The sequence below is a fragment of the Budorcas taxicolor genome, chromosome 5, assembly GCF_023091745.1.
Source record: "Budorcas taxicolor isolate Tak-1 chromosome 5, Takin1.1, whole genome shotgun sequence".
Classification (NCBI taxonomy): domain Eukaryota; kingdom Metazoa; phylum Chordata; class Mammalia; order Artiodactyla; family Bovidae; genus Budorcas; species Budorcas taxicolor.
In genome coordinates this window covers 10,528,501-10,668,232 of record NC_068914.1, presented here as the reverse complement: position 1 = coordinate 10,668,232, position 139,732 = coordinate 10,528,501, and the positions used below count along the sequence as shown (strand labels likewise).

The following is a 139,732-nucleotide window of genomic DNA, read 5'->3' as shown; positions in this document are numbered from 1 at the left end:
ACTGCAGATGGTGACTGCAGCCATGAAATTAAAAGAAGCTTGCTCCTTGGAAGAAAAGTTATGACCAATCTAGAGAGCATATTAAAAAACAGAGACATTTCTTTGCCAACAAAGATCCATCTAGTCAAAGCTTTGGTTTTTCCAGTAGTCATGTATGGATGTGAGAGTTGGATTATAAAGAAAGCTGAGCACCAAAGAATTGATGCTTTTGAACTGTGGTGTTGGAGAAGACTCTTGAGAGTCCCTTGGACTGCAAGGAAATCCAACCAGTCCATCCTAAAGGAAATCAGTCCTGAATGTTCATTGGAAAGACATGCTAAAGCTGAAGCTCCAATACTTTGGCCACCTGATGTGAAGAATTGACTCATTTGAAAAGACCCTGATGCTGGGAATGATTGAAGGTGGGAGGAGAAGGGGACGACAGAGGACGAGATGGTTGGATGGCATCAACGACTCAATGGACATGAGTTTGAGTAAGCTCTAGGAGTTGGTGATGGACAGGGAGGCCTGGTGTACCACAGTCAATGGTGTCGCAAAGAGTCGGACACGACTGAGTGACTGAACTGAACGGAACGGAACAAGCAGCAGTGCTCTGTGCATTGCAGTTTTATCCATGCTGTTCCCTCTCAGAACTGTCCTTGTACCAGTGTCTATTTTTGGCCATGTGGACTAAAATGTCCATCTATAGAGCTCTTAATTATCGTTCGGATATCAACTGATATGGGGTCTCTGGGAAGCGTTCCTGACACCCCTCCCTTACCATTGTGGTCCTGCACAGTGAGGTAACACAGCCTCAGCATCCTCTGGACTCTGACTACCGTACTCATTACATGGTATCCTCAGTGTAACCGCTTTTCCATCCTTGAATATCTATACAGTGGACAGTCTCAACACCAAATACAGGCCTTGTGTAATATACCGAGCAGCATGAAATAGGACTATCACCTCCCTTGTCCTTGGTTTTATGTCCTTGTAGCTAAAGATGGCAAAGAGGTTTTGCTTTATTTTAGTTTTGGAGCCAACCCAAATCCCTATACTTTACCCCAAGGATTCATCCTGAATCAGATCTTCCCTAATCCTGAATTTGTGAAATTAGTTTTTTGAGTCCAAGGAGAGAATGTTAACAAGGAGAGAATTTCTCCTTATTAATTTTGGATTTTTCATCCATCTTTACAAGATCTCTATGGATCCTGAATGTGTACATAGCACAGATCCCCGGGTTTGGTGTCCATGAAATGTTAGTCGGTCAGTCGTGTCCGACTCTTTGTGACCCCATGGACTGTAGCCCACCAGGTTCCTCTGTCCATGAGACTTCCCAGGCAAGAATACTGGAGTAGGTTGCCACTCCCTTCTCCAGGGGATCTTCCCGACCCAGGGATGGAACCCGGGTCTCCCTCACTGCTTGCAGATTCTTTACTGTCTGAGCTGCCAGAGAAGCCCCTGATGCAAACTATGGGCTTTAGTAAATCAAGCCTGTTAGTATCAGTGTCACAGCTGGTGTTCATGGAGCCCCACTGTATATTGTGACGGCTGTACCTTCCCCCATGACCCCTAGCTGCAGCCTGAGCTGTGTGTGTGTTTAGTTTCTCAGTCATGTCTGAGTCTTTGTGACCCCATAGGGTGTAACCTGCCAGGGTCCCCTCTCCATAGAATTCTCTAGGCAGGAATACTGGAATGGGTTGCCATGCCTTCCTCCAGGGGATCTTCCTGACCCAGGGATCAAACCCAGGTCTCCTTCATTCCAGGCAGATTCTTTACCACCTAGCCACCAGGGAAGCCCAGCTGGAGCCTACAACCAGCAAAACACAGCAGCTTCCTCTCCTTTGAAGGCCAGCTCTGGACAGTTCTGTTAGCTGTCTTTATTCTCAAAGTCAACCAAATTCTAAGATACTCTCCCATAACCTTGGACACACAGTAGGTGCTTAAGAAATGTTAGTTCCCTTTTACCCCATATGATGGTCTCAATACCTTCTTGTTACACATTAATTCAATGAAGAAATTATGGCCTACAAGATACAAAGATTTTAAAAGTACATTGACTTCATCAAAAGGAAAACATTAAAAAAGACATGCTTTCTTCCCAGAAGGAGCTTAAATCAAGATATAAAGAAATAAGTAATCAATGATAAGATGCTGTAAACAAGTGTTACATAGTCCCTCCTTCCAAATTTTTGAAAATTCTTTATGTAATTAGTTTCCTGTGATATTTTAGAAAGTAGTGGTATCTGAATCCTCCTGGGGATAACCATAAACAGAACAAGCATTTGTCCCAAAGTAACCAGCAATAACAAATCAGGAGACACGGATTCGATCCCTGAATCAGGAAGATACTCTGGAGAAGTAAATGGCAACCCACTCCAGTATTCATGCCTGGGAAATCGCACAGAGAAGCGTGGCAGGCTGCGGTCCCGGGGGCTGCAAAGAGTCAGACGTGGGTGAGTGATGAAGCACAACAACACAACTGCTGCTGCTGCTAAGTCGCAACTACCCTACAGTGAAACCCACCAGGTGACAGGCGCTACTCACGCACAAAGGCCCACCAATGGATGTCTGCTGCTGCTAGGTCACAACTACCCTACAGTGAAACCCACCAGGTGACAGGCGCTACTCACGCACAAAGGCCCGCCAACGGATGTCTGCTGCTGCTAGGTCACAACTACCCTACAGTGAAACCCACCGGGTGACAGGCGCTACTCACGCACAACGCCCGCCAATGGATGTCTGCTGCTGCTAAGTCGCAACTACCCTACAGTGAAACCCACCAGGTGACAGGCGCTACTCACGCACAAAGGCCCGCCAGTAGATGCCTAGTATCTCATTAAAGTATTTCCAGAAATCATCACAGAGTTTTTACGTAAAAGATGGAGGCCAAACAAAAACAAGACACCTACAAAACAACTTAGAAAACACAAAAACCATTCAGGTAGAAAAAACTAAAACTATGCCAGTTCCATACTCAGAAACAAGAGTAGGTAGTTAAAAGAAAAAAAAAGGAATGGTCACAGGACAAAAATATCCCATGAATTTTATTTAAGAAAAACCAGAGATGATGATTCCATAGAAAAGAATATAAAAGGAATTCTCCAAAACCTAGTATGAGAAGAAAAAGAAATAGAAAATGGGAGAAAAAAAAAAAGTGAGAAAATTTACCCAGAGAGGCAGCATTTGATAAGTAGAACTTGCAGAAAGAAATAAGGTAAAAACAGATTAGGGAAAGACTTTTTAGGTAAATTAAAAAAAAAAACTTTCCGGAATAGACAGGCATGAGTTTTCAGATTGAAAGGACACCCAAAGCACCCTGTGAAATGAATGAATTCATACATTCACCACCAGGATATTACAGAACCCCAGGAATTAAAAGCAAGTTCCAAGAAAAAAATTTGAATAAAAAATACAAAAATATCAAGACTTAGACATTAGACTTCTTAATAAAATCATACCCCCATTGGCAAAGCAGGTATGCCTTCAAAACTCATAGCAGAAATGTTTTCCAACATGGAACTAGATATCAAGACAAAATATCACTCACGTTTGTAGGTAGAGATATTTACACACATGCAAGACTTCCAAAAACTTACCTTCTGAGAATTCTTTCTCAGGAAACTAGGAGAGGATGTACTGAAAAAAATAAGAGAGTAAATCAGAAAGGGCGAAGATGATAAGGGATCCAGGAAAACAGAAGAAAATGGCAACGAGAATGCCCAGGATGACTGTTCAAATAAAAAAAAATTCAGTCTAGCAACCGTGCAGCGATCCTGCAGAACTAACACAGGAGAGGGCAGGCCAGAGAGCTCCAGGCCGGGAAAAAGATCTCCAAGGCCCTGCTATTTACAGAATACTTCACATGTGATGTAAGAGTTGGGAATGAAACATTCTGAGTACATAAACATATGGTAAATTCCTGAAGAAAAAATTATTTACTCCAAGAAAATTTCTAAATGCACAAATTAGGAAAAGTAATTATGGTATACCTCAAGATGACTAACAATGACAGAGTCACCTTTGGATGGAAATTGAAATTACATCATCTCACCCCATGAAATTAGCAAAAAAATCTGACAATATCAAGTGCTTGCAGTGAATTTGGTGTAACAGGAATACCCTCCCTCCTACACACACACACACACACACACACACACATGAACACGCGCACTTTTAACATGAGTTTTGACTGGTGGAACCTCTTGGGATAATAGTAATTATCTATAAAGTTGAAAATGCACGTGGTCTGCCACCCAACAATTCCACTCCCTGATTATATACTTGACAGAAATGTATGCGTACGAATGTCCAAGGCAGCAAAAAACTGGAAACAATGGGAAACAATTCAAATGTCCATATGCTGTAGAATATGTAAATAAATGGCAATATTTTCATAGAATAGGATACTTCAAAGACAATGATATGGCTCCTATTTCTTCAAGTTGGTGGAGTCTACACAGGTGTTTGTTTCATTCTTCCTTGAAGAAATCTTTCCAATTCCTCTGTCCCTGCCCCTGACCAGACGTCAGGAGGTGAGACACCTAAGAGATCTGGAGCATAACTGGCTTCATAAACAAGGGGACAAGAAGAGGACACGTGTCGGGCGTTCCATGCGTGTCTTCTGAAACCCTCATCTTGGTTTGCCTAGGATGCCCTCCTTTCCTTCTCAGTACCCACCTGTAACAGCCTCTTTAGTCTTTTAAGGCCGTCCTTCCAAATTCTTTGTTCATCCACCTCACGATAAAACTGAAGTTGAGAGCAGCTGGAGCGTGTGTTTGGGGAACACAGCCATTGAGAAGCAGCCCCGGCTCCCTGGAGCCCGTGCCCTCTTTACGGCAGTCTCTCCAGTCATGTCTGACTCTTTGCGACTCTGTAGACTGTAACTCGCCAGCTCCTCTGTCCATGGAATTTTCCTGGCAAGAATACTGAAGAGGGTTGCCATGCCTTCCTCCAGAGGATCTTTCCGAGCCATGGACTGAACTCACGTCTCCTGCACCGCAGGCAGGTTCTTTACCACTGGGCCACCAGGGAAGCCTTTACAGGCAAAGTCCAAGGATAACTTACATCTGCATTCAGACCACCCTTAAAGAGGGTGGGTCCCTTGTAAACGGTGCGTGCTTGCGTGCTCAGCTCCGTCTGATTCTGTGAACCCATGGGCTATAGCCCACCAGGCTCCTCTGTTCATGGAATTTTCCAAGCAAGAATACTGGAGTGGGTTGCCATTTCCTTCTCCAGGGGATCTTCCCTACCCAGGGATCATACCCAGGTCTCCTGGAAGTCTCCTGCATTCACAGGAGGATTCTTTACCACTGCGCCACCTGGAAAGCCGCCTGTAAACAGTAGGTGCTCAGTAAATGCCACTTCCTCTCTCCGATCCTTGGTAAGTCACTTCAGTCGTGTCCGACTCTGTGCGACCCCATAGACGGCAGCCCACCAGGCTCCCCCGTCCCTGGGATTTTCCAGGCAAGAACACTGGGGTGGGTTGCCATTGCCTTCTCCAATGCGTAAGAGTGAAAAGTGAAAGTGAAGTTGCTCAGTCGTGCCCGACTCTTTGCGACCCCCTGGACTGCAGCTCGCCAGGCTTCCCTGTCCTTCACCATCTCCCCGCGCCTGCTCAAACTCAGGTCCATTGAGTCGGCGATGCCATCCAAGCTTCTTGCCCTCTAGCTCCAGCACTATCAGTTCAGTTCAGTCGCTCAGTCGTGTCCGACTCTTTGCGACCCCATGAATCAGAAGCACGCCAGGCCTCCCTGTCCATCACCAACTCCAAAACTGAATATTTTGATGCTGCTATACAAAAGGTGACCAGCAGATGGCAGAATTGAGCTTTCCCGGCTCCTAACGTCCCTATCTCAAGGATAAGGGGAGAGAAGTCGGTTGTCCTTTTGCAATCTCCAAACTCCCGAATGCCTCCGAAATGTCCATTGCTCCCATTTGAAGCACCGTCCTCCTACTCCTTTGGTGAAACGATGCGGTGAGCATCTGCAGAAGCTGCAGTTTGGGACACGCTGGTGGAAGGGTACAGGGAAATGCAACAAGGACTTTAATCCTTTTACTCTGCGTGTGCTCAGTCGTGCCCAACTCTTCGCGACCGGATGGGCGGCAGCCCGCCAGGCTCCTTTGTTCATGGGATTTTCCAGGCAAGAATACTGGAGTGCGTTGCCATTTCCTTCTCCAGGGTATCTTCCCGACTCGGGGGTCGGAACCCTCGTTGGAGGCTTAAAATGCAGGGAAAGTGGCTGACTCAAGGTTCCAGTTTTCGCCTGGGGAAACCGAGGCTCAGAGAGACAAGGTGATGTGCTCCGGAACACACAGCCAGGTCAGATTTTCTGGCTTCTAATTCAGGGCACCAGGTTAGTTTCTCAAAGGCAAAATCTACTCTGAAGGCACTTTCAGTTCACATACACAGACAGGAAATCTACAAGTTAAAAAATAATTCAGAATGCCCCACCTCCCCGCAAAAGTTCAATGCTTTGTGAAGGCTTTCCTGTAGTTGCCCTGGAACCATAGAGGAGCCTGCATTTGGATAACTTCCCCTCCAAGTGCTCTTCACCTGAGGTCTGTGAACACCCTAGGAGTAGTATCCCCTCCCAACCCCAACAAGCAAAGGAAAGTATATATATACGAGCACATGCTTGAGCATATGGATCCACACTAATTATGTTCCCAGCTTTCTTCAAATGCCCCAAGGTGTCTGTGCTGTGTATTATTCCTCAGCTCCAAGTTCACTCACCAATACCTACTCTGTGATAATGGGCAGAATTCCCATAGGCGACTCTCCTCTACAGTGAGCATAATGTTGTAATGTAAGCTTTCTTAGGAGAGGGTGCTGGGAGAACACTGCAGGAGGAAGAGGCAGTTCTTGCTGGTTTGGGCAGGCGTAGGACACCCTGTGGTGCTCTGCCCCAGCCACGTGCCCAGAAGGGCCTCCAGTGACCTTTGCAGTCCTGCCTGGCCTAGTGATCACTTTCCCACGACCCTCCCAACACAGACACTGTACATTCTGTGCCACCTACCTACAACGCCGCTCAACTCCCTCCACCTGCCCACATACCCACCTACCAGGTAATTGCTTCCTGCTTGTCCAGCAGATGCCAACTAGCTTTGGCCCAGGCACCAGCTAATCTCTCTGCCTCCAGTGGGGCCATGACACCTCCTCCAACAAGGTTTGATCCCCAGCCTGGGGAAGGGACCTCCTTCATGGGTCCTCTTTCTCAGCTGAAGGAAGAGTAGCCTTATAGGGGTCCACTTACGTTTTAAGCAATGCAGGAGACCTGGGTTCGATCCCTGGATCAGGAAGATCCCCTGGAGAAGGAAATGGCAACCCTCTCCATTACTCTTGCCTGGAAAATCCCATGGACAGAGAAGCCTGGTAGACTACAGTCCATGGGATCGCAAGAGTTGGACACGACTGAGCAACCTCACTTTCACTTTACATTTTATATATATATGATGTATGTGCTCAGTATTGTCTCTTTGTGACCCGTGGATTGTAGCCCACTAGGCTCCTCTGTCCATGGGATTTTCCAGCAAGAATACTGGAGTGGGCTACCATTTCCTCCTCCAGGGGATCTTCCTGACCCAGGGATTGAACGCTGCATTGACAGGTGGATTCTTTACCGCTAGCACCACCGGGAAGCCTTTACATCCTATAGTTACTCTTTTATCATAGTGTATGTAATACTCCTCATATCAAACTTCCATTTCTTAAACCCTACGTGGTTTCTGCCTCCTGATTGGACCCGGACTAATACTTGTGTACTGTGGCCCTTAAAGTACTAAGATCCATCTGACCTAGTCCCAGATATAACAAAAATAAAAAACTCACAGCTCCCTGCTCAGCACACAGAGAACAATGTGTTACTACCGTATGTTGGGGATGGAGATCAGTTTCCCTGTTGCCACAGAGGGTTGGCAGCTCTGGACAATCTCCCTTAAGTGGTCTCTCTGGCCTGCTTAGCTTAGCTGCATGCTCTCTGGTGGAGCAGTAAAATAACAAGCAATTAAGAGCATCATTTACAGAGCACACACTTCAAATGGCATGCAAGGGTTTATGTGTACTAGCAGCAGCAGCAGCAGCTCCATTTTACAGATGAAAAAAAAAAAGCAAAGATTTAAAGAAGTTGGAAACTTGCCCAAAGTTTCACAGTTGGCCCAGGGAGTGCTAGAATTTGAACCCCCAGTATATCCAATTCCAAAGCCCCAAACTCTTAGCGACCATGATGTATTTCTGCATAGCAACTGTCTACTGCAATGTCGAGCTCTGGGCTAGATGATTCACAGTGGTTATATAATGTATTTCCTGTAGTAACTGTGTTTGGTAAGCAGTTCTATACATTTAGAGATGAAGAGAGCTTCTTATCCAAGGTCACTTAGCTAGTGAGTGTGGAGGTAGGGTTTGATGTTAGCTCTCTGACTCCAGAGCCTTTTTTTTTTTTTTCATAATGTTGGAATTAGTAAGGACTGTCTTTATTAAACAAACAAGAGCACAGGTATAAAGAAAATTGTTAAAAGACTTGATTACACACATAGGCTGAATTTCATACCCATATATATAAGTTGTTGTTCAGCTGCTAAAGTGTGTCCGACTGTCACCCCACGGATGCAGTATGCCCGGGTCCTCTGTCCTCCAGGATCTCCTGGAGTTTGCTCAAATTCATGTCCATTGAGTCAGTGATGTCATCCAACCATCTCATCCTCTGCCACTCCCACAGAAGACTGTATCCTAAACAGATAACATAATAATAATCTCTAATGGCAAAAGACAGCAAAAATTAAATTTAAAAACCAACAATGGCTTGGAAAAAATTTTTTTAAATACGTGCAGTGTGAAATTCAGAGCCCACATTTTTAACTTCTACAGTGTACTATTTCCCAGCTCATATACTAGACGTGAACTTGGGGTAAGAATGCACCTTGACCCGGGGACCACGACGGCTGAAACAAACAGAAAGCACACGGTGCTTGACTTCATAGTCAGTGCCCATCGGGTTCCAATCATGTCCTGTGCGTCACATGATAGAAACCTGATGAGGGAGAGGGATATAGGACCAGCTAAGTCTTTCTCCCCCGCCATTGCCCTACCATACCTGACCCTAAACCTCACTCTGAGGAAGAGGGATGATCTGAAGGCACCTCTATAGGACTGGTTTGGAGGAAACTATTTTTGTCTCCAACTCTCCTCCAGGGGATTCTTGGACACTTAAACACGGCAGGTACGGTCCCCTAGAGCATCTTGCCAGTCCTGTATGCTCTGATTCCATGCTCTTCAGTGGTGTCCACCTGAGTGATGAGTCTCCTTTGTATGATCTCATAGTTATTCACTGGGCTTCCCAGGGGGTGCTAGTGGTAAAGAACCCGCCTGCCAATGCAGGAGATGTAAGAGAACTGGGTTCAATCCCTGGGTTGGGAAGATCCCCTGGGGGAGGGCGTGACAACCTGCTCCAGTATTCTTGCCTGGAGAATCCCATGGACAGAGGAGCCTGGCAGGCTATGGTCCATAGGGTCATAAAGAGTTGGACACGACTGAAGCGACTTAGCACACATGTACACATGGTTGTTCACTAATTTAGTGACCTAGCAGCTGATAGAGGGAAGGATGACACATTATGAGATTCAGAGTATTTGCAGGTTGCTAAGAAAAAGTGACTGTTCCAGATAGTAAGACCAAAGAGCAGATTCACTTCTATGAGGGGTCCACATGGCGTGGCCACTGTGAATGATTACACTAAGCGATGCCCTCAACAACATCGCAACAACAGATAGGGGATGGATGTTCAAAACTGTATTTTGTATAATGTTTCTGAGTGTAGGTCAAAGGCCTCCAGCCAAAGCAGAAAGCATGGAAGGACTTCTCCAAGAAGCCATGAGTTCTAGTCAAAGACCAGAACTCTACTGCTGTGGCTGAATCGGTGATATGTTTAAGAACACGTATCTAGAGATTGAACAGAATACATACTTTATAGGCATTTGTCCACAAACAGCATTTCACCTAGTCAAGCTTTTGAAAAGTCCTTTGTGGCTGCGGGTTTTAGATTCTACTTGGAATGGTGATGCTTTCCATTGCCAGTTAAGAAATGAGCCGCTTGCTTTAATAATAAACTGGGCTGGGACTTTGAGTCAGTCCTCTTATGAAAACTCAGGCGCCGACAAGTACATGTTCCTAAAAGAAGGCCAACCCACATCCCCTCCAAAGTGCGTCAAGGGAGTCCTTGCCGGCAGAGCCAAGATTTGCTTTGGGAGGAATTTTGAGAGTTCTCTAGCCGTGCAACAAGTAATGGAGGTAATTGAAGCCCCACAATTCAACATCCTAAAGTGAGACCGCAATAAAAATTAGCTTGGAAAAATGGTAAAGCGGGTTGCTAACCATCTACTCTGTTTGGCAACATGTGCAAAAATCTGCAGCACATTTCATTTTGAGCAACAGATCCTGCTAGTTAAATTGGTTGTGGAATGTCCTCCCAAAGTAACTAAATAAACCTACTATTTATAATTATTTTCCATCAGTTCAGTTCAGTTCAGTTGCTCAGTTGTGTCCGGCTCTTTGCGACCCCATGAATCGCAGCACGCCAGGCCTCCCTGTCCATCACCAACTCTGGGAGTTCACTCAGACTCACGTCCATCGAGTCAGTGATGCCATCCAGCCATCTCATCCTCTGTTGTCCCCTTCTCCTCCTGCCCCCAATCCCTCCCAGCATCAGAGTCTTTTCCAATGAGTCAACTCTTTGCATGAGGTGGCCAAAGTGCTGGAGTTTCAGCTTTAGCATCATTCCCTCCAAAGAAATCCCAGGGTTGATCTCCTTCAGAATGGATTGGTTGGATCTCCTTGCAGTCCAAGGGACTCTCAGGAGTCTTCTCCAAAACCACAGTTCAAATGCATCAATTCTTTGGCACTCAGCCTTCTTCACAGTCCAACTTTCACATCCATACATGACCACAGGAAAAACCATAGCCTTGACTAGACGGACCTTAGTCGGCAAAGTAATGTCTCTGCTTTTGAATATGCTATCTAGGTTGGTCATAACTTTTCTTCCAAGGAGTAAGCGTCTTTTAATTTCATGGCTGCAATCACTATCTGCAGTGATTTTGGAGCCCAAGAAAAAAAGTCTGACACTGTTTCCACTGTTTCCCCATCTATTTCCCATGAAGTGATGGGACCGGATGCCATGATCTTCGTTTTCTGAATGTTGAGCTTTAGGTCAACTTTTTCACTCTCCACTTTCACTTTCATCAAGAGGCTTTTTAGTTCCTCTTCACTTTCTGCCATAAGGGTGGTGTCATCTGCATATCTGAGATTATTTTCCATAAATTTCCCTAAAGTTGGAGGCTATCTATTAATATGATAATTATTATTTCAGATCCAGAAGTGGTAGCCCTTGTTTCCAGAGATAATTAGATAGTAGTATCAATTGTCTATTAAGACCATTCCTGGTCCATGACATGAAAATCAGGTAATTTACATCCCAGAGACTGCTTGGCTTTCTGTTTTCCAGAGCAGGGCAGGATGGCATGGAAAGACCACATTTAACTGCCTGCCTGACACAGACCACTGACCCTGCAGAACTGACACTGGCTGGTGGGCTGCAACTGAGTCCAGCAGGAAGCAAACATCCCAAAGTGGTTTCAGTTGATTAAAGACCGAGTTAAGTATGATCTAGTCAATTTACTAGACTATTTACTGCCCAATCATAATTGCTGAATAAAGCTAATTGTGATTGTGTGCCCAGTCGCTTAGTTGTGTCCATCTCTTTGTGACCCCATGGACTGTAGGCCACCAGGCTCCTCTTTTCATGGGATTTTCCAGGCAAGAACACTGGAGTGGGTTTCCATTCCCTTATCCAGGGGATCTTCCGGATCCAGGGACCAAATCTGCCTCTCCTGCATTGGCAGGCGGATTCTTTACCACTGAGACACCTGGGAAGCGCTAAAGCTACTTAGATCTTTAAAACAGAAGAAAAAGAAGAAGAAGATCAAGTCAATAATAAAAGAAGCCAGGACACATCTTTAGTTGACTGGGCTGGAAATTACAAATAATGTAGACCATATTTTTCGCTACATATGGTGTCAGAGGCTGGGAAAGGATCAGCAAAAGTCATAAACCATTTAATCCAATTTTTGGCAGACTTTGCCTCAAGACCCTATAAATTATAGCAGATGACTATGCATGGCTTGCAAGCTGTGCATGGAGAAAGTCAGGCTTGCAAATGATTAAACCAAAGCCAAACTGATAGATGTTGCTCATACTTGTTGGAGCAACTCACCCTAGTTTGCCAGAGACTTTTCCAGTCTGACTGTGAATGTCCAGTGTCCTGAAAAACCCTCAGTCCCTGGCAAACCAGGACGGTGGGTCACCCTCTCTGGAGGCCTTCCTCACAAGCTGGTGATCCTAGGCTGGACATCTACATTTGGGGACGAAGCACTAAACACTGCCTTAATCTCTGTCTGGGAGTGGGCTTTGTCAACTGATGGAGTTCGCCACAAGGTGTTTGACCATCCATCAGTGCTGGCACTGAGGAAAATAGTAAACACCAGTTACTGAAGGACGTTTGTCTGAGATGCTCATTTTCTGCACAAATGAATCCTCCAGTTCCCTGCTTGTGGATGGTAAATCAGATTGCTGACTTCCCAGGGTCTGAGGTCCCATTATTCCACATGCAAAGTTTTGTTTATTCCTTGCTTAGCCCAGTATCTTAACCTGCTTCTTTCAAATTCATTGCTTTACATTTCTCCAAAGAAGACATACAGATGGCTAACAAACACATGAAAAGATGCTCAACAGCACTCATTATCAGAGAAATGCAAATCAAAACCACAATGAAGTACCATCTCCGCCGGTCAGAATGGCTGCTATCAAAGTCTACAAACAATAAATGCTGGAGAGGGTGAGGAGAAAAAGGAACCCTCTTACACTGTTGGTGGGAATGCAAACTAGTACAGCCCCTATGGAGAACAGTGTGGAGATTCCTTAAAAAACTGGAAATAGGACTGCCATATGACCCAGCAATCTCACTGCTGGGCATACACACCAAGGAAACCAGAATTGAAAGAGACACGTGTACCCCAATGTTCATCGCAGCACTGTTTACAATAGCCAGGACATGGAAGCACCCTAGATGTCCATCAGCAGATGAATGGATAAGAAAGCGGTGGTACATATACACAATGGAGTATTACTCAGCCATTAAAAAGAATACATTTGAATCAGTTCTAATGAGGTGGATGAAAGTGTAGCCTATTATACAAAGTGAAGTAAGCCAGAAAGAAAAACACCAATACAGTATACTAAGGCATATATATGGAATTTAGAAAGATGGTAATGATAACCCTGTATGCGAGACAGCAAAAGAGACACAGATGTACAGAACAGTCTTTGGACTCTGTGGGAGAAGGCGAGGGTGGGATGATTTGAGAAAATAGCATTGAAACATGTATATTATCATATGTGAAAAGAATCACCAGTCCAGGTTCAATGCATGAGACAGGGTGCTCAGAGCTGGTGCACTGGAAGGACCCTGAGGGATGGGATGGAGAGGGAGGTGGGAGGGAGGTTCAGGATGGGGAACATCCATGGCTGATTCATGTGAATGTATGACAAAAACCACCACAATATTGTAAAGTAATTAGCCTCCAATTAAAGAACAAAAACAAACTCATTGCCTTACATGTACCATTCTGCAGTTCCCATAGTTCAACATATGTGACAAATAAGTCTCTGTTTTCGCATATCTCCCTGAAGGAAACAGAGAAAGTGACCTAGGGTTTCCACCCATGCCTTGCAGCCCTGTGCGGAGTCTTACATGTACCTTACATCTTCAAGGGCTGAGTCTTTCTGAGACTCTAGGGGTGGGGTGGAGAGAAACAACTGGTTTCTCCTGGTTTTCTCCCCCTGGGGGCAATTGACATTTTGAGAGAGATTACAGAGTCGGACATAAGCTGCTGCAAAGTGAGAGGCAGAGCCTGTCGTCTGAACTGTTTGTTCCTACAATAGCTCGCTTACTTCTGCAAATCCTACAGGAACAGATAACTAAGTAAAACACTACGAAGCAAAAACCTGTGAAGCCTCTCTCATGAGGAATCCACGGAAACCAGGGGCTTGCAACTTCATGGTGGTGATTCTGGCAGAGGGAAAGCAAATAGCTACCAGAGCTCTAGGCTGGTTGCCTTGACAGAAGGTAGCATCTCACTGGAGATATAGAACCCAGAGGGAAAGCAGGTTGAGAGGGAAAGATGGTTAGTTCATTTTTTGACATTATAAGTGTTAGTTTTTGGAGGAATATTTTGGTAAAGTTATACAGCAGTTATTGATTCATACATTCGTAATTCACTAGTATCACTGTGAATCACCCCCCTATTTAAATGAAAAAATTCAAACAACCCAAAGGAAGGTAGAAAAAGAAAAAAAGAAACAAAGAGAAAGTATATACTATGTGATATTCAACATATCATGTGCCACCTGTATGGCTTAATGCCTCTTTTTTTTTTTTAATGCCTCTTTTGTTGCTGGATCCAGAGGAAGGTCAAGGGTGGGGTACTGTAAGGGCTCAGGCAACAACTATTTTACTGATCAGGATGGAAATTTTTCAATTTGTTATATCAGTCCTGAGGGCATACACACACACACACACAAATATAACAACATAAAAGGGGTGGATATAAATTGCAATATTTCTGTAGTCATTATCCATACAAGCTGGTTAAACTCACCAGTTAAAAGCAGATACTCAGATCTATTTCTTAAATCTTGTAAAAAATAATTGTATGGCATTTCCAAGAGAAAACAACAACAAAAGATTCTAAAAATAAATAACTCTAACATTCAACTCTAGAAACCAGATAAAGAACACTAGAGCAAGCACAAAGAAAGTAGAAGAACAAAAGTACAAAGATAAAAGCGGAAATAAAAGGAATAGATCCTTAAAAAAAAAGGAGGATTAACATGATTTTAAAAATTAGGACATTCCCTAATTGGTAAAGAATCCACCTGCAGTGTGGCAGACCTGGGTTCGATCCCTGGGTTGGGAAGATTCCCTGGAGAAAGGAAAGGCTACTCACTCCAGTATTCTGGCCTGGAGAATTCCATGGACTGTATAATCCATGGGGTTGCAGAGTCTGGCACCTACTAAGTGACTTTCATTTTCACTTTGCAAACTCTGGCAAGACTGATAGCAGACTTTCTGGACCCCAGCCTCTCACCTGCCTCTCATTTACCCCCGGGTCCTTTTTGCAAGTCTCTCTTGTGTGGGGGTATTTACAACTTAGTATTTTTTTCCCATTAAAGAAGAACTGTATTTAGAGTAATGGGATTTTCTTTTGTGCCTCTTCCTGAGGCACCTAGTACTGGGCTGGTCATGTTGGCTGGGTCACCTTGGCTGTATTCAACCATAGTCAGTTGAGTGAATCAATGTAAAAAAGATTCAATAGGGTACTACTCAGAGGTCTACAGCACCTCACATTTTTACAAGGCACTTACTTTCCCTCCCTTCGTTTGATGTTTGCATCAGCCCTGAGCAACAATGAAGTAGAGGTTAGTTTACAGACTTTTATAGATTAATTTGAAATTTTTACAGGTGAGAAAACCAATGAGTGGAGAACGCATCCCTTCCAAGCGTCAGAATGGGAACTAGAACCCAGGTATTTGAACACCAAAGCTAGTCTTTTTCCCCACATGGTGATCCTATCAAGTCACAAAACCCAGCGGTAACTATTCTGGCTTCGAGGGGCTCAGTTCTAAGGCAGAAAAGTTTGTGCTACACAAAGAAAGAATTCCAGGGTAAAGGACTTACTTATCTATCAACGTCGTATTTAAAAGCATTCGCTCAGTCAGGAGAAAAATGAGTCAATCAAAAAAACTCGCTTTTGCAACTACCTAGGAACTGGGACGCACAGAGTCGGATATGACTGAAGCGACTTAGCAACAGCAGCAGCAGCAGCAGCAGGAGCTGGGAACACCGCGGGGCGGGGGTGCCGGGTGTTCGGGCTTTTGGGCTGGGCGGGTGCCACGAATTTACCAGACAAAACCCCCAGCCCAGAGAGAGAGCCATATAACAGATAAGCCCTCCCCGCCCCGGCCCCCGGAAAGCTGCGGGTTCAGCTGGGCGCTTCAAGCGGGCGCTCGCACTAACAACGCCGCAGGCGCCCCCATCAGAGTAATAACAACCCTGCCGGAGTTGCCTAGTGCCTCTGACCCTTCCTGCTCTTTTCTGCCCCAGGGCGCGTTTCCTTCGAGCAGCTCGCGAGCCATTGGCCTGCATTTCACCCTCACCCGCCCAACCATCTCCAAAAAATGCAGTACGGTCCCAAAAAAGAGCCGCGCCTTGGGGCAAGTGGGGGCGTTGGAGAGGCTGCGGAAGATGACTGGATACCCAGGGTTCTTAGCGGGGCTCCTGCGGCCAAGCCTGCACCAGGGACCGTGAGCGCAGCACACGGACCTGGCATCCTCCTCGGCCTGTCCAGCTCCTTCGCTATTAAAATGCAAATCGAACCAGCAGCTTTGTTTTTAACGGCCCCAAATGGGCAACAATCTAAAAGTCCTTTGTAAGGAGCTAAGTAACAAAGAATGATGACGCGCAAAACCACTCCTATTGTGCAGTGGTTGGGAAGAACCAAGTTGATCCCGGTACACTTGCTAGCTAAGACCCTCCAATATATAGTGACTAAAAAACCACGTTGCAGAAAAACACAGCAGCACAGTTTTGTAAACAGTACATCTACCAGCTGCACGAAAGATACACCTAAAAGTGGGCTGAGAGAATGAAGAGTGAATTTGTTTTTTAAAACTATATTATGGATGCTTAGTTGCTTCAGTCCTGTCCGACTCTTAGCGACCCCCGGGTCTGTAGCCCGCCAGGCTCCTCTGTCCAAGAGATTTCCCAGGCAAGAATACTGGAGTGGGTTGCCATTTGAATAATATTTAATATATATTATATTTTAAAATAAGTACAATAAACATACTAATATATTATATAGAAGACCTTTTTTTTTCAACAAATAAACTTTATTTTCTAGAAGTGCTAAGTCGCTTCAGTCGTGTCTGACTAACTCTGTGCGACCCCATAGATGGCAGCCCACCAGGCTCCCCTGTCCCTGGGATTCTCCAGACAAGAACACTGGAGTGGGTTGCCATTTCCTAGTCACTGAGTCGTGTCCAACTCTCAGCGACCCCATGGACTGCAGCCTATCAGGCTCCTCTGTCCATGGGATTTTCCAGGCAAGAGTACTGGAGTGGGGTGCCAGTTTGTTACAAAAAATTTCAGAGTTGTCATAAACTCCAGTTTCTTCTATTAACATCTTTTATTAGCATGGTGTTTTGCCACAATGAATGAGCCAGTATTGATGCATTATTATCAATTAACCTCCATACTTTACTCAGGTGTCCTTAGTCTTTATCTAATGTCCTTTTTCCAGGATCCTATCCAGGATAACACATTACACTTAGTTTTCACATTCTCTCAGGCTTCTCTTGGCTGTACCAATGTGTTTCAGACTTTCCTTGGTTTTGATGACCTTGACAATATTGAGGAATACTGGTCAAGTGTTTTGTAAAATATTCCTGAACCAGGATTAATCGTGTTTTCTCACTAGATTAGGATTATGCATTTTTGAAAAGAAGACCACAATCGATACATAGTATCACTGTTGATCTATCATTCTTGACGTTGACCTTGATCAGCCGGCTGAGATATTAATAGCTGACTGCAGTTTCTGCACCGTAAAGCTACTCTCCCCCACCTCCACGTCCATCCTGTTGTGTCACTTTTTAATGTACAGAGTCAATCAGGAAGGTACACTGAGCTGGAGGGGGCTTGGGGAAATCCCCTCCCCCGGAGTGCGACGCAGGGCAGGACAGATCAAGGAAGGCGGTGCGGCGAACCGGTTCTTCGCCGACCTCCTGGCGCCTGCTGTAACCTCTCGCGGTGGAAGGCGTGTGGCTTCCTTCCCAGACTGGCCCAGACGACTCTCACCTGGGGGCGGGGCCGCGTGCATACCACGCCCGGCCCCGCCCACCCTCGGCCCCGCCCCTCCGCGGCGCACGCGGCCCCGCCCCGGGGCACGTTGGGCCTCGGGCCCGGGGTTTTCCGCCCAGTGGGCTCCTCCTCCGGCCCCGCCCTGACGGCCGAGGAGCCTGCGGGTCGCGGGTTCCCCGAGTGCTCCGAGTGTCGAAGTGGGACAAAACTCGAGGCCGGTCGGAGGTGCTGCCCCTAGGACGCCCGGAGAGAGAGCTGCTGCTGCCCGCGTCCCGCTGCTCCCCTCGCGACTCCCCACTGCCCCCTGGCCAGGTGAGTGAGGGTTCTCCGGCTTGAGGGGGGCACGGGACGGGCGGAGGCAGGGCGCCGCGGCCCCCGCCGGGAGGCCCCGGACTGCCCCGCGCCACCTTCAGCCCGGCCCTGCGGCTTCCTGGTTACACAGCGTGGGGGTGAAGGCGCGGGTGTCGGGCTGGTCCCGGGCGGGCTTCGTCGGCCTTCCTGCCCAGCTCTGTCAGCGGCCGGGGGCCCTCCTGGGGTGGGCGGTGCACAGGCGGGGCCCCCAGTGGCCAGGGCCGCCTGATTGTGCTGCTCCGCTGGGGTCCGGGGCTCAGGGCCTGGGAGCCCGTTAACCTGCGACAAGAAGGCGGCTGGCTGGTGTGGGGATGGCGGTGGCCACGACCTCTCTGACCCCGCTGATTTCTGGAGAGTGTGTGTACCCTTCCGGAAAAGGCTTCTGTTGCGGAGACCTAGGAGGGGTGGCTGCCTTCAGGAACTTTCCTCCGGAACTGGAAAGACGGAAATTCCTGGGAGCTGCTGCTGTTGGAGTTGATTTATAAGGCACTTTATTTGAGAGAACGCGGGATCCACCCCAGGTGCTGCGTTCCCCTGTGTGTTCACCTGCTCTGCCTGTTCCTTCATCTCAGCCTTGAGCTGCAGTTTTAGGGAGGGATTCTTGACTTCTCTTCTCCCTGAAAAAGTTTTAAGAAATGAGTGTGTTGATTTAACGGAGAGTTGTGCAGTTCATCAGTTTGAGACTTTGGGGAGCAGAAGCTTAGCTAGACAGTTCCAGCCCAAGCTGGGAGCAGTTTGCCTGGCGCATTTCTGTCCCTTCCCCTCTAAATCGCGACCTTTCTTTGGCGATTGGGTATTTTAGGACAGACCCAGGGTATCTTTGGTAGCCAACCACTCTGCCTTCCCTCCCTGCCTTCACTTTGCTCCCCTGCTGCTTTGACCTGGACTTGGAGTGACCCTTCAAGGGATGAGCCTCTACTCAACCCCCACAGCAGGAACAAAAGCGTAGAGGGCAGTGCCAGGCTGAGTCCAGGCAGGGCGTGTTATCTTGCTCATCCCCCAACTGGCTCTCCTTATGTTCCTTCCTTGTTTCAGTCAGTTGTTGGGGATGCCAGGAGAGTTAGCAGGGCCCCTTCGCACAAGGCACTCTCCTTGCCACAAGGCTCTCCCTGACAGGAGAGACCAGGTGAGGTTGCAGGGCCGTTTGTTGGCCCGGCATGGGAGGCACACTACCTTGGGCCTCCCTTCCAAATCTCGCCTCTTACCAGTCTCTCTGCCTTTGTTTCCTTGTCTTTACCATGGGGGTAATAATAATACCTGGAGCTTCCCTGGTGGCTCAGCTGTAAAGAATCTGCCTGCCAGTATAGGAGACGCAGGTTCTATCCCTGGGTTGGGAAAATCCCCTGGAAAAGGAAATGGCTACCTACTCCAGTATTCTTGCCTTGGAAATCCCATGGACGGAGGTGCCTGGTGGGCTACAGTCCATGAGGTCAAAAAGAGCCAAACATGACTTAGCGACTAAATGACAACGGCAGCAATAATAATACCTACCTCCCAGAGTTATTGTGAGGATTAAATTAATTAATATACTTAACAACCGTACAGCTCAGTCACTGATCTGAATAGGTGGTGACCGTACTCCTGTGACCCGGCTAGACGTAAAGCTTACAGCAGGGCCTGACACATTAGTATTCATCTGTAAAAGTCAGTAATAATAATATTTATTACTCCCTTCATGCAGCTGAAGGTCAGCCTAGTTGAATTGCTCTCCTGACCTGTCCCTCTGTCTTCGATCATGCTCTTCTGCCCTCCTTACCCAGTTCTGCCTGTCATTCATCGCCCTTCTAGGAGCCATCCAGGTACCTGGAGCAGGAAGGGGCAAGGCTTGCGGTCAGCCCACTCAGCCCTCCTCCACTCCTTTAACATCGCTTCTCAGTATTCGCCCTGCAGTAGTAATTGTACAGCCCACATCTCTCTGCCCCGTCCTCTGTGTCTGGAGGGTGGGTGGCGTTTCTCACTCATCTCTTGGTCTCACAGCATCCAGAAAGGACTTTGCCTGATGTTGGTACTCAGCAGGTGTTAGCTAAGTGAAGAGGCAGGCCAGGGATATTTGACCTTGGAAGCTGAATTTGGATAGGCAAAAAAAAAGAAAAAGTGGGGAGAGTGAGATGGAAGTGAGTTCAGACTGAGAGGTGGGCACAGGAACTAGCAGCGAGGTCAAGAGGAAGTCCCCTTGGACTCCTTTATGTTACCAGGTCAAGGATTGTTGTCAGGGCTTGTCCTGGATTGTGACACGTAGAAGGCCAAGATGGATTAGTGATGCCTTGGCCTTGTGATTTGGGGAGGATGGGTAGCTTGGGATGGTAGGAATGAGAATTGAGCCAGAATAGGTGAGTGTGGGATTTTCCTGGGTATTCACTGCAAAAAAAAAAAAAAAAAAAAAGCTGGTGTGGGCAGGAGGTGAATGTAGAAACCAAATCTGTGCTGAGTGCTGGATCTTCAGAGAACTGAGGGCCTTTCTGGATCTCACTCTCTTTCCTGCTGTTTCCTCCCTCTTTCAGCTGCTGTCTTTTCCCCCTTAAGCAGTAACTAGCGCTTGCCCCATGGTGGGTACTGGAGGAAGATTCTGTGTGTAGGTGTATTTCACAGTCGGAGCAAAGTGAACGGATTCAGGTTTCTCTGGATTTTTCTCAGCAGCACCTTGTGCGCCAATGGCCTGTAGAACATGAGGAATCTGAGGGATACCTAGATAGGAAAGGTCTTAGGAGAAATGGAGAAACTGAAATATCTCTGTTGGGAATTTGCATTTTTAAAAGCAGTTGTTGAAATTCAGTGGAGCTTTCTAATAATGCTGAAACCATACCACAGGAGGCTACTGACCCTGACCCCGGGACCCCGTGAAATAAAGGTCTGATGTCATGTGGTGGTTTGGAAGGATCCTGACAGTGTGGTGTGAATAGTGACTCAAACCACAGCTGACTTTGCTCCTGATGTGAGAAAGTAACAGGGGGGCAATGGAGGGGTGAGGAGGCAGAGTTCCCATATGTGCTGGGTATCCTGGGACAAGCCACATAGCCACACGGGCTTTACTACCTGGTGTTCTGGGTAGTAAAATGGTTGTTTGCAGAATCTGGTGGAAGATGTTTGCAAAGGGGGCTTGAGATCAGTTAGCGGGTGGCGATGGCAGTGTTGATATCTTGGGTTGCTGCGAGGAATCTTAAAGCTGGGGTTGGAGTGTGTGGGTGGTGGGTAGCTGACTCCTGGTTCTGTGATCTCTGAGTTCTAGTCTTCCAGGGGCTTATGGTCCTGAAGGTGCCACTGCCTTAGCAGGAAAAAGGGGGAGGAATGACTCCTGAAATTGAGAAGGGAAGTCAGGTGCCTGGAGCCTCTTACACCTGTAGAATGGGCAGAGACTGGCTTGGAGGACAGTGAGTGAGGGACGAAGAGAAACTCAGAGCTGATGACAGGGAGGTGGAAGTTAAGCCTGGGGATGGCATCCTTGGGGAAAAGGGTGTGTCTGTGAGGGGGCTGGTGACAGCCGACTGAGCTTGCTGTGTTCACCTAAAAGGTCATGGCTATTTTAGGAAGCTAGTGACAAGGATGTTGCTGTTGAACTCATAGTTAGTGAGGAGCCACTGTTTGCCAGCCCTGTACTGTGAGCACAAAAGCAGAGGCCACCCCCACCTACCCTGGGTTGTCCCTGGCTGTTTTGTAGTACAGATGTAAAGTAATTTTTTCAGCCTTTCCCTTATTGCTGGGTATGCAGGCTATGGACTATTTTTATAGTTTGAAACAGTGTTGGAGTAAATGTCTGTGCATCCTCAGTTGCTTCGGTTGTGTCCCACTCTTTGCCACCCTATGGACTGTAGCCCGCTAGGCTTCTCTGTGGAATTCTTCAGACGAGAATACTGGAGTGGGTTGCCATGCCCTCCTCCAAGGGATCTTCCTGACCCAGAGATCAAACCTGGGTCTCCTGCATTGCAGGCAAATTCTTTACGACTGAACCACCGGTAGGAATCTTTATAAGGAAGAGTTAACACTTTCTAATATTAAGTCTTCCAAATCAAGGACAGATTACAGGCCTTGTGATACAGAATGTCTTCATTAGATACTAAGAATAGGGTTCTAATTGGATATGCTGGAGGTATATATCTCATAAAATATGTTATATAATTTGGAAATTATTTCTAAATATTTTTTAAAAAATTCTTTCTACTTTTTTGGTCATTAATTTTTGGTCATTAACCTTTATTGTTACTCATTTCTTACTTTTTGCTTATTTCATTGCTCTAGTTTTCACGTCTAAATTGGTTCATTTATTTTTAGTTTTTTAATTTAAAAATTACGTACAGCTCAGCATTTTCTTCTGAGTGCCAGTCTAGCCAGTGGGCTTTTATATGAAATGCTCATCTTTCCATTGCTTCCTAGTACTCTGTAGATCAGTTCTGATCCAAGGACTTCAGAAGGCAGCGTCTTTAATTTCTGAGGAAGTTTTGGGGCAGTCTGATCCTATTTGAATGTGGGCTGCTAGTTCTCTCGGCTTCCTCGGTGGCTCAGCTGCCAGTGCAGGAGATGCGAGAGATGCATGTTTAATCCCTGGATCGGGAAGATTCCCTGTATGAAATGGCAACCTGCTCTAGTATTCTTCCCTGGAAAATTCCATGGTCAGAGTAGCCTGGCGGGCCGCAGTCCATGGGTCGCAGAGTTGACGCAACTGAGCATACAGACACAGTTCTATTGAGTGAAGGTGCTTGGCAGAATCTCTTGTGGGGCTGTATTAAGATTTTCTTTGTGGCCAGCTACATGATCAACCTGAAAAGCTTTCATGACACGTATTCTCTGTGGCACACAGATGTCAGATATTTTTGTGATCTTGAGGGTGCCGTCTGCATCCTTGCTTATTGAATCTTTTTTTTTTTTGAGTCAAACTCGACTTATATTTGCTCTGGATTTGTGAATTTGGCGTGCATGTCTGGTGTATACAGCTTTATCAAGCTTATCTTTGTGGATTGTTGCTGCTGCTAAGTCACGTCAGTCGTATCCGACTTTGTGCGACCCCATAGACGGCAGCCCGCCAGGCTCCTCCGTCCCTGGGATTCTCCAGGCAAGAACACTGGAGTGGGTTGCCATTTCCTTCTCCATTGCATGACAGTGAAAAGTGAAAAGGAAGTCGCTCAGTCGTATCTGACTCTTAGCGACCCCAGTGGACTGCAGCCCACCAGGCTCCTCCGTCCATGGGATTGTACCTTGTCATTTGTTACTTATTCTGTACCTTCGACCTTAAATTCCATATTATCTATTTTAGGAGCATATATTGTCCATAATGTGGGAGAATTCCTTCTTTGTAGTCCTGAAGTTAGTAATTAAATGCATTTTATAGGACAGTAAGTAAAAGGCTCAGAAATTTGGAAGCAAGCATCAGTCAGGCAGGGGGTAAGCCACATCCTTTAGTTTCCACTCAGGTTTATGCAGAGTAGGTAGTAATCAGGCTGGCTCTGCCTGCTTCTTAGACTCATGGTGACTGTGAGCTCCCCCTTCTTGTCTGTGTCAGTGGCCCCCCATGATAGCCAGGTTTTAGGAGGGATGGAAAAAAGGAGGTCAGTTCGCAAAACCCAGGGATGGACCTCTGACTTTGTGGTTGGTTCCTCCCCCATCTCATAGGCCCAAATAGATGGCTCACAGATATATTTCCTTCCTCATCTACAGCAGCAAAACAGACTCTCTGTTCCCCAAGGGATATGACAAAATAGTACAGAAGAATGTCCCAAGACCAAATGTCAGCTGTAAAGGCTTCGGCCCCAAGTTTTACAGCCTTTCTGTGCTTGTGTTTTAGGTCATGTAAACTATTTCTTGGAACTAGAATGGCCTAAGCCTTGTTGCACCATGAAATCCTAGTGAGTAGTTTTCCAAGTCCTTCGTTTCCAGATAAAGGCAAATGGCTGAGAAGTGGCTGGAAAAAGCCCTCAGTCTGCAGAGGCAGGGTTATCGGAAAGTTCTCAACATGGTTTTAATGTTAATATTTTCACTTCTGGTTTTTCTCCGTGCTGACCTAATATGTGTTTGCCTTAATTTTCAACTTTTCTTTTTTTTTTTTTTTTTTAAAGTGTTTCTCTTGTAATCAGTACGTGACTGGGGTTGAGGGGAGATGGCAGGAGGCAGTGATAATCACCGCAAACCGCATTTGGTCGTTTCTGTCTTTGTAGAGAATGCAGACTGCTCGCATGCCAGATAGTCTCGATTGGATTTCTTGCGTCTTGTTGTCTGTTTAGTATTTATTACACTTGGATGTTGTTTCTTTCCTACTTTCTGCAGTCTTGGTTGAGTTTCTCGCCGTTCCTCTTCCTCACCCACCTGCATCAGGTTCAGGTTTGGCCATGATTTAAGAGGAGGTTCTCTCTCCCTCTATCTCCAGAAGTTGGAGTCCAGAGTTAGTAAGTGCCTGTTCCATGAGGTTGTCCAGGCACCAGACTCCTTAGGCACAGTTGCTCCTGGTGTTCTTCAGGGCTTTGGTTCTCAGACTTGAGCACATTTGTGAATAATCTGGAAGGTTTATTAAAACTCAGATTCCTGGGCCTCATCCCTAAAGGCTCTGATTTAGGGGGTCTATGGTGAGGCCCGAGAAGTTTCCTTCCTAACGGCATTCAGGTTGTGCTGATGCGGCCAGTCTGGGGACCGTAGTGCTGCTCTGGCTTCCCTTACCTGCGTGGCCCAGGACAGCTGACTTCCCGACAGAGTCCTGCCTTGCTGCCAGGGAAGCTCGGAAGCATAGTCCTAATTTGGGGCTGCCATGTGCCAGGCTGCTGGTAGTGTTCTGTTGTGGGAGTGAGATGGGCAGATGGTTGAGGGGGGAACCACCAGAAGTTTCTGGAACACCACCCACTGCTGTCCTGTCTGAAACTACTACTGTGCTTGCCAGTTTTGCCATTTTCTAAGCCAGCCTTCCTCAGGTTGGGAAATAAGAATGGGATCTCATGACAGTGGCAGGCCAGCAGGCAGTGCAGAGGAGGCAGCGGCTGAGCCAGTGGGCTGCTGACTAAGCAGGCAGGTTGCTGCTGCTGCTTTGCTGAGGCTCTGAGGGTCATCACTGCTTCCAGGCCATTCCCAGTGGTCGGGTTTGGCAGCCATGCTTTCTGCATGTGGATCCACCTTAGAGGCCCTAGGGATGTGGGGGCCGGTGTCCCTCCAAGACCAGCTTTAGGATAGAGAGTATCTTAACTGTGCTTTCTTCTCCTGACTGACCTGCCTCAACTCCAGGTGTAACACATCAGTAACTTATTTCTGGGAAAGTGTGGGGACAGAGGCCATTTGAACCCTGAGCTGAGTTGGGCTGATGGTCAGTGCAGCTCCTGATACCCCAGAGAGATCAAAACAAGTGGCTGCCAATCCCTGCTCTCTGCTCTTGTTAACTCATAGGCAAGAACCTGGGGAGAAGCCGCGTCATAGAGGCTTCCCTGGGCAGAGGACACTTTCTCTGTGACTTGATGGCATGGGGCTTTATTTATAGGCAGCAGGGTCACCTTCTCATTCTGTCTTTCCCAGGACAGGCTTCACATTGCCAAGTCCATTCTCCAGCCCAGGAAGGTGGAGTAGAACCCAGCAGTGTGAGTGGAGGGGAGCCAGCCTGGGCCTGGGTGCATTGGCCTGGAGGTCAAGAAACATGAGTTGAGTCTTTGCCCCGCCCCAGCCAATGGTGAGAGCCTAGGCAGGCTTTGCTCTCCAGGCCTTGAGTCCCACCTAAGTAAAATAAGACAGTGGAGTCAAAGGGTCTCCTGAAGGCCCCTTCCAGCTCTGATGTAGGATTCCCGTGTAATCCCAAAGCTAGCGTGCTGGGAACTGACTTTATTCCCCAGCGATGTCTTTCTGAGCCTGCTTGCTCACGTTCAGCCCCTTGGTCAGGCCTGGACACTGGCCTGTGGCTACTCTCCTAGCTTGCTGTACCTGGAGCTCCTCCAGGTAGGGCCACCCCAGGTGCCAGCCTTTGGCGGGGAGGCAGAGTCGGAGGCACTGCTTGCCTAATGATTGATGTGTGCTCCAGCTATCTTGATTCATGGGTGTGTGTGGGGGAGTTGAATGTCTAAGAGCACCTTCTGTGGGCTTTCCATTCAGTGGTTGGGAAAGGATGGTCTAGGTTGGTGGGGTGCTCCCCTGGGGTCCCTTGATCGCATCTGGGGCTTGATGAGCTCATGACCCACACCTCGCAGGTGAGGCAGTGCCCTGGCAGAGTCAGCAATGTTCGGACGCCTCTTACGTCACTTAAGGTCCGGCCTTGTCGTAGGAGGGAGAGAAAGAATGTTTTAGATGAGTTCTCTCTGCCCCCAGGATTCCTGGAGCCTCCATACCAAAGATGTCATTGGGACAGGTGCCACCAGGATGTGGAAGAGATACAGTCAGGATCCACTGATGTCCTGTCAGGAACCTTGCAGTGCCCTGCCTGTGCTGACTGGTGAAGGAGGAGAGAAGAGGCCTGTCCTACAGCTGCGGACTGACTCTCTCTCTGGGAGCCCTAAAAAAAATAATTCTGGCCCTGGCACACATCAGGTGTGTGATCCTTGCTTGTCAAGAACCATCTCTGAGCCGTAGTCCCCTTGAGGTGATAATACCTATCTTGTAGGATTGTTGTGAAGGTTAATGAGGTGATACATGATATAGTAATATGTGTTCCTCGAGTAGGAAATGGCACCCCACTCCAGTATTCTTGCCTGGAGAATCCCATGGACAGAGGAGCCTGGTGGGCTACAATCCATAGGGTCGCAGAGAATCAGTTATGACTGAAGCGACTTAGGTACTGGAAAGAGGGGAGTATTATTAAAACACTAGAGGACGTAGAAAACATTTTAGGCCAAGTGCTGGTAAGTTCCAGAAAGAGAGGTAATCGTGGGTAGAGAGATCAGGGTGGGTTTCCTGAAAGAAGCGGGCCTCCATCTGGCTTAAAGGAAAAGGCAGAATTGACTTCGGTTTAAGGAGGGCAGACAGGAGCAAAGGAGGCAGGAGGACGGACTAGGTAGAGAGAAGACTGAGCAGAAGTTCTGAAGATGGAAAATGCTGAGGTCCTGGCTTGACTGAGCTGTGGACATGCGTTTCCTGCTTTCTTGCCATCCCATGGAGACCTCCAGGGACCTTCCATTTTCTTGCCATGGCAGAGCCCAGGGCTGCTTGGCAGGTCTTAGGGTTCCGCCTGCACATCAGTCAGGCCCAGCTGAGATCTAAAAGAGCATCTCCTCCTCCAGTGTGATCTGTAGGCTCTGGTGGGGATTTCTTTCCATTTTCCAGCTGAACAAGGCTGGCTGGGGACTCGGTCACCGTTAGAAGAGCCGCCCTTGAGAAGTGCTATTTGAAGGAGAGGTTTCTGGGGCTTCTAGGCAGGGCGGGGTGCTCCGCTATTTGGAGCTGAAATAGATACTCTCTCTGGTCTTCGAAGGTTGAAGGGACCAGGCCTTTCCAAAGGCATTTGAACAGGCCCCAGGTCTGTAGAAGCCCCGGGGACTCCCTGCTGCCTTTTGATGTTTCGTCTTCTCCTCCACCCTCTCCCCCAGTTTGTTGTGACCGAATCTGTGACTGACTTGCATATGAGGGTGAGGTGGTTGATCGCATCTTACCTAGCAGGGCCCTGGGTGAACATCTGTGCCTTGCATTACGAATACAGGCGCCTGCGGGGACAGCCCTGGCGGGGACAGTGGGCAACCGAGGCAGGCATTCCTGGATGAAGGGGCAGCTGCCACAGCCCTAGCTGTATGCCGCCACGTGGCTCCTGGTGTCCAGGTCTCCTCTTTTTCTATTTAAAACAAAATTTAAGTTGGAGAGACTCTGTTGCAGCCCCGCCCCTCTCCTCCGCACAGCAAAATTACAGAACCTCCAAAGAGCCCCAGGTCTTGGCAGCACAAGTTGACAACCATGGATCCCTTGCAGGCTCACTCGTTTCACAGATGAAGGAGAGATGCCCAGGGGAGCCGTGGGTTCGCCAGGGCCCATCAGAGAGAAGTGGGTTTCCTAAACACGTATCCTCTCTGCTTCCAAAGAGCCCTTTCCTGATTCTCAACCTTAATCTCCATTCTGCCTGGGAGTGGCTCTTACACACTTGGTGAGTGTTTCTGTGACTACTCTCTTGTGTTTATCTCTCCAGCTAAAGGAGAAGGCAATGGCACCCGACTCCAGTACTCTTGCCTGGAAAATCCCATGGACGGAGGAGCCTGGTAGGCTGCAGTCCGTGGGGTCGCTAGGAGTCAGACATGACTGAGCAACTTCACTTTCACTTTGATGCATTGGAGAAGGAAATAGCAACCCACTCCAGTATCTTGCCTGGAGAATTCCAGGGACGGAGGAGCCTGGTGGGCTGCCATTTATGGGGTCGCACTGAGTCGGACATGACTGAAGCAACTTAGCAGCAGCAGCAGCTCCAGCTAGAGGGAAAGCCAAGTGCAGGCCAGAACTCTGTTTTTTAACTCCTGTTCTCAGGGGAGTCTAGCCCCGGCATTGGGTGCCTCTTTGAGCCCAGAGGTAAAATCAGTGTGAAACTAATGAAACTTAGGGCTTCCCTGGTGGCTCAGACGGTAAAGAATCTGCCTGCAGTGCAGGAGACCTGGATTCCGTTCCTGGGTAGGGAAGATCCCCTGGAGAAGGGGATGGCTACCCACTCCAGTATCCTTGCCTGGAGAATTCCATGGACAGAGGAGCCTGGTGGGCATACAGTCCTTAGTTGAAGCCTCCCAACCCCCACACCCTAGTCATTTGCGTGTGGTCTCTCCAGGGCTGTGGGAGAGGCCCTGGCAGTGAATTTACTAAGTCATATGGTTTTGTAGAATTTGCAAAAAAAAAAAAAGCGTTCTGTTTCTGGCATCTTAAAAAGGGCCCCTAAAATTATATAGGCTTCAGGCTCCATTAAACCTGAGCCTCCCCAGCTAGAGATGCTGTGAAAAATCAGTGACTGGTTGCGGTCCTGCCTTTGCACGGTGGGCCCCTGGCTTGGAGGCCGCAGTGGAAGGGTCCTGAACCAGCCCTGGGAGGGTCTTGCCGTGTCACCTTGCCCTGCCACTTCCCCTCTCTGGCTGCCAGTTTCTCCATTTGTGAAATAGGAGCCAGGGTTGGGTGGGCAGGAATGAACTGAGTCATCTCTAGGCTAAATGACCTCTGGTATTCCAGTTGCTTGGTCCTGGCTGGTTGGGTGTGTTCACCTACCCCACCCACCCAAGCATCACACTGCCCACATTTTCCCTCCCAGGAGCATTTGCATGGCTGGCTGGGTGTGTCTGGCTGGCCATACAGAACCTACTCACAAGCCCCAGGTCTCACCATGGTGACTCTGTTGACTGATAATACAAGCAAGCAAAGCTTTATTAAGTGAGCTCTTATTCCCAGACGTGTAGGAGACGCACGCACCTGGGCCTTCCCTTCTTGGTGGAATGGTTTTTCCTGTGGTCTTGGGGGTTTATTGCTGCTTCTGCTGAGTGAGTTCAAACTGTGCACTGATCTCTTATACAAAGGGAGGCTTTTCAAAGAGCACACCATGGAAGGATCTGGAGGGAAGGAGAGAAGCAGTGGTCTCTGTAGAACCTGCTTTCTATTGCTGCTGTAGCAAAATGTCCATATTTAGAGGCCTAATACCACACTGCCCTTTTTTTTTAAATAAGCATTTTTAGGTGTCTGTCTGGTGGTATTAAGTTGTTGTTTTTGTTCAGTCACTAAGTCATGTCTGACTCTCTGTGACTCCTTCATAGACCCCATAGACTGCAGCACACCAGGCTTCTCTGTCCTCCACTATTTCCCAGAGTTTGCTCAAATTCATGTCCACTGAGTTGGTGATGCCATCCAACTATCTCATCCTCTGTCATGACCTTTTCCTTCTGCCTTCAGTCTTTCTCAGCATCAGAGTCTTTTCCAGTGAGTTGGCTCTTTGCATCAGGTGGCTGAAGTATTGGAGCTTCAGCCACAGTCCTTCAAATGAATATTCAGGGTTGATTTCCTTTAGGGTTGGTTGGTTTAATTTCCTTGCAGTGCAATGGACTCTCAAGAGTCTTCTCCAGCATCACAATTGGAAAGCATTATTGTACAAGCGTCACCACCATCTGTCTCCAAAACTTTTCATCTTCCCAAACAAACTCTCTCCCCATTAAACATTAACCCCTAATCCCCTCTCCCCTCAGCCCCTGGCATCACTGTCTCACTTTGTCTCTGAATCAGACGGCTCTGCTTACCTCGCTTAAGTGGCGAATCAGTCAGTCCCTTCAGCGTGTCCAGCTCTGTGACCCGGTGGACTGTAGCCCGCCAGGCTCCTCTGCCCGTGGGATTTCCCAGGCAAGGTCCTGGAGTGGTTGCCATTTCTTTCTCTGGGGGTCTTCCCAACCCGGGGATTGAACCTGTGTCTCTTGCGTCTCCTGCATCGGCAGGTCGAGTCTTTACCGCTGGTGCCCCCTGGGAGGCCCCCTCACATAAGCAGAGTCATAGACTATCTTTTGTGACTGGTTTATTTCATTCAGGTAATTATCTCAAGATTCGCCCATATCCTAGCATGTGTGTTGTGTATATGCCACGTTTAGTCTATCCTTTCATCTGTTGATGGACGCTTGGGTTATTTCCACGTTTTGACTGTTGTGAATAACAACTGCTGTGAACATGGGAACACTGGTGGACAATGCTTTCAGTTCTTTTGGGTACATTCACAGAAATGGAATTGCTAGGTCATATGTTTAATTTCTTGAGGAGCTGCCCTACTGTTTGCCGCTGCGACTGCACCATTTTAGCACACGACCTCTGTTGTAGTTTTGTCTCATGGGTCTCCTGGCGTCTGTTGGCAGGATCACATCTTTTCTGGAAGCTCTGGAGGAGCATCTGCTTCTTGTCTTTTCCAGCTTCTCGAGCCCATCTGCATCCTTTGACGTCTGGCACCCTTCTTGTGAGGATGGAATCCCTCTTAAGCTTCTCAGCTCTCTTCATCGTTGTTTCTCCTTACCCTTTTTCTCATCCTTGCCATAGCTGGGGAAGGACTCACAGGCCCGCCTGGATAATCTAGGGCATGTTCCCCGTCTCAAGGTTTGTAGCCTATCTGCAAACCCCTTTCTCGTTTAGGGCAACATAGTCACAGATTTTGGGGGGTCAGGATGCTGACTCTCTGTTGGGGATGTTTTTGACAGACCTAATCCAGAAACTTCATGGTGCCTTGATCATAGGCTTTGAAAAGCCCTCCTTTCTTTCCCTTCCAGACTTGTCTTGAACCATCTGTGACCATAACGATTGCTTAGGAACCCCCCTCGCTGTGTGGGCTGGACACCTAGTAGACACTACGTAAGTTGGGATGTCTGTTCAGGACCTTTGATGACCCTTTCCCCCCTCTCCAAACTTCAGAGCCTGTCCCCTTTGGCCACTTGGAAGGGTACAACCCAGGTTGAATTGGTGACAGAGCACAGAAAACGGTCCCTGCTTTACAAAACTCTTCCCTGTTCTTACTTCATTCAGTCCTCACAGTAACACCAAAGTAGGTCAGCAGGTCATATTTCTGCAGATAGCGTAGAAGTTCAGAGAAGTTGTTCTGAAAATGTCATACAGCGTGTGGTGAAGTTAGGACCTAGACCCTAGCTACCAAGCTAATGCTTCTTAGGGAGTAAGCTAAGATTAACTGAGCACCCACTGTATGCTAATAAGCTACATGCATAAGCTTTAAATGCATGTATCAGTGCACCAGACCCTCACGGCCACATAGTAAGATGAATGTGCCTTCCCCGGTTTTAAGGAGAAAGGCTCAGAAAGGTCAAGCCACATGGCCAAGCTCACACAGTCAGCAAGTGTTAGAACTAATGTCATTGGACCGTGTTTTCACCCCGGTTGCCCAGCAGCCGTGTTAGAAGATGATATCAGGGCTGTGTGGGCCATGGGTAAAGTCCGTGTGACAAAGCCAAGGAGTCTCTTACGACTGTCCTGTGATGTTGGTGGCTCGACAGGAGAGTGTGGGTTGTGCACAGATGGAAGAGAGAGTAATTGGAGGTGGTAGAAGAATCTGCGGAGGACCTGGGGTTGAATGTTACGAGACCCAGTGTTGGTGATGCTTAGGCTGCGTGACCTGCACGAGCTGCCCAGCCTCCCTTTCCCCGAACCAAGGAGGGATTCGGAGAAGGAACTCCCCAAGTTCCCTTCCAGCTGAGCTGCTGATGGTTTTGTTGTGCAGACAGTACCCTCCACAGAGCTTGGAGGGTGCCCCCTGTGGGCTCAGGTGGTCTAGAGGAACAACTCTTGGGTTGGACTTTGCAGGAAATGAAGGGGCTTGAGAGCTAAGTTGGGGACAGCAAGGAGGCTTTCTTTACTCCCGGAGTTGTGCTTGATTTAATCGGCTGATCCTGAGGAGCCCATTCTGATCAGGTGGTGTAATTGCAAGCAGCTTCCGCATGCGGAAGTGGTGAAATTGACAGATAGAGGCCTGCCTCCCCAGCCCCACAGGCACTGAGAAACAAACCTCCGTTTCCCTTTGGGGGAGGGGTATTTCCTGATAAGTTCCTGGCCACACCTTGGGCTTACGTTGGTGGGGGTGGGGGGATTTTCTGTCACTGCCTTTGTGACAGGAACTTGTGTCCATCAGAAGAACCTTGGTGACTCCAGGGACCTCAGCCTGATCTCCCGTCACAGCCTGGTTGTCTGCCAGATATTGACACCATATCGGGGTTCACCTGCTTCCTCTGTGGCCACTTTTCACTCCTCAGAAATCCTGAATCAGGGTTGGCATTTGACTAAGTGTTAGCGCTTCCAGAAGCTGTTTAGTGCAGGCATCTTTCAAAGGGGGCCCTTCCCATGAATTGAAGGAACCCAAGTTGGCCAGGGCTGTGCTGTGCAGGGGGTGGCAGAGAGGCCGCCTGCGAATCTGTGTCCGCCTGCAGGAGCCTTTCCGAGGAGGCGTCCGCTCCTGCCTCGCTCCCTCGTTCTCAGTTCCCAGGACACGGTCTGGATAGGTCTTCTCAGCCAAGAGCAGAAAAGATGGTTTCTGTCAGGGCCGAGCCCAGAGTGGGCATACAGGCAGCAGGCTCCTAGGTACTGGTAGGGCTGAAGCTTTGTGCAGACTGAGGCTCTGCTTCTGCCAGTCACTCTTCCTGGGGCAGGTTTCTTCTTAAGGTCTTTTCAGAGGTTCTTCCTCCTCCATCACCCGCACCCCGGCCCCTGCCTGCGAGTGTGCTCAGGCGGCTCAGTCGTGTCCGACTCTTTGCAGCCCTTGGACTGTAGCCCGCCAGGTTCCTTTGTCCATGGATTCTCCTGGCAGGAATACTGGAGTGTGTTGCCATGCCCTCCTCCAGGGGATCTTGCTGACCCAGGGATCGAACCTGCCTCTTTTATGTCTCCTGCATTGGCAGATGGGTTCTTTACCACTAGCATCACGAGGGAAACTCCACGCCCCTCACCCCCAGCTTTTTTCATGGAGTTTGGACCAAGCCCTGGGCACCCCAGCCTACAGTGGGGATAGAAAGAAAACATTGCCAGTTTCCTGTTGGTGGTTTCTTAGGGAGACTGGAAAATCCAATACAGCCATCCCCACCCAGGGTCTGCTGCTAGGGGCTGGGTTTGGCGTGGAGAAGGAACCAGCCGACTTTACTCTCTGCCCTGCTCCCCCACCCTCTGCCCTGCTCCCCCACCCTCTGCCCTTCACACTGTCCTGACTCTCCAAGCTCTTGTGTTCCACCGCATGCCCGCCCTGCCCCCACATCTCTCATCCTGAGTGTTGTCAAGTGGTCTAGGGTCCTCTGGGACCCTCTAATCTAACCTGCTATTTTAGGGAAACTGATATAGTGAGAGGTTAGAGGACATATAGGGCTTTCCTGGTAACTCAGCTGGTAAGGAATCCGCCTTCCATGCAGGAGACCTGGGTTAGATCCCTGGGTTGGAAAGATCTGGAGAAGGGAACGGCTACCCACACCAGTATTCTGGCCTGGAGAATTCCATAGACTATAGGGGGTCGCAAAGAGTCGGACATGACTGAGTGACTAGAACTTTTGGGGGGCTTCCCTGGTAGCTCAGCTGGTAAAGAATCTGCCTGCAATGCAGGAAACCCTGTTTGATTCCTGGGTCAGGAAGATCCACTGGAGAAGGGATAGACTACCCACTCCAGTATTCTTGGGCTTCCGTGGTGGCTCAGCTGGTAAAGAATCCACCTGCAATGCGGGAGACCTGGGTTCAATCCCTGGTTTGGGAAGACCCCCTGGAGAACGGCTACACACTCCAGTATTCTGGCCTGAAGAATTCCATGGGGTCTGTATAGTCCATGGGGTCGCAAGGAGTCAGACACGACTGAGCAACTTTCACCTTCACGAGGATATAATGAGAACATATTTGATATTAAACTGTTATTATCTGCATTTTACAGATGTGGGAAAGTGAGGCCCAGAGTATTAGATAACCTGCCCAAGACCACACATCCCAGTGCAGCAGAGCTGGGATCTGAACTTGGACATCAGAGTTCATGTTCCTCCCGCCACCCTAGACTGCCTTCAGTGAAATACCTGCGATCACAGGAAAACCTAGTGTCCTGCTGCCTAATTCTATTCTGTTTCATCAACCAGTGTTTTTAAAGTTTCAGTCTTTGCAATAGTAGTTTCTGGGGCGGGTGGGCCCTGGAGGAAGTGCACTGTCGGGATGAAATCCTGAACTTTGGGGCTCGGCTTCCTGGGTTTGAATCCTGGCTCTTCATTTACTAGCCGTGACCTTGGGCAAGCTGTGTATCTCTCCACACCTCAGTTTCCTTATCTCTGATACAGAGGTCATGATCTTAGTCTTATATGTCTTAGGGAGTTGCTGCAAAGTTCAGTTTCATGTATAGCACTTAACAGAGGGCCTAGTACATAATGAGTATTTGATAAATGTTAACTATTATCGTTGTCTAGTAAGTTTGGGAAATTGAGGGGTAAAGTTAACCAGGCACCTGTTAGAGGACTTCTCAGAGTCTTTAATCTATCAAAAATTAGCACTTTCCTGGAAGAGGATGTAGTAGGCAGCAGTTTTCAAAGTTTTTGGACAACTAGCCTCTTTTTTAAAGTGGGTACTTGGTAAATTCCCACTCATGAGACGAAAGTTGGTGTCAGGGGACGCAGTTGAGGGAGCACTGAGCTCTGTATCATGCTGCCTGTTTGGAGATGGACCAGGCTAGATCTGAGTGAAACTTGGAGGACCTGTGTGGCAGAGCTTGGCTGTACCAGGCATTGCTCTCCTCCTCCCTCTAGGTGTGGGTAGAGGCCTGTGGTGTGAGCTGAGGCACCTGAGGGTTTCTGGAACCTCCTGGCCATGAGGACTGACCTTGGCTGACCCCAGTTCAAAGCAGTTACTGCACTGTCTTCCTTTTGCCCTTGGAGGAGAGAGAGGTCTTAAAGTAGGTGATCAATGGCAAGACCGATTGGGACCACCAAACAAACCAGCCCAGCCCAGGTTGCAGTGGTCACAGGTTTTGTAACACAGCCCTGTTTCAGGAAGGCAGGGAGGCTCTGCTCTCTCTCAGGAAGGTGGGGTTCCACCTTGGACCCTCTCCCCAAGTGTTGGTGACTTGAGTAAGCTGGGTCCCTGGCATATTTTAGCTACAAAACCAAGGTGGTTGGAAACTGCAAGCTCCTTTCCAGTATAGCTATTTTGGGAGCCCCTAAGTCTAGGATTCGGAGGAGGCAATGGCACCCCACTCCAGTACTCTTGCCTGAAAATCCCATGGACAGAGGAGCCTGGTGGGCTGCAGTCCATGGGGTTGCTGAGCGTCGGACACGACTGAGCAACTTCACTTTCACTTTTCATTTTCATGCATTGGAGAAGGCAATGGCACCCCACTCCAGTACTCTTGCTTGAAAATCCCATGGACAGAGGAGCCTGGTCGGCTGCAGTCCATGGGGTCGCTGAGCATCAGACACGACTGAGTGACTTCACTTTCACTTAAGTCTAGGATTGGGGTGAAAACCTGAAGAGGTGTCACCTTCAGAAGCTGTGAAGTCCAACTAGGAAGAGCCCTGAGAGGTGAAGCCACCTGTCACAGCCAAGGTCTGTGGAGGTGAGGGCCTAGCTCCAGCTCACTGGTTGGGGCCCTTTTCCATATGAGATTCTTTGAACTGAACTACCTTAAATAGCCTTGCTTTGGGCCCCTTTTGCACCCTGCTCTGGGTCATTGCCTCCCAGCTGTGTGTGGTGGTCAGGAGCTGCTCAGACCAGCTCAGGGCTGGCTAACTGTTCATCTTCCCAACAGCCAGATACAGGAAGTGGGCCAGGGAGGCATGTGGTTGACTAATTACACCAGAGCCTGCCCAAACCTCGCTTTGAACTGGAGCGAGAGTCTGTTGATAGATAAATTTCTTTCTTGTTTTTTTAAAATTCTCTCTCTATATATGAACATATAAAAACTATATATACACATATATGTATTTGCATTTTGTGTGTGTGTGTGTGTGTGAAAGTGTGTTTTGTCTTGAATTTTACTTTGGAGACTGCTCAGTGGTCACCTTTGGTTAGGGGATTAGAGGGGAGGGTGAATTTTGCTTTTCCTTTTGTGCCTTTCTGTTCTGTTTGAATTTCCATACAGTGTGTTTATATTCGTTTTATTGCTTTTTAATAATCATTTGCTTATTTGTGGCCGTGCCGGGTCTTTGCTGCTGCACGGACACTTCTCACTTCGGCAGATGGAGGCTGCTCTCTGGTTGCGGTGTGTGGGCGTCTCATTGCGGCGGTTTCTTGTGCTTGAGGAGCGTGGGCTCCAGAGCGTGCAGGCTTCAGTAGTTGTGGCATATGGGCTCCGTGGCTGCAGTTTCCGGGCTCAATAGCCATAGCACTCAGGCCTCGTTGTTCCACGGCATGTGGGATCTTCCCGGATCAGGGACCCAACCCATGTCTTCTGCATCGGCAGGCGGAACAACAGGATTCTTTACCACTGAGCCACAAGGGAAGCCCCACTTTTTATTTTTAAATTAATTTATAGAGCAGCTTTAGGCTCACAGCATCACCTCGCCCACTATCAGTGTCTCATATCAGAGTTAGAGTTGATGACCCTGTATTGACACACCATTATCGCCCAAAGTCCATGGTTTATTGGTAGCATTCGCTCTTAGTGTTGTACATTCTGTGGGTTTTGACTAATATATCCACTGTTTTAGTATCATAAAGAAGAGCTTCACTATCTTAAAAATCTTTGGTGCTCTGCCTGTTCATGCCTTCCTTTCACTAACTCCTGGTAATCACTGATTTTTTAACTTTTCCATAGTTTTACCTCTTTGAGAATAACGTATGGTTGGAATTGTGCAGGACAGAACTATTTCAGGCTGGCTTTTTGTCTCTTAGTAATATGCATTTAAGGTTCCTGCTTGTCTCTTCATGGCTTGCAGCTCATTTCTTTTACTGCTGAATAATATTCCATGGTCTGGATGTACGACAGTTTACCCATTCACCTTCTGAAGGCATTTTGGTTGCTTCCAAGTTTCGGCCACTATGAAGAGGGCAGCTGTAAATACCCATGCACAGGGCTTTGTGTGCACATATGTTTCCAGCCTCTTTGGGTAAATGCCGTGGAGTGCTATTGCTAGATCATGTTTAGGGTGTAAGAAACTGCCCTGCTGCTTTCCAAAGTGGCTGCACCGTCTTGCATTTCCAGCAGCAGTGAATGAGTTTCTGTGCTTCACACCCTCATCAGCATTTGGCGTCATCGGTGTTTGCATCTAGGCCATTCTAATAGGTGTGTGGTAGTATTTCATTGTTATTTTAATTTGCAGTTCCCTAAGGCTGTATGATGTTGAGCATCTTTTCGTATGTTTTTTTTGCCATGTGTATGTATTTTTGGGGACAGTATCTGTTTAGATCTTTCGCACATTTTTAAATTGAGTTCTTTTTTTAAAAAAATTGAAGTATAGTTGATTTACAATGTTGTGATGGTTTCAGATATACACACTGTTGAGTTTTTAAGAATTGTTTTTATATTCTGGATAACAGTCCTTTATCACATGTGTCTTTTTAAATGTTTCCTCCCATTCTGTAGTTTGTCTTCTCTTCCTTTGATTTTTAAAAAGAAACCAGCAGGGATCATATGAACTGTATGGTGTAAGCTCTACATTTAAATGTTTGCATAAAAACAGATTGAAGATTTAATATTAATTAACTAACACACAAATAAATACTGTAGTGCCCAGACTGGGAAGGGGCCATCCCAGCAAAGCATGCACTCTAGTCCAGGCCCTCTTGGTTCGCTGCTGGGCATTGGGCGGGAGGTCTCACAGCATGTGACTTCTGGTCCAGGAAGAGCTCCAGGTTTCTGCCTCCTCTGAGTGTTAGCCTGCTGCAGCCCTGGCTCTCTGGGGAGGACACTGCATGATCCTTGTGACAGGTGTGCATGGCCCTGCCACCTTCCTTTTTCCTCCACATTACTGGAAGTCAGGCAGGACACTAGAATATGTGCAGAGAGCACAGCCAGCCTACCATATATCTCCATCTCCCACTCTTGAGGTGGGGGAGCGACAAGACTCTCCATCGTGGGGGCGGTGACTAGGTCAGGGTAGTGAGGTACTGCTTGTGCTGGGTAATTTTGCCTCTTCTAATACAGTGTTTCTAGGTTGCTGTGTTTGAGGACTCTGGGTGTCTACTCTTGTGGAATCCTTGAAATGTAGTGGTATTCTTGTGTACATGTACACAGTTTTAGGGAACAAGCCACTTTATAGGCCCCGAGAAGCCCCCTATATACCTGCTGTCTGCTTTCAACATTCACCAAGTAAGCTGAGGCTTGGTCTCAAGGGACCCTGGGATGCTCAGATCTTGGTGTTTATCCTCAGAGTTTACTTACTGCTGGGAATAAAGACTAGATAGAATAAGCTAGAAAGTGTCCAAGTACCTTAAAGGAAAAAGTGTTTCCTAGATTGTGGAGTGCAGAATCAATTACATCAGAATCCCTGGAGATGGGGATAGGGTGCTTGTTTATATTTCACATTCCCTGGACCGTCCCAGACTGAAGTGCCCAGAATGATTGGGGCCAAGGCCTGGGCATTTTTATTTTTAGCAAGCTGTCCAGGTGATTCTCATGCATGAGGAAGCAAGCAGTACTACAGAAACTGGTCCAGAGTCAAGCAGCATCAGCATTTTGGGGCCAGTTCCCAAACCCACCCTGCAGAGACTGTGGGGCCAGGACCCGACAATCTGGGTTAAAACAAGTCCAGCAGGTGATTGTTTTGCAGCCTGAAGCATGAGAAGCCCTAGTTTAGCCAGAGAGGGCCACGGCTAGATGAAATTGGGTGCACAGCTGCAGGTAGATGGTCCCAGTGAGGAAGGAAGGGAAGGGTGGTATTTGTGCTGCATCTTGAGAGGCAGTACTTGCGGCTGAAAGCTCCCCAGAGGCTGGTGTCTAGGAGCTGGATTAGTCCCGGAAGAGGCCAGCTGCCTGCGGCACCTGGAGGCCCTCTCCAGTGAGTCCCAAGACAGAGTGCCCTGATGAGAGCTGGCACAGAACAAGGATGTGCCTGGCCTGTTAGAATCCTGGCCTGTCCACTCTGTGAAGCATCCCACTCAGGCACCTTTCTTCTTTGTTGAAGGGCAGAAGTAGGAGGAAGGCACTGGTCAGCATGGAAGGTGTGATGTTTGTAGTTCTCAAGAGAAAGCAGATCTGCAGGACTGTAATCACTGTGTTACCTTCTGTGTGCAGAGTGAGGGCTGGACAGAGTGGAGGGGAAGGTGAGGGTCCTCCCCGCCACTGTGCCCTGCCCAAACTCCCCTCTGAGCCGTATATGGTACCCCAGGTGCTAGACTAACTTTGCCAAGGGCAGTGGACCCTGCTGGTGGCCTCTTGAGAAAAAGTGGAGGCCAGAGTATGTAAAGACTGGGCCATAAGCAAATTTCCTAATTTTCACAAAAAGAAGGGGGCTTCCCTGGTGGCTCAGTAGTAAAAATCCACCTGCCAGTCAAGAGACATGGGTTGAATCCCTAATCCGGGAGGATCCCACATGCCCTGGAGCAACAGAGCCCTTGCGCCACAGCTATTGAGCCTGTGCTCTAGAGCCTGGAAGCTGCTGACTGCCTAGCCCACGTGCGCAGCTGTTGAAGCCCGTGCGCCCTGGAGCCCGTGCTGCAGTGCAACAAGAAGTCCACACACTGCAGTGGAGAGTAGCTTCCGCTTGCCACGACTGGAGAAGAGCCTGCGCAGCAACAAAGGCCCAACACGACCAAAAATAAATAAGTAAAATTATTTTTAAAAGGTGAGGGGAAGACTGTAGATGTTGGGAGTCTAAGAGTTGCCTGCTGATCCGGCGCTCTCCTAGGACATGTCCTCGTTGGGAAGGGGCGAGTCAGGGCGCTGGGAGTGAGGACTGGGCCTCCGAAGGTCGACCCAGGCTCTCTGGCTGCCTTTGCTTCTATCCTGGAGATTCCTAGACAGATAAGCTGGAGCGCGCTAGGCGGGTGGGGGATGGGAGAGATGTGTTAGAATCCTCATTTGACGGAGGCCCTCTTCCTCCTGTCGTGAACTAGATGAGGAAACGGGTGTCGATCAGGCTGTGGTAGAGTTAGGTGGTCCAGTAACTGATTGAGTGGTCCTGGGTGGGGAGAGGTTGGTAGCGACAGTGTAGGAGCGCCCTTTCAGTGTCACTCATTGGGAAGAATGCAAATGCCATGTTTTCCCAACCAATGAATATAAAAGAAAGCTGAGAGAGAGTGCCAAGATGCTTGATACTGGCCCGGGTTGCAAGAGATCTTGTAGGCTGGAGCAATGGGTAGAAGTTTAACAGGAGGGGGAACTTTAACAGGAATCAGCACCCTGCCTCAATTGTCCAGAACATGCAGGCATTAACAGTCCAGGGAGGCTGGGGAGCTACTGCCGTGGGCTCTCCACACCATACCTGGAGCCTTTGCTTCCCGGGGGAGCTCTGCGAACGAGAAGGGAGTGGGCCACAGACGTGGAACTGCTTCAGGCAGGAAATGGTGGGAAGAAAATGAGGCGGTTCTTTCAGAAGAAGGGGAAGACTGGAGGTGGGCTTTTGGGGAGAGGGGACGCCAGGGGGCGTGGAAGGAAGGACTATTCCTTGGGTGTGGGATGAGACCCGGCCTGTGGGGCCCTCCAGGGCAGAGCTCATCGTCTGGGAGCTCGGGGAATGAGCACCATCGCCCTGTGAGTGGCTGAGGCTGGCCTGCAGCCCGGCCTCAGGCGGGAACCCTAGCAGTCCCTACAGGTCCAAGTTCTGTGGTGTATTTATGTAATAATCCTAACCCCAGGCTCCGAGCCGGGCTGCCTTGCACTGAATGGACCCTGTGTGAGTTATTCGAATCTTGGAGGAACAGCCACAACCTCAAGTGAGCTCAGAAAGCCCTACCTGAATTGAGTCTTTTTTAAAGTTGTTTTTTTAATAGGCACACATGCATGGGGCCAGAAATGAAAATATAAGCAGTGAATTTCGTTTCTATTCCAGTTTTCCCCTCTAGAGGCAATCAGTGCTACCCAGTTCCTTGTTTAACATTCCAGGGATTGTAGGGTGTGTGTGTTTGTGTGTTCAGCGCTAATTTTGTACATTTTCATGTTTTTAAGTTAGCATACACCCAGCACTACACCTTTATTCACAACGGTGATCATTTCAAATCGCCACTCATAGAGCTGGCTAATTTTGAAGTGTATAATATAATATATAGATATATGAATGTAATACACAGAGTATCCCTTGTATGGATCCGTTATGATTTATTTAACCAGCCTCTTGCAGGTGGGTATTTAGGGATTCCTTCTGGTTGTTGTTGTAGTAAACGTCACGGTTAAGTGCATCTGGGAAACAGATCTCCAGAAGTAGAGTTTCTGAGTCAGAGACCGTGTCGTTGTTAATTTCAGCACTCTGTGTGTTCACTCGGCGCGCCTCGCCATGTTAGTGAGGGTGAGCGTCTCGTGTTCCTTTTGTGTCGTAGTTTGCATCATTTGAGTTTCTCTAAAGGCTGTTGGTCTTTTTCTCACCATGAAGCGTTTTTCCTGAATCTGCCCTTTCTCTTGCCTTTGTGTTATTTTCCTTATTTCTGTCTTACGCAGAAACTTAGTGTTATCTTTGGAGTTGAGGGCTACTTCTGAAGTCTGATGCTTAGGTCTGGCTGACATCTTACTTTGATGTGGGGAACAGGGCAGTATCTGGCTCCTCTGTTTTGTTTTCCCATCTCGCTGTGGGTGAGGCCTCCAGGCTCATTCCTCTGGGAGGTGGTCTCCAGGGAGAACGGTGTCAGGAACAGGACTGCAGCTCCTCTGGTTTTCCGATGGGTGGCTCCTCTTTATTCCATGAGGAGGTTCCTGGCCCATCCAGCATTCAGATCCCCAGGGTGTCGCCTCACCAGCGAGGCCTCAGGGTTCTGGCAGAGGGGTCAGACTGAAAGCAGCACCACTGGGGAGCTTAGTCGCCCCATCGCAGCGTCCTTGGGAAAAGGTCTTTGGCCCACACCACAGATCGCCGGTTCTCGCTCTCTGCAAGGTCACTAGGCCACCATCTGGCCTCCCATTGCGGTCACCCGTGGACCCACTGACCCAAATAAATTACCATGCCCAGAGGGCTGAGAACCAGACTCAAGGGAACCAGTGGCACCTTAAGGAAGCCCTTCATCTCCCTTAAAAGCAGCGTGCGGAGCTCTCCAGCACAGCTGTGAAGGGCGACCCAGAGTTTTGTAGGTGGATAATGGTGTCTAGAGAGGTGTTTTCAGAGTTCCTGGACCAGTAACATCACCTGGGAACTAGTTAGAAATACGAATTCTGGCTCTACTGACTCAAACCCTGCGGGTGGAGCCCAGTAGTGTGTTTAACAAGCCCTCCAGGTGGGTTCTGACGCACACTACAGTTTGAGAACTAGCTTGGGGCCTGGCGTGCAAGGAGGAGCTGCTCACCTGGGCTCAGCAGGTGTGATTGTTAAGGAAGCCTACAGGTTTCCTCACTTTCACTGGTCCTTGGGTACCTCTTAAATTGCAATAGCCACTGATTGGCAAGAGTAAGCAGGTTTCCTGATGGTCTGAGACTGTGATATCACAGCAGCTCGTGTCCCTCTGGGCAGCTCCTCTAGCGTGAGGCACGGCAGAGGGGTCTGTACAGAGGGGGTTGTGAGGACAGGTCTCCCACCATCACCAAGGATTTAGGTCCCAGGCCTGGCTCCTTCCCTTACTGCCGGCCTGAAGTCGCTTGCCCTTTCTGAGTTCCATCTGTAGGGACAGGGTGGTACTGCCTCGCTTGATCAGATGAGCCCTCCTGAGGGCTCTCCTTATTTCTGGGAATGGTTATCCCATACCCAGGGATTCCCTTGCTGGGTGAACCAGAGGCTGGAGAACAAAAAGTGTAGTTTGGGGCAGATGCAATTTGGAGCCCGCTGTGGATCGCTCAGGGTCTGTAGGTTGGGCGCAGGGAGATGGGAGCACGGGCTTTCCCTGATGCTGGATGGATGGTGATAAAGAAGACCCAGGCAGATGGACCTGGCCCCTGAGAATGAGATGGGAGAACAGCGTCACACCTGCAGCCTCCCTTGTCAGCACAGGTGGGGGTGGAGCCTGGGTGAAAGCGGTTTTCAGGGTAACTCACCAGCTCATGGGTGGCGAATCCTGTAATGCCCCGATTGCTGTTTCTGGCAGGGGCCTTGTGGGTAAAGGGTGAGCTGGGTTGCCCCACCCCGGGTCAGGCCTGATGCGGCTCCTCCTGCTGGGGCTGGCTTGTGGGTGTTGCTGTTCTCCAGTAAAGCTAATGGGAGCCCCTGGCCGAGCCTGAGCACACTTTCCTCTTTCCTTTCAGATCTAGCCATGAGCTACCCAGGCTACCCTCCGCCCGCAGGTGGCTACCCACCAGCTGCACCAGGTAAGAAGGTCTGGGGCCTGTGGGGGAGGGATTGCCTTCTCTTCAGAGGGTCTAGGCATGGAGAGGGGGAGGAGTGATGGTGCTTTCCAGTCATTTCCTTGCTCCCTTCATACCCACACAGTGCAGCCAGATGGGAAGGGGCTAGAGAAGATCTTGGATCCTGGGGCCAGATGAGGCCAGGGTTTGAAGCCACTTCTGAAAAGCCAGGATGAGGCCAGGCCCCAGTCTCTTGCCTTACTAGCTGATAGGAACAGACAGATATGTTCCATTCTCTGAGACTCAGTTTCCTCCTTTGCAAATGAATTCAGGCGTCTCCATCACGGGGCTGGCCCAGGCAGGCCGCGATAGCTGGTAGAGGCTCTGGCACGGTGTCCTCTGGAGCACCGCGTGGTGACAGGCGCCCTGTCGCTCCCCCTGCCCCGCCTGCACGGTGCGTGCGCTCCCAGCAGCAGGGCCCCTGCGCGCAGGGCGGGGAGGCGGTCGCTGAGGCTGTGGGCCAGTAGCAGGGTGGCCGCGCCAGCCTGTCCGGTACCTGTGCCCCACCACTTCCGCCTCTGTTGGCACTGGAGCAGGAAGCGCGGGAACTGGCAAGTGACTCTGGGGAGGCTCTGTCCTGGGTGTCGAGAGCTGGAAAGCCGCGCTGGAGGCCCCCAGGGCCTTTTTGCTGCCGCGGACAGGGCTGCTTCTGACAGGCCAGCCATGATGCTGGCTGCTGTGCTGCTCGTGTGGGCTTCGGTGAGGGCTGCCACGTGCGAACACTCACCGGGCTCCCAGCTGAGCCCTGCCTGGCAGTAACTCTCTCAGTCCTCCTCACAGCAATTGAGGCCATCACCAGCTATCCCCGCTTCACACGGGGCAACTGAGCCAGGATGGCTGCGTGCTCGCTCAGGGCGCGTGCCCCAGTCCTGCTGGTGGCAGAGCTGGGACTTCTTACTGCTGTTCCCCGACTCCTCCTTACAGCCAAGTCCTGCCTGCCTCTGTCCCGTCATCTTGCTCCTCCCTGCCTCTCACAGACGTGTGGTGATGGCACACAGCCAGATGAGCAGGCCAGCCCACCCCACCCGCTGTGCTCGTCCGTCACTCTGGACTCGGAGTGCTCCCTGAGCTCCGCACTCTGCTGGGCTCGGCACAGCCTCCCTGAGTGACCTGTCTGTACTCCTGGTCCGTGGTGGTGAGCCCAGGAGAGCAGGTCTGCCCTTGGCCCTCCTGCCTTAATACCCCACAGAGAGTCTTGGGAGTGTTTGCTGAGTGGTGCCTTTCTCCCCAAAAGGTGGGGCAGGTTCCTTCTTCTCTTCCCTGGCAGCAGGATCAGGCTAGACTCTATTGCCTGAGCGCTTTCACCGTGGCCTGTAGGACTGCCCAAGGCTCTGCCTGGCCTCCTCTTTGACCGCCTGGGAGCTTGATGTCTCTGCCTTGTCCTCTTGGCTGTTGATCGAGGGGCTGATGGACTCGGTGTTACTTTCAGGTGGCAGTGCCTGGGGTGGTGCTGGCTACCCGCCACCCACCATGCCTCCCATCGGGCTGGATAATGTGGCCAACTACGCAGGGCAGTTCAACCAGGACTACCTCTCAGGAGTGGTGAGTCCAGCCTGCCTACTGGGCTGCCCCGGGGGCCACTCATGTGGGGCCAGAGGGAGAAAGGCTGCTGGCTTCCGGGGTGTCAGAGGGGTGTGTGTTTACCTGTGGGCACCGAGGGTGTCGCACTATATCTCAACAAGGGTTTCCATCGAGGCTCTCGCCAGTTCACTGTCCCTCTCTGCATCTCGTTTTTCTTGATAGTAAAGTGAGGGGTGGGGGAGTGTGTTGGGCTGCGTGGTCTTCCAGGTTCCTTTCAGTACTGGGGGATTGGGTCAGGGTGAGGAATATGCATTGAGCACCTTCTGTATGCGCTCAGCACAGGGACAGGAGAAGGGTGAGGGTGTGTGTGTGTGTGTCATGCATGTGTGACCGGATGCAGGCGTGTGTTGTCTGTGTTCGTACATGTGGATGACTGTCCTGGTTGGGGGGGGGCAGGTGCCTGGTAACACAGGCAGGCATGCTACTTTCGATTTGCTTATAAAATGGTGTATTTTATAATCTAAAGATAAACGTATGCTCAGTGTAAACAGTGCAACCACTGCATAGTCTGATTTGCACCAGGCCCATGGTAGGTGCTGGGGATAGAAAACCCCAGCCCAGGAGTACCTGCCAGCCCCTGGGAGGAGACAGACAGTAGCATGAGGGAACAGCGGTGTGGTGTCAGAGCGAGGCAGGCAGGGTAAGGGGCCAGTGGTGCAGGCGGGGGCATGGGGACAGAGGGCAGGCTCGGTAGGCCTGCTGAGAAGCTGGTGGTGCTCGGGGTCAGCTTGAGCCGAGTGTGGCTCCGGGGCTCCTGCTGAAGGGCTCAGGGTGGGGAGGGGCAGAGGGATGGATGGAGTGTGGCCTTCCCTCTCCAGGGCTGTTAGTCTAAGGCTCCGCTTTGTGGACTTTCAGGCAGCCAACATGTCCGGGACGTTTGGAGGAGCCAGCGTGCCAAACCTGTACCCGGGGGCCCCTGGCGGTGGTTACCCTCCAGTTCCCCCGGGGAGTTTCGGGCAGCCCCCTCCTGCTCAGCAGCCTGTTCCTTCGTATGGAATGTACCCGCCCCCGGGAGGAAACCCACCCTCTGGGATGCCTTCATATCCGCCATACCCAGGGGCCCCTGTGCCAGGCCAGCCCATGTTGCCCCCTGGACAGCAGCCCCCAGGGGCCTACCCTGGACAGCCGCCCATGACCTACCCCGGACAGTCACCAGTGCCACCTCCTGGGCAGCATCCGGCGCCGAGCTATCCAGGGTACTCGGGTTCTGGGACCGTCACCCCTGCCGTGTCCCCAGCCCAGGTAGGTGCTGACCCTGTGCTATTGCCTGTCCAGGCCTGGCCGTAACAGCCTGAGACACGTGGCCTAGTGTCCCCTAGCAGGGACAGGGGAGGGCTCAGTCCTGTAGCTCTGACTTGTGGTTTTCAGAGCATCACTTTCTCACAGACTCCCCACCCCTGCTTGCACTCCTGAGGGCCCAGGGAGCTGCCCTGTTTGTCCCAGCTTGGGTAGAGGGTCCCTGTGTGAGGCGGGTCTGAACGCTCCAGGTACTCTTCGTTCTTCTTGTGGTATTGACTGCCTGGGCTTTGTGAGAACTGTCTCAAAAGGCCTTTGCCCAGTGGCTCTTAGTCTTTAATCTCTGGATGTGCCCTCCCAGACTCAGAACCAGCCCCTTTGAGTGTGGAAAATTGCTGGCGGCTCTTTCAGGATTGCTCTTGGCTCACTTTGGAGAGCAGTTCGTGTTTGCAGAGCCTAGAATCCATTGTCATGGTTACACAGCCAAACCAGCCAAGCACAGGGCTAGTGGAGTGTGGTTGACTACTATTTTTAGGCAGAGGGTCCATTCCCCTCCTTCCCCAACACCTGCACATCCCCCTACCCCTGCCCTGCCCTGCATCGCGCCTCTCTGCCTTCCCCTCATCTTCCTCTCAGCTTATCTCCTCTGTTAAAGCCAGTTTGTCTGGCATTAGATGGATGATCTAATCCATCAAGGGAGAGTTTAGGCAGGAAAAATACAGTGTGCTTGGAGTGTAGCCGTCATTGGAGGAAGAAGTCCAGCAGGCAAGCAGATCACAGAGTCCAGAACACAGTCCAGGAAACCAGAGTGAATCCAGGAGGTAGCCGGTCTGCATGTACCATCGTGAAGGCTGGACACTTGAAGGCATCCCGGAGGAACACCTGTTTATGATGTGTAGAGAGTGGACTAAGCAGGGCTGTTAGGGGAGCCCCGATGTGCAGTGCTGAGGCCTTGAGGAGAGGCTAGGACCCTGTTCTGAGGCCTCCCCTCCATCCGGAGCCCCGGCCTGGAGGACCCAGGCATAGCGTAGATTTCCAGCATCAGGACTCAGCTCTAGGGAGGCTCCTCGCCACGGGAGCCCGGCAGATGCTTCAGTGCCAGGACACGAGGAGCGGCAATGGTCACATTAGGCCGACTCAGTGTTGAGTCCCCTGTGCTGTCAACTGCAGACTCCTTCAGGTACCCCAACTTTTAGAAGGAAGGTATTTCCAGAGTCTGGGGCAGGCAGTCTCACGTCTAGGAAATGCAGCATCTTACTGTCTGTCTGTCTGTCTGAGTAGTTTGGAAACCGAGGCACCATCACAGATGCATCTGGCTTTGACCCCCTGCGAGACGCTGAGGTCCTGCGGAAGGCCATGAAGGGCTTTGGTGAGAGACCCTGGGTGGCACGAGTCCCTGCTGCCTCCCCCGACTCCCTCGGCAGTCACACAGTGGCTCTGTGGGCTGGGGTCGCTGGGTGGAGGCGGCCTGGCCGCCGGGTTAGAGAGAGTGTGGATATGGGGGTGTATCACGGATGCTCAGGGGAATTGGAGGACCCAGGCCAAGAAAGTCTCTAGCCACAGAGCATCCCTGTGACCCCACGCCCACTCCCACCTCTCCTTCCACCAGGGACCGACGAGCAGGCCATCATTGACTGCCTGGGTAGTCGCTCCAACAAGCAACGGCAGCAGATCCTCCTGTCCTTCAAGACAGCATATGGGAAGGTGAGTGTTGGTTCTTGGGACCAACAGGGACGGTCAGGGGTTCTTTCCTGAATCAGGGCATATCCTCCTGATAGGTGCAGCCTACTCCTGCTTTTCCCCAGGACCTGGATCTCCTAGATGGACCGACCGTAAGGCATGTTAGGGTGTTTCTTGGTGGCTCTCAACTGATGGCATCTTCTAGAGGCAAAGGATGCTCTGAAGTAGAAATCCCAGAGTCCACAGGGTACTGAAGTTTGCTGAGAGGTGCCCGGGGATCTGGGTTCTATCCTGGCTCTGCCATGACTCACCGAGACCATGGGCAAGTTATTTCTCTTTGAAAGAAGAGGCTTTAAGTACTGAACATACAGAAGTTTGACTCTGGGGGCTTTTGGATCTTACTAATAGAAAGATAAGCACTGAGTACATAGAGGCTAGAGCATGCGGGCTAGTGCTCTGGCCTAGTGTCTCTCCTACTTTAATGGGCTATGAGTTCCCTGGGAATCTGGTTCAAATGCAGGTTACAATTCTGTAGGTCAGTCTGGGGCCTGAGGTTTGTCTTTTCTGTAAATGCTGCTGAATCTGGGATATTGTTCCCTATTGGTCACCTCCTGTGGATTCTCAAAATAGGTTTTTTGTTTTTCTAAATGTCCAATTAGGATTTGATCAAAGATCTGAAATCGGAACTGTCAGGAAACTTTGAGAAGACAATCTTAGCCCTGATGAAGACCCCTGTCCTCTTTGATGCTTATGAGATAAAGGAAGCTATCAAGGTGTGTATGTTCTGTGTGTGTGGACTTGATGGACAAAGGCCTAGACCACGTGTGTGTCATAGCTCAATTATTAGCTACTGTTGTCAGTATAGCTCCTGGGGTCCAAGTTGTGTAGAAAAGGGAATTTCTGGTGGCTCCTCCAAGAGGCAAATGAGGCATCACTCATCATCAGGGAGCATCTAAGTCTCTCTGCCTTAAATGGTGGGAGCTGGGGTTCAGAGGAAATCAGTGATGCTCTGATGGTAGGGGTGGGAGGAGTGGGCGATACCATCCTCATTCATCAGGACTCTGTTGTTAGCAGATAACAGAACACTCTTGAGGAGCTTAAGCAGAGCCAGGGTGGAGAATCAGGAGGATAGCGACAGCAGCCTGACCTGGAGAGGGACGGGACTGGGCAGAATCTCTCACGCCTGCTGCCTGAGTGTCTGCTTCGTTCTTCCAGCTGCTTCTGTGCCTCTCCCTCTTTGGCACAGCATCCCTGTGGGCCCCTCCCTGAGTACCCGTCAGAGATCCAGCCACAGAAGAGGCCAGCTGTCCCTTGGTCCAAATTCCGAATAGGAGGCCGGTTTTGATGGACTTGGTTTGGGTTTAGCCTCCCCCTAGTCCTGTGACTGCCAAGACCCTCAGCAGGTGCCTGTGGATGGGCTGGGGCCACGCCCACAGATGGGGGAGTCCTTGGGAGCTGAGCAGGTGCCCCAGAAGGAATCTAACCTTCCTCAGTGGGCACAGTGACTCTTCCCGCCCCGAAGAGGCATCCCCTGGGTGTCAAAAGACACAACTAAGCCAAGGAGCAGGAGAAGGTGACTCCGTGGACTGTAGCCTGCCAGGCTTGTCTGTCCATGGGGTTCTCCAGATAAGAATACTGGAGTGGATTGCCATTCCCTTTTCCAGGGGATCTTCCCAACCCAGGGATCGAACCCGAGTCTCCTGCATTGCAGGCAGAGTCTTTACTCTCTGAGCCCCCAGGGAAGCCCAGAAAGCAGGGGAGGATTTGTTACTTGCAGCGAGTAAGAGCATCAGGGGTCTTTCCCAAAGCAATGTCTCCTGGAACTGCAAAAATGGGGAGATTTTAAGCTAACACGTGCATATTCGTGAAGGGGCTTGACTGGTCCACAGAGTCCATACCTGAAAAGGTCAACCTCATCATCCCTTAGGTTCCATTTGTTTGGGTGGTTGAGTGCCCAGAAGGGCTTAAATTCTGCAGAACAGCTCAAGAAAGTGCTTCAGGCTTGTCTTTACCATTGACGCAGAACCCAGGGTCTATATGTTTTGTTACCTTGCCTATTGCTCTGTTGTTCCCTTAAGGACAAGTACTGTGGCCAGGCTTGGGTCACAAAATGGTTTAGGCCAGAAATGGTTTCTCTTGTGTCGAGAAAGTCCTTCCTGATTCTGTTGCTTCCAGTACACCCTACCATATTGCCTCCAGTATCACTCCCATTTTATGGTCCAGGAACCGGAGGCACAGAGAGGTGAAGTAACATGCCGAAGGTCACACAGCTAGTGATCGTGAGAACCAAGGTTGCCCGCTGCCTCCTCACCGTCCCTTCCTCAGCCGTCTCTTCCGTCCTCAATGTTGTTGCCTTTTCTTAGGTGTCTCCAGACACTCCACTCTCCACTCTGGGAGTCAGGTTTTCCCACGTGTCGATGCTCTTGCTTTCAAACTGTTTTCTCAGTTGTTTGTCACTTTATTCACGGACTGAACTTGGAATAAAACAGATCTAGGTCCGCCTCTCAGCCCCACCATTGACTCTGTGGCCTTGGACAAGTCACCACACTTCTCTGATTTCTTGGTGTCCTGGAAGTTGGAATGGGGATAATCCTTCAAATGGGTCTCCACTTGTCACCATGTTGCTCTCTTTCCTGGTACTTTGCTGGGACTGTGGTGGGGAGTTTGGCTGCTTCAGGCCGGGGTAGCAGCAGCAGCAGCAGCATGATGAGTGGGTCTGTGTCTGTGGCCTCTTCCACTGGGGTTTGTGTCCTGAGGGATCATGGCACCTGCTCTTCCCTGCGTGCCAGCAAGGAGGCTGTCACAAGCTCCTGCCTTGTCGTGCGCTCTGGCTCCGCAGGGGGCGGGCACTGATGAAGCCTGCCTGATCGAGATCCTCGCCTCCCGCAGCAACGAGCACATCCGGGAGCTGAACAGACTCTACAAGACAGGTTAGGCTGGCCCCAGGGCCTCAGCCTCCGTGGCCACACCCTCTCCCTCCCGGGGCCTGAACTCTCCCTTCCTGACCTCGTCTCCTCGTCTCCTGCCATCCCCAACGCACTGGGCTTCCATCCCAGGCCCAGCCCTGATTGCTGTTTACACAGAAGCAGGTGACTGAGCTTAAGAGAGGGCTGAGGGAAAACCTGGGTGTGCCCAGGGCCAGGTCAGCCTGGGAGCATAGCCCTTCCTGGCCTCCAGTTGTGTGTTCCTGGGGGCCGTGTGGACCACCTGCTCCTCGTGCCAGCGCTCACTGTTGACTGTGCAGTGGGCAGCTTGGTCCACGGAGCTACAGGGTGGCCCTTCCTGGCATCTCGCTTTCAGAATTCAAAAAGACCCTGGAGGAGGCCATTCGGAGCGACACGTCAGGACACTTCCAGCGGCTCCTCATCTCTCTCTCTCAGGTACTTTCCCAGGGCAGAGCTTGGGCCCACGGTAAGGAGAGGTGAACGTCTGAGCCACGGGGAAAAGGAGCAGGGAGGGAGGATGTGGCTCCAAGGAGTGGCCTTGCCTCACGGCCTGCTTCCTTTCAGGGAAACCGGGATGAAAGCACAAACGTGGACATGACCCTCGTCCAGAGAGATGTGCAGGTGAGCGTGACGGCCGCTCACCTGGCTTCCTGAGCAGAGGGCGCTTCCCACTTCCTTGTGTTATGAGGGGTGGAAACAGCAAAGATGAGGAGTGGATTCCAGACTCTGAGTTTCACAGGCTCTGCTGCTTATCAACCGTGTGACCTTGAGCAGGTCACCCACCTCCATAGGCTTCATTCAGCCTTCTGCCCTGTAGGAGGGACCACGTGGGATAATATTACTTTCAACAGTTGGTAGATCAGTGATGGATGTGGGATTTCATGTGACTTGGTACTTCTCTTGTGTTTGTTTGCCTAGACCATTATTCTGTTAAGCTTTTGATTTGCGCCTAGAAACCAGCTGCCATGTTAGTTGTGTAGCCTTAGAATTCTGCCCTTGTCTCCAGCCTGGTGTGAATTGCAGGCTAAAGGGGGAACTGTCTCTGGCCATTTCCTCTCTTTGTCCAGGGATCCAAGCGCCTCTCCAGAGTCATTTGGGTTTCCCACCAATGATGTCAGACCACCGTAGCAGTTCTGCTTGGAGAGGGCCCCAGCTTCCTGGTGGGCTGGAGGGCACCGAGGTGTCCAGGTGAGGACACTGAGGCCCAGGAAGGCGGAGCTGTGTCCCGAGAGACCTGGAGGCAGAGCCTAGACAGAGGCCCAGACGCCCCGCTCACTCCCTGTGCCCAGACAGCGCCTGCCCCTGCCCTGGTCCCGGTCCCCTCCTTAACATCTCCCTGGCTTGGGACCCCCATTTCCATAACTGAACTTGAGGCTGGACATCCTTAAAGCCCCAGGCTCTGGCCTTGCCCAGTGGGGACTTTCCCATTGCTGTTTCCTGTCCAGGCCATTTCTTAGCTCAGGCAGAAGTTGCCTTGGTTGAAGGGTTTCGTGCCGACTACTCTGCCTTCTTAGTTCTGGACCTGCTTGGCCTCAGCTTGACTTGTGGGGTCTCTGAGCCCCTGATGGGCACCTTCTGGCCTCAAATATTGGTGCCTTTAAGTCCACGAGCTGCTGCTACCTGAGGCTTGGAAGGCACTTTGGAGCCATCTGGTTCAAAGGTTACCAATTGGCCTGTATACTGAGCTTAGACCTTCAGCAGTTTAAGAAGAAACTGCAAATTCTTCCCATTTACAAACATAAAATGGTGTATGCAATGAAATGATAGGCAGGCACCTATCACATAAAGTCCCACATCCATAACTGCGATCTGTCAATTGTAATATCATTATTCTATGTTTCTGCTTATAGATAGGGAAACTGCCTTTAAAGGTGAGAAATTTCACATGGGACATCTGGATTTCTGGCTCCCCTGCCAGCTTAGTTGGTAGAGAATCTGCCTGCGGTGCAGAAAACCCAGGTTTGATGCCTGGGTCGGGAAGATCCCCTGGAGAAGGAGATGGCAACCACTCTAGTATTCTTGCCTGGAGAATTCTAGGGACAGAGGAACCTGGCGGGCCACGGGCTTGTAAGAGTTGGACACGACTTAGCAGCTAAACCACTACGTGAAAAGTGGATCTGGGGGCTGTGAGCCTTGTTTCTCTGTCCTCTTCTCAGCTGAGAAGCACCTCTGTGTAGTCCCCATGGTCCCCACCACTCTCTGGCCTTAAACTGCCCTGATTCCTGCATTTAAGTTACCCAGTGGCCCCTTTGGGCTTTCAGGTTGGTGGCTCTGAATCTAATTCACTCTTCCCACTTTAGAGCGGAGAACACAGAGAGGGCCAATGACCTGCCTAGAGTCCCGTGGCAAGAGGGTAGCCGAGCTAGAACTCAAGCCTGTTTTCCTTTGTGCTGCTGCCCCCTGGTTCCTTGCCTGTCCTGGACCCCAGTGGCCTAGGCTCTCCCGGCCCAGGGGATGTGTGGATGGCATCTGTCTCAGCACAGTGAATGGAACTCAGCTGGGGCCCTGTCCCCCTCTCCCTCCCCTCTGGGCTTCAGGGCCCAGAGATTCTGCCCAGCTGTCCTAGGTGACGTGGGCCTGGAGTCGGGGGTGAGGCCTGCATGCCTGTCTGTCCATCTTCTGTCCAGGAGCTCTACGCAGCCGGGGAGAACCGCCTGGGAACAGATGAGTCCAAGTTCAATGCGATTCTGTGCGCCCGGAGCCGGGCCCACCTGGTGGCAGGTAAGCCTGCGCTGGCTGCCCTGTAGCCAGGAAACGGAAACCCTTGGCAGTTCCTCACTGCGTGGGCCTTTCGCTTCCTTGAAAGAGCCCCCTAGTGGCGATTTGCAGAATTTTATCAGCGTGTTTCCTGCCTGTGCTGGAATCTGGTTCTGAGGAAAGCAAGGAAGGTGAGAGAAAGGGGGGCCTCCTGATGGTGGGTATCTTTACCTGCTAGAATGTGGAATTTCAGAGTTTGTTTGGGAGCAGTTTTTAATTTCCTTTTTTTATTGAAATATAGTTGATTTACAGTGTTGTGCCAATCTCTGTTGTACAGCAAAGTGAGTCAGTTTTACACATGTACGCATTCTTCTTTTTCTTTTCCACGGTTTATCCCGGGAGATTGGATATAGTCCCCTGTACTGTACAGGAGGAAGCCCTGCTGACAGTTGCCTGGACTTAGGTGTCCGTCTTGAATAAAACAGGGAGCCGGTGGAGAGCTTGGTGTGAGCGAGGGCTGTGATTTCACTTAGGTTTTGCAGGTGTACTGGCAGGTGTACTGAGAAGAGTGGTGAGGTCTCTGGTGAAGAAGGAAACCAGTTAGGAGACGGCCGCAGTCAGTCCAGGGGAGGACTGATGGTGGTGTGGACAGCTGGTAGGAGCAGGTGGTGAGCAGGGGTCAGATTCTGGCTCTGTTTGTGGATGAATTGGCTGTGGAGTGTGAGAGAGAGAAAGGACCCCGGGATTTATCCTCGCTGAGCCAGTGGGAGAGGGCAGGGCCCTTGACTGAGAGTGGAGGGCTTTAAGGAGGGGAGGGGGTCAGGAGCCACAGGTGCCGTGGAAGCCACTAGGTGTGTGAGCCCGGAGCTCTGGAGAGGTCTGGCTAGAGGTGGAAGTCTCGGAGCTGAGTGGGTCGAAGGAGTTTGAGGCCCCGGGACTGCAAGTGGTCCCCCCGGGAGGGAGCACAGCGGTCTGAGGACAGGGCTCTGGCGAGGGCAGGAGACGTAGGAGGGACACCCCGAGAAAGGGGTGTCCTAGAGGCCAGCAGTGTCAGCGCAGAAAAGGGCAGGTGAGGATGGAGAACGGTGACCACACCTAGCAGCGGGGTGGGATCTCCAGCACCCGCTGTGTGCGTGCACTGAGCCTTTAATAAATGCCCATAGACGCCATTCTCCTGCTTTACAGATGAGGAATGGGGTGAAGGGCAGCTGGGGAATTCAGGCACCCAACTGGTAACGTGGCAGAGCTGGCGCTTGCCCTCAGGCTGCCTACCTCCACAGCACATTTGAACCTCTGCACTGTACTGCAGTGGAGCAAGTGAGCACACATGCTCGTCTTGGTCATTATTTGTTTTAATAAGCATGAAATATGTTTATAGCACATCAGGACTGCATGAATGATACTAGTCAGGAGAAAAGAGGAGCTGATCTAAGTTGGATCCAGAGGTGGGAGAAATCATGATGCTGACACGCAAATTGAATGACAGCAGTTTGGAGAACAGAGAAACCGAGACCTTGGCCAGGGAAGAGGGGGTCCTCTCCTGGGGCAGAGCGCAGGTCAGGACCCAGGTCTCCACGGCTCCACCTGCCTCTCGGAACCCACAGCCCGCTTCCCATGGGTGCTCAGCCCAACCCAGGGTAGGCTGGGGTGCCAGAGTTGTGTTAGCTTACAGTCAGATGGAGAAAGACCGACACATAGAATGATGGAGAAGGGCCGGGACTGGAGGTGGTGGATCTGAGCAGAGCGTATTGGTGTCAGGGCTCCTGGACAGGGGGTTGAGGTGCCGGTAAGGGGACTGAGTGAGCAGGCCGGGGGCGGGGGAACGCACTTGCCTTGGGGTGAAGAACCGGCAGGCTTGAGAGCTGGGCCAGCGTGGTCACTGGGACTGCCTCGGGTGCCAGGAGCAGAGTGGGAGAGGCGGGCTCTGGGAGGAGGCAGAGCTCTCACCACGCATCCTGTCCGAGTCAGCTCGGGCAGCCATAATAAAATACCACGGGCCGGGTGGCTTAAACAGCAGGAATCTGTTTTCTCCCAGTTCTGGAGGCCAGAAGTCCAAGATCACGGTGCCGGCAGTGAGGGTTTCTCTTGCGGCCTCTCTGCTTGGCTCGCACGTGGCCCCTCCTTACTGTGTCTGAGCATGCTCTTAGCTCTGTGTTTGCAGCCCTGGTGTTTGCTTGTGTATCCAAATCTCCTTTTCTTATAAAAACACCAGTCAGATTGGATCCGGGCCCATGCTGAGCGCCTCATTTTAACTTAATTACCTCTTTAAAGACTATCTCCAAGTACAGTTAAATTCTGAAGTCCTGGGAGTTGGGACACTTCAACACAAGAATTTGGGGCAAGCGTCAGGGACAGAATTCAGTTCATAATGTGTCCCTCTGTCTTCCCTCTAGTTTTTAACGAGTATCAGAGAATGACAGGACGTGACATTGAGAAGAGCATCTGCCGGGAGATGTCTGGGGACCTGGAGCAGGGCATGCTGGCTGTGGGTAGGTGTCTCAGCCCGCCCGCTGGGGCCTGGGGTGTGTTGTGAGTTTTCTGGGTGCTCATCCACCCTGTGGTTGAGGACGAGCATAGTGAAAGGGTCCAAGATTGTTAAATCCAGCTGCCTACTCAGTGGGAAATCAGGCTGCTTCCTGGATCACTGTGTAGTTGTGCCCCCAGCGGTCTTGTTTATATTTTAAGCCCAGCCCCGGGGAGGGAGCTGCAGTGTGAGCACCAGTGGGAGCACGACCAGCCGCTCTCCGGGAGGAAGATGACTCATATCCTGCCAAGTCTTCTCTAAAAATACATCCCTGCAGGCAGTTGTCAGATGTTTGTGATGGAAACACGTGGAAAGGCTTTTTTTTACTTGCAACAGCAAAACAGGCCCTGGCCGAGGAAAGCTGGCGTAGCTCCCAGGACGCTGTGCGCCTCCTACGGTGCCTGGGTTCTGCCCTCCAGAGCAGGGCCTGGCACGCTCCAGGCCAGTCCTCCCCCAGCCCTCCACCTGAGGGTGTGGCCCCTCTTTGTACCCACTTGGGACTCTCACAGGCTGTCCGTCTCTGCTCTGCTTTTCTGGGAGCTTTCTGAGCGGGGCAGGTTCCCTGTGTCCCCCATGGTAGGTGTCATGGCCTGAGAACCCCAGTTAGACATTCATTCTGCTCAGACATCCTTCCCCCCGAGGGCCGCGCCATCCCCAGTGGGGCCCCTCCTGCCTGAGCAGCCGTATGGCTCCTAACCACCATCCACATTCCTTCCCTACACAGCTTCCTCCATCACACTGGTTATCAGGAAAGGGGTTGCGTTGGTGTCCAGGCTCTGCGTGTTTCTATTCCAGAGGGCTGGAGCCAGGATCATGGGATAATTGAGCCTGAGGGAGATGAGGGGGGAGGAAGATGGATGCAGAGGTTGTTTGATGGACAGCCGGCCTTCTGAGAGGAGGCTGTGTGCTCCATGCCCCGCTAGACTTGAGTTTTCTGCAGATCAGCTTATGCTTTGTTTCTCTCTTCCAGTGAAATGTCTTAAGAATACCCCAGCCTTCTTTGCTGAAAGGCTCAACAAGGCCATGAGGGTAGGTAATCCCCAGGTGCAGGGTCTGGGTGAGGGGGGTGTCTCAGCCCATCCTGTGATTGGGACCTTACTCAGGGGAGGAAGCTTGAGGAGAGCCAGCCTTCCTCCAGAGGGGGCGGGGAGGGGCCCAGGGCCCAGGAAGGGTGGGGACTGGATGGTGAGGAGGTCCACAGCTCATGCCCTTGGGCCACTCTCTTTAGGGAGCCGGAACCAAAGACCGGACCCTGATCCGCATCATGGTGTCTCGCAGTGAGATCGACCTCCTGGACATCAGAGCGGAGTATAAGCGGCTGTATGGCAAGTCGCTGTACCACGATATCACGGTACGGGCCTCTGGGGGCCGTCTGGGCTGTCTCCCTGGCCGCTCCCCCATCCCCTTTGCTCCTCCTCCTCACAGCGCCATGGGCCTGGCCTCAGCCAAGCATGGGCATCTCGCCTGTGGCCCTCTACTCGCCCTCTTCAGTTTTCACTTGTTCCTCTGCATGCACAGCAGCAGCTTGTCAGCTCCTGATGGCAGGGAGGGTCTTGACCTTGCTCTCGCCCCACCCTGCATCCCAGCATCCAGCACAGCTGCTGTTGAGCAGGTGGCTGGCAGAGGAGGGCCCACAGTCAGCATGAGAGACTCGCAGCACCACCCCCCCAACATGAACGCCTGGGGCCTGGCCTTCAGAGTCCAGCCGCCCCGTGGACCTGGCATCCGTCAGGGAGAGCTCAGGGCCCAGGCCCCCGGAGGGTGCATGCTCTGGCTCCCTGACGAGCCACCTCTTGCAGGTTTATAGGGGAGGCAGCACAGGGAGGCGGTTCAGAGCGAGGGCCCGGGGGTCACACCACTTGGGGTCCAATTCTGGCTTTCCTGTTAATATTTGCTCACTATGTGATCTCACACAGCTTGCTTAAACCTCCCTGACCCCTAGTTCCATCATCCTTAAGATGATCCCACCCCCAGAAGTGTTGGACCTTGAAGGAAGTGGTCCATGTAAAGCATATTGTGTGACGTGTATGTGTCTAGTAGATGCTAGTGCCTCTTTATCACTGTGTGCCAGAGACAGTCTGACAAAATTGATTTCTGTTGCAGGAGGAGTGGGAAGGAGGGAGGCTTCTGATAGTTAAATTCTGAACTCACGTGAATCTTAAAATTGAAGTTGCCACACCCAGGTCCTGATTTCAGACTCACTGATGTTTGATGTTGGGCATCTTCTTGAGAGAAGCTTCTCTCTCTTTTCTTGGCTATAGAAACAATGCTGCTGATAGCAATCTTGTGTGTGCCAGAAGGCTGTGGGCATCTGGAATAAGCCATAGGCCTTGTCCTCAAGGAAGAAAATGATTAGAAATTAGCTCATTGTGGCCTTACTTCTAAGTGCAGTGGACAGTTGGAGGAGAGCTCAGTGTGAACTGGGAGCCGAAATGGTAGCTGTCTCCTCCACCGGATGGTCGTATCACAGCAGATGGCATTTCCGGCACAGGACACAGTAGTGCCTTATGGTATAATCCCTGTTTAGCACAACAGAAACGCACTGGGCAAAGACTGCCATCAGTCAGACCTGGGTAGGGGTGTTTGAGGCTGTTTAAACATTTTTGTGTTTGTTTTTCAAGTTCTGACTTTGATCATTGGGGTGAGTACAGCTTTCAGTTTTTTTCACTGGAGGAGACTAGGGAGGCTGAGCTACACTGTCCATGGTCCATGCACCTGTGAGGCCAGCATGTGAGCTGCTCACCTGCTCAGCAAAATGGGAAATTTCATAAGATAGGGCCACCTCTCTGTAAGGGCACTTTGGGCAGAAGAAAATCAAGAGCCAGGAAGCCAGAACTGGTCGAGCCTTTCTTAACTTGATGTCTTACTCCTTTCTGTGACCAGGGAGACACTTCAGGGGATTACCGGAAGATTCTGCTGAAGATCTGTGGTGGCAACGACTGAGCAGTGGCTGGCAGGCCACTTCTGTCCACCCGCTGGCAACAGCAATGCCAGGAAAAGGCCGAAAGAATGTTTGTCTGTTTCTAACAAATCTACAGAGTAGCCCCCAGGTGTCACAGTTCAGACCAACTGTAGAGCCTCGGCCCCATCTCCTCCCCCGCCCTTGATCGGTGCATTGTGCTTGTGCCCGAGAACCTAGTCAGTCTTGAACTCTCAGGACGCCTCCTCCCATCCCCACCCCTCACAGCCTCTTGCAGCTAAAGTAGATATTTTGTTTCCTGACTCATGCAATCATTCCCCTTTGCTTATGGCTGAAACTCTTGGCTTCCTTCTAGTCATGTAATTTTGTATGTTCAGAGTTTTTTTTTTTTTTTTTTAATATATAGTTGCAGACAGTTGCATACACGTCTTTGCTGCATACAGAGTTTGGGTGTGAAAGAGGTAGGGGGTTGGAGTGCCATGTCTTCACTGAGGAGTAAAAGGGAAAACCTTTAAGGGTACACTTTCTGCATCTGGTGAAAATGTGTCATGAGCTTTGTTATTGCCAAACTCACTCCTTTTTAGAAAAGAAAAGGCCAGAAAGTCATCTGTTCTTTCTTCCACACAAACCACAAGAACAAAGCCAGTTCCCTGCCAGTGACAGGGCTTCTTGTAATTGAGAATGTGCCTTAAACCTGAATGTCGATGGCCAAATGCTGTTTCCAAATTAAAGTCAGCCAGCTCTGGAACATTCTGGAAGTGTTTTCTTGGTGCCAGTTTGCTTTCTCATGCTTCATGATTCTGCCCTGTAGCTTAGGGGTTCCATCCTTACTAGCTCGTGAAAAGTTATATGGCTTTAAATAGAAACTTGTGCTTCGGAAACCCTGAATATAAGTAATTTTCACGGACTGGGCCTTAAGGACATGAGAAATGGAGGTTCCTGAAATCTTTGCTCAGGGCCTGGATGCTGAAAAGGCACACAGAGTTTTTGGTAAGATGTGGGTACAGTGAAGTGCACTAGGGCAAGTAAGAGGAGTGTGGCCCTTCCCCCAGGTCTGGAAGGAAGGGCACAGGCTGAAGGGATTATGCATGACTCCTGGAGATAGCCTTACAGCAGAAAGTCAGAGAGGCATGATATCGGCTCCTCCCCGCAGGGATGCTTCAGTCTGAAAGGGAGCTCCAGGCTGTGGTCTCACGGTGGGCCCTTTGCCCCTTTGTTGGTGGTATCACAAGTCAAGTCCAGAAGGGGCAGACTTTCTAGAAATTATTGTGTCTCATCCAGAAACCCAGAGCTTGTCTTCTGGTCAGTGGTCTCCACTCCCTTCCTGGTTTTTTATGTTGAAGGTTTAGAAAGGAGAGAAGCCAGCGGCTAGGGTGGGAGCCCAAGCCTGCTGATCCCTAGCAAGGACCCCAGCGAGTGACATCTGCTTGGGGACACCAGTTTGTCTTCTCCCTGCCTTCTGGACACAGAAGAGGAAATGGCCTAAGGGGCATGAACTGGACAGAGCCTGGTCTACCCTGCCAGAGAATGCTGCTGTGGGCTCTGGAATGGAAGGCAGGCAGGCCCTGCTTGTCAGTTCAGCTCTGCCTCAGTTCCTGTGCCTCGAGCCACTTGACCAAGACCCAGCACACTTGGCCATCCTTGTGCTTTGGCAGGGAGTTATAATCCTAGCCTAGAAATCAAGTAAATGATTTCCCCAGGCAGATAGTAGCTTAAAATGTTCTTCTAAGTGTTCTTCTCTGTGTTCTTCTAAAAACAAGGACATCATTACTCATTCCTCCACCTGGCCCTATATGGGGTTCATTCTCAGCAGAGGATCCAATCAGTCAAGTCCCCAACTCTACAAGGGGCTTTTATCCCCTCCCACTCCTTGGAAAACTCACTTTGGCCTAATACTGGTGTCCACTCTGAACCCAATGCAGCCCTGAAGCAGAAAGAACACTGGTCCAGAAGTCAGGCATCCCCATTCTGGCCTCAGCTCAGCTACCGATTTGCTGTGTAACCCTGGGTAAGTTACTTCTCTTTGGGCCTAAAATGAAGGGGAGACTAGATCAGAGCTTCTTAAACTTCATTGTAGTCAGCAAAAATGGTAGAGTAGGGATCTTGAACAGACTGTACCTCCAAAAAAGTGACAAGATGGCAAAACTATCAGAATCAACTTTATGAGAAATCTGGAAATGAACTGAAAGTTTGTAGCAACCAAAAAAAAAGGTTTAAAAACACAAAAACTGAGTCTTGATAAGAGGGTCTTGTGGCATCTCACTATCCATCTCACTGTCCAGCCTTCTCCTCCTCACCCCAGCCTGGCAGCCTCAAGAACAGTATCCACAGTCCTTTACAGGTTCTTAGCAATGGATGGAGCAGAATGGACCTTGTTCTCAAGAATGGTTGGTGGTTCTGATCTGTCCGGTTGCTTCCAGGAAGACTGACTCAAGTGACTTTCTTTTATTTTACCTAATTTGGAACTCTTGCAAGGTGGAGGTGGCAACCCTCAGGGACATTTGAAGGCAGTTTCATTAGCACTAATGTCTGGAGAGAGGGGTTACAGTTGGGGCAAACAGGTGACAAATTGAAAAGTTTGGGGAGCAAAGGCTGACAGTGTGATGCTTTGCAGAGTAATGGTTTTGGAGTGCTCCCACTAACTCTTGGGAATCTGGAAGACCAAACGCATGTTCAGGGCTGGGTATATGCTCAGAAGACTTGCCTCTGGCCGACCTTCAGGCTCTGCATTTGCAGGAAGTGAATGCTACTGCAGAGTCACAGACTGGCTGGCTGAATATCAAAAGATTGCCTCCAGTACACACAGAACACATTTGTAAAGACTGGGAGATTGGGGTTTTGTTGTTCGAGGAGTTAAAGGAAACGTTGAATCACTAGAGGCCATTAAGTTAGCTGAACAGATACTTCAGTGGCCACACTTGACAGAGAACACAGACTTTTAAAAAAATCAGTTCAGAAAGTCACTAGAGAAACTACAAGAAATTCAGCAAGCAGCAACAACAGACTCAGGAAGGGGAGGAATCTGATTTCCAGAGTTTTCACATAATGTTCAAAAACTGCCCAGTTTTCAACAAAAATTACAAGGCGTGCAAGGCAACAAAGTATGACCCAAAGACAAGATCACTTAGGTTCAAGAAGATACTTGAGAAAGCAGAAGAAAGAGTTGGCAAACTTCAAGATAGGTCAATTGAGATCTCGCAATCTGAGGAGAGAAGTGAATGGAGCCTAAGACCTGTGGGGCCTCATCAAGTGTACCAACACACACACACGGGAGTCAGAGGAGAGAGAAAGCGGAAATATTTGAAGAAACAGTGGCTGGAATCTTACAAATTTGATGAAAGACATTATCCACACATCCCAGGAACTCAGATCATAAGGGGTATTTTTATGAAGATCTGCTTTGAGACACTATAACCGAAGTGTTGACGGACAAGGAATTGTGAAGTCAGCAATAGAGAACTGCCTTGTCACATAAAAGGGGTCTTCAAAAATGTTAACATCTGATTTCTTGTCAGAAACCATGGAGGCTAGAGGGTTATGGGATGACATATTCAGTGCACTGGGAAAAAGTGTCAGCAGGAATCCTATATCCAGCAAAATAGTCTTCAAAAATGAGGGAAAAATTAACATTCCTGGGTGAACAAAAATTGAGACAGTTTTTTGCTAGTAGACTTTCTGTATGAGAAATGCCAAAGAAAGTCCTTCAAACTGAAATGAAAGGATACTGTAATTAAAATCCACATGAAGAAATCAAACACTGTTAAGGTATTAACGTGGCTAAGTCACTTCAGTCGTGTCCAACTCTTGCCGTCCTGTGGACTGTAGCCCGCCAGGCTCCTCTGTCCGTGGGGTTTTCCAGGCAAGAGTACTGGAGTGGGTTGCCATTGCCTACTCCAGAGGATCTTCCTGACCCTGGGATTCAACCCGCGTCTCTCATACCTCCTGCACTGGCAGGCAGGTTCTTTACCACTGTACTGCCTGGGAGGCCTGTAAGTACTTTAAAGGGAGTAAATGCTCCAGTTAAGAGCATACCCTAATAAAATGTTTAATCCATCAAGACATAACAACTATAAATACATAGGCATCTAACGGTAGAGCCCCGGAAAGTCAGAAACGTGACAATGGAAGGGAGAGGCAGTTAAGCAACAGTGGGTGGAGACTTCAGCACCTCACTTACCCTATTGGATAGAACAGACGAAAGGAGTAAGATACTTGGGAATAAATTTAACCAAGGTGGTGTAAGACACACACAAAATCCTGTGCTCATGGATTAGAGGACAGTACTGTGGAGATAGCAATACTCTAAAAATTGATCTATAAGTTCAATATGTATCAAAACTTCAACTGCCTTTTGTCCATGTGGACTGGCTGATCCTTAAATCCATAAGGAATTGCATGGAATTCCTCAAAAAGCCAAGAGTCTTGAAAAGGAACAAAGAGAACTCATAGTTCTTAATTTCAGAACTTGCCACAAAGCTGTAGTAATTCAGTGTGATACTGGCATAAAGAAGGTATATAGAAACATGGGGTAGAATTGAGATGTAAACCTGATGCTAAAATAGTTCTTGACAAGGGTGCCAGGACAATTCAATGGGGAAAGAATATTCTCTTCAACAACTATCCACGAACCAACTAATGAAGTTGAATCTTCACCTCACACCACATACAAACATTGACCTAAAATAGCTTTAAACAAAACAATGTAAGAACTAAAGCTATAAAAATCTTACAAGACAGGAATAAATAATTCATAACTTTGGGTATGTCAGTGGATTCTTAGATTGATACCAAAAGAGCAAGCAAAAAATAGATAAATTGAATTTCGTCAAAACAAATCTGGATATCAAAGGACACTATCAAAATAAGACAACCCACAGAATGGGAGAAAACACTTGCAAATCATATCTCTGATAAAAGTTTAGTATCCACAATACATAAAGAACTCTTACAACTCAATAGCAAAAAGACAACCTAGTTTTTTAAACGGGCAAAGGATTTGAATAGACTTTCTCCAAAACAGATAACAAAAGTGACTGACAAGCATGAAAAGATGTTCAGCGTCACTAATCATCAGGTGAATGCAACTTAAACCCACGAGATGCCCCTTCACGTCCAGTGTGATGGCTGGCACCAGGGAGGTGTTGGGGAGGATAAGGAGAAACTGAACGTCGTACATAAATATTGCTAGTAGGAGCGTAAAGTGGTACATTGGCTGTGCAAAAATGGTGAATCTTCAAAAACTTAGTTACTATTTGACTCAACAATTCCATCCGAGAGAAGTGAGAACACACACCCACCCAAACTTATGCATGAATGAATGTTCATAGTGTTATTCGGAATAACCCCAAAGTGCAGACAACCCACATGTCCACAGATTTGATGAACGGATGAATAAAATGTGATACAGCCACATAATGGGATATTATTCAGCTATAAATAAAAGAAGTATTGATACAACATGGATGAACCTTGAAAACATGGTAAGTGGAAAAACGTCAGACACAAAACGTTAGTGGTTTCCAAGGGAGGATGGGAGGGGGGAATGGAAAGTGACTGCTTAACAGTACAGGGAGTGATTGCACACCACTCTGAACCCACTGAATCTGTACCATTTAAAATGGTTAAAACTTCGAATTTTATGTGAATTTTACCTCAGTCAAAAAGGTAAAAAAAATCTAATGTGCACACACATCGCGTGGACAATCTCATTAAAATGTAGATTCTGGGCAGGGCCCGCAATTCAGCATTTTTATTGTTTACCCATGGCCACATACTGAGTCACAAGGCTACTCAAAGGGCCCCTCCACTGTGCTGCCTTAAAGTTCTGGGCCTCAGGTGCCTCACCTCTTGAACCACCCCTGCCCTGTCCATCCCTGTAAATAAGAAGGGCGGAAGCGTGCAGGTGGAATTGTGCTCCTACGTCTGAGTCTGCAGGGGTGTGAGCCTCAGGGCATGGGGGCAGATGGAGAAGGGGCTGTGGCTGCAGAGGTCACTGTCAGCAGACACAGAGAGGACCAAAGGAGTAGGTTTTATTTTGCACAAAGCTGAGGAAGCCAGGCCAGAATGCCTGTTCTGTTCTCAGAGGAGGGCTGTCGTGTCACTGCCAGCTGCTGGGCGGCTCCAGCTCTGGTGCTCAAAAGCGATCTGAAAGAGAGGGGGCAACCTGGGGGTGAGTGAACGGGCACTGACTGCTGCCTGCCCTCCCCTGCCAGTCCCCCAGGGACTCCTGTGCCAGGAACACAGAGCTCACGGAGGAGGCAGCTGCTCTGTGTCAGGGTGTTGCGGAGACTGGAACTCTGCCGGGTGCCCTTTCCTGATGCTGGGCTACAGCAACCCCGGGGGTTTGGGCAGACAGCTCTCTGGGGGAGTCGGGGGAGGGGGGTCCTCCCAATTCTGTCCCAAGGAGAAGCGGGAGACTCCCTGGCTTGTCCATGGAGTGGAGCAGTCGTCCCCACTGCTGCCCAGTCCCAGAGGCTGTCATCTCCGCTACCCGAGCTGCTCACCATCTCCATCTCCCAGGAGGTCGGGGATCGGGCTGAAGGGCCCTGGGGGCAAGTTCCAGGCCAGCTCCTCCAGCTGACCCAGCAGGCCTTTGACTTCCGCCTCCAGGTGCTCCACCGTCTTCTCCACCGTCTAGAGCGAGGAGAGAAGACGGAGGACAGCAGGGTAGTGGAAGACAAGAGTGAGGTCAGTCTTGCTTCATCAGCCACATCCTCCGGAGCCCGTGGCAGTCAAGTAGGGGGCAGCGGGAAGGGAACTAGGTGCCGGGGGACCTGGGTCCTCCTGGTTCAGGCACTGCCCCCGTCTGCCTCTCAGCTCCCAGATGACAGGATTCGAGGGGCTCACTCAAGGCCACTCCTGGCTCTGGCGCTCAGGGGTTTCGCTTAATCACTGGTTTGGGGCCTGGATGGACTTTGGGATCCCTTTTCCCATTTCAAGATGACACCACTGGGAGCTCACATTTCTTTTGTTGCCCCGCCCCCTGGTGGCGACCCTGCCAAATGACCGTTTTGGCATTTTGAAATTTTCTTTATTCAGGGTTAACTTTTTTTGTAAATGAACCCCTTTAGTAGTCTGGTAAAACCGATAGACTCCCATCAGAAGAATGCTTTCATTGAGAAAATAAAATATATAGGATTTCCAAGGATATAAAATGCATTAAAATATTAAAGTATTTAAATTTTGATATAAAACGTATTACCTTAAGTAACAGCAGACCTAACAACTACTGAATTTTTGACACATTGATTAGAATAAATTGAGATATAAGTTGAGATATTCACAGTGACTATAATGGGATGAAATTATCTGATTTCTACTGATGACAGTGTCAAGGTACAATTGTTTTTTGTCTATAGTGAATGACAGTGCTAAACTTCAGCTAAGGGTTTGTGACATAAAGTGCAGTTTTTTCCCCCCACACAAAACTATGGACCTCGGGTTACAAGCAGTAGCTGTATAACAAAACACAGCAAGTGAATTTCCACCTTCTCATCTGGTGAATATGCAGAGATCTGGTCTGCTGGGGGCTGGTCAGCCTAACAGTACAGGGAAGGCATGGAGATGTCTAACATGGTGGCCAGGGAGCAGGACTGGCCTAGATCACCCCAATTTTAAAAAACCAGATTGGCTTGAGCCCTCCCAAGCCACCACCAGCCTGGCAGATGGTCCTGAAGCTGCATGTCCTCCCAGGCCACCCTCATTACCTCCTCTATGATGTCCAGCCGACTGTGGACAGCCACGTGTGTGTCACACCCTGCGCTCTGAGCTGAGTCTCCTCGGGAGGGGATGAAGGGTTCATCAGCTGTGGGAAAACAAGTCTTGTCACTGTGGGGCCCTCGGTTTCCCTGTAACATTAGAGTCTCTTACAAAGTACCTGGCTCAAAGGAGGTGAGTCCAGAAAACAGTCCAAAGAGAAGCCGAGAGAGCCAGGATGTGAATGTAGGGCTGCCCTACTCATTCATCTCCAGGGCCAGGGTCACCTCCAGACCCAAGTAGGCATCCTCAAGGAGGTGCGGCCTGAACTGGGTAAGAAAGGGAAGGGAAGGAATGTTTTAGCCAGAAAGAATGAGTGTGCAAAGACAGACATGAGTGTGCAAAGACAGACATGAAGTAGCACGGGGTCGCGAAGAGTCAGACACGACTGAGCGACTTCACTTTCACCTCTCACTTTCATGCATTGGAGAAGGAAATGGCAACCCACTCCAGTGTTCTTGCCTGGAGAATCCCAGGGATGGGGAAGCCTGGTGGGCTGCTGTCTATGGGGTCACACAGAGTCGGACGTGACTGACGCGACTTAGCAGCAGCAGCAGCGGTGTGGCTCAGTGCAGAAACCCTTGGGGGTTTGGAGTGGCTGGAAAGTACTGCGTGGCTGGGGGATGAGACTGCAGAGCTGGATGATGCAAACAAAGCCGGGGTCCTAATCTATCGATCATGATGTTCCGGGGGTTATTTTAACAGGGAGTCATGTAGTCGTATATGAATTTTTAAAATTCAGAGAATGAATTGGAGAGATTCATCTTTAAAGGCAGGAAGTATCACAGTAGTATCTAATCGGCATAAGAACTGGCGAAAGGAGACCGCTGTAGGAAAAGAGGAAGAGTATGTGCGGAGATGTTTTAGAAATAGCATTAGGCGCCACATGGTGTGCTCAACAAACGCGTAAGCTCAGCCAGCCTCTACAACCGATGACTACCCACAGTTCACACATGAGGAAATTGAGAGGGGTGGCGTGATAGGTCGGGCGTCACACAGCCAGCAAGTGGAAGCTCTGAGGTTCAGCCTGTTCAACGTCATTTTCCTCCCCACCGCTGGGTCCTCCTTGAATCTTCCTGGCACCAGCAACCTTCACACCAGAAGCCTTAGAGCCTGGTTTTGAGCTCACATTGCAGGGTTGGTGGCTCTGAGATGTTTTCAGGGCATCCAAGTTGGCTGGGTCCTTGGAAAACACGGACAGTCAGGAAGGGGGACACTGCCCCAGAAACAAGGAGAAGCCAAGCACTTTTAAGAGGACGAAACAGCATGGCCTAAAGAGGCACTGAGGTCTAGCAAGGTCAAGACTGACACACGGAGCAACAGAGAAGCTGACGCCGAACGCCATCCCCGCGCTTTCAGTAAAGAGGCGCCGGCAGACCAGAGTCTAGTCGCGGTGGGAGGAGAAGGGAAGGGAAGGCCAAGAGAAGGAGACAGAGATCCCAGAAAGCATGCCCAACAAGCTCGGCTGCAAGTGGAGATCGGATCACAGGGTCTAAAAAAGTCTTTACTGTTACTTCCAGGTTGTTAAGCGTTGAAGAAACTAAACAATGCTTTTAGCCTGAAGACAGGAAGATCCCAGGAGAACTGAAAGGATGCAAGGCCACAGAGTCCAGAAATGGTGATGGGGGTGGGGGTGGGGGTCACGCGTGGAAGGGAGAGAGAGGACACGCTGCAGAAACGGGTAAAAAGTTCTACTTAAAAGGGTCAAGAAGTTGAGCAAGTCCCACCTAATAACTGCTGTTCACTCGGTGAAGAGGGGACTCATCTGCTGAAAACTCCTGCAGGGTTAGCAAAGAGGAGAGTTCGTTGTGAAGTTATCGGGAATTCTCTGAGCAGGCTGATAGACACAGCCACTAAAATGGGAGCCATGGCAAGAGTGCTTTCACCATGGAAACTGACAAACGCTTTGTGTCCCAAGAGCCAGTGTATCAGCACCCCCGGGTAAGAAGCTTGAGTAAAGAGAGGGGGTGAGGAGAATGACGGAAGCAGTTAGGAGGATGATACGGAGTGACAGCGTCAAGAAAGCCCCACCCCAGCAGCTCAGCAGCTGGGTGTTAGCAGCAAAGACAGATGGGTGGACAAGCTGAAACCTGGGACAAGCTGAAACAAGGGATGAATGTGGTGACAGGCAGAAGAGAAAGGAGCTGAGGATTCAACCAGCCAGGGCTTAAGCGGCTGAGTTCTGGAGTCTAGCCTGAATAAAGAAGGAGAAAAGGCCAATAAGAGGACTGACAGTTGGGAGAAATGGAGGGGCTGAAGGCACTGGAGGTCTCGATGCAATGATAGGGTAACAGAATTTACTGCAATTTTAAAGAGATACTGCAATTTTTAGCCTGGAGAGGTGGAGCAACTTCACAGTGACAATACTAAGGCTGTGAGCATCTGAAGCAGAGTGGGGGTAAGAGTTATTGGACTTGATCTTTGTAAATGCAAAACTCTTGTAACTCTAAGACTTCAGTGTTGGTTGGGTTGCCCGAGGGGACATATAAAGTTGCCTAGAAGGCAATGGCACCCCACTTCAGTACTCTTGCCTGGAAAATCGCATGGACGGAGGAGCCTGGTAGGCTGCAGTCCATGGGGTCGCCAAGAGTCGGACACGGCTGAGCGACTTCACTTTCACTTTTCACTTTCATACATTGGAGAAGGAAATGGCAGCCCACTCCAGTGTTCTTGCTTGGAGAATCCCAGGGATGGGGGAGCCTGGTGGGCTGCCATCTATGGGGTCGCACAGAGTCGGACACGACTGAAGCGACTTAGCAGCAGAAGGTGGGCAGTCCTTGAGGTAAGGATGGAGATGATAAGCCATTTTGCCGGTGATGAATGTGTAACTCTGAAGGCTGGGTGACTTGTCCAAGATCACACAGTTGGCAAATGACTGAACCCCAAGCACCCTGGCCTCCTCCTGGCCCCACTAGCTGGTCAGCCAGCTGGTTTTGTGGAGCTCTGCCAGAGTCCCCATGCCCTAAGAGTCTCTGGTCCTAACTCTATCTATCTGGACCCCAGCTCTTCCACACAGGGGTGAGAGCCAAGCACAAGGACAAAACTTCCTTTCACTCTGAGCATTTTTTGTGGAGAACAATTTCAGTTTTTACTTTCTGCTTTTTATTACATCCATCCACTGAACTTAGAAAAACCTCTTCAAAAAACACTGGTCTTCTTGTTGACTTTGGGGAGGGAGGGGATGTTATAGTGGCACTTTGGTTATTTTTTTAAAAGGAGCCTTTTAGAGATCTCTCCTGAAATATTTATAGATACAATGCTATTATGTCTTGGCTTACTTCAAAATATCCAGGCCTGGGAGTGGGAGGAGGCACGGGTGGGAGTGTTGGACATTGGTCAAGATTGACCAAGACTGGTAATTGTTGAAACTGAGAGACGGGGACATGGGGTAGGGGCTGGAGGGCTCACTCTGCTATTCTACTTTTGTAGGCATGGTTTGAAACTTTCCACAATATAAGGCAGTTGTCCAATGAGGTTGTCAGCAAAAAGCATGAGTCGTGGTGGGCTTTGTGCATTGATACAAAATGTTCTGGATGGGTGTTGGGGGGTGTCCTGAGAGACCCCACCTGGAGGGCTGTGCTCCATTCTGGGTCATTCACTGAGAGAAGGCTTTGGACAGGCAGAGGCAGGTCTAAAGGGGCCACTGTGAAGGGACTCCAGATGTTGACTCATGTCTCAGTTGAGAAAACTGGGGTGCTCAGCTAGAGAGAAAGGACTTGGAGGGGGCAGGCAGAGCTGTTCTCAGCCACACACAGGCTGTCCTGGTCTAGGTCTGTGCCCACACACACCTTCTGCAGGCTCTGCCCAGAGGGGCCTTTGGCCAAGCCTTTCCCCTGAACCCCACCTGCCCTTTCCCAGACCCTAAACGACTCTTCTTCCCCTCCCCCAAGCACTCAGGCCAGGAGGAAGCAGGGTGACCCTGCCGGCCAAGCGGGGCTCTATCAGCCCTCTAAGTCACGAGCAACATGAGTCTGCTCCCCTTGCTCAGCCTAAAACATCCTGTTCTCTGCGTGTCTGTGATGAGGCCTGACTTGGCTCCTAGACCCCTCCAGGGAAGAAGCTGGGCTGAGACTGCTCTCCACATCACACGGCAGTAATCCGTCGCATCTGGACACAACTGCACCCCGGGCTGCGGCACAACTGTCTGTGAGCTCATCCAGGCCTCCCCCGGGAGCCCTGCTGAGAGGGCGGGTGGGGGGTTGGGGGCTGGGGGTGGCTGGGAAGAGCCCGGCCACCCTGCCCTGCGCCCTTCCCCATGGGGGTTCTCATGGCGTTGACCTCAAAGCCTGAAGGCAGAAAACACACTGCAAGCCTCCGTTCTCAGCTGCGCACCGGCGCAGCCAGTGGGAACTTCCTGCTCCCTGAGCCTCTGCTGCCTTCTCAGAACAAGGCTTTTGGGGCAGTGGGGAGGGCGAGGCACGCCCGAACAGATGCAGCGCACCCAAGGGTCACCTGTCTCTCAGACCTCAAGTGAGCTACCAGGACAGAACCGGGATGAGTCTAAGGACAAGTTGCTTGTCTGCCCAGAAACTCCAGCAAAGCAACAGTTAGGCAAGGACTCCCTTAGCGCTTTGCGCTGTCTTGCCAGTAAAGAGCTCATGATAATGCCCGCCGGCTTCACGGGGCTCCAGGGAAGCTCAAACCAGAGGAAGAAGAGTGGGGGAGGTGGCAGATTATCCCGCCTGACCACGGACGGCCAAGGCTGCGGTTCCCAGTTTTCCCTGCCTTTCCCTGCTCCCCCCGTCCCCTGCCTGGCCAGTTGGGGAATGGACCTTCTTGGATGCAAGGTTGTTTTCCTTGGCCTGGTGCCTGCTCAGGGCCTATGTGCACCCTGGACTGCGCCTTGGGTGGAACATCGTGAGAGCCGGCTGCTGGTGGGGGGTGGGGTGGGGTGGACCAGAGGCTCAGCGCAGGCTAGGGGTAGACTCCAGTTAAAGGGGCGTGGCCACTGGGGCCCCTCCCACTGACAGACATAGGAGAACTTTTTTTCTTCTAGACCTGAACACTCACTAAGAAAGTGCACAACTCAAATGATTTCTGACCCTGAAAAGTGCTGCTCTGACCAGCCACACTTGTAGACTGCGGCTTAATTCTATGTGACCACATTCAATATAATAAGTCTAATAAATTTGACCACATTCAATATTTGTATTAAAATTTCTGCTTCATTCCAAACCAGTGTTTTGTGTTTTTTTTTAAGCAGAAGAATGCTATTTTCAAACAATTATATGAAGAACTCTAATCTGTGGACCTGCTCTGCCTGAAACAGGAGAAGGCTGCTTAAGCCCCCTCAGAGGGAGCTCAGATGCCGGGAAACTTTTATTTTGGGAGCGATATGTTGTCTCCCCTGTTCTCTGGTCATTTTCCAGAGGTGGATTTGAGCCTTGCCGGTGACTCTGAGAGCTTACCAGTACAGTCAGCGGGTGGTTAAGGTGAGGATACAAGCTGAGCTGCTGTAACAAAGAGCCCTCCCCCGCCCCCCAGTCACACAAGTGTTTATTTCTTTCTCACTTATCAGTTCAGAGGTGGCCTGGCTGATGCTCCCAGCTGGCAGGAAGCTCTGCTCCCGTCAAGGCCGTACAGGAAACCAGATTCCTTCTACCTCAGAATCCTACGTTTTTTAATCCACTGGGTTATAAAGTACTAGAACATTCCTAAGCCCCCACCAGACCAAGGACTAGGAAGCCATCCAGGATAAACTTCTCTCCACATGCTCTGAACAGAACACAAGGTTGGGGTCCCACCTCCACTGCTGGCTGACTGTGCTCGTTGCCTCTCACTCAGCGGCTTCTGCAGAGGATCCTCCCTGCCCTGTCTACTGGTAGGACTGCTGCACTGACTCAACGGGATCCCGCATTTGAAGGCACCTGAGAACTGCCAGATGACGCGCAAATGCCAGGTGAGGCATTCGCCAGGTGGGCTGGAGACTGAGCAGGTCGGTGTAAGCCCCTGTGGCCTTCCCTCTCCACATGGAGCCAGTGCTCTTCACTAGGTAACTCTGGCCAGGTCTCCTCAAGGTGGGGAGGCATCTGCTCTGGGACTACACTGTGCAGGGGTCCCAGGGGTGCTTGGGAGGGGCTTCGCCAACAAGCACACCGGGGGGTTCAAGGCTGACTGGATTTTCTGGGCTCTGTTATAAGCCAGTCCCACTTGCTAGATCCTCGGTTTCTCCACCTTTAGAATGGGTACAGCCCTACTCTATATTTGAATCCACTATCAACATATGATCACTTATTACACGCCAAACTTTTTGTTCAGTGTTTACCTGCATTATTATCTCATTTAATTCTATCTGTAAGCTCAGTACTCCTACATCACTTTTTTATAGATTAGAAAACCAAAGATCAAAGAGGTTGAGACATGCCCAAGACTACACGGCTGGTAGGTAGTGGGGGCAGGATTTGAATCCTACCTGCCTGACACTATGCTGTGCTTTGGGAGTTCTGTGATGAGTTAAGGGCCTCCCACCTTGGGATCTCAGCTGCCTCCTCTGTAAAATGAGGGGCTAGACAAGCATAGGGCAAAAGGGGCCTGTACACAGGACGCCTGTGCACCTGGCCTGGGGCCCAACAAGAGCCCAAATGTGTACACTGGATCAAATTGTCTCTGAGAGTTTCACTCCCCATCATCCATTTTTGTAAGAAGAAATGCAGTGATCCTTACCATGCACGCTATGTGCTAAGTCACGTTGGTTGTGTCCGACTTTTTGCGACCCCATGGACTGTAGCCTGCCAGTCTTCTCTCAGTCTACCCTGTCCATGCGATTCTCCAGGCAAGAATACTGGAGTGGGTTCCCATGCCCCCCTCCAGGGGATCTTCCTGATCCAGGAGACTTCAGTCTCCTGCATTGGCAGGGAGGTTCTTTACCACTAGTGCCACCTGGGAAGATGTCTCAACATAGCTCGAGCATCTTCTTTCACCCAAAGCAAAAAAGCAGAATCCCAATGGAAGACAGTCCACAGGGACCTGGAATGACGGTGGATTCCTGTAGGCCCCGAGGCATGGATGAGAATGGCTAAAGAGCAAAACAGAAAAGGACCTCAGCTGAAGTCTTAACTTAAAAAAAAAATTCTCTGCAAATAACACAGAACAGTCTATTTCACTCAACACATAAAAGACTTTATAGAGCAATATGAAAAATCCTAATACCACAATTGAAAAGGCCAAGACAATTCACAAGAATTAGAAATGACCAATATTCATTTGAAAAAAAAAAAAAATCCAACCTTGGCAGTAATCAAAGAAATGAAAATTAAAGCAATAAATCATCTTAAAGTATTCTCGCAAAAAAAGTCTACTTGGAATTATACGATGCTTCTAGATCTAATTACCAGTTTATAGACAATACAGGGAAAAGAAGAACATTTAAATGACATACAGAAGATGCACTCAGCTAAAATTTAAATGTGAAAAGCTATAGGGCCAGCAACGTAGTTTCTTTACCAAATAAATTTTAAGAAAAAAGAAAACCTTCTAAAGAAACTTAAAACTTACTAAAAGAAACTTAATGGACATTATCAACCAAAACCCAAATGTATCCACCTCATTTGAATCAAACAGACCAAATATAAAACATGACACAATTAGGGACATGAATACTGACTAGACATTTGATGATATTAAGGAGTTATTGTTCATTTTTAGGGGTGACAATGGTATTTTAGTTACTAAAAGATTATTGATGCTTTAATAATATATAAGGTAGTACTTATAGATGAAAATATTTAGTGCCTGGAGTTTCCTGTAATCTGAGGGAGGGGAGAGAAGGTGGATTAGATGAATTAAGATGTTAGGAATCCATGGAGGTTCCTTACACTATTCTGTGTGTATAGCCAAAAGATTTGATAATCAACAGTTAAAAAAAAAATGGTATAATTGTCTGAAGTCTGAAAGGTTATGTAAAACAATGTTTGAACACAATGTGAAATTACATAAATACATTTATACTTTCTTCTTTCTTTTTTTCTTAATCTGAAGCAATGAGCATGACCAGGAAGAAAATAATGTTTAAAATGGCTTTAAGACAAAACGTATGTACCACTCATAGCTAAGGGGCCACAGAAGGTCAGCCACTGTGGGCAGTGGCCAGCTCCTCCCTCTGGGGGAGCACAGACTCGGCTTTGTCCCCTCAGCTCCTGGAGGTGGGGACTCTGCAAAGAGGGGGCAGGCGGTGGGCCAGGGAAGTAGGGGGTGGGGGGATGGCACTGTGGGCTGGACTCTATGCTGGGTGGTCTCAGCCACTCCTCACTCAGCCTGTGAGGAAGGGGTTATTGGCCCTCCTTTGCCAACCTCAGTGGAGAAGCTGGCTCAGGGAGGTCAGTGGAGCTGTCTGAGGGTGCGAGGGAAGGAGCCAGTGTGTGTTGACAGGTGTTCTGCGCTGGGCACTTCCCTTTCCTCCAGTTCTCTAGGTGGCTACCATTCTCCCCAACTTACAGAAGAGAAAATAGCTTCAGAGAGGTGACATGACTCACCCAAGGCCGCTCAGCCGGGGGCTGGCCAGGAGCAGGACTGGCCTCAGCCCTTTCCCTGGTGCTCCCGGTTCCCTGCCAGGGGAGCTTCCACCCTAACACGGGGCACTTCCACCAGCTCCAGGTGGATGGGGGAGCAGCCTGACACAGGGCAAGGGTGTGGCTGAGGGGGCGGGAGACCTGCATGCCTGGGCAGACTGGGCCTTCCCCTCACCTGTACAGCCGTGAGCATCAGCCGTCTCTGGTTGAGGTTGGCAAGAGAGCTTGGGTAAATGTCAACTGTAAAGTGCTACATAAAGTGCAGAGTCTTGGGGTGGTGGAAGGAACATCTATGCGTACGGTACAGTTAGTCCTGCAGCCTTCCTGTCCGAGCCTCACCTGCGAGGGGACAGCTCTAAGGCTGCTGTCAGGGGAACTAGAGGGGATAAAGCACGGCAAGGAACCCAGCCTGGAGCGCCCAGAGGGCCTCTCCTTCCTGCGGCCTCCTCCCCACCCACCCAAGGCTGCTCAGGCCCTCTGGGAAAGCTCTCTAAAAGGCTGACAACTGGCCTCCTCTCCTCTACTGCAGGACCTCCTCAGACTACCAGGCAGGTGAAGCCGAGACCTCCAGGGGCTGCCTGCCTGGCCCCTACCAGCTGGGCTGGACCGGACCGGGGTCATCTGCCTGTTGGAGCTCAGCATCCCAATGAGTTCCCCAGGAAAGGAGGCCTGGGTGCTTCGCAGGCCCACCCCACCCTGCAGACCTCACCGTTCACCTCCTGACCCTGGCCCCCTCCTCCCTCTCCTCCCCACCCGGGGCACTGGGTTTCTCCACCCTCTCTCCTTTTTTTGTTTCTTTCGGATCTCCCTCTCTTGCCATTTTAGTTCCTCTGTTTCTTTCCCACTAAACTCTTTTTGCTGTCCTCATTCATAGTTCACACCCATCTGTTTACCTCCGAAATCTTTCTGTCCCAGCCTCTCTTTCCCTCTTTATTCGTTCCTTTTTCTATGTTCCTCTGCCTTTTTCTGTTTCGTCTTTCCTTTCTCTCTCCCCATCGCTCTCTCTCCCTCCCTTTATCTCCATCTCTCTCTCTCTCCATCTGGCTCCGTTCCCACCTCCCTCCCTCTCTTCTGCTCCTTCCTCGCGGTCCGCGGACTCCTAGCCCTCGCCCCGCTCCCGGGCCCCACTCACCGGCGAAGGCGCCCGGGGCGCGGAGCAGGGCGAGCCCGGCCAGTGCGCAGAGCAGGGGCCGCATGCTGCCGGCCGGCGGAGCGCAGAGCCGCTTCTGCCTGCGGCCGCGCTCCCCGCCCTCCCCGGGATCGCGCCGGCCCGCCTGGGAGGAAATGCTCGCAGTTTCAGCCAAGATTCCTGGGCGGCTCCGGGCTTTCTGGCTCCAGCGAGCCCGCCCCCTCCAGAGACCCCGCGAGCGGAGGGGCGATGTGCCAGGCTGGGCGTCTCCCCAGGAAGGGGCCGCGCTCTGAGCCCCCCGCGCCTTCTCCTGGGCCCGAGCACAGAACAGAGGATGATGGAACCGGGGGCCCAGTGATCCGTTATGAGCCCATTTCACAGACCAGCAAGTTGCAGTTTCCAGAAGTGCCACCCACGCCTGTGGCACAGGATCTGCATCCCTAACTTCACGGAGTAATCAGCTCTGATGACATCAGATAGTGCCGCTCTGAGAGGGAGGCTCAGAAACAGAGGGTCTGCCTTCCGCAAAAATTTTGTCCTTCTAAAGGAGTAACAGTATTGTTAAAAGATACTTTCCAAAGGAATATAGTGGATTTGTTATTGATCCGGGTTCTTATATAGAAATTGATGGGGACTTCCCTGGTGGTCTGGTGGTTAAGAATCCACCTTGCAATGAAGGAACCTGAGTTTGATCCCTGTTCAGGGAACTAAGATCCCACACGCTGAGGAGCAACTAAGTCTGTATGCCACAGCTGCTGAGCCCTAACGCCACAAGTCGAGAGTCCCTTTGCCACAGTTGAAGATCCCACATGATGGCAACCAAATAAATTTAAAAAAAGAAATTGATAAAATGCCACATCAGGCAAGGCCTTATTGGATCTCTTACCTAAGCACGCCAAATAATAGGTATGGGTGCCCTTGCTTGCTCCCTGGGGGAGGGGGTGAGCTGGTCCCTAAATGGCTCCAGGGTTGGGGTGGATCATGCCTGGGCTGGAGGGGTATGTTTAGGGGGTCTGCCCACCCTCTTGGTGTGATGAATAGTACCCTGCTTTTGTTTCTGACCCCTCAGAAGTGGCAGTTGGGATTTTGGTCTTTTTGTATCTTCTTGTTTCTAGTTTGTACAACCACACAGCTACTTTTAGTCCCCTATAGTTTCTTTGTATTTTGTTGCTGGAGAGAACAGTTTGTCCAGGAGCAAGCTCTGCAGCAAAGGGTCCCAAGTCCCAGCCCGTCTGATTTAGGTGTGCTAACATAGAATGATCTCTAAAATTTGATGAGATGAACATGAAAATAAAAGCATGAAAGTAAAAATCCCCAAATATAGGCTTCCCTGATGGCTCTGCTGGTAAAGAATCCGCGTGTAATGTGGGAGACCTGGATTCGATCCCTGGGGTGGGACGATCTCCTGGAGAAGGGAACATCCACCCACTCCAGTATTCTGGCCTATACAGTCCATGGGATTGCAAAAAAGTTGTGCAGGACTGAGTGACTTTCACTTTCCATATATTATTCAGTTCCATGCAGTTCCATGTATACACATTTTGTCTGAATTTATATTAGGATCCGCATAGACAAGGAACTGGAAGAGTTTAGCACGCTGAGGGAACTGGACTGGAATCTGGCTAAGCTGGCCTCTTGCTGGATATGCCAAAGATTCTTACTAAGCCCAAAGTAGGGGCCAGCCACTGAGAGCAGGGCTCCAAGGCACACCCAGTTACTCTGCAGTCTAGATTGGAATTGTGCTGCAGGTGGCGCCATTTACATAAAATGCTTCCGCAGTGGGGAGACCTGAACATTTTTGCACACTGGATATTTATCTTTTAATATTTTGACAGTTTGATGATGAAAAAAAATTACCTTGTTATTTTTATTTACATGTTATTTTTTATGAGTAAAGTGGAGTTTTATTTGCCTATTCAAATACTTTCTTTTCTATTTTCCCTCTTTCCTTTATGTATTCTGATTATTAATCTGATTATGTTAATATCATCAAGGAGATCAAACCAGTCAATCCTAAAGGAAATCAACCCTGAATATTCAATGGAAGGACTGATGCTGAAGATGAAGCTCCAGTACTTTGGCCACTTGATGTGAAGAGCCAACTCATTGGGAAAGACCCTGATGCTGGGAAAGACTGAAGACAAGAGGAGAAGGGGGCGGCAGAGGAGGAGCTGGTTGGATGGCATCATTGACCTAGTGAAAACCATGTATTTTCAGAGAAGATATATTCGATTAGATCAGAAAGCTGCAGATCCCAGGTTGGAAGGCAGGTGGACCAGATTCTAAAATTCATGCTCTGAAGCATCATCAGGCCCCAGGTGAGTAACTAGGTACTGAGGAAATCTGGAGGGAGGTGGAGGTAGAAGAGGGCAGATTGGGTCTTTGGAGGCTCGGAGTGGCAAGTTCTTAAGTTAGGGAAAGATGACCCATAACTGCCTGCGTAGTTAAAGTGCTACAATGTGCGAAGTCATCCTTTCCTCTCATGCTTCCGCCCTGGCAGTTACCACCAAGATCCACAGTTGAACCCTCACTCGGAGTATGAAGCTTGGAGAAGTCAGGGGGTGGCCTAAGGTCACACAGAAATGTGGAGACTTGCTCCCAGGATACCCATGCTCCCATTGACAATGCTGCAGGATGTGTGTGACCTCCCAGGCTGGCCTGTTGTGGCGCTAAAAGGGGGTAGGGGGCATCTGGCAGGGCTTGCTCCCCCGGCCCACACCCAAAGGCAAGGGGCCAAGCAAACGGTTAGAGGGAGCTGGCCATCTCTCTGGAGGTGGAGCGGAGGAGAGGGACTGCCAAGCTGGAAGGGGCTCAGTGGCTGGGAGGGCCAGAGTCCACAAAAGCCTCCTTGTCTTCTTGTCTCTGGGCAGACAAGACTGGTTCCAGAAAGGTCTTAGCCCCGCAGGGGCCAGGCCAACCCTCCTCCACACAGATGGAACAGGGCTGCTAGCCCATGGCCACACAAGTTACAGGCAGAGAGAATGAACTAGAGGAGTGTGGGTATAGATGCCTCTGTAGAGGATAGAAGGTGCAGGGGACCTAACAAGGTGAGATTTAAGAAGTCTTTTGTGTTTTGTTTTTGTTTAAAACTCTATCCCCTTTCTGGCAAACAGTCCCAAATCCTCCCAGGCAGGGGAAGATGTAGGAAGGTAGGGAAATCTGCTGTGTACAGGCCTAATGTTAACCAGTATACCATCAGTAATTGTCGTCCTAAATGGCGACATTCACTGATGCTGACGTTCATTGATTCCGACTTTATGTCAAGTACCGTTCCAAGCACTGTGTGCTTGTTTCTCAGTCCATCCCGGCTGGTACTGTATGAGCAGTGTTCTGTGGTTATCCCAGAGGTTGGTAAGGGCAGTTTCCCACCCAGTGTTTTTTGAAGTGTGATGAATCCACATTTAAAAGTGGAGGAAACCAGCTTCAAGGTATCCTACCTGCTTAGTTTTGAGACATTTTTTGCACAGATTCACATTTCTCAGCGTCAATTCAGTCCATTGTCAAAGCCACAGACATTTCCCAACAAAGTGTTCACTTAGGACTCCAGGGTCCTGTGGCCTTGGCGGGTAGGGAGTCATCTGGCATGTCCCCCAGCTCTGTGAGAACCTTATCAGTGTTCTCTGGGGGCAATGATCTCATCTTGCTCACGACTGGAGCTGGAATAAAATATAAGCTAAGGACATTCTGTGCACTGATGTGGGTTCTTGGACACTTTAATCAGCAGAAGGTGATAAGAGGCAAGATGGGAAATGCAGGCAAAGCTTGACTCGGACTCGGGCTTGTGCTGCAGCAGAAGGGAGTGAAAGCAAGTAACAGGTGTCCTTGCTTGCTCCCTGAGGGAGGGGGAGCTGGTCCTTTAAATGGCAGGGGAGGGGCAGACCGCAAGTTGAATTAGAAGTGTGGCTTGGGTGGTGTGCCCACCCTCTCGGTGGTGCTGTAGGCAGGGCTCATGCACAATATCCTGCTTTTGTTTCTAACACCTCCTAAAATGCTGTTGGGTTTATAGTCTTTTTGTATCTTGTTTTTGATTCACCTTTCTGACACGTGGGCTTCCTTGATAGCTCACTTGGTAAAGAATCCACCTGCAATGCCAGAGACCCCGGTTCAATTCCTGGGTCAAGAAGAGCCTCTGGAGAAGGGATAGGCTACCCACTCCAGTATTCTTGGACTTCCGCTTGTGGCTCACCTGGTAAAGAATCTGCCTGCAATGTGGGAGTCTTGGGTTCAATCCCTGGGTTGGGAAGATCTCCTGGAGAAGGGAAAGGTTACCCACTCCAGTATTCTGGCCTGGAGAATTCCACAGACTATACAGTCCATGGGGTCGCAAAGAGTTGGACACGACTAAGCGACTTTCCCTCATTCTGACATGTGCGAGATGGTATCTCAGTATGGTTTGATTTGCATTTCTCTTGGACTTCCCTGCTGATCCAGTGGTTAAGAATGCACACTTGCATTGTAGGGGGCATAGTTTTGATCCTTGGTCACAGAAGTTAGGCATTGTACATGCATGCACACTAAGTCGCTTCAGTCATGAGTTGTGTTCACTCTTTGCAATCCTATGGACTGTAGCCCACCAGGCTCCTCTGTCCATGGGATTCTCCTGCTAAGAATACTGGAGTGGGTTGCTGTGCCCTCCTCCAGGGGATCTTCCTGACCCAGGGATCTAACCCATATATCCTGCGGCTCCTGCATTGCAGGTGGATTCTTTACCACATGGTGCAGCATCCCCCTCCGCCACAATCTGATTTGCATTTCTTTGATGATTAGTAATGTTAAACATCTTTCATGTGTCTATTGACTGTCTGTATGTCTTCTTTGGAAAAATGTCTGTCTAGATATGCCCATTTTAAAATCAGATTGTTTGTTTGTATGAGTGGAGTTGTATGAGTTCTTTATATATTTTGGGTATTAGCATCTTATCAGGGACCTTCTTGGTGGCACAGTGGATAGGAATCTGCCTGCCAGTGCAGGAGACACATGTTCAATCCCTGGTCTGGGGAGATTCCACATGTGGTGGAGCAATGAAGCCCATGAACCACAGCTGCTGAGCCTGTGCTCTAGAACCTGAGAGCCACAACTACTGCAGCCTGCATGCCTTAGAATCTGAGGGCCACAACTACTGTGGCCGGATGCTACGGCTGCTGAAGCCCATGCACCTGTAGCCTGTGATCTGCAACAGGAGAAGCCACCACAATGAGAAACCTGAGTACCGCAACAAAGAATAGCCCCCACTTGCCAAACTAGAGAAAGTCTGCCTAAAGCAGTGCAGACCCAGTGCAGCCAAAAGTAAATAAATAATACTTTTTAAAAAAGGCACTGTATACACACACACAAGTATAAAATATATCTTATTTTATATCATTTGCAAATATCTACTCCCAGTTGATATGGGCTTTCCTGGTGGCTCAGACAGTAAAGAATCCACTTGCAATTCAGGAGACCTGGGTTCGATCCCTGGGTTGGGAAGATCCCCTGGAGGAGGTCATGGCAACCCACTCCAGGATTCTTGCCTGGAGAATCCCCATGGCCAGAGGAGCCTGGCGAGCTACAGTTCATGGGGTCACAAAGAGTTGGACATGACTGAGTGACTAAGCACTGCACAGTTGGTAGGTGGCCTTTTCCTTCACTGTGCAAAAACTTTTTAGCTTAATATAGTCCCATTTGTTTATTTTTGTTAATTTGCCTGAGACACATCAAAAAAGGATATTATCAATACAGGTGTCAAAGAGCTTATTGCCTGTTTTCTTCTAGAAGTCTTATAGTTTTAGGTCTTACATTTAATTCTTTAATCCATTTTGAATTCATTTTTGTGCATAGTTTGAGAGTAGTCCAGTTTGATTCTTTTGCATGTGGCTGTTCGGTTTTCCTAACATCATGTCAATGAGGTTTTCTTCCCCCATTGTATATTCTTGCCTCCTTCAGCATAGATTGGATTCATTTCTAGGCTCTATTCAGTTCCCTTGATCTGTGTGTGTGTTTTTGTTCCAGTACCACACTGTTTTGATTACTGTAGCTTTGTAGTATAATTTGAAATCATAGAGCATGTTACCTTCAGCTTTGTTCTTCTTTCTCAAGGTTATTTTGGCTATTCAGGGTCTTTTGTGCTTCTGTACAAATTTTAGATTTGTTCTAGTTCTGTGAAAAATATTCTTGGCATTTTGATAAGTATTGCATTGAACCTGTAGCCACTATGGAAAACAGTATAGAGATTCCTCAAAATATTAAAAATATAATTACCATATGATCCAGCAATTCCACTCCTGGGTAGTTATCCAAAGAAAACAAAAACCTATCTATCCCTGCATTCATTACAGCATTATTTACAATGGCCAAGATATGAAAGCAACCTAATTCTAAGTGAAAGTCACTCAATTATGTCCGACTCTGTGACCCCATGGACTCTGGGATTCCCCCTGGAATTCTCCAGGCCAGAATACTGGAGTGGGTAGCTGTTCCCTTCTTCAGAGGATCTTCCCAACTCAGGGATCAAACCCAAGTCTCCTACACTGCAGGTGATTCTTTACCAGCTGAGCCATGAGGGGAGCCCGGAAAGTGACCTTAGTGTCCACTAATAGATGAGATGTGTGTACGTGTGTGTGTATATCTATCTGCACACAAAATGGAATATTAGTCATAAAAAAGAATGAAATCTTAGCATTTGTGACAACATGGTCCACCTGGATGGTATTATGCCTAGTGAAAGAAGTTAGAGAAAGACAGATACTGTATAATTTCACATATATGTGGAGTCTAAAAACAAATGAACAAACAGAAGCAGAATATAGCAAAACAGAAGCAGAATTATAGATACAGAGAGCAAAAAGATGGTTATCAGAGGCGTGGAAGTTGGGACAGGAAAAAAATAGATGAGAGAGATTAAGTACAAACTGCCAGTTGGAAAATAAGTGAGTGACAGATATGAAATGAATAGAGTAGGAAATTAGAGTCAATTAGGTAATATCTTTGCATGGTGACAGATGACAACTAGGCTTATCATGGTGATCATTTTGAAATGTATAGACACATCAAATCACTAAGGTGAGTAACAGGAGCTAAGACAGTATTGTTGATCAATGATACTTTGAAAAATGCAATCACACAAACTCATAAAAAAAAGAGATCAGATGTGTGGGTGGTCAGAGGAGGAACTGGATGAAGGCTGTCAAAATGCACAAACTCCCAATTATAAGATAAATAAGTAATAAGGTTGTAATGTACAAAATGATAAATATAGTTAACACATTAACACTGATGTATGTTATATATTGTATGAAAGTTGTTCAGAGTGTAAATTCTATGAGTTCTCATTAATGAAGAATTTTTTTCTATTAATTTTTAATCTATATGAGATGATGGATGTTCACTAAACATTGCAATGATCATTTCATGATGTATATATATGTCAAATCATTATGCTGTGCACCTTAAACTTACACAGTGCTGTATGTCGGTAAATCTGTAAGTAAATAAATTAAATGAATGGATTCTATCTATGTACACCAGTGTGGAATTACCTGCAAGATTTACTGTTGAATAAAGAAAGCAAGTTGCAGAAAGATGTGCACAATACAATCTCATCATGAACCAAAGTACATCTGTGAATCTGTATGCATGTATATTATATACTATTTTATACATGTCTCTCTCTATATAACTGATACCTAGAAAAAAATGCACAGTCAACTGCTAAAGGTGCAGTCACTGTTATTATACACAGGAATTAGGATGACAGAGAGGTACTAATTAACTGGCAATTTTTTGTTAGACATTTCTTATTGTTGAATGATCTGATGTGTTACAGCAAGCATGGGATATCTTTGTAGTGGCAGTAACAACTCCTGTTGCAGCCCCACTCCTCCTTGTCCAGGAAAGGAAACTGAGGCCCAGAGAAAGGGCCTTGCCCAAGTCTACTGGGAGGTTAGCAGCGGGATGAGAAGTGGATGAGAAAGCAAGGCTGGGAGGGACCAGAAGTGAGTAGACGACAGCCAGTTGGGGAGACCATGTACAAAATGTACTGTTAAGGGAGAAAAGGGGCTGGGCCCTGCCTCCACACACTCTGAAAGCTCCGTGGTCCTTGAGAAAGTGGAGAGCAGAGTTCTGGGCCCCAGCATAGGACACAGATCCTGAGTGTGAAGGACCTGGTGGCCACGATGCCGACTGAGGAAATGATGCTGAGGACAAGCTAACTGCAGCTAAGGGTGAAGAGACACAGGGAGTGAGTGCCAGCGAGCAGGCCGGAACAGCCCAGGACCCACTCATTCCACCGTCATTGCCCTCGTTTTATGAATGGGACTGAGAACAGATAGGAAACCTACCCAAGGTCACACTGGACTCCAAAGCCTGTTCCTCACTGTGGACGTGCCTCTGGATATGAAAAGTACATTTTACTAGGAGTTGATTCCCAAACTAGCGTATGACACTTACCTACGCTTACCTAGGCCTTGAACATCCTTTAAAAAAATCACACTTAAATTGAGAATTTTTGCAACCAAAATTTGAACATCACTGAACTTGACCAAGAAGGAACAAAAACAGAACAGAAACGAAAGAAGAGGAAGGAAGAGAAAAAAGAAGGTATATACAAGTATTGATATTTTACCTCTGGAATAATTCTGCATTAACTCTGTTCCCTAGGACCAATGAATAGATGAGTGGAGAATTCTACACTGTTCCAACCCGTTCGCAAATTTTATTCCTTTGTAAATCTAAAATATATTGAAATTTTTGTGTGTTGTGCTGAAGCTTAAATAGGGTGCCAAAGTTTCATGTTTCTGACTGAGGTATAAATTTAGTTTGAAAACAGATGTTCCAATGATTGGTTTCTCCTCAGGGTGACTATTTGAACCTGAATTTCCAGTTTGCCCTGATAAAGAAGAGAGGATCCTGGAGGGAATTCTTGGGCTGATGGCCTGGACAAAGGTTAGTAGGTGGGAATATGTACTTTTGGGTCAATGTTAGTGAAGAAATTTGCCTGAAGGGGCAGAAATACTGATTCAGGATCGATAAGAGGTAAATTCCGTTGTGTGGGCCAAGGTTACATTTGAATTTTTAAAAGAGGCAGAGAATTTAATTTTAAATAATTGCTACCCTTGTGGCTCTCTAATTTGTTGTGGTTCATTGGAAAAAATGTGTATATGTTGGATCTGAAAACCGAGGGACCATGTGAGCTGCCATGGTCATAGGAATTAACTCACCAATTAAGGAATGTTGCTTGTCACCCGTTTCTACAAGACTCAAGTCACTAAATGCCACTTCAGTTATTGACGGATAGCACTCTGGAAAGAATTCAGGGTGAAGCTCAAGAATGAGACACTCTGTGCTCTGGGAAAACTGGCAGAACAGGCCCTCAAATAGTTAGATATTTTCAGGAGAAATTTTTACAAACCCAAATTCTTGCATCAGCCCATGCTTAGAAAAGCATTAAAATAATTAGCTGAGATATCTGATCCTTGTGACTGATAGCAACCTTCTGCAGAGATATGTGCCTGATTGCACGTACTCCTCAAAATCACGTACCTCTTCAGAGCAGTTCTTCAAAGCAGTCTGAGGGGCTGTCTCCTGGGCTATAGTTCTCATTAAGACACTGAATAATCTCAGCTCACAGCTCTTATGTTGTATATGTATATTAGTTAAGCTGAACAACAAAACAAAACATTGAGAACTGGCCTGGAAGTTAGGACCCAAGGTAGCTATTTCCCAGCTCTGCTGCTCTTTGCTGTGTGTGCTTGGGTGGTTAGCTCACCCTCTCTGGGTGTTAGGGTCCCCTTTTGCAAAATGAAGTGACGGGTGAAAGGAACTCCAGTGATGGCAGCTCCTTCCTGCTCACATCACAAGACTTAGGAAAGCAGCCTTGTTAGCAAGCTGGCTGCATTCCATGCTCACTTGTTCACTTTGGAGGAAGATGTAGCTGGCGGCAGTCACATCGCCTTGTACTCAAGAGCCCAGGCCAGAGGAAGGCATGCCCATCCTGGCTGCATCAGGGGCTGAAGGCAGAACTGGGTGATGGGTAAGAGCTGGGGGAGTCAGAGTAACATGGTTTCCCGTCTCAGTTCTGCCTCTTTCTAGATGAGAGGTCTCTGGTAACTTGCTGTCTCTGACCTGAGTGTCAAATGAGGATGTTAATAGTAAATGTGTCCTCTTGGGAGTTGTTGAGAGAATCAGATGAGATGTGTATAAATGCCTAGAATAGTGCTGGGCACATATTATATATTCAATCAATGTTAACTATTATTTGATTTTTAAAATAATTTTTAAATCTATTTATATGTATTTGGCCATGTCAGGTCTCAGCGGTGGCACACAGACTCTCTAGCTGTGATGTGCAGTTGCAGCCCTCGGGCCCTCTAGCTGTGTTGCTTGCACTCCAGAATGCATGGGCTCAGTACTTGTGGCATGCGGGCTTAGCTGCTCTGTGGCATGTGGGATCTTAGTTCCCTAACCAGGGATCTAACCTATGTCCCCTGCATTGCGAGGCAGATTCTTAACCATTGGGCCACCAAGGAAGTCTCTATTTCTGTTGCTTTTACTACTCAAAATCACATCTTAACTTCTTAACTAATATAGAAATTCTTGGCATGGCGTACTGGACAAGTGGCTATCCTCACTCTTGTTGAATACTTCCAGTGAAAGGAAACTCACTATTCCCAGTAAATCATTTCACTAACCAATAGTGCTTCTGGGATTTCATGGAATTTTAAAGCTGAAAGCTTATGTAAATCTCAGGTTTAACTGCCTCATGAAGAAACCCAAGTTCAAGAGGTAAAAGATTTGCTCAAGGCTGCGTGGCTAGTTAGGTGGCAGCGGCTCCTTTCTTCCAGTCTTATTTACTACGTCCATTTTCCTTAGTGCATTTGAGCTCTTTGGTACTGTATCCACCCATGCCCCTCCAGCCCCCCTGCCCCCCACACCCACCCCCCTACCCGCCCCCACCCCCCCACCCACCCCCCTACCCGCCCCCACCCCCCCACCCCCGCTCTCCCCAGAGAACAGTTCCTGGAGGCCCCAGGCTGTCTGCTGAGTCTTTATGGATCCCAGATAATGATTCACTAACTCATCCCTGGACCCAAGGATGAAAACCTCTATTTTAGAACTTCTAAAAGAAGAAGGCTGAGTTCTCCTTGCTACATTTTAGGAGGAAATCCCCTCCCTCCACCGGAGTGTCACAGGGATGATTCAGCTTCGCCCCATTCCTAGGCACAGCCCTTTCCGCTGCCCAGCTCTCACTGGTTCCCCTGGCCTCTTAACCTCCATCCTGATGGTATTTAAAAAATGCCCGGTTTCACAGGCCCTGAAGGCCAATGTCCATTTCCCTACCTGCTCCACCTAGTCTGGCAGTATCTTCACACCAGAAGTGGTACCCCTGGGGACAGTTACAGTTGACAAGGATTTGGATCTATTTTTGCCACAGTGATTATAGAAAAATAGCATGTGTACCTGCTCAGGCGAGGGGTTGGGCCACCCCCAGAAGCCCTCACTGCCACTGACTTGACCTTGGATGTTGCTCCCTAGCCACATCAACTGTCCCACCCAGCTCACTGGCTCTGTGCTCCTGAGCTGGCCTTCCCCCTCCACCTCTTGAATTAACTCCTTACAACAAGAAATCAGAAAGCATCATTGCAATCTTTACAAGGCCCAAGCTTCAGTGGTTTCAGAGGAGGCCTCTCTAACCAGTTCCTGGTTAGACTCATGTTCAGATGGAAAACGTATTTTCCTTCTAGATGCCAATTCAGAGGGACATTTTGAAGCAGCAGAGAGTGATATGGCAATTCTAATAAATCTGGTGGTTAGCCAGCAAGACCAGATTTCATGCAAAACTTGCCTCTGAGGCAGGGGTGACATCCTCCTTTTCTCCCTGGAGCACTTGTACATCTGAAGACAGCAGAGATTGATCCCCTAAAAAGTTCTTTGAGTTTCTAATCCTTTTCATTTATTTCTGGCTGTGCTGGGTCTTCACTGCTGCGTGTGGACTTTTTCTCTAGTTGTGGAGAGCGAGGGCCCCTCTCTAGTTGTGGTGTGTGGCCTTTGCATTGCAGGGGCTTCTCTTGCGGAGAATGGGCTCTCGGGCATATGGGCCTCAGTAGTTGCTGCGCGTGGGCTTCAGTAGTTGCTGCGTGTGGGCTCCAGCGTGCAGGCTCAGTAGTCGTGGCACACGGGCTTAGTGGCCCCGTGGCATGTAGGATCTTGCTGGCTCAGGGATTGAACCTGTGTCTCCTGTATTGCAAGGCAGATTTTTAAACACTGGACTGTGAGGGAAGCCAGAGACTCTAATCCCGTTAATAGTTGGGTTCGCTATCTGGGTCGGGAAGATCCCCTGGAGAAGGGAATGGCAACCCGCTCCAGTATTCTTGCCTGGAAAATCCAATGGACAGAGGAGCCTGGGGGGCTACAGTCCATAGTGTCGCAAAGAGTTGGACACAACCGAGTGCCTAGCACACACACATATGTGGTAGATTGTTTCCTTCAGTGATTTTCATCTGGGCTGTGATCTAATCTGCAGTATAGCTTTTATCTGTAGTAGCTTTGCCAGAAGTGGGTTGCAAAGAGATTTTGTATTTGCTTGTGCCAGAGATCCCAGGGATTTATCACTCAATCATTTGCAGTTTTCTGAATTGTGACTTCCTGAACTGTGTGGTTAGAATTTTGGGAGGAGAGATCTCTTCCCTGTTTGAGCCTAGGCTGATCGAGAGGGGTTTTGTTATTGAGTGAATATTTTACACATTTCCATTTGCATTATTCTTTCATGATAATTCAAACTCACACTTTCTGATTATTTAGGCCAATCCTACCATATCACCTTGGGAAGCAGCAGAGGATCAGCTCAGATGTTTAGCCTTGTTCTGTCACTTAAGCCTACTTTGTTTTTTGCCTCTGGAAGTCAGTTACTTCCTTGAAAGCTCATCCATGCATTTAAAGGATTCTTGTTACAGTTTGTCTGGATATTTAGTGGAAGGATTATAGAATTATCTATTCTGTTAAACACCAAGAACCAAGAATGCCCTAATAGCCTTATAAATACTCTCCACTGTTTTAAAAGGCAATATGGATTGCTTGCTTGAAGTAGAAAGCAAGTAATTTCTACACAAGGATTTAGATGATGGAGTCCATTTTAAACAAGTATTTCACAGAGCAATGTATTTCACCATGAATACACTATAGTTGCATCTGTAATTTACCAACTACAAACCACTTGGTTTGTAACCAATAGGCTACAAACACACATGTAACAAACATAGGTTTTGGAGTCATGGGGATCTTGGTTTGATTCCTGGTTCTACCACTCACTAGCTCTGATTGTTAACAAGCTACTTAATTTCATTAGGCCTCAGTTTTGTAACTGGAAATATTGGCTGGCAGGACAAACCTTTAAGGGGTTAAAGTGAGGATTAAGTGAAAGAATGCAAACAAGGCTCTAAGTGTAATGCCTGGCCACCCAGTGACTGTTCAAAGAATGTTTCTCTTCTTGTCATTAACATAGAAGTCATTCTGTGGGATTCCTGCAAATTCGAAGGATATAATGGGATTTCACAAGGAATGCCTGTCTTTGGCCTACAGTGTGTGTGTTTAATACATACATTATTATAAGCTTTACTGATATTAATCATGTATATTTACAAAATAAATTTACAGATAATATAAAATACACAGTTGTCTTTCCTACAAATCTGATATAGTTGATTTTCCTCCCAGAATGCTCTTGAATCCATAGTCAAACCATGGGTGCATTTCAACCTTGATTTGACAAATGAAGTTGCATCTCAGTCTGCTCTTTTCCCGATAAATGGATTGTCTTACATATGATAAGATCTGCTGATAAATTCACTCTTGTACAAACTATGTTCATTGAACTAAATCCGCTTTCATCCTGGGCTCTAGTCATTCACACTTTGAAGTTTAATCTGCATTATTAATATTTTCCCCTTGACTTTCTTAAATCTAGATAAGCAACAAAATAATAAATCAACCAATATAGCATTCGCCAATTTCCTTAGTATACATGTTGTAGCCACGTGTTCTGGGAAACAAACTCACTCAGAAGGACAATGCAGATAGTGGAATGCAGTTTGTTACACTGGCGGGCCCAAGGCAGAGTCTTCTCTTAGCCAAGGACCCCGACCAGCATTTGTGAAAATCTTTTATACTGCATGTGTACATGTCTGAACTCACCACGCCAAATTCCTTGAGACTTACATCAACCAAGGAAAATACAATCCCAATAACCCCCTCATTCACGTGCTATGTGCTCATGTGCTCAAACAAACAATTAGCCAATAATCAATAAACCCGAGGTTACACTCCGATAGATACAGAAACATTTATGGCCTGTCTGGAGGAAGGGGTGATTAGTGTATGGTTTCTCTTAGGCAGTGAATAACCTAGATACGATCTTCAAGGTTCCCCTATCTGGAGGGGGTCTTATCCTTCTGTGGTTGTTTTCATAGGCACTAAACACAGAGTTCAGAGCCCATTGGAAAGGTGGCCGAGCATGATCAGCATGAACAGGCCTAAGATGGAGTCCAGGCCCTGTGAATTCCTTTTTATTCCCCCCTCTTGATGCTCTTAACTCATATTATGAGCATCATTCACAGGGATATATTGCACCCTGGCTCTCCGACCGCCAATTTGGGAGAATGACATCAACCTTTGGGTTACAGAGTTCATAATACATTGTAAAATTCAGGGTCCACAAAGCAGAACTATCAAGGCAACTATAACAGCGGTAAATATAGTTTTCCACCAATCACCTTTCACCCAAGATAGGACCGAAGTCCAGAAAGGAATGTTTCCATTTGACATTGCTTTTACCTGGTTTTTCATGTCATCTAAAGCAGTCGATACATTGCCAGATAAGTCAGGAATGTAGGCACAACATTCAACCTTAATTATAGCACAGGTCCCTCCTTGAGCAGCTGTGAGTATGTCCAAAGCCATTCTATTAGGAATTACCGCTCTTCTCATTTAGATTGGCCCTTCATTTAAGGCTTGGATGGCTTTTGTTCTATCCAGGAGGGCCTGTTTTGTGAAATTAGTCAAGGCCTCTACTTTAATCACGATATCTGTTGTTCCTATAGAGGGTACAAATAAGGCAGCAATATATTCATACCATTGAAACACAGATCTTGTCCACCTAGCATGTAAATAAGGTAGATTTACTGGGGTTTGTTGTAGGTTAGGCTTTTGTTACACTGGCATTTATATCAAACGTAACCCCATGACCCAAGTCTATTGACTGTAGGTCTTACACCAAGAGAGCAAGGAGAGGTTATGATTGGCAAGAGAGCAGACAGTCTCTTTTTGTCATCCCAGAGAAGATCAGAGTGGTTTAAAATCTCCTTAGCAGAGCGGTAACACCCACCAAGGAAGTCCTTCCATCACTGACAGAGGCATAGTCCTACGTACCCAGCAGCTGGAAGTGTTGTGGAAGTCTGCATAGGAATGTGCCCATGAGATGAAAACATTGTCCTGAGTTGAAGTGGAAGTTAAATTCAAAATCACGTTGATGAGGCCAAGAAGCAGGAGTTGATTGTGCAGCTTCATCCTGAAGGGGCTCATCCAGGATCTTTTTTTCCTTCTTCTTAAGGATGGTCTTAGTCTCTCGAGGGTCAGCGTGGTCCCTCTGTGCAGTCCATTCAGCATTTTTTGGGTCTGTGTGGTATGTTCTCTTCACCCTCGTATGATGGATCCAAGGGACAATACCTGCAACTTTAACTGCAGTAGGGGTAGTTAGAATAACATAAGGGCCCTTTCACCAAGGGGCTAGCAAATCATGTTTCCAATCTTTGACCCATACTTGGTCACCAAGCGTAAACTCATGAATCTGTTCCCCAAGGGGGAACGGCACCCTTTCTTGTACAAACTTAGTTACCCGATTTATTACCTTACCCAGTTCCATCTGCTGTGAAATCCTATACCCCCTTACTTGAGGCAAATTTGTTGACACCTGTTTTATTATGGGAGGGGGCCTCCCATTCACAATTTCGTATGGAGAATAGCCTTGGGACTGTGGGGTCATCCTGAGTCTGAGCAGAGCCGTCGGAAGCAAGTCCACCCAGGAGCAGTCAGTCTCTATGATCCACTTGGAGAGTCTCTTTAAAGTCTGGTTGGTTCATTCCACCATCTTAGAACTCTGGGTCTATATGCAGTGTGCAGTTTCCATTCGATGTTTAAAGTTTTGCTTACTTGTTGTACTAAATCAGCTACAAAAGCTGGGTCATTGTCTGAACCAATGCTGGTAGGAAGTCCAAATCTTGGAACTATTTCCCTGAGCAGGCACCAGGCTACTTCTGATGCTCTTTCAGTCCCGGTAGGAAAAGCTCCTACTCATCCGGAGAACATACATACCATGACCAGCAGTTAACGGTAGTGTCGGTGAGGTTTCATTTCAGTGAAGTCCACTCCCAGGTGTTCAAAGGGCAGCATGCCTTTCAGCTGAATACCCGGAGGTTTTTGTCTGAATACCCGAGAAGCAGCATTAACCTATGAGCAGGCAGCGTGGCCTAGGTGGGTTGCTTGGTGTGCTTGGCTTACCAGATTGAGTGCCAGCTCCTCCGGTGCCAATAATTTGCCACTTGGCAATTCCCACCATCCCTTTTCAGTCTTGATGGCCCCTTCCACTTTGGCTAACCTGACAGCTGTTGTCCTTGTTTTATCAGGCTAGTGCCATCAGTATATAGGACCCAACTAGGGTCTGAACCTTGTGTCCTTCTTTAAAACAAACCCCAGATATCTTACCTCCTCCTTGCAGATCTGTGCCTTCTTCTTTGACACCTGGTAACCTGCTTCCATCAGCAGCTAGAGCAGTGCTTTTGTCCTTTCCAGCATTTTTCCTTGGTCTCGGCAGCCAGCAGCAGGTCATCCCCATAGTGTAGGAGCCAACATCCATACTCTTCCGGATGGAATGAGTTCAGGCCAGAAGCCAAGGCTTCCCCAAAGATGGCTGGGGAGTTCTTAAACCCTTGTGGGGGACTCCAGATGAGCTGATGCTTAGTGCCCCCGACTGGATCTTCCCATTCAAAGGCAAAGAAGGGCTGTGATGCTGGGGCGAGGTGTACGCAGGAGAAGGCATCCTTGAAATCTAGGTGAGTATAAACTTCAGTCCTTGGCGGGAGGAGGCTAAGTAAGGTATAGGGGTATAGGTGTAGGGGTGTAAAGTCACAGTAGCCTGGTTGACTAGCCTGAGATCCTGTACAGGCTTATAGTCCTGTCCTCCTTCCTTTTTGACTGGTAGGATCGGCATATTCCAAGCCAATTGGCACGCTACTAGAATGCCCACTTGTTTCAATCTATTGATGTGGGGCAGTATGCCAGCCCAGGCCTCTATTGGTAGCAGGTACTGGTGCTTCTAACCAGGATGGTGCCTGGTTTGAGTTCAATTACTGCTGGGACTTGATGTTTAGCTAGCCTGGAGGGGGATGGGGGGTTTGTCTTCCGCCCAGACCTCAGGGAATAGTTGAGTTAGCTCTCTCTCATGCTCTTTTGGCCCACCTGAGGTTACACTCCAATAGATACAGAAAATTTTATGATGATCAGCATGAACAGGCCTAAGATGGAGTCCAGGCCCTATGAATTCCTTCTTCATACATATTCCCGTTGTGGACAATTTTAAGCTGTCAACATGACATTACCAACCACCAAGCAGAGAAGAGACACACAGCACACTATTACATAGTATGTCCACTGTATAGATATGAGGAAATGAAACCCATACTTTATGGCAAGACAAGAAACACAAACATAAAAATTTTCTTTACCTGTTGGGGTCTCCTCCCTCCTCTTCAGTTTGCACTGTATATTAACCAGAACTCCTGAGGAGACAACATTCTTCCTTTTATAAAAACTTTTTTCCTTCTTTATTTTTTAAATTATGAAAGCATGATACCACATTTACAGGAGACTTGAAAATACAAAACAAGTTACATATAGTTCCACTACTTATTACAGTTATTTTTTAGTAGATAAATTAAGATTTTTAGTTGGCGTTTCAATATCAAACTTTCATAAATAGGATAAATAGAAAAGTAGAAGGATATAGTAGACCTGAAAAGCATTATGAACCAATTCAACATACTTAAGATTTATATAATTTTCACACACTAGGAGGATGCACATTCTTTTCAAGCTCCCATAAACTATAAACCAGGAGACACTGCAACATATCCAAGGACATAATACAAAAATTTCATGGTCTAAAGGTACTGAAATCATACAGAGTCTGTTCTCTTGTCACTGTGGAATTATGTTAAAAATCAATATCAAAAGATATTTGAAAATAGCCCACATATTTTCAAGTGCAGTGTCATAGTTACCAAGAGAGATCTTTGACAGCCATTGAAAACCTCAATAAAATTAAAAGACTGTAAAAACACAAAGGGTCATTACAGAGAAGAAAGCATATAAATGAGAAATTAATGTTAAAGATACTTTAAAAGCCCCATGTATTGGAAGTTAAGTGTCCACTTTAAATGATGGTGTATCTAAGAAGCCGTAACAAGGAAAATTAGAAAATATTTGTAACAGATTAAAAATGAAAAGACAATTTATCAGAACTTGTCGCATGCAGCTGAAGCTGCTCAAGGCAACTAAACACAATGTGGAATCTCAAATAAAGTATAAAAACAAATAATGGACACGAGCATAAAATTTTGTGAAATTTCAACAAGATCTGTACTTTAGTTAATAATATCTACAGTATGTTTTGCAACAGGCATTACAAGATGCCAGGACAATACTAAATGTATTTCAAAATGGAAATTTTGTAATATATTTATTTTCAGTTTCCTAGGAAATGTTCTGAAATATTCAGAACACAAGCCCAGCCAGTTCTTAAGCTGTGCAGATGTTAAAGCTTCATAAGTGCTATAAATACCCCTTTTCAGTGTACATGTGCAACATATTATTGCTGTACCTTTAACCAATGGCAAGAACATCCCCTAGGTCTGCAGATGTTTACAGTATTTGTACATTGCTATGGATACAATATCAAAGGCAGGCGCCAGTAACATGAACAGGATGTAGGGGTTTAGTGCCTCTAACAACAGTGATGGAAAATATTCTCACTCTTAATGCATCTTTCTTGGATAATATTTGTAAAATATTTGGGAGGTGAGCCATGCTGTTGAGAGCATTACTTTGGCGGTTCTGCTGACAGGCAGCTTGGTGAAATATCAAGGAGTTAGAGACCTAGGTCTGCCACCAGGTTGATCGTGTGACATTGGTGGTTGCCTTCCTTTGGAGGCACTCGATTTCTCCCAGTGTAAAATGAGGGTGTGTGTATGTGTGGCGGGTGTCTTTCTGAAGATTTCTGCAGTCCCTTACAACATTCTGATTGTGTTGTTCAGTCACTAAGTTGTGTTTGACTCTTTGCAGCCCCATGAACTGCGGCATGCTAGGCCCCTCTGTACCTAACATTCCAGGTTCCTATGCAGGATTGTTCTTTATAGCATTTGACTACTTTAACCACCACCAGACACATCCACGACTGAGCGTCATTTCCGCTTTGGCCCAGCTGCTTCATTCTTTCTGGAGCTATTTGTAATTGCCCTCTGCTCTTCCCCAGTAGTATATTGGATACCTTACCACCTGATGGGGGTGGGGTGGAAGGATATCTTATCTTCCAGTGTCATATCTTTTTGTGTTTTCATACAGTTGATGGGGTTCTCCTGGCAAGAACAGTGGAGTGGGTTGCTATTTCCCCTTCCAGTGGACCACATTTTGTCAGAACTCTTCACTCTGACCTTTCCGTCTTGGGTGGCCCTGCTCAGCGTGGCTCATGGCTTCATTGAGTTACACAAGCCCCTTCACCACGACAAGGCTGTGATTCATGAAGAGATTCTGATTAGGAGTGGGTCACAAACATCATTTGATCTCATTCCCTGTGTAGTTAAACGCTTCTAGCGAAGCTAAACAAAGTTACGACAGCTTTTTGGAGGCATCCAAGATAAGCTGTCCTAGCTGGCCAGCCTTTTTCTATCGTTTCCTGTCTTGCTCACAAATCCTGCAGGTTCCAGCTGGCTTCCACATTGTTTTAGGGATGATTTTTTTTCCCCTTCCAAGGGAGCAACAGGAATGTGGGCAACTCAGCATACTTGTGGCAAATAGTCAAGAATTAAATGAAAATTAGATTAAGGTACCAAACTCACAGTTCTGAGAGTTCTTCTCAAGATGCCTAAGTTTAGTAGCAGTTGACATATAGCAACATGACTGGGTATTTAAGTCCTGTGTGTGTGTGTGTGTGTATACATATATACAACTTTTTATTTAAATCAGAAATACTTGCTCACAAAACAACAATGTATATTTTGAAGAACAGGCACAGCAAACAAGTTGGAAACGTTGCCTGGATGTGGGGGCAGTAGGGGTGTTGGGATAAAAGGAAATAAGATAAGAAGGGAGTAGACACTGGGATTCAAAGACATGAAATTTATCCAAGGTATCAATAATATAGCTAGTAAGTACTAGGTGACAGTTTGAAGAGAGCTGTCACTCAAAGGCCAATGGAGTGACATTACACCCTGCTGACTTTTGCTCTTAAGTGGAAACATGCATAACAATTACAGATAGATTGAAATGTGACTTGCTATCTATCAATGACCTAAATCAAATCCCTTATGATTATACAGTGGAAGTGACAAATAGATTCAAGGGATTAAATCTAATAGAGTGCCTGAAGAACCATGGACAGAGGTTCATAGCATTGTACAAGAGGCAGTGATCAAAACCATCCCCAAGAAACAGAAATGCAAAATGGTGAAAATGGTTGTCTGAGGAGGCCTTACAAATAACTGAGAAAAGAAGAGAAGCAAAAGGCAAAGGAGAAAAGGAAAGATATACCCATCTGAATGCAGAGTTCCAAAGAATAGCTTAGAGAGATAAGAAAGCCTTCTTAAGTGAACAGTGCAAAGAAGTGCAGGAAGGCAATAGAATGGGCAAGACTAGAGATCTCTTCAAGAAAATGAGACATGAAGGGAACATTTAATGTAAAGATGGGCACAATAAAGGAATGGTATGGACCTAACAGAACCAGAAGATATTGAGCAGAGGTGACAAGAATACACAGAAGAACCATACAAAAAAGATCTTAATGACTCGGATAACCATGATGGTGTGATCAGTCACCTAGAGCCAGACATCCTGGAGTGTGAAGTCAAGTGCTCCCTAGGAAGCATCACTGCAGACAAAGCTAGTAGAAGTGATGGAATTCCAGCTGAGCTATTTCAGTTCCTAAAAGATGATGCTGTGAAAGTGCTGCACTCTATATGCCAGCAAGTTTGGAAAACTCAGCAGTGGTCGCAGCACTGGAAAAGGTCAACTTTCATTCTAATCTCAAAGAAAGGCAATGCCAAAGAATGTTCAAACTACCGCACAATTGCACTCATTTCACATGCTAGCAAGATCATGCTCAAGATGCTCTAAGCTAGGCTTCAACAATATGTGAACTAAGAACTTCCAGATGTACAAGCTGGATTTAGAAAAGGCAGAGGAACCAGAGGTCAAATTGCCAACATCTGTTGGACCATAGAAAAAGCAAGAGAATTCCAGAAAAACATCTACCTTGGCTTCACTGACTATGCCAAAGCCTTTGACTGTGTGAATCACAACAAACTATGGAAAATTCTGAAAGAGATGGGAATACCAGACCACCTGACCTGCCTCTTGAGAAACCTGTATGCAGGTCAGGAATTAACAGTTATAACCAGACATGGAATAATGGACAGGTTCCAAATTAGGAAGGGAGTATGTCAAGGCTGTATATTGTCACCCTGCTTATTTAACTCCTAAGCAGAATACATCATGTGAAATACCAGGCTGGATAAAGCACAACCTGGAATCAAGATTGCCAGGAGAAATACCAGTAGACTCATAGGCAGGTGACCCTACCCTTATGGCAGAAAGTGAAGAAGAACTAAAATGCCTCTTTATGAAAGTGAAAGAGGAGAGTGAAACAGCTGGCTGAAAACTCAACATTCAGGAAACAAATGTTTTCTGGTCTTATCACTTCATGGCAAATAGATGGGGAAATAATGGAAACAGTGAAAGATTTTAGTTTCTTGGGCTCCAAAATCACTGCAGATGGAGATTGTAGCCATGAAGTTAAAAGATGCTTGCTCCTTGGAAGAAAAGCTATGATAAACCTAGACAGCGTATCAAAAAGCAAAGACCTTACATTACTGACCAAGGTCTGTATAGTCAAAGCTGTGGTTTTTAATATGGATAAACCATAGTAGTCTGTGGCTATCCATAGTAGTCATGTATGGATGTGAGAGTTGAACCATAAAGAAGGCTGAGTGCCGAAGAATTGATGCTTCTGAATTATGGTTTGAGAAGACTCTTGAGAGTCCCTTGGACTCCAAGGAGATCAAAGCAGTCAATCCTAAAGGAAATCAACTCTGAATATTCATTGGAATTACTGATGCTGAAGCTCCAATACTTTAGCCACCTGATGCAAAGAGCCGACTCACTGGAAAGGACCCTGATGCTGGGAAAGATTGAAGGCAGGAGGAGAAGGGGATGACAGAGGACAAGATGGTTGGATGGCATCACCAACTCGATGGGCAGGAGTTTGAGCAAACTCTGGGATATGGTGAAGGACAGGGAAGCCTGGAGTGCTGCAGTCCATGGGGGCCCAAAGAGTCGGACATGACTGAGTGACTGAACAACAACAGCAATCTATCAGTTCTTTCAGAGGGTTGCTATGTTGTTACCTTTCTGTTGGAAAGTAGAATGCCTGCAAGATTCCCTCTTAGGAAGCTTTATCTTTGTCTCTTTTCTCTTTATCAGATTTATTTTTTTGGGTGATTTCATTTCCTAGTAGTGGGAAAGTTAAGGTTAATGCAACTTGGGTTTTCTGCAGTTGTATCAGTGTGAGTAATTCTAGTTCATTGAGATTTAGATGACTCTCAGTTCAGTTCAGTCGCTCAGTCGTGTCCAATGCTTTGCGACCCGATGAATCGCAGCAAGCCAGGCCTCCCTGTCCATTACCAACTCCTGGAGTTCACTCAGATTCACATCCATCGAGTCAGTGATGCCATCCAGCCATCTCATCCTCTGTTGTCCCCTTCTCCTCCTGCCCCCAATCCCTCCCAGCATCAAAGTCTTTTCCAATGAGTCAACTCTTCGCATGAGGTGGCCAAAGTACTGGAGCTTCAGCTTTAGCATCATTCCTTCCAAAGAAATCCCAGGGTTGATCTCCTTCAGAATGGACCGGTTGGATCTCCAGAGGGTTAAAAAGTGGAAAGTTTTTAAAAATTTAGTTCTTTTTAAAACAAATTTAAGTATGATTGACTTACAATATTTGATTAGTTTCAGGTTTACAACAGTCATTCAATATTTTTATAGATTATATTCCATATAAAGTTATTATGAAATATTGACTACATTCCCTGTGCTGTGCATTACAACCTTATAAGCATCTATTTTGTCCCTAGAAGTGTGTACCTTTTAAGCCTCTTCATCTATTTTGCTCTTCTTCCCAACCCTCTCCTCTCTGATAACCCCTAGTTTGCTGGTTTTGCTGGGTAATGGCAGCAGCTTCAGCTCCCAGTCAGCCACACCATCACTAGGGTAAACAATGGGCATATTTACAAGTATTCACACAACCATTCAGTACAGTGTTCTACAAATTACATGATATATTCAACACTGTATTATAAAATAGGCTTTGTACTAGATGATTTTGCCCAACTGTAGGCTAATGAAAGTGTTCTGAGCATGTTTACGTTTGCCTAGGCAAAGCTATGATGCTAGATAGGTTAGTTGTATTAAATGAATTTTTTATTTACTATTCAGTGTACAAATGGGTTTGGGCTTCCCAGGTGGCATTAGTAGTAAAGAACCCACCTGCTAGTGCTGGAGACATAAAGAGACACAGGTTCGATCCCTGGGTCAGGAAGATCCCCTGAAGGAGGGCATGGCAACCCACTCTGGTATTCTTGCCTGGAGAATCTCATGGACAGAGGAGCCCGGTCCATAAGGGTCACAAAGAATTGGACAGGACTGAAGCAACTTAGCACGCATATACAGTGGGTTTATTGGGAAATAACCAAAGAAGCTCTGTATTTCAACTTACTCCTATGCCCAGTTAACTTATCCTGGTGCTGCTCCCTCCATCCCCCCGCCTCCATACACACATACACCTACCCATCATGGAAACTGACTATGCTGTATATAATTTAAATTTGGGCTTATCTCCTTTTATTTATTTATTTTGATGTTTCTCCCTCTCCCTCCCCTATATCTCTTGCAGCATTGTCTCACTTATTTCCCTTTTATTAAGGACTTTTTCCCCAGGTGTTTTCAATGTGGGTCTTTGTAGGGCAAACATTCTGAGCTCTTGAATGCAGGGAACTTTTTTTTTTTTCCTATCACTGTCTCTCATTTCAATGATAATTTGACCGAAGATAAAATTCTACATTCAAAGTACCTTTCCCCAGCATTTTAAAACTATTATTTACTGTCTTATAGCACCCAGTGTAGCTGTTGGATATCTGTTCATTGTCATTCCTCTGGAGGTGATCTGTTCTTTCCCTTTGGAAACTTATAATTTTTCTCTTGATTATTGTCAACTTTTATTGTTATATCTAGAGATTGGTATGCTTTATTTCTTTTGGCCCTTTATAAGTTCTTTCTTTAAACGTTTTTTAAAACAATTATTTATTTATTTGTTTTTGGCTGTGCTGGGTCTTTGTTGCTACGCAGGCTTTTCACTGTTTGTGGCAATTAGGGGCAACTTTCTAGTTGCGGTGCATGACTTCTCATTGAGGTGGCTTCTCTTGCTGTGGTCCCCAGGCTCTAGAGCACAGGCTAAATAGTTACTGCACATGGGCTTTGTTGCTCCACGGCATGAGATCTTCCTGGATCAGGGATCAAACCTGTGTCTCATGCATTGGCAGATGGGATTCTGAGCCACCAGGGAAGCCCTTATAAGACCTTCCAAATACAGTTGTTTGTGGGAAATTTCTCTCCATTTTATCTTCAAATATTTTTCTACTCCATTTTTATGTTTCTATCTGGAACTTATGCCCCTAGGTGTTAGCATTTCTTTATCATCCACATTTCCAAGCTTCTTTTGTATTTTATGTTTTATATTTTCCCACTGTGAGACACTCATAGACCTGTTTCTACAAATTCGTTCTTCAACTATATCCATTTTATTTCTTGTGTTCTATTTTCATTTAATAGATTCTTTATTTCAACTGGACTTCCCTGGTGGCTCAGACGGTAAAAAGCATCTGCCTACAATGGGGGAGGACCCAGGTTTGATCCCTGGGTCGGGAAGATCCCCTAGAGAAGGAAATGGCAACCCACTCCAATATTCTTGCCTGGAAAATCCCATGGATGGAGGAGCCTAGTAGGCTACAGTCCATGGGATCGCAAAGAGTTGGATACGACTAAGCGACTTTGCTTTTGCTTTGCTTTACTTTATTTCAACTATTTTATTTTTCATGCCTAATAATTTTACTTAGTTATTTTTAAATAATTTCTTGTTTATATACCATATTGCTAACATCTTCTCTTTTTAATTCATCTACTCGAGGAGAATTTTTAGGTTTCCAGTCCTTCTGTTTCAACACTTCTGTTTCAGATGACAGGTGTGGCTTAGCATATGTTTGTGATTCTCAACTTTCCAGTGGTTTAGTTTGTAATCTTGTATCCCTTGGGATATCAACCAGCAGGTCTGATAATCCACTGCAGGGAGGGCTAAGGCCAAGCCCTAGTCTACACTGAAATCAGTGATTTAAGGATGATAATCCAGGAACCATAGAACCCTTAAAGAATCTGTTTGATACCATTCCATTGATCACTCTTTTGCCTGAGGTTTTTCCACTTTTGAGCCTTTTGATACCAGTGCTGGTGCTGTCGCTTCAGTCGTGTCCAACTCTGTGCGACCCCATAGACAGCAGCCCACCAGGCTCCCCCATCCCTGGGATTCTCCAGGCAAGAACACTGGAGTGGGTTGCCATTTCCTTCTCCAATGCAGCAAAGTGAAAAATGAGAGTGACGTCACTCAGTCGTGTCCGACTCTTAGCGACCCCATGGACTGCAGCCTCCCAGGCTCCTCCATCCATGGGATTTTCCAGGCAAAAGAGTACTGGAGTGGGTGCCATTGCCTTCTCCATTTGATACCAGTGTAGTCTACAGTCCTGGTGCTTTGGTTGGCAGTATAGGGGTGATTGCCCAAGGGCTCTCAGTCTGTTTTCCTGAACTCTCTCTCATCATCCAGTGGGCTTTTATGTTGCTAATATCAACAGAAGCTGTCATGGGCCCTGTTGTTGCCCACTTCTGTGCAGGAGGGTCAGGCCCATAGCTGTGTTCAACTTGAGGGAGAGATGAGAACAGATTAAAAGTTCTCCACCAACCTACTCTCTACTGCCCAATTCTAGTTTGTGGTCTGAGGAGTTGGGTGGGAGTGGGGAAGACATTCCCTACATTTTCTCTTTGGTTGTAGGAATTCATGCTTCTCTCATATGTTTACTGTTTCTTCACGGTTGAGCTTGGGAGAAGGATTCAATGGCCTGAGCTAATTGGCTGTCTGGTCAGGGATCTCCCCTCCCTGTCTTCAAGTATAAGCTGTTACCTCAGAGAGTTGCGGATGTTGGGTATTTTGTAACAGTGTCTAGAACAAAATTAATACTTGAAAAGTATTTTTTTTTTAAACTTTTATCAGGTTGGTTTACTTCTCTCCCTCAGTTCTTGTGGTAACAAAGATTTGGAACTGTTAGGTAGTTAGAATAAGGAAAAGGAGTCCAAAATGGCAGTGGCTAAAAGACAAGGAAGAGAAAAGCCCATGAAAATAGAACAGAGGAAGATCAGAGGAAGGCCCGAGGACCGGAGTGAGGACTTCAGGTAGAACAGCACTCCTGACTAAGCCCAATTTGCATAGGGCAGGCCCAGGGGAAAGAAAAAAACATATAAAAAAAGGAGCCAAAGGGCTCTCTCTCTCTCCCCTGCGTGCGTGCGCTCTTTCTCTCTCTCTCTCTTTCTCCCTCGCATGTGTGTGCTCTTTCTCTCTCTCTCTCTCCCCTGCGTGCATGCGCTCTTTCCCTCTCTCTCTCCCCTCCACTCTCTTCTCTTTGCATCTTTGGGCTGGCATGCCCTCATGCTTTGAGGATGGATTCTCCTGCTATCTTCTAAGTAAAATAGAGCTGTAACACTGATTTGTCTAAGAGCTATAACACAGTCTGTTCGAGACCTGAGAGCTATAACATGGTCTGTCCAAGACCCGAGAGCTGTGCCGCGCCGAGGGCTTTAATGTCCGTCACTCAAAATCTTTGTTGTGATGAGACAGAACCGAGGAGAATACACTCACCTGACATCTATGGTGCCGTGACTCAGATTTAACCTGGCTGAAACAACCTCGGTACCGCCCCCCACAAGGAGGAGGCTACGCACAGCAGGAGCCCAACTCAGCAAAAGCTCCCAAGGTTGAAGCGGAATGTGAAGAAAGCCCAGCGCAAGGGAACTGACAAGAGGCCCATCGTGCTGGAGACCAGGACAGCAAAAAACGAACTCAGCAGAAAGCTCACGCGACTCAGCCTCAGATTCCAGAAGACCTCTGGTTAAGGTAGGAAGTCCTCGCTCCTATGGCTGGAAGGACATGCCTAACAAAATCTTAATTCCTTTACCATCTCTTGTTTCTTGTTTCCTTGAACCCCCGCAAACAGGCGGGTGGCAGTGGGTGCAACTGAGGGACTCTGGAGAGGCTACTCTTCAGTATGTCCCAAAGACACTATCTGCTGGGCCCCAGTAGCTGTTACCCAAGCCAGTGGGGGTTCTTCTGCCCTTACTCTTCTCTGTGCCAAGAATCAGGCCAATGAAAACTGTGAGCAGCGGTCAGGCATTTAGCAGATTTTCCAGCAGGCTATGAAGGGGATCGCTTGGCATGTTTTTCCCACTGCTTTTTCCTCCTGTCCTTCAGCTCTCTCCCGGGACTAAAGCCCAGCCAAAACTAATGAGCTCAGGCTCTGATGTTTCATTGCAAAAATTCACCGGAGACAAAGCGATAAGTAAGAGGTGGATTTGTTAGGATTCAGAGAGAAGCCACTCTTCAGGGTGTGAACCATTGCCGAGGGCAAGGGCTGGGGCCATGGAATTAGGCCTGGCTAGATTTTGCTAGTGGGGTGAATTCCTATGCTAATGAGTGGGAGGATCACCATTGGGGAACCACCCACTCCTCCATCTTTTGACAGTGCCTTAGAGCTGTCCTGCCACCTCTGGGTGTGTCTGCTGGCTTATAGATTGGGGATTAAGGTTTACTTAAATTTGACTTTTCAGTTCTCTTCTTTTCACAGCTATTTGTAAGGCCTCCCCAGACAGCCATTTTGCTTTTTTGCATTTCTTTTCCATGGGGATGGTCTTGATCCCTGTCTCCTGTACAATGTCACGAACCTCAGTCCATAGTTCATCAGGCACTCTATCTATCAGATCTAGGCCCTTAAATCTATTTCTCACTTCCACTGTATAGCCATAAGGGATTTGATTTAGGTCATACCTGAAAGGTCTAGTGGTTTTCCCCAGTTTCTTCAGTTTAAGTCTGAATTTGGCAATAAGGAGTACATGATCTGAGCCACAGTCAGCTCCCGGTCTTGTTTTTGCTGAATGTATAGAGCTTCTCCATCTTTGGCTGCAAAAAATATAATCAATCTGATTTTGGTGTTGATAATCTGGTGATGTCCATGTGTAGAGTCTTCTCTTGTGTTGTTGGAAGAGGGTGTTTGCTATGACCAGTGCGTTTTCTTGGCAAAATTCTATTAGCCTTTGCCCTGCTTCATTCCGCATTCCAAGGCCAAATTTGCCTGTTACTCCAGGTGTTTCTTGACTTCCTACTTTTGCATTCCAGTCCCCTAAAAAGGACATCTTTTTTGGGTGTTAGTTCGGTCTTCATAAAACCGTTCAACTTCAGCTTCTTCAGCGTTACTGGTTGGGGCATAGACTTGGATTACTGCGATATCAATGCAAAGAAATAGAGGAAAACAACAGAATGGGAAAGACTAGAGATCTCTTCAAGAAAATTAGAGATACCAAGGGAACATTTCATGAAAAGATGGGCTCGATAAAGGACAGAAATGGTCCGGACCTAACAGAAACAGAAGATGTTAAGAAGAGGTGGCAAGAATACACAGAAGAACTGTACAAAAAAGATCTTCATGACCAAGATAATCACGATGGTATGATCACTCACCTAGAGCCAGACATCCTGGAATGTGAAGTCAAGTGGGCCTTAAAAAGCATCACTACGAACAAAGTTAGTAGAGGTGGTGGAATTCCAGTTGAGCTGTTTCAAATCCTGAAAGATGATGCTGTGAAAGTGCTGCACTCAATATGCCAGCAAATTTGGAAAACTCAGCAGTGGCCACAGGACTGGAAAAGGTCAGTTTTCATTCCAATCCCAAAGAAAGGCAATGCCAAAGAATGCTCAAACTACTGCACAATTGCACTCATCTCACATGCTAGTAAAATAATGCTCAAAATTCTCCAAGCCAAGCTTCAGCAGTACTTGAACTATGAACTTCCAGATGTTCAAGCTGGTTTTGGAAAAGGCAGAGGAACCAGAGATCAAATGGCCAACATCTGGTGGATCATCGAAAAAGCAAGAGAGTTCCAGAAACACATCTATTTCTGCTTTATTGACTGTGCCAAAGCCTTTGACTGTGTGGATCACAATAAACTGTGGAGAATTCTGAAAGAGATGGGAATACCAGACCACCTGACCTGCTTCTTGAGAAACCTATATGCAGGTCAGGGAGCAGCAGTTAGAACTGGACATGGAACAACAGCCTGGTTCCAAATAGGAAAAGGAGTACGTCAAGGCTGTATATTGTCACCCTGCTTATTTAACTTATATGCAGAATACATCATGAGAAACGCTAGGCTGGCAGAAACACAATTGGAATCAAGATTTCCGGGAGAAATATCAGTAACCTCAGATATGCAGATGACACCACCCTTATGGCAGAAAGTGAAGAGGAACTAAAAAGCTTCTTGATGAGAGTGAAAGAGGAGAGTGAAAAATTTGGCTTAAAGTTCAACATTCAGAAAACTAAGATCATGGCATCCGGTCCCATCACTTCATGGGAAATAGATGAGGAAACAGTGGAAACAGTGACAGACTTTATTTTTTTGGGCTCTAAAATCACTGCAGATGGTGGTTGCAACCATGAAATTAAAACATGCTTACTCCTTGGAAGGAAAGTTATGACCAATCTCGATAGCATATTGAAAAGCAGAGACGTTACCTTGCCAACAAAGGTCCATCTAATCAAGGCTATGGTTTTTCCTGTGGTCATGTATGGATGTGAGAGTTGGACTGTGAAGAAAGCTGAGCACCAAAGAACTGATGCTTTTGAACTGTGGTGTTGAAGAAGACTCTTGAGAGTCCCTTGGACTGCAAGGAGATCCAACCAGTCCATTCTAAAGGAGATCAGCCCTGGGTGTTCTTTGAAAGGAATGATGCTAAAGCTGAAACTCCAGTACTTTGGCCACCTCATGCGAAGAGTTGACTCATTGGAAAAGCCTCTGATGCTGGGAGGGATTGGGGGCAGGAGGAGAAGGGGACGACAGAGGATGAGATGGCTGAATGGCATCACCGACTCGATGGACGTGAGTTTGAGTGAACTACAGGAGCTGGTGATGGACAGGGAGGCCTGGCGTGCTGCGATTCATGGGGTCGCAAAGAGTCGGACATGACTGAGTGACTGAACTGACTGACTGAATTTGACTTGTCATCTAGGACCCAATTGATTTTAATCGGTTTATGTTATGCGGTTGTGCTATGTCATTTCAAAGGTTGTGCTCTGCCTCCTTCCCGCCTGTTTCATGCTCCTTTCCTCAGCCCCATCCAGGCCCACAGTGTTGCGTCTACAATCTTCTGGAGTGACAACGAGAAAATAGCTGGCCTTGGGAGGGAAATACTGTATAATACCCAACCCCCTAACCCTACCCAGCACTGGTCACGCTGCAGACCTTGGGGATGCCCAAACTCCAGTCAGAGGGCCCCAGGAGGTCAACCTGCCTTGACCTGCCTTGGGATCTGGTCCTCAAAAAGTTGTTACACCTCAACCTGCTCAGGGATCCACCAGTCCCAGGGGTCCCAGGAGGTCGTCACACCTGGACCTGCCCAGGACCCAATTCTCGGTAGGCCATCATGCCTTGACCTGCCCAGGGGTTCAGTCTCTAGGAGGCTGTTATGCCTCAGCCTGCCTGGGGATCTGCACCCTGACCCGGGGACGCCTGGCTCTCAGGTTGCAACAGTACTGGGTAGGATAAACTTCAGAAAGACTCACCCCTAAGAAAGTCCACCCATGGAAATTGAAGGAGGCCTATTAGTTTTTTTTTTTTTTCCTTTTCCTCCCTGTCACGACTGTCTTTCAGATGGGAAATAACCAATCTACTTCCCGGCAGCCACCCTTGAGATGCATCCTTGATAACTGGAAGCTGTTCGATCCTCTAACTCTGAGGAGTCCTCGCTTAAAATTCTTTTGTGCCACTGCATGGCCACAATATCCACTGGGGCACGAGGAACACTGGCCTGAGGATGGAAGCTTAAATTACAGTACCCTCCTGCAGCTAGAATTATTCTGCAAAAGACAAGGAAAATGAACAGAGATCCCCTATATCCAAATTTTCTTTTGATGAAGAGATATGAAGGAACTATGTCTTAAGTATGGGATTGTTGTATGCCCTAAAAGTGAGCCTACTAGGCAAATGGTGTTAGGCACAGGCAACCAAGAGGAGGAACTCCCCTGTAAAGGCTCACCTCCCAAGCCCCCAAAGAGGCTGGAGCCTCCCATAGCTCCCGAATTGTCTGGTGGTGCTTCCTTGTATCCAAATGTGCCCCCATATCCGTGAGCACCCCCTCCACAAAAGCCAGCTCAAGTATGTCTATAGTTGAAACTGGAGGAGAATTCGGACCTACCCGGGTCCATAAGCCTTTCTCCCTTTTAGAACTAAGACAGATCAAACAAGACCTGGGAAGCTATACACATGACCCAGGCAAATATATAGATACATTTCAACATATTACCTTGGCTTTTGACTTGACGTGGAAAGATATCATGATCATATTTAGTCAAACTTCATCTGACCCTGAACATACTAGGGTCTTAAAGGAAGCCCGAAGGTATGCAACGGGGCTTCACATGTCAAGTGATAGATACCCAGCAGGAGAAACTGCTGGAGAAGGCAATGGCACCCCACTCCAGTACTCTTGCCTGGAAAATCCCATGGATGGAGGAGCCTGGCAGGCTACAGTCCATGGGGTCGCTGAGTGGGATACGACTGAGTGACTTCACTTTCACTTTTCACTTTCATGCATTGGAGAAGGAAATGGCAACCCACTCCAGTGTTCTTGCCTGGAGAATCCCAGGGATGGGGAAGCCTGGTGGGCTGCCATCTATGGGGTCGCACAGAGTCGGTCACGACTGAAGCGACTTAGCAGCAGCAGCAGCAGCAGCAGCGGGAGAAACTGCATTCCCCTCCTCCAATCTTAATTGGAATTATAATGACCCTGAGCACATCTGGGAAAGAGATCATTTTCTAATCTGTGTGAAGGCAGGACTGAAAGCAGCCCAACAAAAAGTAATCAGTTATGCCCGGGTCTCAGCAATAACTCAGGAGCCCAACAAGAACCCCATTGCCTTTCTGGAAAGGCTAAAAGAGGCCCTCCAAAATTTACCAATCTGGACTTAGACTCTTACGAGGGACAGGTGATTTTAAGGGACAAATTCCTGTCCCAGTGTGCATCAGATATCAGAATTAAGTTACAACAGCTACAGCAGCAGGACCTTGCTGCCTCTTTAGATGAGATGATCCAGGCAGCCACCAGAGAACAGGAGAACAGAGAACAGGAGAAGGAGACCAAGGCCCAGGAGAGGGAGAGAAGGAAAGAGACAAGGCATGCCCAGATTCTGGCTGCCCTCCAGAGAAGCCCTATGCCACACCCCGAGTTCTTGAAGGACAAGGCACGAGGCAAATGCCTAATATGTAGACAGGCAGGGCATTGGGCCAAAGAGTGTCCGAACCGTGATAAGTCTCCTAGAATAGACATTGGGCAGCACTCTGCCCTCGGGACCCAAGAGCCTCAAGGTCAAGTGCCAAGCCTTCCCTCATGATGGTTCAAGAGGACTGAAGCGGCTTGCTCCAGCCAGCCCGAATGTCACAGATAACCATCACGGGGCTGGAGCCAAGGGTGCAAGTGGATGTGGCAGGTAGGTCTGAGAATTTCTTGGTTGATACATGGGCTACCTACTCTGTCTTGATCTCCTGCTCTGGAGCCTTCTCCTCCCAAACCTGTACCATTTTGGGTGCTACAGGAAAAGCAACTACTAAAAGATTCACCCGAGCACTTCTTTGTTGCTGGAATGGACAAATTTTTTTTCCCACCAGTTTCTGGTGGTCCCCGAGTGTCCTACTCCCTTATTGGGAAGAGATATTCTCACTAAATTGGGGACCACCCTTGTGATGGGAAGTTTCTCAGCCCCTAGAGCTCTATAGCTCCTGGTTACTACTGAAGAACCCATTACACCTTCTTCAATAGAGAGGGACCGAAAACTATGGGAAGACAAAATTAACCCCCAGGTGTGGGACTACGGAATTCCTGGACGAGCCCACCAAGCTGAACCTGTCATCATTGTCCTCCGAGATCCCACTCGTTTTCCTAGCCAGAAACAATGTCCTCTTAAAAGAGAGGCTCAGGAGGGACTACGGCCTTTAATAAATAAATTCCTTGCTTGTGGGCTATTGGTCCCCACCAGTTCACCATGTAACACCCCAATCCTCTCAGTAAAGAGAAAGGATGGAGACTGGAGAATGGTTCGAGATCTCTGGATCATAAATGAAGCTGTAGTCCCCTTCCATCCCACAATACCCAATCCCTATGTAATCTTGGGAGAAATCCCACCCAGTGCCAAATGGTTTACAGTCTTGGATCTCAAAGATGCATTTTTTTGCATACCACTGGCTAAAGAATCCCAATATCTTTTTGCCTTTGAGTGGGAGGCCCCAGGAGAAAAACGCCAACAGATGATTGGACAGTATTACCTCAGGGGTTCAGAGATAGCCCCCACCTGTTTGGACAGGCCCTTAGCTGGGATCTCCTAGATCTGGACCTGGGACCTAATGGGAAAATATTACAATAAGTAGATAACCTACTAATCTGCTCTCCAGATGAGGACAATGCCCAACAACATGCAGTTCAGGTTCTAAACTTTTTGGCAGAAAGGGGATATAAAAGTCTCCCGTGCTAAGGCACAGATGGTGGAGACAAAGGTCACTTACTTGGGAGTTCAGATTACACACGGGTCTAGGAGGCTGTCCTCTGATGAGTACAAGGAATTCTCCAGTTGCCCTCCCTCACGACTCGAAAACAATTGCGAGCTTTCCTGGGGCTAACTGGGTATTGTAGAATCTGGATACCCAACTATGGTCTAATTGCCCAGCCCTTATATGAAAGCTTAAAGGGACGAGATAATTCAATCCCACTGATGTGGGGAACTCCTCAAAAGAAGGCAGAGGCTATACTAAAACAGGCCTTAACTCAGGCATCTGCCTTGAGGTTGCCAGACCCAGAAAAAGCATTCCAACTTCGTATCCATGAAAGAGAGGGAATAGCCTTGGGAGTGTTAACTCAAAGGTTGGGATCTGAGCCCCAGCCTGTAGCTTACCCATCCAAGAGACTCGATCCAAGCGCCCAAGCCTGGCCCCTCTGCCTTCAAAAATCTTGCAGCTATTTCAATCATGACTGAAGATGCTTTAAAACTCTCCTTTTGGGACAAACTAACTATTTTTACCAGCCACCAAGTAAAACAACTCCTAAATGGGAAAGACATTTATGGATGTCTGATCAAAAAATCCATCAAGTAATGATGATGGAAAATCCAGGCCTCACTATATTCTCTTGTGAGGTTCTTAACCCAGCCACCCTCGTGCCTACCCCCGAGGGCTCTTTCCCCTTTCACGCTTGTCTAGAAACCTTGGACCACTGGACAAAACCCCAAGAGGGATTGTCGGAGGATCCTCTGACCAATCCTGAGGAAATCTGGCACACTGATGGAAGCAGCTTTGTCATAGATGGAAAAAGAAGAGCCGGGTATGCAGTAGTCTCCAATTTTGAGATCATAGAGGCTAAGCCTCTGCCACCAGGTACTTCAGCCCAATTAGCTGAGCTCATACCCCTGACTCGAGCTTTAGAGCTGGGAAAAGGAAAAAGAATAGCCATTTACACTGACTCCAAGTATGCCTTTCTGGTGATACAGGCACACATGCTGCTATTTGGAAAGAAAGGGGCCATTTGACCACCCGAGGGTCCCCAATCAAATATGGTGATCAAATTCTTAGACTCTTGGGGCAGTCCATCTGCCCGCTGAGGTTTGTCTCCCACTGTAAAGGACACCAAAAGGGAGCACATCTGAGTGGCACGAGGAAACCAAGCAGCCAAGCAGCCAATCTGCCACCTAAGAGAGCAGCATTACAGAACTATGACCTAATAGGTGTTGCCACCTTAGCTCCACAGACTAATTTGCCAGAAACTCCTTCCTATACTGAAGGTGAGACTCTTACAGCTAAGAGTGAGGGCTTTCAAGAAGATCATATGGGGTGGTTCCAAAAGGAGGGACTCCTTTTTCTGCCTGGGAACCGCCAATGGAAGTTGGTTAACTCCTTACATGCCAGCACTCATTTAGGGGAAAAGGCTCTCCAAAAATTACTAGAAAGATCTTTCAGAGGAACAGGCCTCCAAACAACTATAAGGCAAGTGGTCTCCCCTTTCCCACTTGCCAATTAAACAGCCCCCAAACCACTGGACTGCCAGGGAAATTCTTCTTTTATCTTTTAAAAATATGTAAATACCACCCACTCTGGGGAATAGTTTTATAATGTTTTTTTAGTCTTCTCAAATGAAGTTATTTTCCCATGTTTATCATGTGAATTTTCTTTTTACTTGTGACCTAGCTTGGGAAGCTGGATAAATATAGTATCAATGGCCTTGATTTTTTTTGTTGTTGTTAAGCCTTCCTTATCCCTTTCAGAGAACCAAATATAAGTGGTGTACATTGTCCTTTCTACTCTTCTCTGGTACACCCAATCCTAGACAGGTGATGGTGGTGGTGGGTTATGGTAAGAGTGTTAGGAGGGCAGGTGAGCAACAGAGAGTGAGCACTTACTTTCTTTTTTTTAAAATTTTTATTTTATAATTTTTGTTTTTGCTTTATTTTGCTTTGCAGTGCTGTGTTGGTTTTGCCATACATTGGCGTGAATCAGCCACGGGTGTGCGTGGGTTCCCAATCCTGGGCCCCCCTCCCACCCCCCACCCCATGTCATCTCTCTGGATCATCCCCGTGAGCACTTTCTTTCCTCTAGCTGTAGGTCCCTGACTTCCGTGGTTTCCTTCCCAGCATCAGCCTTGGCAAGAGGGCCAGCTGAGAAAGCATGGAAATATATCTCTGGGATTTATTGTTTAATGCTGATGCCAAAATGCCAAACCAAATAATTGGAAGCAGCTTGAGATAAGCAGTCTCGGGATGCTAGCAACAGGCTCAAGTTAACTAACCTTTTATGCCATGTTCTTTTTCATGACACCATTTTTGGTCAAAGGTATAAATTCTTTCAAGAGTTCTTTCCAGATGGTTCTTGAAGACACGACCCATGATTGCACTTCTCCTGCGTTTATGTTATACTGTTCTACTGTGGTTATCGTAAGTGCAGCAGGAAAACTATCCATGGTGTGTGCACAGAAAAGCCTGTCCTGAGCCTTTGTCTGTACCTGATTCTAGTCTCATTATGATCTTTCCTTCCTCAATCAGCGATTTAAAATATGTAAGTCATTTCACTGTTCCCTCCTATTACTCCCCTTGTTTAGTCTCAATCCCTCTTCAAGGCCCACTTGGAGATCGTCTCTCTTTTTCTCTCCTGGTCCACCTCAAAGTCTACATAATTTGCAAAATTTTCCCTGAATTAACCTGTCTTTCCATAATCTAGTTTGATGTTTCCTCCTTCTTACCTTGATATATATTTCCTTCTCTGGTTAGTATTTCCACACAACAGTTTCAAGTGGGTTATATTGGTAGCAACACTTTATTTGTAAGGCTTTGCAGGCACAGAACACTTGCTTGGTTAGTGATAATGGTCAATATATATTAAGTGTTTGCTAAATGTCAGACACTTATTGCATGTGCTTATTTAATGTCCAGAATTTTTTGAATTGGCAATAATTATGGTATCATTTTGCTGATGAGGAAACTGATATACAAAGAGCTTACCAATTTGCACAAGGTCCTAGGTCTCAGAGCAATAAATACAGAGCTGGAATTTGAAAAAACAAAACAAAACAAAAAAAACAGCCCCCAAGGTTGGAGAAGACTCTTTGAGAGTCCCTTGGACTGCAAGGAGATCTAACCAGTCCATTCTGAAGGAGATCAGCCCTGGGATTTCTTTGGAAGGAATGATGCTAAAGCTGAAACTCCAGTACTTTGGCCACCTCATGCGAAGAGTTGACTCATTGGAAAAGACTCTGATGCTGGGAGGGATTTGGGGGCAGGAGGAGAAGGGGACAACAGAAGATGAGATGGCTGGATGGCATCACTGACTCAATGGATGTGAGTCTGAGTGAACTCCGGGGGTTGGTGATGGACAGGGAGGCCTGGCATGCTGCAAATCATGGAGTCACAAAGAGTCGGACATGACTGAGTGACTGAACTGAACTGAAGGAACTCGAAGATCTCAGCTGGCCCAGCCTGTCCAGTGATGTGGGACCTATTCAGGAGAGGACTGGCAGATGGACTTCACCCAGATGCCAGTTTCTCAAGGGTATAAATACCTATTAGTCATGACAGATACATTCACAGGATGGATTGAAGGCTTTCCCACCCGGGCTGAGAAGGCTGCTGCTGCTAAGTCGCTTCAGTCGTGTCCGACTCCGTGCGACCCCATAAAGGTGGTAAAAAAAAAAAAAAACAACTGCTCCATGAAATCATTCCAAGATTTGGTCTGCCCAGGTCATTACAAAGTGACAATGGGACATCATTTACTTCTAAGGTCACCCAAGGGGTCTCTAAAGCATTGGGCATTACTTATTATCTCCATTGTGCCTGGAAGCTCAGTCTTCAGGAAAAGTAGAAAGAGCCAACCAATTAAAAAGATAACCCAGGAAACCTCCCTGGGATGGAAGGAAGCTTAACCAATAGCCCTCCTCTGCACCCATATGGCCTCTAAGGAACAGGTTGGTCTTCGCCCTTATGAGATGCTATATGGGAGACCTTTTGCTAATGTCAATGACCTCTTCCTAGATCCAGAGGTTCAGACCCTCCAGTCTTATACCATGGCCATTGGGCAATTCCAACAGGATATACGCTTGTGGGGTATGAACCAGGATCGAAAAGATTCTAAGGAGTCACCACCATATGCTCCAGGGACTCAAGTCCTAATTAAAGTCTGGAAAGATGGGTCCCCAAAGGCTCAACTCCAGCCCACATGGAAGGGCCCCACCCTGTAATACTTTGTACCCCCACAGCAGTCAAGGTACCAGGACATGACTCCTGGATTCACTACTCACAAATCAAGCCGTGGAAGAAAGCAGAAGAGGACACATGATACACCTGTGAGCCCCTGGGAGATCTCAGACACCTATTCAGGACTACCAATGAGTGCCATTCTAATGAACACCCCCAAATCTGGTTTCTGGGGATAAGATTTCTCAGGATAGCTCTAAAGAGCCAACACAGCTTGACAGAGATTGTACTCCAAAACAGACAGGAGATAAATCTTCTGATCCCTGAACAAGGAGGGACTTGAGCCATCCTGGCGATGTGAATTTAGAATTGGATAATGCCCCTACTCATTATGCCATATTGATGCTGCTTATGATTGCTCCATGTATTATCAATTCTCTAACCTGTTTTGTCTCTGACCAGATCAATAAGCTACAACATGCAGTGCCAGTTCAACAAAGATATAAAACTACAGCCAACCACGGAAAATATCACTCACCCTTAGATGGACACCGCTATAAGGACTCTGAGGCTTGAGACTAGCAAGAGGGGGAGGCCCAATACCCCTCGCTGTCCCAGTTCAGCAGGAAGTAGCCAGAAAGACCTCGACGTCCCTATTCCCAAAGAATTGGGCCTCCCATCTCTTGGAGGGGGAATGTTAGGTAGTTAGAATAGGGAAAAGGAGTCCAAAATGGCGGTGGCTAAAAGACAAGAAAAAAGCCCGCGAAAATAGAACAGAGGAAGGTCCGAGGACTGGAGGGAGGACTTCAGGTAGAACAGCACTCCTGACTAAGCCCAATTTGCATAGGGCAGGCCCAGGGGGAAGAAAAAAACATATAAAAAGAGGAGCCAAAGGGCTCTCTCTCTCTCTTTCCCCAGCCCCCCATGCGCATGCGCTCTTTCTCTCTCTCTCTCTCCTCCACTCTCTTCTCTTTGTGTCTTTGGGTTGACATGCCCTCACGCTTCGAGGATGGATCCTCCTGCTATCTTCTAAATAAAATAGAGCTGTAACACAATCTGTTCAAGACCTGAGAGCTATAACATGGTCTGTCCAAGACCCGAGAGCTGTGACGTGCCAAGGGCTTTAATGTCCGTCACTCAAAATCTTTGTTGTGATGAGACAGAACCGAGGAGAATACACTTGTCTGACAGAATGATGGATTAATTACAGCTCAAGCAGGCAGGATTTCTTGAAACAACAGACCGGTTACAGCTCAGTTAAATAGACAGTGGATAGTTCACCCCAAGATGTAGGAGTGGGCTGGCTGCAAAGGAGTGGCCACGATCCCTCCTGACTTTCCCTTTTATACTCTCTGTCTCCTCTTCTTGGTTCTGCCCTGTCCAAAAATAGGGATTGTACCCGCCACCAATCAGGAAAGGGAATGCAAGTGTATGCTCAAGGCCAATTGACAGTTGCAAGTTACATAACAACAGGCTCTATATTGCTCATGTTGTTCCCATAATTAAGTCTGTTATAGTCAGACGTGTGTATGTATAGAATATTTATGAACCCTTGATTACTTGAGGACACAGCTGTGCATCGAGGGGGCATGTGCTAGACTTGGAGAAGTTTGTATCTTCTGTGTGCCTAGGGCACATGTGCAGGAGTTGATAAAGTCTCTGTGGTTATTTTTGTAGCATATCTGTAAGCTCTCCTGGGCGTGTCTGGGATGGGGTGTTTCGAGATAAGCTTGCATCCTTTTAGGCTAGGCCACCCATCATTGCTCATGTCTAACTTCCTACCTAACACTTTCAAAAGACCTCAATCCCAAACTTTTATTCTCAAACAGTGGGGAGTATGCAGTTATGACTAATTTCATCAGCTTTTTAAAAATTGTGGTTGATTTATGATATAAATTAGTTTCAAGTACAACAAAAGTTTATATTCCATTTAATGTTAGTATAAAATACTCTATATTTCTTGTGCTGTACAGTATATCCATGTAGCTTATCTATACCTTCTTAAACCTCTATACCATCTTGCCCCTCCCCTTTTCCCTCTCCCCAGTGGTGACCACTGGTGGTTTGTTCTATCTTCAGTCTGTTTGTGTTCTGTTACATTCATAGCATTTTTAGCTCTGCAATGGTGTTCTTTGACCATTGTCCGGACTCCAAGTACTGTTTACACTGAGTGCTGGGCTCCCAGTGAAGGTATTTAGCTATGTTTATTACTGACACATGGAGAAAGAAATGGCAACCCACTCCAGTACTCTTGCCTGGAGAATCTCATGGAGGGAGGAGCCTGGTAGGCTACAGTCCATGGGGTCGCAAAGAGTCGGACATGACTGAGCGACTTCACTCACTCACTCATTATTGACACAAACATTGTCATGTATAGAAATCATCCCCAGATATCAAGAAATCAGGGTCAAACCACGTGGGTTCTTATTCTAAAATTTCTCTAAAACTTTTACTACTCAAAGTGGTCTACAGATCACCAGGGAGCTTGCTAGACATGTGGAATCTTGGACCCACTCCATACTCACTAGATCAGAGCCTGCATTTTCACAAGACCTCAGGGAATCCATCTGCACAGTCAAATTTGAGAAACGTAGCATATTTCATCAGCCATGACCAATCTTCAAGCAAAAACTATACTCTTGTTTAATGTTACAGTTTACAAAGTTGCTTTACATAGATGATTTCATTTACATTTATTATTTTATTTTCATCCCAGCCACAATATAAAATTATTCATATTCAATGATGAAACTGAAGTCCAGGAAGGTAACAAACTTGCCTAAAATCATGTCTAGAGCCAGGTGAACCCCAACTTCAGTCTCAGTGGATGGGAGAATAATTTTTGATTATTAATGTAATGCTCCGAGCCCGTATCTCCGAATCGACTGAGAGAGCAAGTCCACCACAGTAATGCAAAGGCAAGAAGGGAGTTTGTTTATTCCTAGCACACTAGGGCCCAAGTCTCATCCCACACAAGGGAATCCGACAAGAGCCCCGAACAAAGGAGTATGGCGGCTTATATACAGGCAGTTCTTTGTCTCAGTTACAGGAGTAGCTGGCGTTACATGATTGGCCAAGCAGGATCAGCACATATCCTGTCTCTTTCTGGTAAACATGACTCAGGTCCTAGAGACCGTCATTTGGTCCCTAACATTCCCACCTGTCCTTAGATCATATAGAGGAATCTTCCTCTCGGTCCTGAGACACAGTTTGATATTGTTGTCGAAGCACAAACAGCTGTACTGTATTTATGCATTCCTTTACAAAGGCTACAAGTCTATTGATAATACATGGGCCGAAGGTAAGCATTAGTAAAAGTACTAGCAGGGGTCCTAGCAAGGTGGAGATTAAGGTAGTCAGCTAAGGGGATTGTTGAAACCAAGATTCAAACCATCTCTGTTGAGCCTCACGTACTCGTTTACATTGGGCTAGTCCTTCTCAATTTGGCCATAGATTTTCTAACTATTCCTGTATGATCAGCATAGAAACAGCACTCTTTTCCTAGGGCAGCACAGAGTCCCCCTTGTTGCAGAAAGAGCAGATCTAATCCCCTCCTGTTTTGCAGAACTACTTCAGATAGAGAAGTTAGAGACGATTCTAAATGACTAATAGATTGCTCTATACGGGTAATGTCTTCATCTATGGCCGCTCTCAGGGAGTTAAATCCTTGGCTTTGCAGGGACAGAGCTGTTATTCCGGTTCCAGCCCTGGCTATTTTAAGACTGAACATAGTTGCTATGGTTATGGCAGTAAGAGGTTCCCTCTTAACTTTATAAGTTCTTTTTGGAGGATTTAGAGTTAATTTTTGGGCCCAATAATCATATATTGCTTTCTCTGGTCGGTACAGAATCTTTGGCATGACAGCCACCATAACACAGAATTCTTCTCTGGGGTCAAAGATTGAGCTATGCAGGCATGGAGTTAGCCCCGTGTGTGAACAGACCCACCATCCCCCCATTTGAGGTATTAACCATTTAGCTACAGGCAAATCATCAGGCTCCACGACATGCACACAAAGTGGAGACTTTGCTGGTAACACCGTGCCCATGCATAAGCCCTTTCCCCATACCTCTTTCATCGTAAGACCCACCTTTCGGTCCCCCCAATGACACTGAGGAGGATCGGTGCTGTTGGCCAAGTCATAAGAGGCGTTGAGGCCTACTGCTTCGTAATAAGGGGGAATTAAGTTGTAACATAACCAACAAGATTTAGTTGCCTCAGGATGGGTCTGATTCAGGGTGGCATAAGCTGCCCTAATCAGCTTCCATAGGGGATCTATTTCAGCGAGTGCTTCTGCTTTGGGGCTCACTGCCAAAGATGTTGGCATGGAAGTCGTTAGGCGGGGGGTTACAGCCAGCTTTTCTACTTTGTTGGGCCCGATACTGTGTACAAGAATTGGCTCTAAGACCTGGCTCACTACTATAATCCTTTTTTCATCAACACCAAACCCTCCTGATTCCCTTGTCTGTAGCCCCCAAGATAGGCCAGAGATCCAGGTCCCCTCTTTTTTGCTTTTTTCTGGATTGAACCTTATTCTGACTTGTGCATAATTGCAACTTTCACAGCTAAAAGTTGGGTCTCTGAGGACCCTAGGGAGGGGCTTGGCGAATGAAAAATTAAGTAAATCTCGATTTCCTACTTCCCAGCGCTGAGGTCCATCATTAGAAGTAACACAATCCCAAGTTTTACAATAAGAGTTTTGTGCCCCCCCACAGGTCTTCCAGTCACGTCTGGGTGCGCCTGGGCATGCCCAGAACCTTTGTTCTCGGAGATAACCCCTAGCCCAAGGCACATTTACCATCGGCTTAAGGTCAAAGTACAAGTCTGGCCACCATGTGTTTGGTGGATGTAATGCGGTAGTGGAGTTTAGCACCTCTCGTGTTAGTCCATTTTGCAGCTTCCAGGTGATTTTGACGGGTTGATGCGGGTTCACGCTGGCAGCTCCAGAGCAGAGTAACTGGGTCATCCACAAGACGGCCCAGCCGAGCTGTTCTGGTCCTGTTGGCGCCTTCGAAGCTTTAGCCTCAGGGGGTTGGACGGGTGCAGAGATGCTTCCCATTCTTTCTTAGCGTCTTCCTGCTCTGCTGAAGCAGCTGGGCGTACGTGGTTGCAATGCACCCAAGGCCCAATACCGTCGACCTTTAGGGCAGTTGGGGTGGTAAGAAGAACAACATAAGGACCCTTCCATTTGGGTTCTAGTGCCTTGGTTTGGTGCCTTTTGACCCATACCCAATCTCCTGGGCCAATGTCATGTGAGGGAATAGTTCCCTTATTTTGACCCACATGTATTTCCCGGAGCAGTTTCCAGACAGGAGTGTGCACCTTGCTTAAGGCCATCAAGGCCTCTTGGAATTGTCCCAACGTGGGAGGCGGTAGTTTCTTCCCTTCAAATATTGGACATACAGGGGGAGGTCTCCCATACAGAATTTCAAATGGGGTCAGATTAAGTTGATAAGGAGTATTACGCGCACGGAAGAGGGCGAAGGGAAGGAGGGTCACCCAGTCCCCACCAGTCTTTATAGCCAATTTAGTTAAAGTTTCTTTTAGAGTCCAATTCATTCTTTTTACTTGCCCTGAGCTCTGTGGACTGTATTCACAATGTAACTTCCATTTAGTCCCCAGGGCTAGGGCAAAGGCTCTGAACTATTTGACTCACAAAAGCAGGTCCATTATCAGAGCCGATGGTCACTGGCAGGCCAAACCTGGGAACTATTTCTTCTAAAATCTTTTTTGCCACTATCATCGCGGTTTCTCCCTTTGTAGGAAAAGCCTCCACCCACCCTGAGAAGGTATGCACCAACACTAACAAGTACCGGTAACCATACTTGCCTGGCCTTACCTCGGTGAAATCTATTTCCCAGTGTTGCCCTGGTCCTTCTCCCCGATACCTCAGTCCTGCATGTTGTCCTTTTCCTGGCCTCATCTGTTGACATGCCTTACAAGCATGCACTATGTTCTTTACAGTTGTCTGGTGCCGGGGAAATCGCAGGCGCGCAGTTTGAAAGAGCATCAGAGTCTTCTTTTCTCCCAGATGAGTAGACAAGTGTAAATGCTCACATAGTTGCCGTCCCAACTGAGCAGGGAGTATCAAGTAGCCGTCTGAGTCTCGGTACCATCCATCTTCACCTTTTTGAAGGTTGGTGTGTTTTTGGATCCAAGCAAGGTCTGTGGATGAATACTCAGGGGTTGGGGGCAGAGTTCCCATACCTGGAGGTGGAAGTCCGATCGCTAACACAGGGGTGATGAAATCTTCATCAGCTACTTTTCGAGCTGCCAGGTCTGCGGCACGATTCCCTCGTGCCGTGGGGCTGTCACCCTTCTGATGTCCAGGTACGTGTACTATTGACACAGCCCGAGACATCTGTACAGCCTCTAAAAGTCTACGGATTTCAGGCAAGTTTTTAATTTCTTTTCCTTCAGCTGTCAAAAACCCCCGTTCCCGATATATCGGGCCCTGGATGTGTACCGTGCCAAAAGCATAGCGACTGTCAGTGAAAATAGTTATTCTTTTTCCTTTGGCTCTCTCTAATGCTTGAATCAGGGCAATTAACTCTGCCTTTTGTGCTGAGGTATCCGGGGGAAGGGCCTCTGCCCATATTGTCTGTCCAGAGTCATCTACTACTGCGGCTCCCGCCCGTCTCTGTCCATCTTTTACATAACTGCTGCCATCTGTGAACCATTTTAGCTCACTGTTATCCAGTGGAGTATCGGTTAAGTCCTTTGGCATTGCTGTTATCCCGGCCAGTATCTCATCACAATCATGGAGGGGGCTATTTTCCTCCGGATTGGGCAAAAGAGTGGCCGGATTTAGAGTGCAGGGGAATCCGTGGGGTGTAAAGTAGCAAGGCCTGGTAGTGCGTCAAGCGGGCATTAGAAATCCATTTACCTGGGGGTTGCTTTGAAACTCTCTCTATGGCATGAGGAGTATAGACCAAGAGTCTCTGTCCATAAGTCAGTTTATCAGCATCGTGGACTAAGAGCGCGGTGGCCGCGATGATACGGAGGCAAGGTGGCCATCCGGCTGCCACTGGGTCCAGTCTCTTGGAGAGGTAAGCTACAGGTCGCTTCCATGGTCCCCATCTCTGTGTTAGTACCCCTTTTCCTATCCCCCGCTTTTCATCTACAAATAATTGGAAAGGCTTAGATGGATCAGGGAGGGCAAGGGCAGGAGCTTCTAGCAAGGCTCACCTGAGCTCTTGGAAGGCCTCTTTCATTGGCCCAGTCCATTTCCAGTCCTTGTTTTCTTTGGTCCCTTCATATAGGGGCCTGGCCTTTTCTGCAAACCCCAAGATCCATAACCGGCAATATCCCACAGTTCCCAGAAATTCTCTCACTTGTCTAGGGTTAGCCGGCTCAGGGATCTGGAGGATGGTTTCTTTTATAGCCTGTGTTAGCCACCTCTGGCCCTGTTTTATCTTATAACCGAGGTATGTAACCTCTTGCTTGGCAATCTGGGCCTTTTTGGCACTGGCCCTGTAACCTAAAGTCCCCAAGGTTTGGAGAAGGTCACCTGTTGCCTCTTGGCACTCTTTCTCTGTAGCCGCTGCCAGCATAAGGTCATCAACATATTGTAATAAAACAATGGTAGGGTGTTCATCTCGACACTCACGGAGGTCTTCGTCCAGGGCCTCATTAAATAACGTGGGCCAGTTTTTGAAACCCTGTGGTAAGCGAGTCCATGTCAGCTGCACAGGGGTCTGACCACCGTCTTCCTGCCATTCGAAGGCAGAGATCTCTTGGCTTGCGGGGGCAAGAGGCAAACTGAAAAAGGCATCTTTTAAATCTAAAACAGTGTACCGAATGTAGTTTGGAGGCAAGTTGCTTAGCAATGTATAAGGGTTAGGAACCAGAGGATGAATATCATTCACCCGTTTGTTGACTTCTCGTAGATCTTGAACCGGTCTAAAATCAGTTCCCCCAGGCTTTTTCACAAGCAACAGGGGAGTGTTCCATGGGGACCAGCACCTTTTTAGGACCCCAGCGTCTATGAGGCATTGTACATGAGGAGTAATTCCTTGTCGAGCCCCTTGACTCATGGGATACTGTCGTACCCTCACCGGGGAAGCACTGGCTTTCAGTTCCACAGTGATAGGGGGCCTCTGTTTGGCTAGTCCCATTCCTGCTGTTTCAGCCCAGGCCTGAGGGTATCTTTGAACCCATGGTTGTACTTCAGGGCTTATTGTCGCTGGGGCCTCTGGCAAGTAGAGTCTGTATTCATCTTTTAATGCCAGAGACAAGACCTGAAGAGGATGCCCGGTCCCATCTAAAACCGACACTTGTCCGTGGTCGAAATGAATTTGGGCATTTACTTTAGACAGTAAATCCCTTCCCAACAAGGGCGCTGGACACTCAGGTATCACCAGAAAAGAATGGGTCACCTGGTGGGCCCCCAAGTTCACATGCCGTTTTGTAGTCCATTCATATCGTTTAGTCCCGGTTGCTCCCTGCACCCAGCTACTTTTCTTAGACATGGGTCCATCTTTTTGGTTTAAGACTGAGTATTGGGCTCCCGTGTCCACCGTGAAGCCAACCGGTTTCCCCTCCACATTTATAGTTACCCAGGACTCGGGGAGGGGCTTTGAGCCCTGACCCCCCTAGTTGCTATCTTCACCCGCGTAGAGGATATGACTGTCTGGAGAGGGAGTCTCGTTCTTGGGGTTCTTGGGCCCCTCTTTTAGATTTTTCTTGGGGCATTTATCTTTCCAATGTCCAAACTCTTTACAAAACGCACATTGGTTTTTCTCAAGCTTACGCCTTGTCATTTTTTCTTCAGTTTTTGAGTCCAGTTTTTTTTCTTTCTGGAACCTGTTTTTGTTTTCAACCCCAGCAAAAAATATCTGGGCCAGCTCTTTTTGATTTTTACGGTTTTCTTCAGCTCTAAATTTTCTTTCTTCTCTTCTAATGCGGTCCTCTCTCTCTTCTGGGGTCTCTCTATGATTAAAAACTCTCTCGGCTGCCCTCACTAGATCTTGCAAGGATTGTTTATTTAACCTATCTTTTGTAACTTTTTTCTAATATCGGGGGCTGCTTGATTTACAAATGCTAACATAACTGCGGCTCGTGACTCATCTGCCTGTGGGTCCATAGGGGTATACTGTCTAAAAGCTTCCATTATCCTTTCAAGGAAGGCTGCTGGGCTCTCATTTGGTTCCTGCCTCACTGAATTTATTTTGGCCAAATTAGTTGGCTTCCTGGCGGCCGCTCTAAGGCCGGCCATAAGAGTCTGATGGTACACTCGGAGACGCTCCCTACCTTCAGCGCGTTCGAAGTCCCAGTTGGGTCGCACCAAGGGGAATCCCTCCTCAATGAGGTTAGGTTGTATTGTGGGCCTCCCATCCACCCCTGGCACATTCTTCCGAGCTTCTGACAGGATCCGCTCGTGCTCCTCTGTAGTGAAAAGCACCTGTAACAGTTGCTGACAATCATCCCAAGTGGGACTGTGAGTAAAAAGGATAGACTCTAACAGATCAATAAGACCCTGTGGTTTTTCAGAGGAGGGAGTCTGGGTTTTCCAATTGTACAAATCACTAGTGGAGAAGGGCCAATACTGATATGTCCGCTCTCCACCCTCTCTGGCTGGCCCCGCCTGGACCGGAAACGCATGAATGGTGGAGGAGGGGACTTCTGGGTCTTCTTCCGCTACATTGGCCATTTCTCTTGTTCTTCCCCTGGGCGGGGCCCCCTTCTCTGGGATGAGCTGAAGGCTCGGTTCTCTTCCTGGCTTCTTCCGATGAAACCTGTGGAACCTGTGGAAGCAAGGGCGGATGTGGATCCGCATACGGGGGTGGGAACAATTCAGTCTCCAGATCTATCAGATTAGGATACAGAGAAGATTCCTGGAAGACCAGCTTTGGTCGATTCTCGTCCTTTTTTCCTTCTTTTTCTTTGGAAGCCTTCATGACTAGCACCTGTGGGCTTGGCGAGGTTGGAGTTGGGGAAGAGGGATGGGGAGGTTTAGGAGGAGCGAGAACAAAGGGTTTAAGCCATTCCGGCGGGTTTCTCACTAGATCCTGCCAGACCAGAATGTAGGGAGTCTGACCTGGGTGCCCGGCAGGACTAGGAGTAAGCACCCTCTCTTTAACTGCCTGGATAATTTGGGGATTGAAGGTTCCCTCTTGTGGCCATCTGACGTCAAAGGTGGGCCACTCGGCAGAACAGAAAGTCACCAGTTTGCTCTTCTTTACCAGTAACGAAAGATTCTGAGCTCTAGACTTGAAATCAGAGAAGTGGTTAATCATAAGAGATAAAGGAGTAGAAGCTGTTTGTCCCATGATCACAGAAAAGTACACTGGGAGCCAACAGAGCACACAAAGAGCAGCACAGACACCACAAATAGACAAACAGATAACAAACGCAAGGTGGCCACCGACAATGCACTCAGTCTTACCTGCAGGATGTTCACAGAGCCAGCCGCCTCCCCAGCATGAAACTGGGCCCCGGCCTTACACTGGACTTAATCCAGTAACCAGAGCCAGCCGCCTCCCCAGCACGAAACCGGGCCCCGGCCTTACACTGGACTTGCCTCTGCACTTTACACCCAGATGCCTCCCCAGTACGATACTGGGCCCCGGACTTAATCTGGGCTTCTGCAACGTTAGCACCGGTGCTCAGAGCTCTTATCTCCTAACGAGGTTACTCCCTTCTACCAGGAGAGTTGTCCTCCCCAGCAGGATGGAGATCCCGGATGAGCCCCCAAATGTTATGCTCCGAGCCCGTATCTCCGAACCGACTGAGAGAGCAAGTCCACCACAGTAATGCAAACGCAAGAAGGGAGTTTGTTTATTCCTAGCACGCTAGGGCCCAAGTCTCATCCCACACAAGGGAATCTGACAAGAGCCCCGAACAGAGTATGGCGGCTTATATACAGGCAGTTCTTTGTCTCAGTTACAGGAGTAGCTGGCGTTACATGATTGGCCAGGCAGGATGAGTGCATATCCTGTCTCTTTCTAGTAAACATGACTCAGGTCCTAGAGACTGTCATTTGGTCGCTAACAATTAATAGTGTGCTGAATGTAGCATTAGTATGCATGGTGATTTTAGATATAAAAATACATCTAAACGATTAGACCCCATGGACTGTAGCCTACCAGGCTCCTCCCTCCATGGGATTCGCCAGGCAAGAGTACTGGAGTGGGTTGCCATTTCCTTCTCCATGTGTCAATAATAAACATAGCTAAATACCTTCACTGGGAGCCCAGCACTCAGTGTAAACAGTACTTGGAGTCCGGACAATGGTCAAAGAACACCACTGCAGAGCTAAAAATGCTATGAATGTAACAAACCACCAGTGGTCACCAGTGGGGAGAGGGAAAAGGGGAGGGGCAAAATGGTATAGGGGTTTAAGAAGGTACGACTGAGCAACTACCCTCTCACTTTTCACTTTCATGCATTGGAGAAGGAAATGGCAACCCACTCCAGTGTTCTTGCCTGGAGAATCCCAGGGACGGCGGAGCCTGGTGGGCTGCCATCTATGGGGTCACACAGAGTCGGACATGACTGAAGTGATTTAGCAGCAGCAGCAGCAGATAAGCTACACAGATATACTGTACAGCATAAGAAATATACAGTATTTTATACTGACATAAACACACTAACCAGGCGTGGCATTTCAGTTATTCTTGTTTGAGAAGTTTTTTTAAGTGAATTCGGATGACTAAAGTTTTGAGTGTGGTCCCTCCATGCTCCAGGTTCAGGGAACACTTTCCTACTTTATATTATAGATGTCATTCCTCTCTTGCATTTACAGCAATGTCAAAACTTTGATTTTAGCGACAATTTATATTGAGTAAATTTTATTTACTACAGACATCTAGTGCATTGTGTCGGTAAAAGGAAAAAGTAAAAATTCTTCATGAATATTTCTCTGAATAGTTTTAGCATGCAAAAGTATTTTCCCTAATCCAACCTTATGCCTTACTATAAACAGAAATGAGGTAACCAGTATGAATGAATGAATGAAGTCACTCAGTCGTGTTCAATTCTTTGCGACCCCATGGACTATAGCCCACCAGGCTCCTCCGTCCATGGGATTCTCCAGGGAAGAATACTGGAATGGGTTGCCATTTCCTTCTCCAGGGGATCTTCCTGACCATGGGATTGAACTCCGGTCTCCTGCCTTTTAGGCAGACACTTTACTATCTGAGCCACCTGGGAGGAGGCATAACCAGTATAACTCAAACCTATTCAGAAAGCTTAAGAGCCATCTTAAAATGTTTGTTGATAGAATTACAAATGCAATATTTTGGATAAGATTTTTAAGTGTCCACTGTGTAAATCATCATAAATAAAGAGAAACGTGAAATGATAAGTACACACTCTCATTGTCTAACCCTGACAGAAAAAGGAACTATAATTTCCAATTCAGTATGGACAAGGAGCCTTGCAGAGAGAAGGGTCTCATAGATTCATATATTGACTGCACTAGATTTTTTTGTTTGTAAAGAAGGGAAGGAAAAATATCTATATATTTTTTATAAGCCAAATTGTTCAACTAAGAGCTTTAATTAACAAGGTCCCAGCAAGGGCCCTGGCTAATTCTCATGGTGTGAGCGTTCTGTACTCTAACCTCAAAGGCAAGTTCTCCAGTGTCTCTTTGGTGCTTTCATGCCCTTCATGTAAATACATACAGGCCCCCAGATGGTAAGTTGTTTTGCTAGAGAACTTCTTTACACATCTGGAATATAACCTCAAGATTTGTTTTAAAACCATGGCTTATAAAATATGTTTGGACTTGGATTGCATGGAGTCATAAACACGTTGAATGTAGGGAACAGTGTTAGTTTATAAATGTGGCCTGTTTTTAAGTTGTGAGGTTGTTGCAGCAAAACCAGAAGTGAGTAAACAGCCTTTGGCACATACCAGCCAAACAAGCCTACAAGAGTTAAACAATCTTCATTATCCTTTAGCTGTTACTAGTAACAAACGATTGTAACTGGATTTGTTCTTCTCAGAGCTTATTACTCTCTCTGACTCCATACAGATTACACTCTGCACCTAGCATACTTTCCCCCCCCTATACTCCTGTGTGTGTGTTAGTCATTCAGTCGTGTCCGACTCTTTGCGACCCCACGGACTGTAGCCCACTCCCCACCCCCACCCCCCCGGCTTCTTTGTCCATGGAATTCTCCAGGCAAGAATACTGGAGTGGATTGCCATTCCCTTCTCCCATTGTAAACCAGCTGCTGCTAAGTCGCTTCAGTCGTGTCCAACTCTGTGCGACCCCATAGATGGCAGCCCACCAGGCTCCTCTGTCCCTGAGATTCTCCAGGCAAGAATACTGGAATGGGTTGCCATTTCCTTCTCCAACACTCTCTTCTAGCATTCTGCATTTAAGAAAAAAGGCCGATAAATTAATGGAGACCAGTCCTGGTTGCTGAATTTTCTGATGCCAGCTGTGGCCATTCTGAAACTTCGCAAGAGAAAAAAACAGACCTTCTAAAAGATATAAAGGACTTTTCTGGTGGCTTAGAGGGTAAAGCATCTGCCTGCAATGCAGGAGACCCAGGTTCGATCCCTGGGTCGGGAAGATCCCCTGGAGAAGGAAATGGCAACCCACTCCAGTATTCTTGCCTGGAAAATCCCATGGACAGAGGAGTCTGGTAGGCTACAGTCCATGGGGCTGCAAAGAGTCGGACACGACTGAGCAACTTCATTCATTCATTCAGAGGATATAAAACCTCTCCCTCTTCCTGAGAAGGATAGGGCACAGTTCTTGAGGTGCTAGCCTGCTGTGCTTCCCTTTGGCCTGGCAAAAATAATAAAGCTGCTCTTTCCTATTTCCTCCAAACTCTTTCTCCGTATTTCTTTTTGGCATTGGTGGACACGGAGCCACGATTTTGGTAACAAGGTCATTAGTTTTGTTTTTGTTCCTTCCATTGGCCCTTTCTTTTTTGTTTTTCCAAACTCTACTTGCTGTGGGTATTTCTGGGGTTTTAGTCTATTTGCCCTCCATGTTTGCTTCCAACGTGCTTGGCCTTTTCTCATCCAAACCCACATAGGCGTTTCTCCCATATGACCACTGTGACTGCAACACAAGTCCAAGATGTCTCTATGTTTATTGTTTGCTTCACAGACTTACTCCTAAACTCCTGGGCTGTGGGAGAGGGAAGGGAGGAACATGAGGTCCAGTTAGTCTGGGCTCTGTGTTACTTCACCCCATAGGATGTGGCTTATGGGTCCAAAAAATCAACTACCCACACCGTTTGCTATGATGTGTTTTGCTCTAAGCCACGATAATACCCCAAATAAGATTACATGTTTTATACTTTCTGCCTTTAAAAACAGTACTCCGTTTACTTGTTGCATAGGCTGAATCAAACTGAGTGAAAGGTAATAGAAACAAAAGGAGGCCAATCCTGCAGTGAAAGGAGATGCTCATATCCACCCACGACTTGGTATATGTGGAGGAGTTATGTGGACTATAGGCAGCTCTTGAAACATAGGCAAGGATCTTAGTTGTGGCATATAGGATCTAGTTCCCTGACCAGGGATCGAACCTGGCCCCCTGCATAGAGGAGGCCCATTGAGAGTGTAGAGTCTTAGCCACTGGATGGCCAGGGAAATCCCCTGCATTTTGTTTTCAGTGGAAAAACAAACAAAACTCTGTTACAAATAGTTCCAGAATAGAGTCAGTTGGAGAAAGAAGTATCAAATGTGTGGCAGTGAATAAAAAACTGACATACCAGAAAAGCATTTAATTGGAGATACAATTCACATTTTATTCAGTAATCTGCCATATTATCCTTGAAACCATTAATAACCCCTCAATCACAAAAGAAGCAGTGGGAAAGACCCAGAATTTTGTGCAGAAGTCACTCTCCACCAAAACCAATTCATAGTCTACCATCTTTCATGGCTGTGGTTTTACCTGGAGCCTCTTTTTTGGGGGGAGCAGGGAGAGGGATCTGTTTCTCACCAATATTAGTTTAAAAAACGTAACATGACGTACTGTGTCATGGAAAAAAAACAACACGGTCTAGTTCCTAGTGAACCTGCAAGCAGGGGGACCTTCAGGAAAGGAACCCTACAATCTCCTAGAAGCGACAGTCAATAACCCTTCTGCCCCAACCAGTTAACAGTCATAAGAGATAGCCAGGTGAATGAGAGGGGTAGTCATTAGCTGGAGAACCATGAGCTAGACTCTCTAGAACAGGAATGGCTGAGTGAGTCAGAACAGGAGGGGCACATCTACAGAGTCTGGAGAAAAGTAATTAATAATAGGAAAGGGTGGAAAGATACAGGTTTCCCACACTGTAGGAGCCCCACAGAAAGACGGGAGTCAAGGGCAGTCCTGTGCTTTTCTCTGAGACAGGTGTACACTGTACAGGTCCTGCAGTTTTCAGATAAAATTGGAATGCTGCTGAACTAGTGCAAAGTGAAATCAGAGTAAACACTGTGTGAGGTGATGGGACAGGGGTTAGGGTTAAAAACGAAGCTGTCTAAACTGCGGTCCTGACCTAAAAGTGGCTGTCAGAGCTGCACACTCCAGAGCACTGTGTCGGAGGGCCTGAGTGAAAGGGGACACCGCTTCTGGCTGGGAGGGCAGAACAGGCATTCTCCAATCCTCTCTTCTGGATTCCCGGCATGTCCTCTGTGTCCCTGCTCAGCCCACCCCATTCCAGGCACTTGCTTGTCTTCCTTATCTTTCTCTGTAATGTGAAATGGGAGCCTGAGAGAAGATCCTGCCTCACAGGTGTGCCTCACAGGTGTCCAATAACTGGGTGGAATTATGTGCTGTGGAGGCCTCACTCTATTTTGGCCCAAGTGGGTAGAAAAAAATTGGAGGAAAGGAGAGCTGATAAGATGGTAAGGGTAAGGGTGGTAAGGGTAAGGTGTTTTAATCAGAAGGTGTGAGCAAGGGTATCTCAACCTTAGTATGTGGCTTAAAGCAGGTGACAGGGAGAATGTCAGTGCAGCCAAGGACCACAGGAAGGTAGCTGGGAGCGCTCTGCCAAATACATTAGTCTGCGTAACTAGAAAGCTAAAATCTTTTTCTACTATCTACTTAACTTTAACTAAAGCTGATGAGGGAATCATGAATAACTACAGCACCCCTCAAAAAAGATGATGCTGAATATCGAAGTACAGGGAAAGCTTTTGAATATCTTCTTTTCTCCCCCTAGGAACTTTATATGCTATATTTTCTCTCTCTTTTAATTAATTATTTTAAAATTTTTTTTAAAACTGAAGTATAGTTGGTTATAAAAATATTATATTAGTTTCAAGTGTACAATAAAGTGATTCAGTTTTTTTGGATATCTTCTTTAAGTTTGTTTTTGGCGTTTTGGTCTAAAAGCAATCAAGTAATAGAGAGATGCCATCCCAAAAAGGAACGTCTGTAGGAACCAGAGCAGTTGGGTCCGGGTATTCGTGATGCCTTTAGACCTAGAAAGAGAAAAGAGAAAAATCTATCCACCAGAATCTTAGTGTTATGGTTTCACAGGAGTCATTTTTAAAAATGCATTACTTCTACCTACTTTCATTGGGTTTGTTTTGCACTTTCCTCCCACTTCTTAACTTGAATTGTTAGTTCATTTACTTTAGTTTTCCTTATGCATTTAGGAGGATACACTCCTCTCTGAGAAAGTCTGGCTACTGCCTAGGGGATGATATTATGAAACTATTTCTCACATGATTTGATGAGCATATAGGGTTAAAAATCACTGGGATGGCTTCAAAGCAAGTGTTTTGAAGACAGATTAGAGGTAAATCCTAGCTTGGGCTTCCCTGGTGGCTCAGTGCTGCCAGTGCAGGAGACCCAGGTTCTGTCCCTGGGTTGAGAAGATCCCCTGGAGAAGGAAATGGAAACCCACTCCAGTACTCTTGCCTGGAAAATCCCCTGGACAGAGGAGCCTAGCAGGCTACCGTCTGTGGAGTCACAAAGAGTCGGACATGATTTAGCAACTAGGCTACAAAAAACAAATCCTAGCTTGGCCAACTACCAGCATGACCTTGGGCCAGTCACTCACTCACTCTCAGTCTTCTCATCTAAAAAAACAGGAATAATAGTATTTATCTCACCTTGAGATAAGTTACACAAAGTGGTTAGTAAAGGGTCTGGCACATGGAAATAATAAATACTGTTTATACACCCATTCAAACTAAACTGCTTTAACACCAAGGTCAAAAGAAAATGGCCCAGTTCAAGTGACTGACTTGCTACAGTTTCATCTTTATATAAATAAGTCTCATATTTTTTTAAATGCAAAAACAATATAATTTTCTATACTAACAGATTAAAGGAAAAAAATTGTATGATCATAAAAAAATGCAGAAAAAGAATTTGATAAATTTCAACATCCACTCTTAATACAAGTTCTTAGAAAACTTAGAGAACAGAACTTTAATCTGATAGAGAAGATCTATACAATATACAACTCTAGAAAAAAGATGAGGCAGAGTGTTGAAAGTTTACAAGGCCAGGATGCCTACTATTAGCACTTGAAGTTGACAATGAACTGGGTTACTGAGAGGGTAACAGGCAGGAAGGCCAGGGGTCTCCAAACAGAGGCAATAGGCTACAAGTGTCAGACATTTTTTCTCTCTCTTATACGGCCAGGAAACAAACTACTAGTGTTATATATTTTCCCCTTCTCTATACAAATTTAAAAAGAGGTTTCTCTTAAAATTTTGTGTTGCCATGACGACACCTGGTTCCACCTAAACTTAAGTTTTCTCAAACTTTTGAGCTAACCAATGCGTTTTTCTGATGGAAATGTTTGTCTTAAGCTATGTCAATGAACTATGTATTTACCCTGCTGCTGCTGCTGCTGCGTGTCCAACTCTGTGCGACCCCATAGATAGCAGCCCACCAGGCTCCCCCATCCCTGGGATTCTCCAGGCAAGAACACTGGAATGGGTTGCCATTTCCTTCTCCAATGCGTGAAAGTGAAAAGTGAAAGTGAAGTCGCTCAGTCGTGTCCGACTCTTGGCGACCCCATGGACTGCAGCCCACCAGGCGCCTCCATCCATGGGATTTTCCAGGCAAGAGTACTGGAGTGGGGTGCCATCGCCTTCTCTGATGTATTTACCCTAGACTCTGTCTTCAAGTCGGTTCTGCTTAAGACTCAGAACTGATAGTGCACTCAGTCATGTCCAACTCTTTGCGATCCCATGGACTGCTGCACGCCAGGCCTCCCTGTCCATCACCAACTCTCAGAGTTTATTCAAACTCATGTCCATTGAGTTGGTGATGCCATCCAACTATCTCATCCTCAGTCGTCCCTTCTCCTGCCTTCAATCTTTCCCAGCATCAGGGTCTTTTCAAATGAGTCAGTTCTTCGCATCACGTGGTCAAAGTATTGGAGTTTCAGCTTCAACATCAGTCCTTCCAGTGAATATTCAGGACTGATCTCCTTTAGGATGGACTGGCTAGATCTCCTGGCTGTCCAAGGGACTCCAAGAGTCTTCTCTAAAACCACAGTTCAAAAGCATCAATTCTTCGGCACTCAGCTTTCTTTATAGTCCAACTCTCACATCCATACATGACTACTGGAAAAACCATAGTTTTGACTAGATGGACCTTTGTTGGCAAAGTAGTGTCTCTGCTTTTTAATATGCTGTCTAGGTTGGTCATAGCTTTTCTTCCAAGGAGCAAGCATCTTTTAATTTCATGGCTGTAATCACCATCTGCAGTGATTTTTGGAGCCCCTCAAAATAAAGTCTGTCACTGTTTCTACTGGTTCCCCACCTATCTGCCATGAAGTGATGGGACCAGATAAAAAAGTTGGCTTAAAACTCAACATTCAGAAACATTCATAAAACTAAGATCATGGCATCTGGTTCCATAACTGATAAGGGCTCAACAAACCTGTATGTTTTCCTCATACAGTGTCCTCCTAATCTATACTAATGAAACTATATATTTACTTGGAAACCTGCCTTTCTTCAAGATTCATGTCAATTGTTTTATGGCCTGGGATGACTCACCTGGTGCCAATGTTATGTCAAAATGCATGTTGTGGGTGAGGGCCTGGTGCCACTCTGAATTTTGAGACATCTCCTTTCTCTAATTAACAGCTTGCTAATAGGTATATAACTTACTGCTAAAGGCTAGCAGGGGGGCACTTTTTCTGCCTCCTTCTGATGTCTATATCAGAAGCTTTCTCTATCTCTTTTATACTTTAACAAAACTTTATTACACAAAAATAAAGCCTCTGAGTGAGCAAGCCTTATCACTGGCCCCAGATTGAATTCCTCTCCTCCAGAAGCCAAGAATCCCGGCATCTCTTCACTGCTCAGCAACAACCTTTCATTACTAGCTAGTGCAGTGAAGGAAACTTAAAAGGTATATGGAGTTGAAATGAAGAAATAAAACTGTCTATTTCTGTAGGCAACCAGGTACCTAGAAAATGTAAAGGAATCTTTTAAATCATTAATGATGAATAATTAGATGAACAGATAAACTATTAGAACTAAAAAATGAATTTACCAAGGTCATTGGCTATGAGGTCAGTAGACAACCATCAACTATATTCATAGATTATACCACCAAACAATAAAAAAGTGAAATATATATCACAGTAGGCCAGGACATACAAGAAATTCATTCACACAGAATTATTTATAATAGTTTAGGAAAGCTAGAAGTTTAAAAGTCCATCAGAAGAAAGGTTTGTTAAATACATTAGGGCACATCTATATAATATTATGTACTAATGAATGAGTTCAGTGAATGAGTTTACATGGATAGACATGGGAAAATAGGCATATATGACAATAAAAAAATTATAGAAGAGTTTGTGTATATATGTGTGTGTATATATATATATATATATATATATATATATATATATATATATATGGTGGCTATAAAGTCAAATATCCAGTCCAATCTTATGTCTAGTTAAACAGAATTCATCAATTCTTTTCTATTGCTGGACAGTGGAATTTGGGGTTGAGGGCTACAAATGTTCTGTATGTCTTCATGATTTTTTATTTAATTGGAGGAAAATTGCTTTATTCTGCCTAACAACACATTTAGTGATTCTTTCATTTAAATGTATTTATTCATTCATGAAAGGAATATTCACTCTGATTTACAGGAATCTCTTTGGAAGGAATGATGCTGAAGCTGAAGCTCCAGTACTCTGGACACCTCATGTAAAGAGTTGACTCATTGGAAAAGACTGATGCTGGGAGGGATTGGGGGCAGGAGGAGAAGGGGACGACAGACGATGAGATGGCTGGATGGCATCACGGACTTGATGGACGTGAGTCTGAGTGAACTCCAGGAGATGGTGATGGACAGGGAGGCCTGGCGTGCTGCGATTCATGGGGTCGCAAAGAGTCGGACATGACTGAGCGACTGAACTGAACTGAACTGAATGATACACTGCAACATGTTAGTCCATAAATAAATGATTTCAGGAACATGAGAACAGTGCCCTAACCTCTCTATGTCTGTTCTCCCACTTCCTCTCAAAGAACTGGAGAGCTGGATGTTCCATTCGAGTCTTTTTGTTTTCATTAGAGGCTTCATATCCCAATTGCACAATAGGTGTCATGTACTCCAACACTGTAATTTGGAGGGCTGGACTGCACACCTCCAAGCTGAGCTGTCATTGAGAAGTGAAGAAGCTTTCAGAAAGAGGTACTGCTGCTGTGGCACCTCCTATCGCAAGTCAGCCTGAAAAGCAGCTTCAAAAGAACCATTCAGAGAGCCTGACAAGAGTCCCCTGTGATTTTGGGGAGGGTTAACATCTGACTCACAAGTTTAAATACCAGTAGAGCTGCCTGATAGGATCCATGGCTGTGCAGGAAACGGCACACACCTGCAGATTTATCCCAATGGAGGGATAAGGAAGCTGTCCTTGTGAGCCTTACAGGTCTTGCGGAAGGGCACTGGTGTGCATGGGCTTAAAAGCAACCCCGCCCCAGAGGCCTAACTAAAGGGCAGAAGAAACCTAAATAAGAGGAAAACATTATCAACCCGAAGGGGAAACTGCAAGTGACATGCTGACTAAGGTTGAAGGAACCATCAAGGCAACTGTGGAAGGCAGATCCCTGGTGATGAGCGGTTTCTCAAAAATCCACCAGGGACCCTTTGGAGAGAAAGAATCAACAATGGGTATGTAACTTCAACATCACCCAGTTGCCTGATCACAAGGCAGATCATGCCCTGCTTCCTATACATATACTTCCGGCACCCCAAGGGGCTACAAGCAACTACTGCTAGTGAGCAGGAAACAAAGTCAGAATGAGAGTGAAGACGTCAATTACACCCTTCCCCATGGCAGCCTGCTGAGCCTTGGCTGAAGAACAGATGTACTGAATTTGATAAAAGTTCATAGTTTTAATAACTTTATAACTTGACTGGACTTGACAATATCAGATAGTGACTGAACGACCTGTAGACCTGCTTTAGATTTTACCCAGGGCTAGGGTGAGTGGCAGACAATAATCCACGGGGAATTGGAGACAGGTAAAAACATAAAGCTGCTTTATGCTCCTCTGCTAGAAAGTCCAGCTTGTTTAATAAAACAGAAGGTGGAGTAACATAATATATTTAAGTCAGTTAGCAGTTGTCTGGCATAGTGTGCACCCAAGAAATATTAATTATTTTTATTATTAAAACATAGTAAAGTATCTTATTTTCCACTTTTAGAAGTAATACCACAAAAACAGAGGTGGTAACTAATCTTGAGCCAAAGAAAAAAAACTCAGTTGTAAAGCAGTCTAGCATTACTATAACCATTTACTTTCTGTGTATGCTTACATAAAGTCTAAATGCAAAGAGAAGCTTTTTCTAGTATTCTCACATTTATTATTTACACTGGCATTTGCTGAGTAGGGCCTAGTCATAGGACTTTTAGCTTTCATTGCACCCCAGAATCATCTACAGAACTTGAAAAAAAAACCCACATTCCTGTGCCTGAAGCAAGGCCTACCAGATTAGGATCTCTGGGTCTGGAAACCAAACAAGTGAATTTTAAGAAAGCTCCTCAGGTGATTCAGTTGCAAAACTAGGGGGTTGAGAATCACTGGGCTAGGTCAGTACAGCTCTTTTTCAAACCAGAAGGTAGCCTGCTAATCTTTCCTTCTAGTTGGGGCTACAGGGATATTTTTGAAAAAAAGAAAAAGAATTATCTAAATTAAATGACTAATTGACTCATTAATACAAATGAAATGAATTCATTCATTAACTATTTACTGAGTACTCCCTCTGAGTACTGAGTTGAGGCTCAGTATTAGGTGTGGGACTTCAACTCTATCCTGAGAGTGTTCTCAGCCTACAAGCACATGAATTATTCAAATATGGCTACTCTTAACTTATGTGAGATACCAAGAGAAAAGCAACAAAGATCGATTAAAAACACTTACTTGCACAATACAATGGCATACAACGACTCTCCCACGTGAATCATCCAGGCAAGCCAATAACTGAAACAAAAGTCAGCCTAGTTTAAGGTGATGGTCCTCTGCTGATAAGATCTAACAGAAAAACCTCCAAAAGAAGAGTGCTTTACTATGAACGAGCACCATTTTTAGAAGGCAACCATGGGCCTTCCAGGGAGACTGAAGCTGTGGGGTCCACATCCCATTTCTTGAGCTCTACTTACCAACCATGCATGAGGGTGTGATAATGCTTCAGCAAGTACTGAGTGAAAGGGCCCAGGGGTCCTAGGCTCTGATAAGGAACACTCTCAGGCCAGAAGAGCACCCACTGAAAGAGAACCAGAGTACTTTTAGATCACTTCAATGTATTCTTAACCAAGGCTATGAAATAATCCTGATTCTGCAAGAACGAATAACAGACCAAAGCAACTCTGAACCAAGCCATACAGGCTTCAATTCTCGAATTCTATTTTCTAAAAGCCATTTCAGTGGAAGATTTCTGCTAAGGAAACTATGTGGTTATCAGACTTAGTGCCCAGATTAGCTGACTTCTGTTCTTACTGAATTCCACAATTTAGTAGTCTGCAACCCACTGTTTTGGGTATCTTCTTGTGGCTCAGCTGGTAAAGAATCTGCCTGCAATGCGGGAGACCTGGGTTCAGTCCCTGGGTTGGGAAGATCCCCTGGAGAAGGGAAAGGCTACCCACTCCAGTATTCTGGCCTGAAGAATTCTATACAGTCCATGGAGTCGCAAAGACTCGGACACGACTGAGCGACTTTCACTTTCACGGTATTCTTTAAATGAATTCTGTCTCTCAAAAAAAAGTTGCTGCTTATCTCAGTAGAGATTGTCTTCTTGATTTTACATCTATGGCATAATATGCACATCCTCTCTATCCCTTCTTACCACTTAAATTCTACCCAACCTTTAGGTTTATCCCCATTTTCCAAGCAATTCCAACTGCCTCAGACATTCTGCTTTGGAAGCCCTATCTTGACTTGGCAGGCCTAGAACTGTCAACTTGGCCTCTTTCTTCTCTCCTCAGTTCTACTCAGACCTGAATAAGTCCTACGAACCTTGGAGACGCAAAGGCAGGAACATTTCCAAGCGAAAACCTAACAAGCCCACCGAACTTCCGCTTACGCTAATTACCTAGGCAACCGCCAGCCGCGCAAGCGCAAGACCTCCCTCCTCCCCCGTCCCCAGTGCCCCTGGCTCTACGGGAGCCTGGCGGGCCAAAACAAAAGCGCCGCGCCGTAACACACCTTACCCCGAAATATCCCAGCATCAGGACCGTGACCAGCGAGGGCAGGGGTCTGGCTACACGGAAGTAGGAGGCAGCAGCCCCGCCAGCCTCCGACTTCGCCGCCATTTTGAAAGATCTAGTCACCTAGTCATAGGGTGGGGAGAGAAAGCGTGGGCAGCTGGTTTCTCAAGATCTCAACACAGGCCAAAGGCGCGGACAGACGAGTGCGCCTGCGTTTTCTTCCCGGGTCTAGTCCCCTGGCTCAGAGCGCGCGAGAGCCGCGATTGCGCCTGCGACCTCTCCACGGCTCCAGGTGGGATCTTGCACCTCCAGGCAGCACTCCAGGCCCTCGCCTAGCCTTCCTCGGGGCCCGCTGTCCTTACCGTGTAATAGCCAAAAGAGAGGATGATGACAGTAACGCAGAACAGACTGCTCCTCTGGAAGTAGGCCTCATCTCCTCTTGCCTTCCCCATCGCTGCAGCGCACATTATGGGATGCCTGGCAGGCCACTGGCAGTGCGCGGGGAGATAAAGGCAAGGCAGGGGCGGGGCCGCGGCAAAAGCTCCTCCCTTCTCTCCCCTAAGGGAGGAGGGTCTGTGGGCTTGAAACTTGGAAGCGGTTCCCACCCACTCTGGCCTGGAGGGCTGGTCATCATTTTGCAGGGGAGACACCCCCCACACCCACCCCCCCACTTCTCTGAGTTTCCGGAACTTAAGATA

At 47.6% G+C, this 139,732-nt stretch overlaps 3 protein-coding genes across 3 annotated transcripts; 1 reads left to right on the top strand and 2 right to left on the bottom strand.

Moving 5' to 3' along the window:
• The first annotated feature begins 18,044 nt into the window (after positions 1 to 18,044).
• On the top strand, positions 18,045 to 60,356 carry ANXA11 (annexin A11). The gene is made up of 15 exons (XM_052641156.1): positions 18,045 to 18,257; positions 43,927 to 43,989; positions 45,455 to 45,567; positions 46,462 to 46,848; positions 48,124 to 48,211; positions 48,452 to 48,546; positions 49,182 to 49,295; positions 51,362 to 51,452; positions 51,823 to 51,902; positions 52,032 to 52,088; positions 54,095 to 54,188; positions 56,558 to 56,653; positions 57,659 to 57,717; positions 57,917 to 58,039; positions 59,572 to 60,356. Exons 2-15 carry the CDS (start codon positions 43,935 to 43,937, stop codon positions 59,629 to 59,631), a joined length of 1,512 nt encoding a protein of 503 aa, XP_052497116.1. The 5' UTR covers positions 18,045 to 18,257; positions 43,927 to 43,934; the 3' UTR covers positions 59,632 to 60,356.
• A 5,264-nt stretch (positions 60,357 to 65,620) lies between these two features.
• PLAC9 (placenta associated 9) lies at positions 65,621 to 77,131 on the bottom strand. The gene is made up of 4 exons (XM_052640932.1): positions 77,003 to 77,131; positions 67,315 to 67,412; positions 66,112 to 66,241; positions 65,621 to 65,752 (listed from the first exon to the last, which is right to left on the bottom strand). Exons 1-4 carry the CDS (start codon positions 77,064 to 77,066, stop codon positions 65,742 to 65,744), a joined length of 303 nt encoding a protein of 100 aa, XP_052496892.1. The 5' UTR covers positions 77,067 to 77,131; the 3' UTR covers positions 65,621 to 65,741.
• A 53,003-nt stretch (positions 77,132 to 130,134) lies between these two features.
• On the bottom strand, positions 130,135 to 139,524 carry TMEM254 (transmembrane protein 254). Its single transcript, XM_052639855.1, has 5 exons — positions 139,397 to 139,524; positions 139,038 to 139,157; positions 137,991 to 138,094; positions 137,752 to 137,811; positions 130,135 to 131,814 (listed from the first exon to the last, which is right to left on the bottom strand). Exons 1-5 carry the CDS (start codon positions 139,499 to 139,501, stop codon positions 131,694 to 131,696), a joined length of 510 nt encoding a protein of 169 aa, XP_052495815.1. The 5' UTR covers positions 139,502 to 139,524; the 3' UTR covers positions 130,135 to 131,693.
• Between the last annotated feature and the right edge of the window lie 208 nt (positions 139,525 to 139,732).

Coding starts and splice junctions, on each gene's coding strand:
- ANXA11 (XM_052641156.1), top strand. CDS start 43,935: ATGAGCTACCCAGGCTACCCTCCGCCCGCAGGTGGCTACCCACCAGCT. Junction 56,654..57,658: donor GCAGGGCATGCTGGCTGTGG/GTAGGTGTCTCA, acceptor TCTCTCTTCCAG/TGAAATGTCTTAAGAATACC. Junction 58,040..59,571: donor CGCTGTACCACGATATCACG/GTACGGGCCTCT, acceptor TTCTGTGACCAG/GGAGACACTTCAGGGGATTA.
- PLAC9 (XM_052640932.1), bottom strand. CDS start 77,066: ATGCGGCCCCTGCTCTGCGCACTGGCCGGGCTCGCCCTGCTCCGCGCC. Junction 67,413..77,002: donor CGCCCCGGGCGCCTTCGCCG/GTGAGTGGGGCC, acceptor GTTTTCCCACAG/CTGATGAACCCTTCATCCCC. Junction 66,242..67,314: donor GGCTGGACATCATAGAGGAG/GTAATGAGGGTG, acceptor TCCTCGCTCTAG/ACGGTGGAGAAGACGGTGGA.
- TMEM254 (XM_052639855.1), bottom strand. CDS start 139,501: ATGTGCGCTGCAGCGATGGGGAAGGCAAGAGGAGATGAGGCCTACTTC. Junction 138,095..139,037: donor TGATGCTGGGATATTTCGGG/GTAAGGTGTGTT, acceptor GTTCTCTTTCAG/TGGGTGCTCTTCTGGCCTGA. Junction 131,815..137,751: donor TATGCCATTGTATTGTGCAA/GTAAGTGTTTTT, acceptor TTCTCTTTCTAG/GTCTAAAGGCATCACGAATA.